The sequence below is a fragment of the Mesocricetus auratus genome, unplaced genomic scaffold (genome assembly GCF_017639785.1).
Source record: "Mesocricetus auratus isolate SY011 unplaced genomic scaffold, BCM_Maur_2.0 Super-Scaffold_100008, whole genome shotgun sequence".
In the NCBI taxonomy this organism is placed as follows: Eukaryota; Metazoa; Chordata; class Mammalia; order Rodentia; family Cricetidae; genus Mesocricetus; species Mesocricetus auratus.
Genome location: NW_024429192.1, coordinates 54,427,165 through 54,549,629, shown reverse-complemented (window position 1 = coordinate 54,549,629; position 122,465 = coordinate 54,427,165). Strand labels below are relative to the sequence as shown.

The following is a 122,465-nucleotide window of genomic DNA, read 5'->3' as shown; positions in this document are numbered from 1 at the left end:
ATCCTCTGGGGCAGGGCCTCCCCCATGTGTCCAAACTGAGAGAGCATCCCTCCATGTGGAATGGGCTCCCAAAGTTCATTTGGATGCCAGGGATAAATACTGATCTAGTACCCTAAGCCTCCTCACTGACACCCACGTTCAGAGAGTCTGGATCAGTCCCAGGTTGGCCTCTCAGCCATCAGTCTGGGGTCTATGAGCTCCCACTTGCTCAGGTCAGCTGTCTCTGTGGGTTTCACCAGCCTGGTCTTGACCCCTTAGGAGTTGGCTGGGTTTCTGCCCCGCTCCTCCCACACCCACCGGCAGGCCTTTTAGGGTGAAGCAGCACTTGATGAGTGTTCTCACTAACTCATCCCAGAGCCGAGCGAGCCCTTAAATCTGTTTGCTTATGCCGGTTGAAGCGTCACTTTCCAACTCTTCACTGTCTCTGACACTCACATCCCGGGCGATTTCAGCAAAAGATGTTTGTGAAGTCAGGGTGTAGTCCGAGGTCCGCTGCTCTAGCTCTGATTGTCTTTGGCTAGTCATGTCTCTGGTTCTCATTTTTTTCAACACAAAGTCAAAATTGCCATACTAAGCCAAGTTTCAGGCTTACCCCGGGTTGGTTCTCACACATATCCCAGTCCTAGCAGCTCTAGTTCAAAATCTCCTCAGAAGCCTAGTCCACAGTCGCCAGCGGGAACGGCACTAGATGAGATTCGGGTAAACCGGAACTCCCAAACTGCACAGCAGACACCTGATCTTTGCAGAACAGCCAACTTGTCGGCATGGCCTGGCGTTCTTGGATCTTCTTCCGGGTCATACCCCAACATAAAATCATCCGCCATGCTTCTCCTTCTTAGAACCCATTGGCTCCGTCTTTGAGGAAGTGGAAGGTTTTAGGGCATTGATTGGTGTCTGCCATTGTGACGCGATTAGTTACAAACAAGGCGTGCCTGGTCGCCATGGCAACGCCCTGTGAGCAGCTCCGATAGGTCGAAGTCTCAATCCCGTCTTCCGTCCCATGGAGAGTGGTTGTGTCTTAGGGGCGCGGCGGTGGAGGCGCTAGGCTTGGGATTCCCGAGCTGACGTGGCTTAGGTCGAGCGGGGGGCGGCCGGCGTTGCTGGTCGCCACTACCTGCAGGTGAGTGGGGTCAGCAGGCTCCGCGGGGAGCTCCGCAACGGCCCTGCCGGGGCCGCTGACCAAGGGGACACCGGGCAGCGGCGCTCAGCCGGCCGCCCCGCCCCTCGGGTCCCCGCCGCCTTCACCTGCCCAGCCTAGGTGGTCGCCCGGTGTCCGTCGCCGTACGCGGCCCGGAAGCACAGACACCCAGGCGGCCGGCAGGGCCTCGGGGGAGCCCCGGAGGCGCGGGAGCTGGCCTGTCCTGCGTGCACGGCCCGGTGTCCCAGCGGCCTGTGGAAGCCAGCCTGGGCACGCAGCCGAGGACGCGGGGAGGGAGCTCGCCCCAGCCCTGAGCTGCGGCCCTGAACAAACTTTATGCCCCGCGGGGGTGGCGGGGCTCAAGCCAGGCAAATGGCATCGCTGTTTCGGCAGTCGGTGGCCCACCGTGATCCTACTAATGCTAATGGGCTGGGAAGGTGAGGAGGGAGAGTTGACCCAGGAGTGAGAGGTGTTCACAGGAAGGGAAACCTCGAAGGGAGTTCTGGAGGAGAAAAACCTCGGTTTGTCTGTGTGGGGGTGTGTTCGTTGGTGCGTCGCAGGAATGCGAACAGGAGGGTGAGTCCCTAGGCGATTGGAGAAAATATTTGCTTGGTTTATTTAAAGCGCTGCAGTTGGTCTGTGAAGACAGGACCGTTTTGAGAGTGGGACAGATATTTAAAATCATGGATAATAAACACGTTGACTTTCGGAGATAGTTGGAAGCTCTCCAGGCGGTTAAAGGACGACTTTCCAGATTTCAGCAAGATGACAGTGAAAGATAACAGTGTGGAATCCTTTTTAGAAACATAGTTAAGGTTTGAATGGTCGGAATGGCTCCAGAAATGTTCTGTTAGAACAAATGAGACGATTTGGAATAGGCATGGGGAAAAAATGGAAGATAACTCAAAAGTTGCAGGGATAAAAGTATACCCAAGTGGTAGAGTTCTTGCCTCCAGGAGGCCCTGGCTTGAAGTGGTGTGTATTTATTACACGTTTTTACTTCCTTGATCCTGGAAAGACCGTTTGATGCTTCCTCCTTCGCTCCAGTTACATTTGACTACATTAGTAGTTCCTGAACAATTTTAGTTGCATATGCTATAGGTAAAACATTTTAAGCCTATTCTAAGTATATTTGTTTTATGTTTATTAAGTATATCATGTTTATTTTGAAGTGTGCAAATACTTCTATAAATACACCACAAGTGTTTATAAAAAGACAAAATACAAATTAAAATAATTCAATGAAAAATAAAAAATCTCGCCCATCGCAACAGAATTTGAAGATCACATAGAAGGTGCTTCTTTGGTTTCTCAAGATGACTGTGGGCATTTCTGAGGATTCCCACGCTTTTAGGGAGGGTGATTTTCATTCTATAATATTGCCCTTCCTAAAAATAATCATCTTTAGGTTTTTGTCATTAACTTTTTGATTGACTTTTTAAGTTCACCTCTCTCTCCCTGATATCCCCACCCATTTTGAATAAAGAGATGTTGATACTACCCTAATTTATAAAATATATCAAACTTCTCTTGGTTGCCTAGTAGGAATGAGTTATTTGTGACACATCTCACCACTGATTATTACATACCATCTGATATTACCAATCCTGTGTAAAGCAGACTGGGCTGCCGAAAGCCCCTCCCCCTTTCAGGGTGGGGAATCAAACGCAGAACCTTGCGGGGAGGGCATCAAACCCAGAGCCTTTATGCAGCCTAGCAACCACTCTGTTACTAATGTACATCCCCAGCCTTGTAACATTCTTTCTCATTTTAGCTATTTTAGAATCAACTATATGTGCTTTTGATAAAAGGAAATTTGAAACTAAAGGGTATAATAATTCTGTCTCCTTACCTCTGTCTCCATTCCCCACTCCAGAAATCAGCAAAGTAAATAATTTGCCCCAAAGAGACATTCTGACTGCTAAAACACATATATAATACACACTTGCCGTCATGTGAGTCATAATACATCTTTTTGCCACTTAATATTATACAGCATTTCTGATTTTAACGTCTGAAATGTGAAGGGGTCAAAAATAAAGTCGGTGAGTATTCATATGCTAACAGTAGAAAATTCAATGCCGTGAAACTTCATGCACAAATTATTAAAAATACTATACAAAATTGCCTTCAGCCTGTGTGTGTTAAATATATAGAGACTATAAATTATTTTTTTGGTTTAAACTTGAGTCCTGTTCCCAGGATGGCTCTTTATATATGTACAAATATTCCAGAATCCAAAATCTGAAACCAAGAACTTTGACACAGCAATTCGATCTGTATAAAAAGCATTTTCAGTAAACATCAGAAAACACAGTACCTACTCGTTCAGGCAGCTATACAGCATTCCCTTGTAGAAATACAAAAAAATTCAGTTAGCAATCCTCCCTGGATGGGCATTTAGGTTGTTTCCAGTCAAACACTGCTATGGTTATTTAAGGTCTCATTAATGTGAATCGTTAGTTTGGCTTATGCACTTACTCCTCAGAAAAAGGTTGCCTACATTCCTGTTAACATGGTGCCCTCACAGGCATCCCTGTTTGCATCTGGATGAAGAATGTAGGTCCAGAAAGGTACTCAGAAAACGGGATGCCTTTGTGTGTCTCCACCAACCAAGAAGCTTGCAGAGTTGTGTTACCGGACAAGTTACTTAAATTCTCTGTGTCTGTTTACTCATCTTAAACTTAGGGCTATTGGTAGTACCTCTTTTTGATCATTTTCTGGATAAAATTAATTAAACAATGAGGATAAATAGGTCTGTAAGGGCCAGAGCATTGCCTGTGTCTGTATGCTGTAGTTACCATTTATTTCTAAGTTAATAAAAATCAGGTTTTGTATTATGAAGTGACATTTTCACTCTTCTACCTGTAAAGGAATAACCTAATATCGAATATGACTTTTCTAGCTATAGTAGCACACTGTCCTATTAGTTCTTCAAGTTGGTTTAGGATCGCTTGTCACTGGCATAGACAAGGTAAGGTGACTTAGGAGTACAGTGTGATGAAGTGGCTGCGGGCTGAACCAGAGAGTTGTTAATAGCTCCAGATTGTGCTTTTTCAGCCATGCCATCCCCTTCCCATCAACCTCTGGGACTGTTTTTAGTCAGTCCATCTTTTAATGATAATGTGCAAAGTATTTAAGGTATAGTGCTTCAGATGGGTGTGTACACACATGCTGCCTCCTCACATGTACAGTATTTTTACTTTTTCTGAAGAAATTATGGCTTCAAAACAGTAGAGGAGTCCTGTGACTGAGAGTCCAGTACTTTTCTCATTGATCCAGAAAGTAGTACTAGCACAGTCCAAGCTGCTTAGAGAAGTAATGTGGGTGGAACTAGCAGGTCTGCAGATGGAGCTGGGGATTGGCTGGGGAATCTGAACTGAAAGTCATGGAAAGCAGCCAACTAGCTAAGTGTATATATAGGTCAGGGTGTGTGACAAAGCCTGCCTTTAAATCTGGGAACTCTCTTCTGAATATGCTAATTACCCTGAGTTGATTACCACCCACTGAATACCTGAATCTCAACATCATACACCTTATGGACTATACAGTTATATATCAATAAAAATAAGAACAAAAGCTTCCTTATGGATGTCTCTAAACATAATTGTTTAATAATTTCTGTTAACTTTTCCTTAAGAAAACACTTCTTGTCGGACATTGGTTGCACACGCCTTTAATCCCAGCGCTCGGGAGGAAGAGGCCAGCTTGGTCGACAGAGCGAGTTACAGGACAGCATCCAAAACAATACAGAGAAACCCTGTCTTGGAAAAAAAAAAAAAAAAAAAAAAAAAAGAAAACACTTCTCAGGAATTGGAAAACAAAACACACAAAGCCACACTATAAAATATATATAGTTTCATAAATGACTATAGCAAATATAACTTGCTGACCATTCTAGAAGCCCTACCATGTGGCCTATCCCATTAATAGCCCTCTCTTCCTTTCTAAAATAATCACTTCCTTGTGATTTCCTTATAGTTTTATTATCCACTTGGGAATCTTTCCCTTTTCACACTTAATACATCTCCCATCTTTTCCTTACAATTATCTATGAGAAACAGTTCCTGTATGGCCTGTGGAGTTGGACACTGTATAGGAAGTAATGTTGGTTAGGTAGTTCCGAGTGTTCCTCTGTCCTTTCCATTCTCTGCAGATGGTAGCAGGATGGGCGGCTTAAGTTTCCATCCTTTGGCAAGACTAGAGGAGGTGGTTGTGTTCTTTCATAGGATGTTTATAATGTCTGGACTTCGCCTTTTTTTTTATTATTACTGTTGACTGCTCATTATCTAGATATCTTTATCACAGCTTGAAAAATGTTAGAAGACTTTTCTGAATAATCTTGTGGGGTTGTGGGGAGGTGGTGCACCTGGCAAGAGCTCAACCCTGGATGCCCTCAGGAGCCCTCCACCCTTGTTTTATTGAGACAGAGTCTCTCACTAGGTCTGCTCATAAGGGAAATGAGGTTGGTTTTCCAATGAGTCTCAGAGTTGTCGTGCCTCCACCTTCTCGGTACTAGGATTACAAATGTGCTGCCAGACCGACAGTTTGTGTGTCATTCCCTCATCTACTGTGTGCATCTAGCAGATAAAGTTGAAGGGAAAGGCCAGATAAATCCTTATATTTATCTGCTTTCCACAGCCATTGGTTCAGATGAGATAACCAGCTGATTATTATGTAGTCTTGGATTTAAATTTATTTATAGGTCTCCGGTCAATAGCAATTTCATTTTTCTTATGTAAATGCAGGCCTTCTGTTTAGCCAATGAGGACTTGATCGGGGTCCTCTTGACTTGATTTTAGTTGTCTCTGGTAGCTTGCAGATTAAGGTGCCTCCCTTGTGAATGTATCTCCTGCTTTAGAGAACTGGAGTGTGACAAAACACCTAACCAAAAAAAAAAAAAGTCAAAGAGGGGTGTATTTTAACTCAGATTGAGGATGAGGAAAGCATGATGGAGGGGCATGAGGCATCCGTGGTCAGGAAACAGGAAGAGAAGAATGCTGGTCCTCAGTTTTTCTTTCTTTCTTTTTATTCATCTTAAGACCCAACCATGGATTGGCACCACTCATATTCAGGGTAGATTGTACGGCTTCCAGACCTTTCTGGAAATACCCTCATAGACACAGCCAGAGGTATTTCAGTTTCTCCTTTCTCCTCTCCTAATGTATGCCAGGTCAGTAGTGATGGTGCATTCTCATCGCTGATGTCAGTTGAAAAACACATTCTCATGCTTCATAGTCTTTATTGATCTTTTCTGAGAACTGCCTTTGTTTTATGGGTTTTTGATTTTCTATTTACTCATTTCTGCTCTAGGCTTTATTTCCTTTTTCTGCTTATGTTGCCTTTTTCTAATTTCTTGCAAAACAAGCACAGGACACTGATTTCAGTCATTTACTAATATAAATATTTATGCTCCATTTTGAACAATGATTCTTTCACTGATATCACATAGTTTCTCAAGAACACTGAATGAAAGAATAGGATTCAGGGAACACATGAGAAGGGAAGTTTTGTTGAGACTTGGGGGTTTAATCGGGAATCAGAAAAAGATAAATCTGGGAGGAGGAAAACTTAAGATTTTTGTTTATCGATGAAAAGGTGGGCATTAAGGCGTCCTTTAAGACATTCCTGACAATTACATCCTTGTAGTTAAGGATCGGGCTCTGGAATTTTATTTTCAAATTGATCCTAGCGATGGTGCTTACATTATGGCACCTGAGCAGGAAAGGGCGTGGCTACACCGTACACGCTCCTGGCTCCACGCTGCATCCAGTGTGAAACACCACAGTGTCATTATTTCACATAGATGATATAGATACTAATGTCTAGCGGCACCTGTCTGCTTTACTCATGCTTTCGCAGCCTGTATCTGTTTTTACTGATTGTCGCATTTTCTTTTTCTCTCTCACCCATAGAGATGCTGAGCCGATTATCAGGATTAGCAAATATTGTTATACAGGAATTATCAGGAAATAACTATGGCCAGAGCTTGACAGCTCTCTTAGAAGCTGTGAGTAACTATGTCTAGATCCAAATTGATGAGACTTCCATTCTGTGCTCTGAGGAAGATACCTTAAGCTGGAGGGATGTGGGCAGCCTCCCTTGTGCAAAGTAGAAGTGCAATTAAAAAAAAAAACGTTTTCAGCTCTGCAAACGATCATCTGCTGAGGGTTGCCATCCTGAGAGCTGTGGGGACGGAAACCCAGTCTAGATGAGGGTGGAAAGACGAGTCCTGTGTAGGACCATGTTGTCTTAGGTCATTGTCACCATCTTCCTCCTCCCACTCCTCCTCCCATTCCTCCTCCTTGGGGACATAACTCCTGTTCCATGGGAAAGATGTAAAGAGTAAACGGTGTGGGGGGGAGGGGACGGGACATTACTGGAGCACCACTTTTGTTTGAAAACATGTTTATTTCTATAAATTTGCCCTTTCTTATAGTTTGCATTGTATTTTTTCAATCCCTAAGGATTCAAAAGCAGTCCAGTAGCTTTTGGAAAGACAAGCAGAAAGTTTGTTTTTCTTTTATCTATTTTATTTTGTTTGGGACAGGGTCTCGTGTGTCCTAGGCTGGCCTCTGACTTGCTAGCTAGCTAGCCAGAGATGACCTTGGACTCCTGATCTTTCAGGCTCTGCCTTCTGGGAGTTGGGATCACAGTTGTGTGCTGCCATGCCTGGTTGATGCAGTGCTGGGAATTGGAGTCAGGCCGTAGTGTACACGAGGTATTCTCTCTACCAGCAGAGCCACATCTCTAGCCCTCAGCTCATGTCTAATTTTAAATTGTGGATTTCTCCACTTAATAGTATATAACCCTTGCCTCCCTTTATTTTGCTCTTTGATAAAAGTACTGATAATAATACTTTAAGTTATGAGGCTGGAGAGATGGCTCAGTGGTTAAGAGCTGGCTGCTCTTCCAGAGGACCTGAGTTCAATTCCCAGCAACCACGTGGTGGCTCACAGCCATTTATAATGAGATCTGCTGCCCTCTTCTGGTGTGTAGGTGTACATGCTTTAAGTTAGAGGAAATACTTGGTATATTGTAATGGCGAGGATAACTGCTGAGGGGTTAGTTAGGGCTCAGTTTCAAAAGAAATGAGTTGGGCAAAGGTTGAGGTAAGAATGTGGAAGTTCCTGGGGGTCATTATTGCCTTTTCCCTGTGCATTATTTTTATTTTTTTATTTTTATTTATTCATTTTTTTGTCTAAATCCCAGGACTCTGGCATGGAATTGGATAATAGCATACAAGAGGATATTCTAGCACGACTGGCTGATGCAGAGAAGTTAGTGACGGAGTTAAAAGACGTCATTAAACAGAAGGATGTTCAACTCCAGCAGAAGGATGAAGTTCTGCAGGTACTGTTGAGTCACTTGCTGAGCCGTTGATAAAGACAGGTCATTCGCTCAGAGTGTCCTAAGTACTGTAGTGTGCTGCCTGCCGCAGACGAGTGGTGTGCCAGGTGAACACTGAGCTCTTGTTTATTGTCTTCGTTGTTCTGTGGCAGGAGGAACGGAAAACTGCTGACAGCAAAATTAAAAAAATAAAACTTCATGCAAAAGCCAAGCTCACTGCTTTGAACAAACACATGGAAGAAATGAAGGCGCAAGCAGTGGCTGCTTCGCCTACGGAACACCAAGCAGAGGAGCAGCTTTCCAAGGTATGAGGCCTGCATAGACCCTGGCTGTCCCCTGAGGCAGGAGCCCTGTTAGGGCAGATCTTCCACCGAGCCTGTGGCTTGCTTGGGCTGAAGGCCACACGGGGGGAGCAAAGGCAAACAGAAATGTGGACTTGAGTTGGCAGTGAGAAGTTTAAAGGACTGACAGGAAGAAATAAGCCCTGAAGTGAGACAGTGAGGAGAACCATATACTTTGTGGATGAGTTTGATTATTGGTTAGAACATTAAAAATTATGATCTCTAAGATTTTTTCCCCTGCTCTGAAATCATTTTATTCCTTAACTAATATAGAATATTCTCTGCTTCTGTAAGTGAATACTGGTTCATTAATGTTTCATGAAGTATGAGCTGAGTTGCCTGGCTCACCTGGTCTTCCTGTAAGGAGGCTCGCAGGGCTTATGGCTGCCAACACAAAGCAGTGTCTAGTCGGGATGCAGAGGGACTAAAGAAGCCTGTCTTTAGAAGAATATGGTACAGTCCCATTGTACATTCTCCTCAGCTTTCTGTTCAGAACCACGTTCAGATATCTGTTTAGAGCACAACGAACATGAGGTTTTTGGAGTGTTTGTGTCACGGCACACTGTGGTTACAAGTCAGCCTAGACTTCACTCTACTCCCTGTGTTGTTATTCTCAGAAATATTAGTTCTGAGGAGAGTTTTTTCATGTTCTGAGCCACCCCCTGAGGGCACTCGTTAACTCCCAGGGTCCTGCTTATCTTTGCCTGTCAGAGACATGGCCTTTCCTTGTTTGCACTGGGGAGATGGCCCAGTAGAAGAGCACCTATGCAGTGTGTGTAAGGTCCTAGGTTTAGTCCCTCGTGCAGCAGGTGCGTGAGAAGGAGGAGAATAGAATAGGATGGTTTAACATCTCAAAGTTGATTTTAAAAGCAATGAATTTCTTTGTTTGAAATATTTTCCTCCTCTATGGTTTCTATGGCAACTCCCTTCCCCTGGCTGTGGTGGCAGGCACTAACCTTTTTCTTTCCATGTTTATTCTTTCAAACTTCCCTTGAGTCATGTTGTTAGTTTTTTTTTTATCCATTTTATACTCTACATTTCACTCTAGCGTACTACTTAGCCCTCCGGCCTTAAATGTGTCAGCATCTTATGTCCTCATTTAGTTTCCCTGTTAAATAAATGATGTTCAGCAGACACAGTGCACTCCAGTTGTCAGTCACAGCAGCCCTTTAGCCATAGTGTGCTTAGTGCAGTATGCGTGCTGGGGGTGGGGATCCACAGAGAGAGAGAAAGGTATCAGATCCCTTGAAGCTGAGTAACAGCTGTTTGTGCGTTAGGGTAGGATCCAAACCCTAACCCTCATGGTTGTATAGCAAGCTCTCTTAAATTGAGTTATCTTCCCATCTCAACACTCATTGCTTTTTGTTAGGTTCTTGCTCCTGTACTTGTTGATTGGTTTTGTTGTTGATAGGGTTTCTCTGTGTAGTTCTGGCTGTTCTGGGACTCTAGACAAGGCTGGTTTCTAACTCAGAGGAATTCCCCTGCTTCTTGCTCCTGAGTGTTTATGTCAATTTAATGAAATGGTACTCTAAAGGGAAAATAGTGTAAAAGATAAAATATATATTAATTATAACTTTTAAGTAGGTGTCTTTAATCTATTACATTTTTCAGCATGATAAGAATTCCACAGAAGAAGTGATGAAAGTAGAAGAGATAAAACATGAACTTCAGGAAAAGGAGAAATTAATTAGCAATTTGCAAGCCCAGCTTCACCAGGCACAGGCAGAACAAGCCTTGAAGTTGGATGAGTTGCCTCATTATTATTAGCTTAACAAATCACTGACAGCCAATGGATATACATGACTAATGCCTCTTTCTAGACAATTGGTAGCTATCCCCCATCAGTCAGCCCTTCCCTCTCGTCCTTACTTCCAAGTCTAGTCATTTTAGGAGGGTTTACATTAGTGAGTGGCATTCTCTGTTGGTATTTGCACATTCTCAGTATATTATTTCCACATATGAGTCACATGTTGTCAGAAACTCTTTGGAAGTACATGAAATACAGTGTTTGATCAGCTCCATTGCTTTCATTTCCTTCCTTGCAGACTTCTGTTTCTCTTAACCTTTATTTTTATTTATATATATATTTATTAATTTTTGTTTAATTTTTTTAGATCTATCCTTTTTTTCTTATTTAACTCAAGGCATTCTGTTTTGTGTTATCTTTTCTCATCTGAAATGACTTTTCATTTATATCAACTTTATGAATTTTATTACTTTTTTAACTTTTCTAATTCTAATTTTCCTTTCACGTCCTGTACACTTTTCCTAAGCATGTTGTTCTGCTACTTATTCTTCCTGATTTCTGTTGTTGTTGTTGAGACACACTCCCACATTGTAGCCCAGTTTTCCTGTGAACTTGTAGCAGGCCTCTTGTCTCAGTCTCCGGAGTGCTGAAAGTACAGGCATGAGCCACGATGTTTGGCTTTTTAATGAAATGTGTTCATTCTGTTTCATGTATGAATGTAGTCAACTCACTTTTCCATCAATGGGTAAATATGTAAACAAACTGGAATCTCTATACAGTGAAATACTAGCTAGAAATAAAATAGGAATTATGCATCATTAGTCTGCCTTCATTTTGAACCTCAAAACATATGAATACTTTTGAATTAGAAAAATTAACTTTAGGTTGATTCTCTAGTTGTCTTGATATCAACTCTTACTCATGCTGTCTGCATTAACTTTTTTGTGTGTTAAAGTGAAAATTAGAAGGAATATGGCAGGTATTCAAGAATCAAGGAAGTAAAAATTCCAGCCCCTTTGCTGAAGTAAATATTTTCCCCCTCCAGTTGCATAAAAGTTCTGCAGAGATGGAGGAGTTCATCCTGATGAAGCAGCAGCTTCAAGAAAAGGAAGAACTCATTAACACTCTGCAAACCCAGCTCAGCCAGACACAGGCAGAGCAAGCAGCACAGGTAAGATGATGTTGGTGTCCCCATTAGGATAAAGTCCACAGCAAAAAGTCATTCAAAGTGAATCAACTTGTGGACATCAACTGTATGCACTGGTCAATACACACCACCTTAGCAAAATCTCACTTGAGAGGCTACAGAGATGGTGTTAAGAGCACTGCTCTTGTAGGTGACCCAAGCTAGGTTCCCAGCACCAGCATCAGGTGGCTCATAACCACCTGTAATTTCAGTTCCGGATGCCTTTTGGCCTCAACAGGTACCTGCATACATATGATGCCAATAAACTCATTCAGGCACATACACATACATATAAACTTAAAAACCATGTTTCAAAAAATCTCATCTGATATAACAGAGAAAAAGTCACATAGTCAGACAAAAGAATTGTATATAATGAAAAAAATTTATAATTCAGCCTTAAATTTCAGTTAAATAATTTAAAATGAAATACTTATTTTGGAGGCATCATATTTTTGTAATTTAAACTAGAATCAAGCTTGTTTTGCATGTCAATCCCAGTTTCCTCTTCTTCCCCACCTTCCCTGCCACATACTGGCCTCCTAACCCATCCCCGTTCTGCTCCCCAGGGAGGGTGAGGCCTTCCATGGGGGATCTTCAGTGTCTATCATATCATTTGGAGCAGGGCCTGTACCCTCCCCTGTGTGTCTAGGCTGAGAGAGTATCCCTCTATGGGGAGTGGGCTCCCAAAGTCCATTCGTATACTAGGGATAAATAATGATCCACTACCAGAGGCCCCATAGACTTCCCAGCCCTCCTAACTGACACCCATGTTCAGAGGTCCTGGGTCAGTTCTATGCTGGTTTCCCAGCTATCAGTCGAGGTCCATGAGCTCCACCTTGTTCAGGTCAGCTGTTTCTGTAGGTTCCTCCAGCCTGGTCTTGACCCCTCTGCTCATCACTCCTCCCTCTCTGCAACTGGATTCCAGAGTTTAACTCAGTGTTTAGCTGTGGGTATCTGCTTCTACTTCCATCAGCTACTGGATGAAGGTTCTAGGATGGTACATACGGCAGATATCAATCTCATTATCAGAGAAGAGCATTTAAGGTAGCCTCTCCACTATTGCTTCTATTGTTAGCTGGGTCATCCTTGTAGATCTCTGGACATTGCCCTATGACAGATTTCTCTTTAAACCTATAATGGCGCCCTCTTTTTTGGTATCCCTCTTCTTGCTCTCCTCTATTCTTCCCCTGACTCGATCTTCCTGCTCTCTCATGTCTTCCTCTCCCCTTCTCTTTCTCCTAACTTCCTTTCCCTTCCCTCCCCCACACCCATGCTCCCAATAAGTTCAGGAGATCTTGTCCCTTTCGCCTTCTCCGGGGGACCCTGTATGTCTCTCATAGGGTACTCCTTGTTTCCTAGCTTCTCTGGTTGTGGATTTTAGGCTGGTTCTACGTTGCTCTATGTCTAAAATCCATATATGAGTGAGTACATACCATGTTTGTCTTTCGTGACTGGGTTACCTACCTCAGGATGATTTCTTCCACCCATTTGCCTGTGAATTTCATGATTCCATTTTTTTTCAACTTAGTAGTACTTCCTTGTGTAGACATACCACATTTTCTTCATCCATTTTTCAGTGGAGGGACATCTAGACTGCTTCCAGGTTCTGGCTAATACAAATAATGCTATGAACATGGCTGAACAGATATCCTTGTTTTATGAATATGCCTAAGAGTGGAATTGCTGGATCTTGTAGTAGACTGATTCCCATTTTCCTGAAGATGGACTTATCACATTTTAAGACTTTTGTAGCTTAATGTGTTTAGTTGATAAGACTATGCAGCATATGCATAGTGGGCCCCCTGCTATGTGTTAAAGTGGAAATTAGAAGGAATATGGAGGTATTCAAGACAAATGAGAGTCAAAGAAGTAAAAATGCCAGCCCCTTTGCTGAAGTAAATATTTTGCCCCTCCAGTTGGATAAGAGTTCTGCAGAGATGGAGGAGTTCATCCTGATGAAGCAGCAGCTTCAAGAAAAGGAAGAACTCATTAACACTCTGCAAACCCAGCTCAGCCAGACACAGGCAGAGCAAGCAGCACAGGTAAGATGATGTTGGTGTCCCCATTAGGATAAAGTCCACAGCAAAAAGTCATTCAAAGTGAATCAACTTGTGGACATCAACTGTATGCACTGGTCAATACACACCACCTTAGCAAAATCTCACTTGAGAGGCTACAGAGGTGACTTGGTGTTAAGAGCACTGCTCTTGTAGGTGACCCAAGCTAGGTTCCCAGCACCAGCATCAGGTGGCTCATAACCACCTGTAACTTCAGTTCCGGATGCCTTTTGGCCTCAACAGGTACCTGCATACATATGATGCCAATAAACTCATTCAGGCACATCACACATACATATAAACTTAAAAACCATGTTTCAAAAAGAAAATCTCATCTGATATAACAGAGAAAAAGTCACATAGTCAGACAAAAGAATTGTATATAATGAAAAATAATTCATAATTCAGCCTTAAATTTCAGTTAAATAATATTAAAATGAAATACTTATTTTGGAGGCATCATATTTTTGTAATTTAAACTAGAATCAAGCTTGTTTTGCATGTCAATCCCAGTTTCCTCTTCTTCCCCACCTTCCCTGCCACATACTGGCCTCCTAACCCATCCCCGTTCTGCTCCCCAGGGAGGGTGAGGCCTTCCATGGGGGATCTTCAGTAGTCTATCATATCATTTGGAGCAGGGCCTGTACCCTCCCCTGTGTGTCTAGGCTGAGAGAGTATCCCTCTATGGGGAGTGGGCTCCCAAAGTCCATTCGTATACTAGGGATAAATAATGATCCACTACCAGAGGCCCCATAGACTTCCCAGCCCTCCTAACTGACACCCATGTTCAGAGGTCCTGGGTCAGTTCTATGCTGGTTTCCCAGCTATCAGTCGAGGTCCATGAGCTCCACCTTGTTCAGGTCAGCTGTTTCTGTAGGTTCCTCCAGCCTGGTCTTGACCCCTCTGCTCATCACTCCTCCCTCTCTGCAACTGGATTCCAGAGTTTAACTCAGTGTTTAGCTGTGGGTATCTGCTTCTACTTCCATCAGCTACTGGATGAAGGTTCTAGGATGGTACATACGGCAGATATCAATCTCATTATCAGAGAAGAGCATTTAAGGTAGCCTCTCCACTATTGCTTCTATTGTTAGCTGGGTCATCCTTGTAGATCTCTGGACATTGCCCTATGACAGATTTCTCTTTAAACCTATAATGGCGCCCTCTTTTTTGGTATCCCTCTTCTTGCTCTCCTCTATTCTTCCCCTGACTCGATCTTCCTGCTCTCTCATGTCTTCCTCTCCCCTTCTCTTTCTCCTAACTTCCTTTCCCTTCCCTGCCCCCCACCCATGCTCCCAATAAGTTCAGGAGATCTTGTCCCTTTCGCCTTCTCCGGGGGACCCTGTATGTCTCTCATAGGGTACTCCTTGTTTCCTAGCTTCTCTGGTTGTGGATTTTAGGCTGGTTCTACGTTGCTCTATGTCTAAAATCCATATATGAGTGAGTACATACCATGTTTGTCTTTCGTGACTGGGTTACCTACCTCAGGATGATTTCTTCCACCCATTTGCCTGTGAATTTCATGATTCCATTTTTTTTCAACTTAGTAGTACTTCCTTGTGTAGACATACCACATTTTCTTCATCCATTTTTCAGTGGAGGGGCATCTAGACTGCTTCCAGGTTCTGGCTAATACAAATAATGCTATGAACATGGCTGAACAGATATCCTTGTTTTATGAATATGCCTAAGAGTGGAATTGCTGGATCTTGTAGTAGACTGATTCCCATTTTCCTGAAGATGGACTTATCACATTTTAAGACTTTTGTAGCTTAATGTGTTTAGTTGATAAAACTATGCAGCATATGCATAGTGGGCCCCCTGCTATGTGTTAAAGTGGAAATTAGAAGGAATATGGAGGTATTCAAGACAAATGAGAGTCAAAGAAGTAAAAATGCCAGCCCCTTTGCTGAAGTAAATATTTTGCCCCTCCAGTTGGATAAGAGTTCTGCAGAGATGGAGGAGTTCATCCTGATGAAGCAGCAGCTTCAAGAAAAGGAAGAACTCATTAACACTCTGCAAACCCAGCTCAGCCAGACACAGGCAGAGCAAGCAGCACAGGTAAGATGATGTTGGTGTCCCCATTAGGATAAAGTCCACAGCAAAAGGTCATTCAAAGTGAATCAACTTGTGGACATCAACTGTATGCACTGGTCAATACACACCACCTTAGCAAAATCTCACTTGAGAGGCTACAGAGATGGTGTTAAGAGCACTGCTCTTGTAGGTGACCCAAGCTAGGTTCCCAGCACCAGCATCAGGTGGCTCATAACCACCTGTAATTTCAGTTCCGGATGCCTTTTGGCCTCAACAGGTACCTGCATACATATGATGCCAATAAACTCATTCAGGCACATACACATACATATAAACTTAAAAACCATGTTTCAAAAAATCTCATCTGATATAACAGAGAAAAAGTCACATAGTCAGACAAAAGAATTGTATATAATGAAAAAAATTTATAATTCAGCCTTAAATTTCAGTTAAATAATTTAAAATGAAATACTTATTTTGGAGGCATCATATTTTTGTAATTTAAACTAGAATCAAGCTTGTTTTGCATGTCAATCCCAGTTTCCTCTTCTTCCCCACCTTCCCTGCCACATACTGGCCTCCTAACCCATCCCCGTTCTGCTCCCCAGGGAGGGTGAGGCCTTCCATGGGGGATCTTCAGTGTCTATCATATCATTTGGAGCAGGGCCTGTACCCTCCCCTGTGTGTCTAGGCTGAGAGAGTATCCCTCTATGGGGAGTGGGCTCCCAAAGTCCATTCGTATACTAGGGATAAATAATGATCCACTACCAGAGGCCCCATAGACTTCCCAGCCCTCCTAACTGACACCCATGTTCAGAGGTCCTGGGTCAGTTCTATGCTGGTTTCCCAGCTATCAGTCGAGGTCCATGAGCTCCACCTTGTTCAGGTCAGCTGTTTCTGTAGGTTCCTCCAGCCTGGTCTTGACCCCTCTGCTCATCACTCCTCCCTCTCTGCAACTGGATTCCAGAGTTTAACTCAGTGTTTAGCTGTGGGTATCTGCTTCTACTTCCATCAGCTACTGGATGAAGGTTCTAGGATGGTACATACGGCAGATATCAATCTCATTATCAGAGAAGAGCATTTAAGGTAGCCTCTCCACTATTGCTTCTATTGTTAGCTGGGTCATCCTTGTAGATCTCTGGACATTGCCCTATGACAGATTTCTCTTTAAACCTATAATGGCGCCCTCTTTTTGGTATCCCTCTTCTTGCTCTCCTCTATTCTTCCCCTGACTCGATCTTCCTGCTCTCTCATGTCTTCCTCTCCCCTTCTCTTTCTCCTAACTTCCTTTCCCTTCCCTGCCCCCCACCCATGCTCCCAATAAGTTCAGGAGATCTTGTCCCTTTCGCCTTCTCCGGGGGACCCTGTATGTCTCTCATAGGGTACTCCTTGTTTCCTAGCTTCTCTGGTTGTGGATTTTAGGCTGGTTCTACGTTGCTCTATGTCTAAAATCCATATATGAGTGAGTACATACCATGTTTGTCTTTCGTGACTGGGTTACCTACCTCAGGATGATTTCTTCCACCCATTTGCCTGTGAATTTCATGATTCCATTTTTTTTCAACTTAGTAGTACTTCCTTGTGTAGACATACCACATTTTCTTCATCCATTTTTCAGTGGAGGGACATCTAGACTGCTTCCAGGTTCTGGCTAATACAAATAATGCTATGAACATGGCTGAACAGATATCCTTGTTTTATGAATATGCCTAAGAGTGGAATTGCTGGATCTTGTAGTAGACTGATTCCCATTTTCCTGAAGATGGACTTATCACATTTTAAGACTTTTGTAGCTTAATGTGTTTAGTTGATAAGACTATGCAGCATATGCATAGTGGGCCCCCTGCTATGTGTTAAAGTGGAAATTAGAAGGAATATGGAGGTATTCAAGACAAATGAGAGTCAAAGAAGTAAAAATGCCAGCCCCTTTGCTGAAGTAAATATTTTGCCCCTCCAGTTGGATAAGAGTTCTGCAGAGATGGAGGAGTTCATCCTGATGAAGCAGCAGCTTCAAGAAAAGGAAGAACTCATTAACACTCTGCAAACCCAGCTCAGCCAGACACAGGCAGAGCAAGCAGCACAGGTAAGATGATGTTGGTGTCCCCATTAGGATAAAGTCCACAGCAAAAGGTCATTCAAAGTGAATCAACTTGTGGACATCAACTGTATGCACTGGTCAATACACACCACCTTAGCAAAATCTCACTTGAGAGGCTACAGAGATGGTGTTAAGAGCACTGCTCTTGTAGGTGACCCAAGCTAGGTTCCCAGCACCAGCATCAGGTGGCTCATAACCACCTGTAATTTCAGTTCCGGATGCCTTTTGGCCTCAACAGGTACCTGCATACATATGATGCCAATAAACTCATTCAGGCACATACACATACATATAAACTTAAAAACCATGTTTCAAAAAATCTCATCTGATATAACAGAGAAAAAGTCACATAGTCAGACAAAAGAATTGTATATAATGAAAAAAATTTATAATTCAGCCTTAAATTTCAGTTAAATAATTTAAAATGAAATACTTATTTTGGAGGCATCATATTTTTGTAATTTAAACTAGAATCAAGCTTGTTTTGCATGTCAATCCCAGTTTCCTCTTCTTCCCCACCTTCCCTGCCACATACTGGCCTCCTAACCCATCCCCGTTCTGCTCCCCAGGGAGGGTGAGGCCTTCCATGGGGGATCTTCAGTGTCTATCATATCATTTGGAGCAGGGCCTGTACCCTCCCCTGTGTGTCTAGGCTGAGAGAGTATCCCTCTATGGGGAGTGGGCTCCCAAAGTCCATTCGTATACTAGGGATAAATAATGATCCACTACCAGAGGCCCCATAGACTTCCCAGCCCTCCTAACTGACACCCATGTTCAGAGGTCCTGGGTCAGTTCTATGCTGGTTTCCCAGCTATCAGTCGAGGTCCATGAGCTCCACCTTGTTCAGGTCAGCTGTTTCTGTAGGTTCCTCCAGCCTGGTCTTGACCCCTCTGCTCATCACTCCTCCCTCTCTGCAACTGGATTCCAGAGTTTAACTCAGTGTTTAGCTGTGGGTATCTGCTTCTACTTCCATCAGCTACTGGATGAAGGTTCTAGGATGGTACATACGGCAGATATCAATCTCATTATCAGAGAAGAGCATTTAAGGTAGCCTCTCCACTATTGCTTCTATTGTTAGCTGGGTCATCCTTGTAGATCTCTGGACATTGCCCTATGACAGATTTCTCTTTAAACCTATAATGGCGCCCTCTTTTTTGGTATCCCTCTTCTTGCTCTCCTCTATTCTTCCCCTGACTCGATCTTCCTGCTCTCTCATGTCTTCCTCTCCCCTTCTCTTTCTCCTAACTTCCTTTCCCTTCCCTGCCCCCCACCCATGCTCCCAATAAGTTCAGGAGATCTTGTCCCTTTCGCCTTCTCCGGGGGACCCTGTATGTCTCTCATAGGGTACTCCTTGTTTCCTAGCTTCTCTGGTTGTGGATTTTAGGCTGGTTCTACGTTGCTCTATGTCTAAAATCCATATATGAGTGAGTACATACCATGTTTGTCTTTCGTGACTGGGTTACCTACCTCAGGATGATTTCTTCCACCCATTTGCCTGTGAATTTCATGATTCCATTTTTTTCAACTTAGTAGTACTTCCTTGTGTAGACATACCACATTTTCTTCATCCATTTTTCAGTGGAGGGGCATCTAGACTGCTTCCAGGTTCTGGCTAATACAAATAATGCTATGAACATGGCTGAACAGATATCCTTGTTTTATGAATATGCCTAAGAGTGGAATTGCTGGATCTTGTAGTAGACTGATTCCCATTTTCCTGAAGATGGACTTATCACATTTTAAGACTTTTGTAGCTTAATGTGTTTAGTTGATAAAACTATGCAGCATATGCATAGTGGGCCCCCTGCTATGTGTTAAAGTGGAAATTAGAAGGAATATGGAGGTATTCAAGACAAATGAGAGTCAAAGAAGTAAAAATGCCAGCCCCTTTGCTGAAGTAAATATTTTGCCCCTCCAGTTGGATAAGAGTTCTGCAGAGATGGAGGAGTTCATCCTGATGAAGCAGCAGCTTCAAGAAAAGGAAGAACTCATTAACACTCTGCAAACCCAGCTCAGCCAGACACAGGCAGAGCAAGCAGCACAGGTAAGATGATGTTGGTGTCCCCATTAGGATAAAGTCCACAGCAAAAAGTCATTCAAAGTGAATCAACTTGTGGACATCAACTGTATGCACTGGTCAATACACACCACCTTAGCAAAATCTCACTTGAGAGGCTACAGAGATGGTGTTAAGAGCACTGCTCTTGTAGGTGACCCAAGCTAGGTTCCCAGCACCAGCATCAGGTGGCTCATAACCACCTGTAATTTCAGTTCCGGATGCCTTTTGGCCTCAACAGGTACCTGCATACATATGATGCCAATAAACTCATTCAGGCACATACACATACATATAAACTTAAAAACCATGTTTCAAAAAATCTCATCTGATATAACAGAGAAAAAGTCACATAGTCAGACAAAAGAATTGTATATAATGAAAAAAATTTATAATTCAGCCTTAAATTTCAGTTAAATAATTTAAAATGAAATACTTATTTTGGAGGCATCATATTTTTGTAATTTAAACTAGAATCAAGCTTGTTTTGCATGTCAATCCCAGTTTCCTCTTCTTCCCCACCTTCCCTGCCACATACTGGCCTCCTAACCCATCCCCGTTCTGCTCCCCAGGGAGGGTGAGGCCTTCCATGGGGGATCTTCAGTGTCTATCATATCATTTGGAGCAGGGCCTGTACCCTCCCCTGTGTGTCTAGGCTGAGAGAGTATCCCTCTATGGGGAGTGGGCTCCCAAAGTCCATTCGTATACTAGGGATAAATAATGATCCACTACCAGAGGCCCCATAGACTTCCCAGCCCTCCTAACTGACACCCATGTTCAGAGGTCCTGGGTCAGTTCTATGCTGGTTTCCCAGCTATCAGTCGAGGTCCATGAGCTCCACCTTGTTCAGGTCAGCTGTTTCTGTAGGTTCCTCCAGCCTGGTCTTGACCCCTCTGCTCATCACTCCTCCCTCTCTGCAACTGGATTCCAGAGTTTAACTCAGTGTTTAGCTGTGGGTATCTGCTTCTACTTCCATCAGCTACTGGATGAAGGTTCTAGGATGGTACATACGGCAGATATCAATCTCATTATCAGAGAAGAGCATTTAAGGTAGCCTCTCCACTATTGCTTCTATTGTTAGCTGGGTCATCCTTGTAGATCTCTGGACATTGCCCTATGACAGATTTCTCTTTAAACCTATAATGGCGCCCTCTTTTTGGTATCCCTCTTCTTGCTCTCCTCTATTCTTCCCCTGACTCGATCTTCCTGCTCTCTCATGTCTTCCTCTCCCCTTCTCTTTCTCCTAACTTCCTTTCCCTTCCCTGCCCCCCACCCATGCTCCCAATAAGTTCAGGAGATCTTGTCCCTTTCGCCTTCTCCGGGGGACCCTGTATGTCTCTCATAGGGTACTCCTTGTTTCCTAGCTTCTCTGGTTGTGGATTTTAGGCTGGTTCTACGTTGCTCTATGTCTAAAATCCATATATGAGTGAGTACATACCATGTTTGTCTTTCGTGACTGGGTTACCTACCTCAGGATGATTTCTTCCACCCATTTGCCTGTGAATTTCATGATTCCATTTTTTTTCAACTTAGTAGTACTTCCTTGTGTAGACATACCACATTTTCTTCATCCATTTTTCAGTGGAGGGGCATCTAGACTGCTTCCAGGTTCTGGCTAATACAAATAATGCTATGAACATGGCTGAACAGATATCCTTGTTTTATGAATATGCCTAAGAGTGGAATTGCTGGATCTTGTAGTAGACTGATTCCCATTTTCCTGAAGATGGACTTATCACATTTTAAGACTTTTGTAGCTTAATGTGTTTAGTTGATAAGACTATGCAGCATATGCATAGTGGGCCCCCTGCTATGTGTTAAAGTGGAAATTAGAAGGAATATGGAGGTATTCAAGACAAATGAGAGTCAAAGAAGTAAAAATGCCAGCCCCTTTGCTGAAGTAAATATTTTGCCCCTCCAGTTGGATAAGAGTTCTGCAGAGATGGAGGAGTTCATCCTGATGAAGCAGCAGCTTCAAGAAAAGGAAGAACTCATTAACACTCTGCAAACCCAGCTCAGCCAGACACAGGCAGAGCAAGCAGCACAGGTAAGATGATGTTGGTGTCCCCATTAGGATAAAGTCCACAGCAAAAGGTCATTCAAAGTGAATCAACTTGTGGACATCAACTGTATGCACTGGTCAATACACACCACCTTAGCAAAATCTCACTTGAGAGGCTACAGAGATGGTGTTAAGAGCACTGCTCTTGTAGGTGACCCAAGCTAGGTTCCCAGCACCAGCATCAGGTGGCTCATAACCACCTGTAATTTCAGTTCCGGATGCCTTTTGGCCTCAACAGGTACCTGCATACATATGATGCCAATAAACTCATTCAGGCACATACACATACATATAAACTTAAAAACCATGTTTCAAAAAATCTCATCTGATATAACAGAGAAAAAGTCACATAGTCAGACAAAAGAATTGTATATAATGAAAAAAATTTATAATTCAGCCTTAAATTTCAGTTAAATAATTTAAAATGAAATACTTATTTTGGAGGCATCATATTTTTGTAATTTAAACTAGAATCAAGCTTGTTTTGCATGTCAATCCCAGTTTCCTCTTCTTCCCCACCTTCCCTGCCACATACTGGCCTCCTAACCCATCCCCGTTCTGCTCCCCAGGGAGGGTGAGGCCTTCCATGGGGGATCTTCAGTGTCTATCATATCATTTGGAGCAGGGCCTGTACCCTCCCCTGTGTGTCTAGGCTGAGAGAGTATCCCTCTATGGGGAGTGGGCTCCCAAAGTCCATTCGTATACTAGGGATAAATAATGATCCACTACCAGAGGCCCCATAGACTTCCCAGCCCTCCTAACTGACACCCATGTTCAGAGGTCCTGGGTCAGTTCTATGCTGGTTTCCCAGCTATCAGTCGAGGTCCATGAGTTCCACCTTGTTCAGGTCAGCTGTTTCTGTAGGTTCCTCCAGCCTGGTCTTGACCCCTCTGCTCATCACTCCTCCCTCTCTGCAACTGGATTCCAGAGTTTAACTCAGTGTTTAGCTGTGGGTATCTGCTTCTACTTCCATCAGCTACTGGATGAAGGTTCTAGGATGGTACATACGGCAGATATCAATCTCATTATCAGAGAAGAGCATTTAAGGTAGCCTCTCCACTATTGCTTCTATTGTTAGCTGGGTCATCCTTGTAGATCTCTGGACATTGCCCTATGACAGATTTCTCTTTAAACCTATAATGGCGCCCTCTTTTATGGTATCTCTCTTCTTGCTCTCCTCTATTCTTCCCCTGACTCGATCTTCCTGCTCTCTCATGTCTTCCTCTCCCCTTCTCTTTCTCCTAACTTCCTTTCCCTTCCCTGCCCCCCACCCATGCTCCCAATAAGTTCAGGAGATCTTGTCCCTTTCGCCTTCTCCGGGGGACCCTGTATGTCTCTCATAGGGTACTCCTTGTTTCCTAGCTTCTCTGGTTGTGGATTTTAGGCTGGTTCTACGTTGCTCTATGTCTAAAATCCATATATGAGTGAGTACATACCATGTTTGTCTTTCGTGACTGGGTTACCTACCTCAGGATGATTTCTTCCACCCATTTGCCTGTGAATTTCATGATTCCATTTTTTTTCAACTTAGTAGTACTTCCTTGTGTAGACATACCACATTTTCTTCATCCATTTTTCAGTGGAGGGGCATCTAGACTGCTTCCAGGTTCTGGCTAATACAAATAATGCTATGAACATGGCTGAACAGATATCCTTGTTTTATGAATATGCCTAAGAGTGGAATTGCTGGATCTTGTAGTAGACTGATTCCCATTTTCCTGAAGATGGACTTATCACATTTTAAGACTTTTGTAGCTTAATGTGTTTAGTTGATAAGACTATGCAGCATATGCATAGTGGGCCCCCTGCTATGTGTTAAAGTGGAAATTAGAAGGAATATGGAGGTATTCAAGACAAATGAGAGTCAAAGAAGTAAAAATGCCAGCCCCTTTGCTGAAGTAAATATTTTGCCCCTCCAGTTGGATAAGAGTTCTGCAGAGATGGAGGAGTTCATCCTGATGAAGCAGCAGCTTCAAGAAAAGGAAGAACTCATTAACACTCTGCAAACCCAGCTCAGCCAGACACAGGCAGAGCAAGCAGCACAGGTAAGATGATGTTGGTGTCCCCATTAGGATATAGTCCACGGCAAAAAGTCATTCAAAGTGAATCACTTGTTGAAATCAACTGTATACTGGTCAATGCCCACCACCTTAGCAAAATAACACTTGAGAGGCTAGAGAGGTGACTTGGTGTTAAGAGCACTCCTATTGTAGGTGACCCAGGCTAGGTTCCCAGCACCAGCATCAGGTGGCTCATAACCACCTGTAACTCCAGTCCCAGATGCCCTTTGGCCTCAACAGGTACCTGTATACATGTGGTGCCCATAAACTCATGCAGGCACTCACACATACATACAAACTTAAAAATCATGTTTAAAAAAAAAGAAAATTCATCTGATATAACAGAGAAAAAGTCACATAGTCAGACAAAAAAGTGTATATAATGAAAAATAATTCATAATTCAGCCTTAAATTTAACTTACATAATATTAAAATGAAATACTTATTTTGGAGGCATCATATTTTTGTAATTTAAACTAGAATCAAGCTTGTTTTGCATGTCAATCCCAGTTTCCTCTTCTTCCCCACCTTCCCTGCCACATACTGGCCTTCTAACCCATCCCCTTTCTGCTCCCCAGGGAGGGTGAGGCCTTCCATGGGGGATCTTCACAGTCTATCATATCATTTGGAGCAGGACCTGTACCCTCCCCTGTGTGTCTAGGCTGAGAGAGTATCCCTCTATGGGGAGTGGGCTCCCAAAGTCCATTCGTATACTAGGGATAAATAATGATCCACTACCAGAGGCCCCATAGACTTCCCAGCCCTCCTAACTGACACCCATGTTCAGAGGTCCTGGGTCAGTTCTATGCTGGTTTCCCAGCTATCAGTCGAGGTCCATGAGCTCCACCTTGTTCAGGTCAGCTGTTTCTGTAGGTTCCTCCAGCCTGGTCTTGACCCCTCTGCTCATCACTCCTCCCTCTCTGCAACTGGATTCCAGAGTTTAGCTCAGTGTTCAGCTGTGGGTATCTGCTTCTACATCCATCAGCTACTGGATGAAGGTTCTAGGATGGCATATAAGGCAGTTGTCGCGTCTGCTGCGCGGCCTGTGTCTGAGAACGTGCGGAGGGTGTCGGGGATTGACAACACAGAGACTCGTTCAACGATGTAAAGAAAACTTTAAGCAGGCTCCAAAAAGGTTCAAGAAAACTTCCTAAGAAAGGCTCCCACCAGAGAAGCTTCTGCTCTCTCCTCTACCCTGGCTGGTTCTCTCTGACCCCAGAAACTGATCTGGGCGTGGCAGAAGAGGTGGTTAGTCTTTGGACAAGGTCGAGGTCAGGGTGGTTTCTGCGGGCAGGCCTTTTCCAGGAACTTAATGCCCCCAGGCATTGTATTGTTTTTAGTAAACATGTTTTTAGTAAACATTGTCTTACAGCTGCCTACTCCCAGGCAGAAGGGGAAGTGGGTCTCTGCTCAAGGTCTGGTGTTCCCACAATTCACCCCTTTTTATTTTTAAATGAGGCACTCCTGGCTTAGGTCAAGTAGGGTCACCCTCCCTTTCCCGTCCTTGGGGGACCTTGAACCCCTGTCTTAGGCGGGAGGGGTCTTCCCCACAGGTTGCCCGTCATCAGAGCACCCCAACTTTAAATCATCTGTAACCAACCTTCATGGCTATCGGGATTGCCATGGGCTAGGCTAAGCAATACTTGGTTACGGATCTCTTGCCTCTGGAACAAGGCACGTTTGAGCCCGGCATAAAGCCAGAATGCCTACCGCCACTGCCACCATTCCCAGGACCCCCATTGACATAGCGCCTCTCCATCACCGTACCCATCACCAGATCTGGGCCATAACATTCTACCAGCCTTCATCTGTTACAAGGGTAACCCACACGTGATTTACATTCTGTTACAAGGGTAACCCGCATGTGACTTAGATTTACAATTTGATAAAGTTACAATTGTTCCAAGATCTGCTCAGGAAAGCATTTAGAAAGTGCACTTGCACAGATACATTAGGTACAATCATTGATGTTACACATGTAGCATTATGAAAAATATGAACAATAGGCTTGTTGCACTATCCACAGAGCACCAATTTGTTCCTGTGGTGATGCAGTTTGTTGATTTAACGTCAGCTGATTATGCGACTTGAGTCAAAGTCTCCTTTTTGTCGCATTAGGACAAGTTGCATCTCTCTAGAAAAATACACTGGCCTAGGCACGATTCCAGAAACAGGAACCACCAAGTCTGATATTTCAAGTGACCATGTCCTGTTCAATTACTGAAAAGAGGCTTTTGCCCCTCATCACAGTCCATACGAATGTCCAAATGTTTTAAATGGGTCCTTTTTTCTCTATTGGCTTCACGATGAAAACTCATGGGTCCGGAAGGTTGATGCAGCAGGTCTGTTGAGAAACTGGAAATCTCGAACCGACTGTTTTCTTTCTTTCTTGGGCTCTAGATTCGATGACAGCAAGGGTCAGGAACACTGATTTAGGAGATCTCACTCAAACTGGCTTAGGTAGGCTCCCATGGTCTCAGGTCCAGTTTTTCTCTGCTCCATGCCGAAGCTTTTATTCTTTTCCTACAAGAAAACACAAACATGCCCTCGACCCCAAATTAGGGTCTTCTCCACTGTTTAGTGCATGGATGTCTCCATTTGACCTGAGCAATGGTTGCTCAAGTTCCATCATGCCAGAATCTGTCTGAAGCTCACTGGCATTCACATTATAAAATTTTTAAATGAGGAGTGTATTATTTGATGAGTCATATGGGGACTGGGGACATTATTCCCCCTTTTTTATTTTCTAAAAAAATTTTTTTGAACTGTTGAAGCTGGACCATAATAGTAGAAGGATTTGTCTACCCTCCTTGGTTGACTATCTAGGTAAATTGGGATTACTACTTAGATTATTTGTAGATGCCCATTAAAAAGGACATATCCATTAAATATTTCCCAAAAACTTCTGAAAATCACTCAAAGATTGTAAACTATAATGTGTCCAAATAACTTGTGAAAATTATTTGAAGTCTGTGAGCAGTCTTTCCCAATCTAACCTGTAGAGCTCTCACTAGCTGACAAGGCCTCATTTGCATCTTAAATTTTTCTGTAAAAACATTAACAGACTGGCTGGATGTTCCTTTTGTCTATATTTAAAGCAATCTAGGTAGCTTCTTAACTATTTTTGAAGGGATTTAAGTATCCTTTTAATCATATAAGCAGTTCACACTCATGCATTCACAATCACATTTCATACATACCGGTGTGGCCACACCATACATTCAGAACATACATGCATCTTTCAGTCATCCTTTTTCCCTAGGTCATGATTAGTCTGTTGCAATGAAGCTTCCTTAATTGAAATCTATGTAAAAGAACAACTCCAGCCAATCCTTGAACTAAAAGGGTTAAAAAGTCCTGTATGTTCTTTATCATTCCTCCATTTGAGCTACAGTCATGGGGTACAGCAGTACCTACTCCTTGTAACTCTGTAGGTGCAAGGTGGAGAGGCCAAGCTTTTGGCCAAAAGTTTTTAGAGATGACTCACAAAATAGAATTTAAATGTAAACAACAATTTTTCATTCCATATACCTTTGTCTTTTTCTTTTTCTTTACTTAATACCAGTACCTCTTTACTGTTACAAATTTTTTCCCATTTTTTTTAAAGTCAGGGTTTCTCTGTATTGTTTGAGGCTGTCAGTCCAGCCTGGCCTCGAACTCACAGAGATACGCCTGCCTCTGCCTCCCCAAGTGCTGGGATTAAAGGCGTGTGCCACCACCGCCCAGCTTGTTACCAATTTTTTTTTCTCTGTATTATTTGGAGGCTGTCTTGGAACTTGCTCTGTAAACCAGGCTGGCCTTGAACTCAAGAGATCTGCCTGCCTGTGTCTCCCAAGTACTGGGATTAAAGGCGTGTGCTGCCAACGCCCGGCTATTCACCCATTTTCAATCCACTCTTCGACCCAGGATAGTCCCTCATGCAAAAAGCCTTAAGATTTACACAATCCACCCTCCAATTGAGGGCAATCTCTGGGTTCCCCTTAGTGTCAGGCTAAGGCCTAGAGATTTAATCCAATCCCCCCCTCCAACTGAGGGCGATCTCTCAGGGTCCCCTTACTTTCCTGACCTTTGTCAGGCGAAGGCCTGGATATTTACTCCGGTACCCCTATCTTGGTACCCCTTTTTAACACATCCACATAGCCTTACTGGCTAGCCTTTTAGATCTCTCAGTTCCCCTTTACTTTCCTGACCTCAGTGGATCAGGCGAAAGACTGGAGATTTTTTATATTTCTTATTTTACCCTTTTTCTTTTTCATTTCTTTTGTTTTCTTTTCTTTTTTTTTTTTTTTTTTTTTGACTGGGTTTCTCTCTATCCTTTTGGAGGCTGTCCTGGAACTTGCTCTATAGACCAGGATGGCCTCATTCCTTCCTATCTCTGCCTCCCAAGTGTTGGGATTAAAGGCGTATGCCACCAACACCCGGCTCTCTGAATATCATAGTAAACATCCTCCCAATCTGGGACATTTAAGCCTTCCCCAGTAATGAACCATGGGCTCCCTCGTTCAATCCATTTTAAAAAGCCTGCCATGGTTGTAGTCCCCTGTTCTTCAAGCAACTTTTTTACGTGATACTGTAATTTAAACTTCCAGGGACTATTTCCCATTGTTTCTTTTCCTATTTTCCTCCATCTGTCCCTAGCTGGCAAAAGGGACGACCCCGTCCACTTACCTCGCTTTCACGATCTCGTTAGGACCTCCAATTGTCGCGTCTGCTGCGCGGCCTGTGTCTGAGAACGTGCGGAGGGTGTCGGGGATTGACAACACAGAGACTCGTTCAACGATGTAAAGAAAACTTTAAGCAGGCTCCAAAAAGGTTCAAGAAAACTTCCTAAGAAAGGCTCCCACCAGAGAAGCTTCTGCTCTCTCCTCTACCCTGGCTGGTTCTCTCTGACCCCAGAAACTGATCTGGGCGTGGCAGAAGAGGTGGTTAGTCTTTGGACAAGGTCGAGGTCAGGGTGGTTTCTGCGGGCAGGCCTTTTCCAGGAACTTAATGCCCCCAGGCATTGTATTGATTTTAGTAAACATTATCTTACAGCTGCCTACTCCCAGGCAGAAGGGGAAGTGGGTCTTTGCTCAAGGTCTGGTGTTCCCACAGGCAGTTATCAATCTAATTATCAGAGAAGAGCATTTAAGGTAGCCTCTCCACTATTGCTTCTATTGTTACCTGGGTCATCCTTGTAGATCTCTGGACATTGCCCTAGTGTCAGATTTCTCTTTAAACCTATAATGGCTCCCTCTTTTATGGTATCTCTCTTCTTGCTCTCCTCTATTCTTCCCCTGACTCGATCTTCCTGCTCTCTCATGTTTTCCTCTCTCCTTCTCTTTCTCCTAACTTCATTTCCCTAACCCCCACGCTCCCAATAAGCTCAGGATATCTTGTCCTTTCGCCTTCTCCGAGGGACCCTGTATGTCTCTCTGAGGGTCTTCCTTTTGTCCTAGCTTGTCTGGCTGGTGGATTTTAGGCTGGTTCTACTTTGTTCTATGTCTAAAATCCATATATGAGTAAGTACATACCATTTTTGTCTTTTGTGACTGGGTTACCTCACTCAGGATGATTTCTTCCACCCATTTGCCTGTGAATTTCAAGATTCCATTGTTTTTTTTTCAACTTAGTAGTACTTCATTGTGTAAACATACATTTTCTTCATCCATTTTTCAGTTGAGGGGCATCTAGATTGCTTCCAGGTTCTGGCTATTACAAATAATGCTGCTATGAGCATGGCTGAACAGGTGTCCTTTTTTTATGAATGTGCATCTTTTGGGTATATTCCTAAGAGTAGAATTGCTGGATATTGTAGTAGACTGATTCCCATTTTCCTGAAGATGGAAGTATCACATTTTAAGGCTTTTGAATCTTAATGTGTTTAGTTGATAAAACTATGCAGCATATGCATAGTGGGCCCCCTGCTATGTGTTAAAGTGGAAATTAAAGGAATATGGAGGTATTCAAGACGAACAAGAGTCAAAGAAGTAAAAAATGCCAGCCCCTTTGCTGAAGTAAATATTTCCCCCTCCAGTTCGACAAAAGTTCTGCAGAGATGGAGAAGTTCGTCCTGATGAAGCAGCAGCTTCAAGAAAAGGAAGAACTCATTAACACTCTGCAAACCCAGCTCAGCCAGACACAGGCAGAGCAAGCAGCACAGGTAAGATGATGTTGATGTCCCCATTAGGATAAAGTCCACAGCATAGTCATTCAAAGTGAATCAACTTGTTGACATCAACTGTATGCACTGGTCAATGCACACCACCTTAGCAAAATCTCACTTGAGGACCAAGAGAGATGACTTGGTGTTAAGAGCACGGCTCCTGTAGGTGACCCAGGCTGGGTTCCCAGCACCAGCATCAGGTGGCTCATAACCACCTGTAACTCCAGTCCCAGATGCCCTTTGGCCTCAACAGGTACCTGTATACATATGATGCCAATAAACTCATGCAGGCACTCACACATACATACAAACTTAAAAATCATGTTTAAAAAAAAAGAAAATTCATCTGATATAACAGAGAAAAAGTCACATAGTCAGACAAAAAAGTGTATATAATGAAAAATAATTCATAATTCAGCCTTAAATTTAAGTTAAATAATATTAAAATGGAATACTTATTTTGGAGGCATCATATTTTTGTAATTTAAATTAGAATCAAGCTTGTTTTGCATGTCAATCCCAGTTTCCTCTTCCTCCCTAGCTTCCCTGCCCCCCACTGACCTCCTATAACCCATCCCCTTTCTGCTCCCCAGGGACGGTGAGGCCCTCCATGGTGGATTTTCAAAGTCTATCATATCATTTGGAGCAGGGCCTGTACCCTCCCCTGTGTGTCTAGGCTGAGAGAGTATCCAAAGTCCATTCGTATACTAGGGATAAATACTGATCCACTCGCAGAGGCCCCATAGACTGCACAGTCCTCCTAACTGACACCCATGTTCAGAGGTTCTGGGTCAGTTCTATGCTGGTTTCCCAGCTATCAGTCGAGGTCCATGAGCTCCACCTTGTTCAGGTCAGCTGTTTCTTAGGTTCCTCCAGCCTGGTCTTGACCCCTTTGCTCATCACTCCTTCCTCTCTGCAAGTAGATTCCAGAGTTAATCTCAGTGTTTAGCTGTGGGTATCTGCTTCTACTTCCATCAGCTACTGGATGAAGGTTCTAGGATGGCACATAAGGTAGTCATCAATCTCATTATCGGAGAAGAGCATTTAAGGTAGCTTCTCCACTATTGCTTCGATTGTTAGCTGGGTCTTCCTTGTAGATCTCTGGACATTTCCCTAGTGCCAGATTTCTCTTTAAACCTATAATGGCTCCCTCTTTTATGGTATCTCCCTTCTTGCTCTCCTCTATTCTTCCCCTGTCTTGATCTTCCTGCTCTCTCATGTCTTCCTCTCCCCTTCTCCTTCTCCTAACTTCCTTTCCCTTCCCCCCACGCTCCCAATAAGCTCAGGATATCTTGTCCCTTTCCCCTTCTCCGAGGGACCCTTTATATCTCTCTTAGGGTCTTCCTTGTTTCCTAGCTTCTCTGGCTTGTGGATTTTAGGCTGGTTCTACTTTGCTCTATGTCTAAAATCCATATATGAGTAACTACATACCATGTTTGTGTTTTGGGACTGAGTTACCTCACTCAGGATGATTTCTTCCACCCATTTGCCTGTGAATTTCAAGATTCCATTGTTTTTTTTTTTTCAACTTAGTAGTACTTCATTGTTAAACATGCCACATTTTCTTCATCCATTTTTCAGTTGAAGGCATCTAGATTGCTTCCAGGTTCTGGCTATTACAAATAATGCTGCTATGAGCATGGCTGAACAGATGTCCTTGTTTTATGAATGTGCATCTTTTGGGTATATTCCTAAGAGTGGAATTGCTGGATCTTGTAGTAGACTGATTCCCATTTTCCTGAAGATGGACTTATCACATTTTAAGACTTTTGTAGCTTAATGTGTTTAGTTGATAAAACTATGCAGCATATGCATAGTGGGCCCCCTGCTATGTGTTAAAGTGGAAATTAGAAGGAATATGGAGGTATTCAAGACAAATGAGAGTCAAAGAAGTAAAAATGCCAGCCCCTTTGCTGAAGTAAATATTTCCCCCTCCAGTTGGATAAAAGTTCTGCAGAGATGGAGAAGTTCGTCCTGATGAAGCAGCAGCTTCAAGAAAAGGAAGAACTCATTAACACTCTGCAAACCCAGCTCAGCCAGACACAGGCAGAGCAAGCAGCACAGGTAAGATGATGTTGGTGTCCCCATTAGGATAGAGTCCACAGCAAAAAGTCATTCAAAGTGAATCAACTTGTTGACATCAACTGTATGCACTGGTCAATGCACACCACCTTAGCAAAATCTCACTTGAGGACCAAGAGAGATGACTTGGTGTTAAGAGCACGGCTCCTGTAGGTGACCCAGGCTGGGTTCCCAGCACCAGCATCAGGTGGCTCATAACCACCTGTAACTCCAGCCCCAGATGCCCTTTGGCCTCAACAGGTACGTGTATACATGTGGTGCCCATAAACTCACGCAGGCAAACACACATAACATATAAACTTAAAAATCATGTTTTTCATAAAAACTCATCTGATATAACAGAGAAAGATTCACATAGTCAAGCAGCAAAAAACTAACTGTATATAATGAAAAATAATTTATAATTCAGCCTTAAATTTCAGTTAAATAATAATAAAATGAAATACTTTGGAGGCATCACTTTTTAAGACATTTGTAGCATAATGTGTTTAGTTGATACAAACTGTCAGTATATGCATAGCGGTTCCCCTACTTTTTTTGTGTTAAAGTGGAAATTAGAAGGAATATGGCAGGTATTCAAGACAAATGAGAGTCAAAGAAGTAAAAATGCCAGCCCCTTTGCTGAAGTAAATATTTTCCCCCTCCAGTTGGATAAGAGTTCTGCAGAGATGGAGAAGTTCGTCCTGATGAAGCAGCAGCTTCAAGAAAAGGAAGAACTCATTAACACTCTGCAAACCCAGCTCAGCCAGACACAGGCAGAGCAAGCAGCACAGGTAGGATGATGGCGCCTCCATTAGGATAAAGTCCACGAGGTCCAGAGTGGTGTATGTGACAAGCCTCTCCCCAGCAGTCACTTGAAAAGCTTGGAAGGTGAAAGTATGATAGCTACAATATTAAACCCTAGCAGGGTATGGTAGAGGAAGTTAGAAGTATGGTAAGTATGGCAAGTGGTACATATATTAATAGGCAACACCAGAACCCCTCAGAAAGTGCTATTGCTGTTGGTGAACTTGCCATAGCTTTTTTGATGACTGTTTTTGTTTTTTAGAGCCAGATACTCAATTTTAATTGCACACAGAGACTTTGTCTCTTGGGAATGGGCTCATGCTGAACCCAAAGGAAACTGATAGATAAACCAAAAGAAATACAAATTATTAGCTTCATTCTTTTCTAATTACAATCTTGTCAGGAAGATACATCTTAACATTAATTAATCGATATAAAGAAGTGGTAAATGTTGTGAAATCCCTTGCTAATGGCTCTAGCATGCACCATTCTTCATACTCATTTCTGAAGCCAGAGCCAGCCTGTTTACACCAGCACCTCAACTCTGTTTTTCTCAGTTTCGTATCCGACAACCTACCGCATAGTTCTCCTTCGAGAATGCTTTCAGTTCATTCCACATTTCCATCCCCCACCCCTCCAACCCGCCAGGGGGAAAGGTCTTTGCTCACAACACACAGCTGATTTTATCCATCAGATATATTGCTAACAGAGGTGTCCTCTATGTAGGAATTGCCGACCATTGTGTGCACTGAATTATATACCCAGAAATTGATAATTTTATCCTATTAGCTTCTGTTGGATAATTGATACGTTATACACAGTGTAGGATGAGAAAATGTCATATATTTTTTAATCTTATAAATTGCTTAAAACAAAAGCATATGAATATGTTAATAGGTCCATCGTGGAGCAAGCCACACCAAAAAAAAAAAAATTGAAGGCCAAGTGTGGTGGCACAAGCCATTATCCTAGCATTCAGAAGGCTGAGGGAGACAGATCCTGGGTTTGACACTAGTATTGACTACATGGCAAGTTCCAGGCTAGCCCAGGCTATACAGTGAGAGCCTATCTCAAAAAATAAAAGTGATAAAAGTAAAATTAGCATCAAAGTATTTTGAGAGAGAAATCATGTTTTATGAACATGATAGTTATAGATGCTTACACAAAAAAAGATGGGATTTAAACAGAACCGTGAGAGCTCGATAACACTCTAGACAGGCGGCATTGTCATGGGGCGGAGTTGGGAAAGGCAGAGAAGAATGCATTAGAGGGAAAGCCTGCAGGAATGACAGCTGCACATGACTTCTGGGGAGGTGGCATGCCCTTAGAAGCACACAGTTCTTTAGTCAAAGCAAATATTTGAAAACTGTACAAGAAAGAATAGACGTGTATGTCCACGTGCAGAACATTTTGCATAATGTTCATGAGCTTGAATTGCACGTTTACGGGCGTGAGGTTCCAGGACTATTTTTGAACATGAGTCTGATGCCGAGAGAAGTATGAGGGGTTAACAGAAATTTAACTTCACTTGTATGTTTAATTTTCTAATCTTTCCAGAATTAAACAAAATACTCCTCTTACATATTTAAAGCACTTTTAGTATCCATGAAGACTTTGAATTAAAATTATGCATGAGTTGATTCTGAGTTCGATGGTAGGCTTTCTCTCTGAAGTTACTGCTGGGCCTCTTCCGGCATTCTCACCGCTGACATTCAGAGCTGAGGTTTAGAGAACTAACTGCTCTCTGTGGGTGCTGCATGCCCAACTTTGGAGGGTAGGCTGAGAGAGTTGTTTGTGAAATTCTCTGGAGTGTAACTTGTATAGTTTCTCTGGTATGTGTCTTCAGTTGAGTTCCATGCAGCAGGTGGTCCGAGAGAAAGACGCCCGCTTTGAAACACAGGTTCGTCTCCACGAAGATGAGCTTCTTCAGTTAGTAGCCCAGTCAGATGTGGAAACAGAGATGCAACAGGTGTGTTGCTCACACTCCGTAGGATGACTGTCATTTTGGTTAACATCTAATCAAGACTTCGCAGCCACTTTCCAACCACTGCCCCTCCCTGCTGTGCTCCGTGTGGCCTCCGTGTGTTCCTTGGCTTCTTATTGGTGTCCTGACTTTCGTTGTATATCATTTTTTGTCTTGTCCTTACTTTCCATTTTTCCTCATCTCATCAGGTTGGAACTTGGAACTTTAAATCTAAATTTAATTGGGGACATACTTGGGAATCATCAATGGGCTGGTTTCTTTTTCATTTGTGGACTTACAGCTACCATTCATGCTCTACCCTAATCTCAAACTTCAAATAGATGAAGTCGGTTTTTTATTTTTTAAAAAATGAGGTGAAAATGATTTTGAAGGCACAGTTCTTTATTAAATTTGAATTTTTTAAGTTCATTGAGTAGTTACTAAAAATTGACTTCATTGTATTTGAGTTTGCCATGTACTAACTCACATTGTATGCATTTAGAATGTAGGACCCTGTAATGAAAGGTAGTTTGTTTGATATGTGTTTGTATAAGTGTGTTCTTGTATGTGCATGTGCATGTTTATGCACACAGGTATGCATGCACACATGTACATGTGTGTGGAGGCCAGAGGACAACTTTGGATGTCATTCCTTCCTAAGGAGCCATTTACCTTGATACTTTTCCCCTCTGAGGTGGGGCCTCTTATTGGCCTAGCTCACCTGTTAGGCTAGGCTAGACTGGCTGGCCAACAAGCCCTGGGAATCCTGTTTCTACCTCCTCAGTCTGGGATTCACCTGGCCTGGCTTTTTTGTATGAATTGTGGGGATTGAGCACTTTGCCAATTGTGCCGCCTTCCAGACTCCTTCTCTTTGTTCTTGAGTGAAACCTTGTTCCAAGTTCTAAGCAGTCTTTCAGAATGTACTACTAAGTGGAGTTTCAGAGTACACTACTTTGAAAAATAGACTATTAATTGTATATATTGATTTATCTATTCAATGGGTATTTTTCAAGTGGCTGCCCTGTGATTGAAAACAGAAGAGAATTGGTTTTGCCTATAAAGATTGCTCTCTTTTGTAGGTAAGAAATGCATGTTACCTATGCTACTTAGGGACAGAACAGCAACTATGTAATTTTGAACGTGAGTGTGTGTCATTTTATCTTAAGTATATTAGGCTCCCTGATTCAAGGCCTTGCTTGCATTTGGGTTTGGTTGTTGTCACGCTCTGGAGAAGGCATTTTGGACATTCTCTTGCTGCTGGATGGGTCATGGCATGCTGGTGTCCTACTTAGCCCTTTCTTCCACACTCTAAAACATAGCCTCACAGGTGCACATGGCATTTTGGAAGGTAGGCAAATAATCATGCTTATTTATCTGTAATTATGTCTAAATGTTTCTTTCCAGAAATTGAGGGTGATGCAAAGGAAGCTTGAGGAACATGAAGAAGCCTTGTTGGGCCGTGCTCAGGTTGTGGAATTATTGCAGCAGGAGCTGACTTTGGCCGAACAGAGAAACGAGGTACGTCTGTGGTCCCACTATCTGCCAGGGGATGGCTGGTTCTACTTTAGGTTGTTGGGCAGCAGGCATAAAAACCTTTAAGACCTCGGAGGGTTAGTGCCACCTATTCATTCTTTTCGGCAAACACTCAGTGCTTACCTGATGGTGACACAGTGGTAAAGCAAACACAGTTCCCTCCCCAGGGCTTTCAGTTTCCATCTTTTGTTGGACTTCTTCGTCATTGTAGGTTAGAGTCTTTTTGAAAAGTTTCCTGTTTTCCTCTCTGCCTGATATACCATTTTCAGTACTTCCTTTGACAACTGATGGCTCGCTTTTAAACTTTAGATTGTCTCTCTTTTCAAGGAAGGCCGCCCTGACCCATCCCTCTCTTGCTGCAAACGCTTTGCAGATAACCCTCTAGTGCCCTCTTTGCTTTTGTATGATGCTCAACCGGTTTCTGTTGCTGAGTCCTGAGTTCCTCCTGGGCATGCACTGGATTTATTCATTTTGTATTGAGTCCACTTTGCCTTGGACTATGCTGGACCTAGAGACTAGTAAGGAAGAAACATATTTTCTAATGGAAGAGGCAAAAAAATTTTTTTTAAATACTGATACAAGGTAAACATGAGTACAAAGGACCCAAAATGTTTAGAAACCCACATGGGGGTCATGCCATAGGTTCAGTGTTACTTGCTCGCTTCTAGGAGTATGTCAGTGTGCTCCCTGAATGAAAAAAATGAAGCTGTGAATCATGATGGTTTGTGTTCTTGTTTTTTAGATGCTTTCCCAGCAATTCCATCAGTTGGGAGCTGAAAATAGTACTTTAAAGAATATCATGGAAACAGAGAGACAGGAATCTAAGATTCTGATGGAAAAGGTAGAACTTGAAGTGGCAGAGAGAAAATTATCCTTCCATAACCAGCAGGAAGAGATGCATCAGCTTCGGGGAAAGTTGGAGCAAGCGAGCCAAGCCCAGGCTGAGCTGGAGACTCAGTACAGTGCTCTGGAGCAGAGACATAGAGCAGAGATGGAAGAGAAGAACACTTGCATTCTGAGTCTGCGGAAGATTGAGCAAGAGTTGCAGTCTACCTGCAATACCCTGAAGGAGGAAAACTCGGAGCTTCTCCGAAAGAAGAATGAACAGGCTGCCGAGTCAGCCCGGGCCATTGAGCAGCTGGAAGGTCAGTGTTTGGTGGCTTTTGAAGCCACATCTCTAGCCCCTGAGTGGATTGTACTTCCTACCTACAGGGCTCTGTTAGTGGAGACAAGAGGCACCTCTGTGGCCAGGTCTGTTCTCCTTGCTTCTCAAGTCATAGTCTTCTTAATGTTATTATCACAGCACTAAAAACTGGTGTACTCTGTCCAGTACCTGAGTAGTCATGCGTGAACAATCACATGACTGACCAGAAAAGTGCAGTGACTGACATGAATAGGAATGGAATTGTTTCTAGAAGTGTCAGGCCAGATGTAGGTACACAGACTAAACTACAAGAAGTCATCCATAAGTCTAAAGGCAGATTTTCTTGCTTTTATTTTAAATTAAAATTTCCTGTTAAAGAAAACTTTTGTCCTCTAAACAGGTTTTAAGAAACATTTTAAAATATCTTACTACAATTGAAAATTTCTCTTAAAGTTTGACATTTAGAAGTACAACTCCCTGAACACCAATACTCCATGTCACAAGTCTTCTCCAAAATATCAATCTAACACTAATAGATGGGAGTGAGCATGGCCTGGAAGAGTTTAGGAAGACATAACTGCAAACAAGTACAAAAACTTGGTTGTCCACCAGAAAGTCTGAAGGCTATATCATGAGAGAAAAGGGAAATGTCTGAGTACATTGTCCCCTTCCCTGAATCGTGTGCATGTTTAAAACCCTGCTGGGCACTCTTAGTGGGCTCATAATACTTCAGTGGTATGTGAAGAATGTAAATATGAACCACTGCAGAGTTCTCTGTGTAGCCCTAGCTGTCCTGAACTCACTCTGTAGACCAGAGAAGCCTTGAACTCACAGAGATCCACCTGCCTCCGCTGGGATTAAAGGTATGCTCCACCAATGCCTTACTCCACTAAAGCCATTTTTAAGGGGGGAAGGAAAATGAATATTTTAAATGTCTAGGCCTTTCTTTACTAACATGTGTCAGGTGTGCATGGTAATGGCATTCAGTGTGAGAATTCCATACATGCAAACTGTGTGTTCTTGAACTTCCTCTCATACCCCTCACCTTTCCAAGTCCCTAGTAATTAGTATCCTTTCTGAGGCTTTTTTTACTTTAGTTCCCATAGAGGAGAGAAAATGTGTGGTTGTCTGGCTTTCTGCACTTAACATGAAGTTCCCCTGTTCTGTCCACTTTGATGCAAATAGCAGGGTTGCAGTTTTCTTTGTGACTCTGTAACATGCCATGTGCTCATTTTTCCCTTGAATAACGTAGTTTACCTATGTGCTCTTTGATCTAAACAGTTAGAACTGTGATTGGCACCAATCTTAAGTAACTGAGCTAGTAAAGTTCATGTGGTGTACCCTTAGAGGGCCATAACTTAGGTCCAGACTGGAAGCAGGTCTCACCTCTGTGTGTTTTGTTTTCCTCAGATGTCGCATCTGTTTGTTTTCTTTTCCTTAGATCAACTCCAGCAAAAATCTAAAGAAAGTAGCCAATTTGTTAACATACCAAACTTGCAAAAACATGAAACAGCCTCTCAGACTTCTTTACCAGATGTTTATAATGAGGGCATACAGGTAATTAAATGTGAATTTCTGTATGATGTATTTCTATTTGCTGTTTTGAAGGGCTCTAATGAGTATTACAGAGTGTAAATGTGCATTTTCTACCTAATGAAATGCTTAGGGGGAGGAGTCTACTTGAATGGAATCCTGAAAGGCTTTAAAGTAGCTTCCCCACAAGGAATAATGAAGGAGTGATGCTAACACATACATCGATGGAGCATTCTGACTCCAGTGCCTTAAATATGTTTTGTGGGTGGACCATTACTCCTGTTTCACATTTGTTTTCCAAATATGAGATCAGCTTTGTTTTTTGTTGTTTTTGTTTTTTTTAACTAAGAATTGTTCAGGTTTAGTGTACACAAGTCAGTCTAAACAAATTTACAAGTCTATTAGAGAAACCATAATACCTCCAGTAAATATATTAAACAAGTTTGATTGCCAAATGACTGGCTGGCCAGTATATTCCCTTTTCCTTCTCCAGCTGTCTTTGTGGAAAACTAGATTGTAATCATTCCAAGGCACTTAGCGAGCATACGTATCAGAACAAAGGGAGTCTGATGCTCCTAGTTGACTTGGCTGGCCACACTGCAGTGGGTGTGTTCATCTACCTCTTCTGTGAGGTAATGCTCTTCCACACTGGCAGAGCTGTTAAGACAAGATCTAGGCAGTATTGTGACCCATAAGTAACATTTGCATTTACTAAGACATTTTCCAACTATTCACATAGATGGGAACAGTTTTGTACTAAAAACTCATTTCCCCTCATCTAGATTGTATCATAATATCATATTGTATGTATTTGCTTTATTAGCTACCTGTTCTTTTGTCCATCTCTGTCCATCATGTTTTATGTATTTCACAGTTGGCTATTGACATTGGGAGCTTTTTTTCCCCCAAATATTTCAGCATGTGTATTATTGACTACATTTCAGTATTTGTTGGTAGTTGAGGTATACTAGTTGAGCAATTATTCTTTTTCTCTAGAGGTAAGATTTACAAACCATTAAATGCATAAATTGTAAGTATATCATGAATGGGTTTTGTCAGATGCATCCAGCTGTGGTACCCAAACTTTTAATGAGGTATAGCATATTGTCATCACCCTACACAGTATCTACTCTAATGTGAACTACTATTCCATCTTCCACCATAATTTTACATGGTTTACTTCAAATCATGCAGTATGTGCCCCTTTTCACTTGTTTTGTGATTCATATCTTTGCATTTATTCTTTTAAATTGTCATTATAGAGAAAAGAAGAAATAAAATTGTTCTAGTAAAAAGCAAGTGGAAGCCCCCATAATTTTCTAACCCTGAGTCACATATTTCCATCTGATACCATTCTGTGTAAAGGACTGCTTTTAACTATCCTGTAGGTATGGATGGGAGTGTGTATGTGTGTGTGTGTGTGTGTGTGTGTGCTTGTGTGTGCTTGTGTGTGTGTGTCTGCCTGTGTCTGTATGTGTGTGTGTGTGTGTTCACAGACATAGACATGCATCTGGTGATGGGTTCTTACAACTATTATCTCAGCTTTGTAGTTTTTGCTAACTGTAGAACTCTACATTGACAAGTTTGGATTTTTTTTTTGTTTAGTTTTGTTTTTATTTTTGCTTTCAACACTTTAAATAGTATTTCTCAGCTATCTTGTCTGTTTTGTTTTTAATAAGAAATCTCCTTTTTAAATTTCTTTTGCTTTAAGATCTCATCATTGGCTTTGAACACTGGGGTATTAATAGGGCTTGGCCTCGTTTCACCATATTTTCTGTGCTTGGAGTTCATTGATTCTGTTGAATCTCTGGGTTTCAATTTTGCAATAATTTTGGAAGCTGTTTTGCCACTAGATTACTTTTCTGACTCCTGCCCTCCTCTGTTAATGTATGTTAGGTTAGATGCAGTTGTTCCAGCACTATGGTGCTGTTTTAGTTTTTGACTTTTGCATCTAAGAATGTGATTTTAATAACTATCTTGATGTACTTATTTTAATTCTAGCATCAGTACTGGATCTATTTGTTGTAGCTTATGTTTTCTGGCTTCCCTATGTGCCAGAGAATCTTTGGTTGCCAGATATTGGTTATGAGTACTAGCTGAATAGTTACATAAATATTTTGAAACTTTTTAATGGGTTTCAGTTGTTACTAAAAAAAGAAAGAAAGAAAGAAAGAAAGGAAAAAAAGAAAGAAAAAAGCTTGATCCTTTCAGGTCTTGGATCTTTGACTTGTTGGAAGAGTTTGAATCAGTGCTTGTTCATTCTGCACTACTGAAGCAAGACACTTCCCTGAGCATTCCACTGATGCCCTGTGCAGAATCAGGGTCTGCACATTTGCTTGTTGGAGCTGGCCATACAGGAGCATAACATCCTGTTCTCTGATCTTGTCAAATAGGTAGTTTGGGAAGTTGAAATCTCCTGAGACAGTTGTGTCATATTTATGTGCTGCTCTGTGGTCTGCTGAGTACACACAGCGAGACCATCTGCAGATCTAGTGGTACTCAGTTCTGTCATTTCTCTCCTTTGACTCTTAGCTGTGTCTGCTTAACTCAAGGGTCAGCCAGACTCTGCCTATGTTAACAACTTTGGAGCACATGGCCTGAAAACTCATTTAGGGCCACATGCACAGAGAGGGGGGAGAGAGACATTCTTAACGTTGCAGTCTTCTTAGGGTTAAAACTGTGTCACATAAAATATAGAAACCTTGTAATGATGTACTCTCATCCTGTTCTTTATACTGTATTTGCTGAATGTTTACATTAAGGTTTTAAATCTTGGCACACATTTTTAACATGTGTGCATTGAACAGTTAGTTACATGTATTTAAAACATGTAAGATATTGACTTAATATTCACCCACATACTTATGCTGTTCTCCCCTTTTTGAGGTTCAGTTTTCCATCTAATGCCATAGTTTTCTAGAATAACCACTGTATTCTTGTAGTCAAGTCTATTAGAGGAAAAATTCTAATGGTGTCATCTAATATTTGCATTTTGTTTTGTTCTTGAATGGATTTATAATTCTGTATTGACCTTTTTTATTCAGGACATTAAAATTATATTTTGTTGTCTTTTGTCTTACACCTCCAGAAGTTCTTCAGTGATTATTCAGATGATTGTTCGTGTAGATGGAAGCATTTTTCCACTGAGCTTTAAAATAATTTTTCTGTGTATTCTGTCTTTCCTGTCCTCTAATGCTCCAATTAGAGTATATTTTAATGTTGTTCTACATGTCCTTGAGGCTATGTCATTTTTCTTCAATAATTAGACTAATTAATTTCTGTCAATCTGTCTTCAAATTCACTATGCTTTTCTTCTTTTACCTGCATTCTTCTATCAAGCCTGTCCATTGAATTTTTCATTTCATGTTTCTGATTTTCTGTTCTAGATTTTCAATTTTTTTCATTGCATAGAGTTGTCTGCACCAAAAGTTCCTGCCTTTTCCTTCATTGTTAACATATTATATCTTATATGTATAATATCTTCTTTAAAATCATAGCTTGCAGCCAGACATGGTAGATTATCCTTTTAAGGCCAGAACTCAGGAGGTGGAAACAGGACATCTCAAGTTCAGGGCCATCTTGCTGAGCTATATTATGAGACTCTGACTCAAAAAATATAGTTCAGTGGTAGAATACTTGCTGAGCTTGCAAAAGGCCCTGGGTTCTATTGCTATCACCACAATAAATAAATTCATTCTTGCTAATCCAACATATTATTTTGTGATAGTCTTTGTTGATTATATTTTCCCTTGTGAATGAATCACAGTTTCCTACCTAAATGCACTACATGCTTTGTTTGGGAGGTTCTGTTTTGTTGTTTCTAAAATTCTGACGCATTCTGATTACTTTTTACCAGCCAATAGCATGGACCCACACTATAAGCTCTTGCCATGGTAGAGAGCCCCAAAACTCAGTTGGTTAGATGGGTGGGTTTGAGTTGGTCCAGTAGTTGCATCTTTCATTGTTCAGCTGGAGTTTAGGCTGACTTTATACAGAGAATTAATACCCCTTGACTGAAGGTCTTCCTCTGTTCGGTTACCTCACACTGCAGCTTTATTCCTCTTCAAGTCTTTCTTCTTTTTCCAGGTGGAATACCTATGGCCATTTTATTTAAGTTTTATTTGCTTGTATATTACAAACTAGAAACTTTCCTCTAGATAAAAATCCCAAGCCCTAAACTTATCACCCGTGGTTTCTTTAATCAGTGAAGGTTTCTGATCAAGCATGTTGTGCAAATGCTATAGCTTGATGTGGAATTGCATGGGAAATTGTATAAAATAATCCCCTTGAAGAGTAAAAAAAAATGTGTAAGAAGACAAAAAACTAAAGATTTAGTAACATAGATACTTGCCTGTCACCAAACATTCTGGATACATACGTTAAACAGAAGAGCATTTTTATTGTAAATGGAAAAACCCAACAGTACAGCCATCTCAATTCTTCCTCCTCTTGAGAAATCTTGTCTGTGTTCATTTTCCTCCAGGCCTTGCTGCTTGCTGGCTTTATTCTAATCCAAGGTGTCACTTGTGAACTTTTAAAACATTCTTTCACACACAGTTGACTTGGGATTTCTATCCTTGTAATCCAGGCTTCAATGTTTTATTCAAACCTGAAAGGACTGGGAGCTTATGGGATATATTATATCTCTTTTTCTGTCTTAATAATTTAAAAATCCTCTAGAGATTTGCCAAGGGGTAGATGCTGTTTCTAAAGCATCCTCATGGCTGGAGAACTTTGAGCTGATACAAGTGCTAGAGGCCTCTGGGCATCAGTGGGAGAACTTTCTCTGGGTAATCATTAATTTGCTGTCTCTCTATACTTTAGGCAGTCATGGAAGAGAATATCACCTCTTTGCAGAAAAGAGTGATGGAACTAGAGGATGAAAAGGGAGCCTTGCTCCTTTATACTGTAGAGATGGAGACCTTAAAAGCTGAGAATGGTATGTATGAGTAAAAACTGTAATTCAAGTGTCATTGTTACGGTTTTCTCTTCCAGCTGCCCATACAACTTTGTAATCACTTCTGTTCCTCTGTTGAGCTTGCAGAGCTTCTTTTTAGTGCTCAACTTTAATGTCTGAACATCTGCTAAAAAAACATTGAGGCCAGGTGGTGGCGCACACCTTTAATCCTGGCACTCGGGAGGCAGAGGCAGGCAGATCTCTGAGTTCGAAACCAGCCTGGTCTACAAGAGCTAGTTCCAGGACAGCCTCCAAAGTCACAGGGAAACCCTGCCTTGAACCCCTACCACCACCAAAAACAAAAACAAAAAAAAAAAAATTGAGAACATTATAAGTGCAATTGTACAAAATTCCAATAAACTAAAACAGTAGAATTCCAGATTATACCATAGAAGTAACTATTCCACTTCACATGTCTTTGCATCTATGGCCATTTAAACCTTTCACTGTTTAGAATATTTCTCCCATGGTCATTATCATACTGAGTTTATTATGTCTGATATCTAGTGTTCTTTAGTGCTTTCAGCCTCAAGCCACTTTGCTTATTTCTTTTTCATGATTTTGTGCATCTCAAATAGCCTAAGTACAACTACATCATTGTTTTTTTCAAATTCTCCACATATGTTGTCTAAAGATACTACTTTTTGAATTTCAGAAAAACTATCTTCTCAAATTACTCTACTGGAGACTCAGAATAGAGCAAGGGAAACTGATGGTACAGTCTGTGAAGTAAGTAATCACTTGGTACAGTCATAATGGAACCTAAACTAGGAGGGGGTAACTCCAACAGTTATTAGTGCTAACAGAAAATTATATGTCCCATGGAGTGAAATAACATTTAAGAGATTCATAATGATTAGACTTTTTCATTTATTCATTTCCAAATATTTGGAATTCTTTGTCCTAAACCAATACAAGTATTTGTATAATAGTTACTTTTTCTGTTGCTGTAATAAAACACCATGACCAAGACAGCTAAAAGAAGAAAGAATTTATTTGGACTTACAGTTCCAGAGGGTAAGAGTCCATACATGGCACGCAAGCAGCAAGCATGGCAGCAGGCGCAGGTAGTAACTCAGTCAGATCCTTCATTGTGAGCTTGAAGCAGAGAGAGTGAACTAGAAATGGCTCCAGTCATCTAACTCTTAAAGCCCACCTCCAGTGACGTACTTCCTCCAACAAGGCCACACCTCCTAAGCCTCTCCTAATAGCACCACGAACTGGGGACCAAATGTTCGAATACACAAGCCTGTGAAGGACAACCTGATTCAAACCACACAGCTTGTTTCTTGGTAGAGATTAAACAAAATCTCTTGAATTTCTCATGTCTTGTAGTTGGCAATTTTTACTCAGGATTATATTTCAAAGGAGACTTTATAAAATCTTGGCTTTTGTAACCTGAAATTTTCTTTTATTGTAAAGTTCATACATGTGCATACATGTATGATATTCAATTACATCCACCACCACAGTTTCCCTCCTCCATCTCTTCCTATATCCCCCTAGCATATCCCTCTTGCAATTTCATGTCTTTTCCTTTTTTGATAACCAATTAAGTCAGTTAGTATTACTGATAATACATACATGGGTATGGGGCCACCCATTGTAAACAAAAAGTGGACTGATACTGTAGGGAGTGAGGGAAGAGAATGAAAGAGGAAATAAAAGTACTTTGGCTAACAGAACAAAAGCACTAGGTTACATTAAACCCTGTGATGGATTTTTTTTTCCTGACTCTCCTATCTGTAGGAAACATGAGAATGTGACATGAAGAAGTTATAGAGGAGCCCTGTGTATAGTACTGAGTCTAGTTTAGAGCTCTATGAATTATAGTCTCAATCATACAAAGAATTCTAAATTGTCAAGAACATACTTATGAAAAATGATGTAATTATAGATAGGTACAACCATGCCTAGCATTTACGTGAGTGCTAGGGATCTAAACTCAGGTTCTCATGCTTGCTCAGCAAGAACTGTTTCCAGTGAGCCACACCCAAATCCCCCCACCCCTTTCTTTATGTGCATCTGTATATGGTGTGTGTGTGTGTGTGTGTGTGCTCGCAGCCTGTGCATGTTTGTGTATGTGTGGATCGGAGGTTTCTACATTGGTTTCTCTCTAATGTGTTTTTTGAGGCAGAGTTTCTTACTAAACCTAAACTAACTAAATACAACGTGAGACTGGCTACTTTTCTTTCCCAAGCAAACATCAATGGAGGTGGCATGGATTGAGTAGCCTAACACAGTAGTCTAATAATGTGTCTCACATTTGCCACACTGGTCCATCATGTCACACCCAGGCATCAGCAGAGCTAGGGACTTTTTAACTCTGGTAACTCATCTGCATCTACTTGTTTGGCAGTCTGCTTGTCAGTGTTAATGCTTTTTTTTTTTTAATTTTACAACTTTCCTATTTAATTGCTTAGGAAAAGAAATCTCATAGCTTACTCCTTGGTGTGGGATGGGGTTTTCAATTCATTGCCTGTTTTTTCAGAAGCAATTCTTAGGAGGAATAACTAGGTGTTTTAACCTAGAAGAAGAATGGCTTCATATGGAAAATGGATCCCAAGCTTCCTTGGACCTTTTGACTAGAAAGAGCCCTTGAGTTGAGCTGTCTGAATCCTACATGTTCAGTTTGGGAGAAGCAGTTTTACAAAGTTTAGTAGTTTTGTGGTATAAAAGAAGTTTGGACCAGAAGGTTGCAAGTTTTAGAAAATTCATGAAATGCTAGCTTGTGGTGGCTATTTTTAGTGCTATATGAAATATTTGGTTAAGGTCTTCCCTGGTGTCTCTTGTTTCTTTTTTTAATAGGTCCCTGATGTTACTCAGTTTAACAAGAATGATTCTTTGATCAACGACAGTGGACAAGATGACCCAGAGAACACATTTTCTCAGAAACATAAAGAATTGTCAGTTTTATTAATGGAAATGAATGAAGCTCAAGAAGAAATTGCATTTCTTAAATCACAGCTACAGGGTAAGATGTCTGACAAGGACTCCGAGGTCCTTGACCAGAAAGAAGTGAAGCTGATGGAGAGTGAAGAGTCGCTTTCAGTAACAGCGGGAAACATCCCCTTCATGCTCAATGAAGAGAACAGTGTCCCATCAGCTGAAAAAGAGGGACAGGCAAGCACTAAAGACCAGCCTCTGCCATCTGAGGCAGGGTCTCCAAATGACACTGCAATGGATTTGAACCCCACAAAGCTGGATGATGTGGACAAATCCTCCTCTGCACCAGATGTCTGCCAGTGTCACCAGAGTGAATTGGAAAGTCTGAAAACTCAAATTTTAGAGCTTGAGACAAGCCTTCAAAAGGCAGAGGAGATTTATGAGAAAAATTTAGATGAGAAAGCTAAGGAAATTAGCAGCCTAACTGAGCTTATTGACGAATTTAAGAAGAACGCAGAGGATGCCCACAGCAGGCTCACTACTTTGTCTGAGGAACGAGACCAGCTTCTTTCTCGGGTAGAAGAGCTTGATGTCTTGGCCGAGCTGAGGGCTCAGGTCCAAGAGCTGGAAGGCAGCCTCGCAGAAGCAGAAAAGCAAAGAGGTCTGGACTACGAGAGCCAGAAAACTCAACACAACCTGCTCACGGAACAGATCCACAGCCTGAGTGTAGAAGCCAGATCAAAGGACGTGAAGATTGAAGCTTTACAGAGAGAACTGGATGATGTACAAATGCAATGTTCTCAACAGGATACACAGATAAAAAGTCTGCAAAGCCAGCTGCAGACGAAGGAGAGTGAGGTACAAGAGAGGGCAGAACATGTGAAGAACATCTCAGATAAGATGGAAGAGCTTTCTCAGGCTCTGTCTCAGAAGAACTTGGAAGTAGCCAGAATGGACCAACTCTTACTAGAGAAAAAGAAAGATGTGGAGACCCTCCAGCAAACCATCCAGGAGAAGGATCAGCAGGTGACAGAACTCAGCTTCAGTATGACAGAGAAAATGGTTCAGCTTAATGAAGAGAAGTTCTCTCTTGGAGTTGAGATTAAGACTCTGAAGGAGCAGCTCAATGTGTTGTCCAAAGCTGAAGAAGCTAAAAAGGAGCAGGTAGAAGAAAATCACGGAGTCGTTTCTAATCATAGCCACGATGAGTCCAGCCCGGCGGGGCTGCTGAGCAAAGAGGCGCTTCAGCAGGAACTGGAGCTTCTGAAGAAAGAGAGCGAGCAGAGGAAGAGGAAGCTCCACGCAGCGCTTCTTCACCGAAAGGAGCTCCTACAAAAAGTCAACACACTGGAGGAGGAGCTAGCCAAGGTGAAAGAGGAATCCAGGCAAGAGATTACACACGGGGAGAGTGAACCAGACAGAGAGAACAAAGATGGCCCAGAAAAAGGTGAAACATCTAAGTGCCAAGAAATAGAAGCTTCTTTAAAGCAAGCAATGTCCGAAAAAGAAGTGGAACTAGAGAACGTAAAGACAGAGTTGAAAGAAAAGACGGCAGCCGAAGAGGAATTACAGGCTGTGGTCCAGCAGATGAATCAGAACTTGCAAGACAAGACAAAGCAAATAGCTCTGCTTCAAGCAGAGATCACTGAAAACCAAGCAACTATTCAGAAACTAACCACAGGTGCCAAGGATGCCGGAGATGGAGACTCTGCTGCATCTGTGAAAGAAACGCTGGTGAGTAGCCCGCCCAGTGCAGGCGGTGGGGAACACTGGATGCCAGACCTGGAAGGAAAGGTATCAGACCTCGAAAAAGAAAAGGAACAACTTCAAAAGAAGCTTCAAGAAGCCTTGGCTTCCCGTAAGGTGATCCTGAAAAAGGCACAAGAGAGAGAGAAACGTCTAAAGGAAGAGCTCAGGAAACAGAAGGATGCTTATGGCCTCCTTCAGGAGCAGTTTGATGAGCAGAGTAAGGAAACTGAGATGATGGGGAAGCAGCTGAAGCAACTCCAGACTGAAGCGAGGGAGTCTTCGGACAGAAAACCCCCAGGCACTAGCCAGTGGGAACCTAATCTTCCCATTCAAGGGTTAGAAGAGATTTCACTCGAAGACACAGAACAGCAGCCCGCCCAACCTGCTGCAGAGTTTGGCTTACACATAACCCAGCCTTCTCGCCCTGGAGATGCAGAAGCTGTTTCTGTTGCCCAGATTAAGGCCCAGTTGATAGAAATAGAGGTAGAGAAAGAAGAGCTGGAATTGAAAGTTAGTTCTGCAGCAAGTGAGCTAACTAAGAAATCAGAAGAAGTATTTCTGTTACAAGAACAGATCAGCAAACAAGGTTTAGAAATCCAAACTTTGAAGACTGCATCCCATGAAGCCAAGGCCCACGCAGAAATCCTGCAGCAGGAATTGGAAAGCAGCCAACTGAAACTTGCAGGCCTGGAATGCCTGAAAACATTACAGCCTCAACTAGATGAACTGCAGAAGCACGCGCGCCAGAAGGAAGAAGAGGTCAGCTACCTTTCTGGGCAGCTTAGCGAGAAAGAACAGACCCTCACAAGAATCCAGGCAGAGATGACGGAGCAGGAGCATTTAATCAAGGCTCTGCACACACAGATGGAGATGCAAGCCAAGGATTATGAAGAGAGGCTAAAGCAGTCCCAGGTGGAACTTTGTCAACTGAAGCAGAAGTCGGAGCAAGTTGAAGAAGAAACTAAAGCAAAGCAGCAAATACAAAGAAAACTGCAGGCGGCCCTCATCTCCCGAAAGGAGGCTCTGAAAGAAAACAAGACTCTGCAAGAGGAGTTGTCTTCAGCCAGAGATGCTGTTGAACACCTGACCAAGTCTCTGGCAGATGTGGAGAGCCAGATTTCTGTTCAAACTAGAGAGAAAGATACATTCCTGGGAAAGTTAGCCCTTCTTCAGGAAGAAAGAGACAAGCTCATTGTAGAAGTGGACAGGTCTTTACTGGAAAATCAGAGCCTTGGTGGCTCTTGTAAAAGCCTGAAACTAGCTCTGGAGGGTCTTACCGAAGACAAGGAAAAGCTGACGAAGGAACTTGAATCTTTGAGATGTTCTAAGATGGCAGAGATCACCGAATGGCAAGAGAAGCACCAGGAGCTGCAGAAGGAGTATGAAGTTCTCCTGCAGTCCTATGAGAATGTGAGCAACGAGGCGGAAAGGATTCAGCACGTGGTGGAAAGCGTGAGGCAAGAGAAGCAGGAGCTATATGGAAAGTTACGAAGCACCGAGACGGACAAGAAGGAGACGGAAAGGCAGCTGCAGGATGCAGAACACGAAATGGAGGAGATGAAAGAAAAGATGAGAAAGTTCGCCAAATCTAAACAACAGAAGATCCTTGAGCTGGAGGAAGAAAACGACCGGCTTAGAGCAGAGACCCAGCCTGTAGCAGGAGCCAAAGAAAGCATGGAAACTCTTCTTTCTTCCAATTCCAGCTTGAAGGAGGAACTAGAAAGGGTCAAACTGGAGCATAAAACCCTTTCTAAGGAGTTTGAGGCCTTAACGGCAGAGAAAGACAGTCTGAGTGAAGAGATTCAAGGTCTGAAGCGTCAGGTGGAGGGCGGTGTACTGAAACAAGCTAGCCTAGAGGCCACTGAGAAATCCAGGGAACAAAAAGATATCACTGAAGAGGAAACACGAGCTATGGTGGGCAAGTCTCAAGAGCAAGATTCCCAGAGCATGAGCGTTAAACTTGAAGATCCAGAAGGTATTCTGTCAGTGACCAGTGCCAAGCCTGGCATTAGTGAGACTTTCGACTCCCACAGTGACATCAATAATTACCTACAACAGCTTGATCAGCTCAATGGAAGAATTGCTGAGTTAGAGATGGAGAAACAGAGTGATAGGGAACTTAGCCAGACATTAGAAAATGAGAAAAATGTCCTCCTGAGTCAAATATCAGCAAAGGATGGTGAATTAAAACGACTTGAGGAAGAAGTTGCCAAAATAAACACATTAAATCAGCAAATCCAAGAAGAACTTTCCAGAGTTACGAAGCTAAAAGAGGTGGCAGAGGAGGAAAAAGATGATTTAGAAGAGAGGCTTATGAATCAACTGGCAGAACTAAATGGAAGTATTGGGAATTATTACCAGGATGTTACGGATGCCCAGATAAAAAACGAGCAACTAGAATCTGAAATGCAGAACCTTAAAAAGTGCATGAGTGAATTAGAAGAAGAAAAGCAGCAGCTGGTCAAGGAAAAAAGCAAGGTGGAGACAGAAATCCGGAAAGAGTATTTAGAGAAGATACAAGGTGCCCAGAGAGGAGCTGGCAACAAAAGCCTTGCAAAGGAGCTGCAGGAGCTGCTGAGAGGAAAACAGCAAGAGGTAAAGCAGCTGCAGAAGGACTGTATCAGGTACCAGGAGAGGATCGGGGCTCTGGAGAAGACCGTTAAGGCTCTAGAGTTCGTTCAGACTGAATCCCAAAAGGATTTAGACGTGACCAAAGGAAACCTGGCGCAAGCAGTTGAACACCGCAGACAGGCACAAGAGGAATTAGCTAACTTCAAAGTACTGCTAGATGACACCCAAAGTGAAGCCGCGAGAGTGCTAGCAGACAACCTCAGACTGAAAAGGGAACTTCAGTCAAACAGAGAAGCCGTCAAACACCAGATGAAACAAAAAGATGACGATCTGGTGCGAAGATTGGAGCAAGCAGAAGAAAAACACCTGAAAGAAAAGAACAATATGCAAGAGAAACTGGATGCTTTGCATGGAGAAAAGGCCCATGTTGAAGACACACTCGCAGAGATCCAGGTTACTCTGACCAAGAAAGACAAAGAAAAGAAGCAGCTGCAGGAAAGCCTGGACAACACCATGGCCCAGCTTGCAGCCTTCACTAAGAGCATGTCGTCCCTCCAGGACGACCGTGACAGGGTCATCGATGAAGCCAAGAAATGGGAGCAGAAGTTCGGTGATGTTATTCAAACCAAAGAAGAGGAGATCAGACTGAAAGAAGAGAATTGCATGGCTCTAAAGGATCAGCTTCGACAAATGAGCATCCATACAGAGGAACTGAAGATCAACATCTCCAGGTCAGATTGTGAAGGCAAAGCAAGTCTGTAAGCTGTTTTTGCTTATTAGAATTACAGAACCAATTTTTGTTTTCAATTCCCTTAGAATGATATCCTCTTTCCCTTCTGACATTTTTAGCATAAGTTTCTCTTTCTCTTCATCTTTGTGTCTGGATTTTTTGACAGTCTACTACCTCTGTCTATATTTCCACCAGCTTACTCCCAAAGGATTGCTTTGGTTTCCTAAATGGTCTTGTCCTCTCCACCACAGTTGGCATCAACTATGCTCTCTCTGTATGTCAGTTAGATACGGTCCTTACACTCTCGAATATCGCCTTTGAAGCTCAGGAACTGACAGTGCCCCCACCTCGGTATTCCTCCCTTTTTGTTTCCTTACAGTTTCTTTGACCAGGATTAGAGCTTTAAAGAAACCCACTGTTAGCTTGTCTGAAGCAAGGTAGAATGAAACGGTGAGGGCCAAGGCTGATTTACTTTTCGGTGTCTCAAACTGAATCACTAAAATAAGGAACGCAGTTTCATGATTCAGATCTCTGTAATGTAGCTATGTTATTTTTCTGTGTGATGGATCTTGTTAGTACTCTTGTATAGATGCAGAGAACTAAGATTCTCATCTAAGGTTCTGCAACTAAGAACCGTCAGTAATGAATGTTGACTGATTTGTAGTGTGTCATGTAGTTAAATTATACTTCTCTTCCTCCCTCCTTCTCTCCCCTAACCCCATCTCCTAGGCTTGAACATGACAAGGAAATTTGGGGGTCCAAGACCCAGACAGAGCTCCAACATCAACAGAAAGTTTGTGATGACCTGCAGGGGGAAAACAGAGAACTTGTGTCCCAGCTAGAAGAGACTAGACAGCTATACCACAATTCTATGAATGAAGTAGCTAAGTTGGAATCAGAACTTAATGATCTCAAAGACCAGTCAAGTGACTTAAATAACTCTTTAGAAAAATGTAAAGAACATAAAGAAAATTTGGAAGAGATAATAAAGCAGCAAGAAGCTGATATCCAAAATTGTAAGTTCAGTTATGAACAACTCGAGACTGATCTAAAGGCTACTAGAGAGCTGACTGGTAGGTTGCAGGATGAAATCTGCATGAAGGAGCAGAAGATTATAAGCCTGCTTTCAGGCAAGGAGGAGGCAGTTCAAGTAGCTGTCGCTGAGCTGCGCCAACAACACAATAAGGAAATTAAAGAATTAGAAAATCTGTTGTCCCAGGAGGAGGAGGAGAATGCCACCTTAGTAGAAGAAAACAAAAAGGCTGTTGAGAAAACCAATCAGCTCATGGAAACATTGGAAAATGTCAAGAAAGAGAGCCTGGAGCAGAAGGCCCAGCTGAATTCCTTTGTTAAATCCATGTCCTCACTCCAGGATGACCGAGACCGCATAATAAGTGACTATCAGCAGCTGGAAGACCGACATCTCTTTGTGATTTTGGAGAAAGACCAACTCATCCAAGAAGCTGCTACTGAGAATAATAAACTGAAGGAAGAAATTCGAGGGTTGAGAAGTCATATGGATGACCTCAATTCCGAGAATGCCAAGCTAGATGCCGAATTGATCCAGTACAGACAAGACCTGAACGAAGTGATAGTCATAAAGGACTGTCAGCAAAAGCAACTCCTTGAGGCGCAACTACAACAAAATCAGGAGTTGAAAAATGAATGTGCAAAACTAGAAGAGAAGCTAAAGCGTTCAGAGGAAGCAAGGCAAAGCCTACAGAGATCCTCTGATGCCCTCCAAGGGGACAAACGAGATTTGCTTACAGAGATTGAGAGCTTGAAGAGACAAGTGGCAGCCTTGCAGGAAGAAGGTACCCTCGGTGCCCAACTGAAAGTGAAAGAGGAGGAGGTTCGGAGGTTAAATGTGGCACTCTCCTCTTCCCAGAAGAGAACAGCGGACCTGGAAGAGGAGTTAGTTTGTGTGCAGAAGGAAGCTACCAGGAAGGTCAGTGAAATCGAGGACAAGCTCAAGAAGGAACTGAAGCATCTCCATCATGACGCAGGGATAATGCGAAATGAAACAGAAACAGCAGAAGAGAGGGTGGCAGAGCTCGCCAGAGACCTGGTAGAGATGGAGCAGAAGCTACTCATGGTAACCAAAGAGAACAAAGATCTTACGGCGCAGATCCAGTCTTTTGGAAGATCAATGAGCTCCTTGCAGAACAGCAGAGATCATGCCACTGAGGAGCTTGGTGATCTGAAGAAGAAGTATGAAGCCAGTCTGAAGGAGCTGGCCCAGCTGAAAGAGCCTAAGGGCTTAAGCACAGAGAGTCACGTTCTTTCTCAGGCTGCTTTCCCCCTGACCACCGCGGAAGACAGCTTGTCCCGTCTTGAGAAACTTAACCAGCAGCTCATATCCAAAGATGAACAATTGCTTCACTTATCTTCGCAACTAGAAGATTGTCACAACGAAATGCAGTCCTTTTCCAAGGCCATGACCAGTCTACAGACTGAGAGAGACCACCTGTGGAGTGAGCTGGAGAAATTCCGGAAGTTGGAGGAAGGGAAGCAGAGGGCTGCAGCCCCTTCATCTTCCTACAGCCCAGCTGAGATGCAGAGCTTGAAGAAAGCTATGTCTTCTCTCCAGAATGACAGAGATCGATTAGTGAGTGTGCATTTCAGATCTGTGTTTGAAAGGCTTTGTGCCATTCTTTACATTGATTTTTATTTCCATAGAAAGTAAACTGTTTCTATATGTAGACTCTATGGATAACATCACCATCATTACTGCACATTTCCCAGATTGTTTGGGTCTTAGAGAAGCATACATGCTATTGCCAGTTTCAAATGACTTTTTCTTTGCACAGAATGTGCATTTGGTTATAAAAGGATTTAAAGATCCCAAGCTGCTTTGCATATCCTGTAAATACTCCAGGGAAGCATAGGATCACTCAGTGTCTTTTCACAGTGGTGGTTGAGCACTTAATCACCTGCTAGATCAGGGCAGTAAGAACTTAGCTTGTCTACAAGTGTTGCTCAACCCTAATTTGTCCAAAAGGAAGTTAAATGTAAAGGGATTTCTCAAAGTAAGTGTCGCTAGGCATGGCAGCACATGCCTATAGCTGCCCCACTCAGGAGGCTGCTGTGAGTTCAAGACAAGCCTGGACTGTGTAGCTTAGGATCCCTTCCTTGATCTGCCACTCAAGACCTTATGTTTTGTCTTCATCTTTCCAGCCTTTTACTTATTCTTTAGCACGCAGGCCACCATTCTTTAGCACCTCAGTCCACAGAGATCACAGTGAGTCCATCCTACCCACATTACTATCCTCTTGGCTGGAATGCCTTCGTTGCTTTCTTTGGGGGATCATTCCAGACCTCAGATTCTCTTGCCACACTTCCCAGTTACTTGATTCTGTTTTGCCTTTCTACTTTCCCAAGTGCTTGCTGTCCCATCTGTCTTACATTTCCTGCATACAGGCACCTCTGCCACTGAGGCCTCTCACCAGCTCTCAGCTTACCTTTTGATCCTTTTTGATGCTTTTATCTTTGTCATCGTGTTGTTATTTTTGGTTATTTATTGTATGTGTATGGGTATTTTGTCTGCATGTGTGTCTGCGTACCACATGCATGTGTGGTGACTTTGGATGTCCTCAGACTGTGGTAACAGTTTTGAACTACCATGTGGGTGCTAGAATAGAACCAGGGTCCTCTGCAGCAGACAGTGCTTTTAACCACTGAGTCATCTCTCCAGTCTTAATTTGTAAGAAATTCCTTTTTTTTTTCTTTTCTTTTTTTATGTACTTTTTTTTTCTTGTTTCATGGGTGACTTTTCTAACTTATCTCGGATGGAGGTGTTTTGCTTTGTTGTTTAATTTATCTGTATGTATTTGTGAGTGTATGACATGTGCATATGCCTGTGGAGGCCAGAAGAGGGTGTTGGAATTACAGGCAATTTTGAGTTGCCCAACATGAGAGTTGAACTGGGGTCCTTTGGAAGAGCAGCAAGGACTCTTAACTGCTGAGCTATCTCTCCACCCCTATTTTGTTATAGAGATGGGGTCTTATATAGCTGAGTCTTACCTAGAGGGTTCAGTGTAGCCCAGGCTGACCACAAACTCATGCCTTTCTGCACCAGTCTCTCAAAGGCCAGGATGGCAGGTATGTATCTCCACACCTGATTGACTTCTTCTGCTAGTGGACTTTCTAGGTAATTTTTTATTGCTGCTGTAATGTTTCTGATTGCCAGCATTCTCTCTTGTCTTTGATCACATGTGATGTCCCCCTGCTAATGTGTTGAATTACCCTCTTACAGCAGATGCTTTTCATTCCTGATGTTAACCTTTCTCTAGATGAAGAACAATCCTTGTTTCATCTTCACGTGAAGAGAAGACTCTAAGAAGCTTGTGGGGGGACTTGGCGTGAGTTTTCTGCAGCGCGATCTTGTTGAACTTATTGATATGGTCCCCAAGGTTGTGTCTTTGGTCACTCTAGGTCTGATCAGATATTGAGAGATCTTTCATCTCCTGTTTAGAAGGAAACCAGCATCTCCAAGCTGAGCAGGAGACCTGCAAGAACACTCATAGCCTACGTCACCAACCACTGCTGTTTTAGAGCAGTGCTCTAACCTGTGGGGAGCAATCAGCGTGCATCACCAACCACTGCTGTTTTAGAGCAATGCTCCGCCTTGCAGACAGGCTGGTATTTCCCTGCTCCAGAGACATGTCCTTTACCTTTCCCAGAGAGTGAAACTAGTTTTTCAGTGCTGGTACCAAAGTGTGGAGCCGAGGATTTGGATGCAATTGCTTCTGAAGCAGTTCTACTCTGACCCCCTTTCTCTCAGCTCCCACCTCCCTCCAACCCCATCACTGTTTTTTCCAGGGGTACTTGGTGCTGTTAATTCCTGAGCCCTTTGACAATTCTGCAGAGTCAGTTCTGTTGGTCCTTAACTTCTTTACCAGCAACTGAAGCTCCAGCTATCTCAGATGTGTTAAGTCCGTTACTGTCGTTCATCTGCTTTCCAGTCTTAAGCATGTGTTGCTGCTGACCTTGGTTGTCTTCCCGTTCTTATGTTTGGTGCTTCTTAAAAAGCTACCGGTGTGGTAGCATCAACATTTGTGACTGTGTGAAAAGTGTGTGTTTAAGGCTGATGTCTTCCCCCGATGTCCTGACATTATTTCTTGATCAAGCTGTTAGTGAATATTGGGAAAGAGTTTTAAAATAGTGCAGTTTTGCTGAAGGCATGTCCATCCTAATATTCATCAGCCTTGTCTTTGAGACTATTATTTTTCTTATTTAATTCTCATATTTGTATGAGGAAAAGTGCTGCAATGGTCTTCATTTAATAGTGAGGGAAATAATGACTTAGATCATCTCACATCCAAGAATCAGTAGGTTATCTAGTTCTAGAGCCGAAGTATTCAGGATCTGCATCTTCTTTACAGTGGACATCAGTTCAGCTTGAGTTAAGGCTAAAGTCCAGCTGGGATGTAGCTTAGTGATAGAGCACTTGCCTATGCCTGCGTTCCACCCAAAAATTGGGACACAAAGATAAGACAGACAAGTAGGCAACAGCAGCAGCAATGAAGAAAACGCAGCTGGTGTTCATATAAGAAATACAGAAGCCTAACAAAGGCACATGTGTACATGGGAAACCACTCTTCACATTTGCCATTCACAATAATCTGTAGATCCTTTATGTCTGTCTCAGATCAGAGTCGGAGCTATGAGCCATAGAGGTGGGGCTGTGGGGCCCAACTGGGAGAATCAATGGTTAGGCCCTGTAGCCTTGATGACAGTTATGACAGTTACTTGTCTGTCAATGGATAGGTGCTCACAGTGGTGCCTGTGTGGTAGGAGCAACTGGTCAGTAGGGAAATGAGTCGTGAGTCACCCTCTGTTCCCTCTGGTTTAAGTTGAAGGAACTGAAGAATCTGCAGCAGCAGTACTTACAGATGAATCAAGAAGTCACTGACTTACGTCCACTGAAAGCTCAACTTCAGGAGTATCAAGAGCAGACCAAAACCCTACAGATGATGAAGGAGAAACTTGGGCAGGAAAACCTCGCCTGGCAGCAAGAGCTGTATCAGCTCAGGTAGGACTGTCCTTGCATTTGAACCCTTTTTGTTGCCTTGTAACATTGTATTTTGGAATAGTTACTGATTTATAGAATACTACAGAAATAGAGACCATTTATGTATGTTTCACCTAGTTTCCTCCAGTGAAGGCATCCTGTGTGACATGTTACATATCACACCCAGCTGGCTTTATGCATAACAAAGAAATAGCTGGTGTTCAGTAGAAACCCCACTCTTCACCAAATTCAGGAAAATAAATAAATAAAATAACAACTAATGTTTATTACTTAATGTTTAACATGTACCAGACTTTGTATTTGATGAATGATGTATGGTATCTCATTTAATCCTTACAATAATAGTCCTAAGAAATAACTAGTTTATTCCTATTTTATTGAAGAAACTTGGCAAGATTGACATTCGCTCAGGTCTCATATCTAGTATATGCAAGAACCAGAATGCTGAGTCCTTCAGAGTCAACACTGATGTTAGTTCTGCATCGTTGGCATGACCCTGCTGAAGGACTGTGGTGGTTTCTAGTGCCCTGCATGGTCTTACCATCCACATTTCCTGTGTATTTGCCCTGCACACTGACTCCTGCATTCCTGAACTTCACTCTTTGCATTCATACTGGTGCCTTAGGCTAAATTTTCATGCTGACTTTGAATTGTATTTCCCATTTGGAAACCCAGTTCTTTGCTCAGGTTCCAAATCCAGTGGCAGCTTTTCTGTGAAAAGACTCCAGTCCCACCCCTGCCGATAGGAGTTCCTCCTTCTAGTCCTGTCACAGCCGTGCTCGCACCAACTCACTGGGTGTTTCCACTTAGCAAATTTCACTCTGTTATACATCAGAATGTTTCCAATATGCAGTTTTTCTTCTTTGTGTCATGAGTATATTTGAGCCTTTTTTTTTCATGGTGTAGAATGGAGAAGGATGCCTGGGAACTTCATGAGAGGCAGATGAAGGAGCAGTACATTATGGCCATCTCAGATAAAGATCAGCAGCTTGGTCATCTGCAGAGTCTCCTGAGGTCCTCCTCCCAAACTGAGAGTCTCTCCGTACAGAACCAAAGACAGGTGAGCATATCCATATGGTTTGCCATTCAGGGTGCCCTACGCAAAACCAGCAACCTCTTTTAACTGCTCATATGCAACTATTAGGCAAGCCTCCTCCTGACTTTTTCTGGGGAGGACATGATTTCTTCTAGAGGGGAGGAATTAGGTGTGAGCAATCTTAGGAGACAATTTCAGTGATGTTTGTATCCTGGCAGGCATCCTCAGAGACAGCAGCTTCCCTCGATGGGTCACAAAACCTCGTTAATGAGGCAGAACTTCTCAGGACTCAGCTCAATGACAGCTTAAAGGAAAATCACCAGAAAGAACTAAGAATTCAGCAGCTGAACAGCAGGGTACGTGTTTCATGCTAGACTGAAATTCAGTTTCTTTTTTTCTCTTCCTGGAGGTAAGATTCAGCAGGGGCACCCAGCTTCAGCTGGAACAGAAGTTTCTAAGAGCGGAGGACACGGGCAATGTTCTCCTTGCCCTTGGTGGGTCTTTGAGAATGACTTGAAGAAGCCCATACAGAAGCCTAACCCTGTCTTAACACTTGTTAGTAATGTGTAAACATCTCCCCATCCATCTCCCATGAGTCATTGTCTTCCTGTTGCTCTCACTGATGCAAGTGTTCTCAGTGGCTCCCGTTCCTGCCCGCTTCAGAGAAACCTAGACAGGTAGTCTTTGTCAGAATTAGAAGTTACTCATGAGGTTAGTGGTTAGTGAGTCCAGAGGTCTACTTGGAGAAAAGTTGTGAATGCCCACATATGTATGCACAGTTTGGGGTGGGCTGCTCAGTGGGGGAAAATGCTTGCCTTGCAATCCTGATAACTTCAGTTTGATCTGAATCCTACAGTGGAAAAATGGACTCAACTCCTGAGTGTTCTCTGTTCTCTACACATGTGCTGCAGAATGAATGTGCCTACAATCATGCACACATATCACACAACTAATAACACTGTGATTCAAAATCATAAAATTCAAGAGATGGTTTACCCAGATGAGGAGAAAAATCCAACAAATACTAAGTAACTATGTCAAGGTTTCGGGGATGTCATTCTGAAGTTGGTGATTATGTAAGTGTGCTTGCCACGTGTAATGGTACTCATTAGATATAAATTGAGTCATAACTGACATGTCAGAGACTTCGTTAACTTTGGATCCAAAAGAATTGATGAAATAGCCTATCCTGGTTTAGTTCAGTTTTGTTTGATGGGGAGGGGTCTCCTCTCACTTACCTATTACCTGAAGTTCTGACCATTGTAGCTCTGTAGCTGTGAAGAGCCCATGAGCACCTTCCAGTCACATCTTAGTTCTTATTCCCCTCCAAATGCTAGTCTGTGGCTCTGTCTATGCATTTATCCTCCAATGACAGCGCTTTAAACTGAAACAGAACTATTTATAGATGATGAAGTAAATTACGTTGGTAGGTAAAATTTTGAAATGCTTTATTGAAGTAAAACATAAAACTAACATCATTAACATAGCAATGTATGTTTTCACTAAGTAAAGAGACATGTAACAAGTAGTCAAGATAAAATAACCAGGGTGTTCCACACATCAAGAGTCCAACATTCCCTCTTCCAATCACCACCGCCCACTTTAGAACTAAGTGGAGCCACTTGGAGTGTGAATTGCACTGCTATAGGACATTGTCACTCTGGATCTCCTCATCTGGGAAAACCATCTTTCTTTAGAACTTAGCTGTGAGGAAGGCACCTCCTCCCTAGGCTCCCTCATCCACTAGTTAACGAGTGGCTATCATTTGCCTGCTGAGAGTCTGGCCATATGGTAGACACTGAGGACACACATGGGGCCTCTTCTCCTGAAGCCTCCAGTCCTTTGAGCTCAGTCTCAGTCTCCGTGGGTCCCAACCAGTCAGGAGAATTGCTGCTGGGGACTTAGGTGAGATGAAGTTGGGGGCCTCTCGTTCCTCTCTAATCCTGTCTGCCCTAGTTCCTTTGCTGGATGCTCAGGTTTTCTGCACACATCTGCTGGCTTAGCTAAATGTTTCCGTGCAGTGTAGGGATACATTAGAAACTTTAAAATGTGATCAATGGTATCATGTTAGTCTAACTTTAGTGGATTAAATTTAGTTAGCCTGTGAGGTAGACCAGAGGACAGCAGCTTAGAAGCCTAAGTAGTTTGTGCATTGCACACCTCTGTCGTTGTAGCTCCAAAGCAGTGATACATTATGAGCAGTGGTGTATTCCTGTAAACTCCATTTATGAGAGTGCCATGGTCCCTGGATCGTGTACCTGCTCCTAAACCCCAGAAACCTAGGCAGAATGCAGACATCCACAACTGATTATGGAGGAGGCTTATTAGTGATTACCTGTTTATCCTTTGCCGAGTTTCATGGCTCTGCCCTGTGTTTCTAGATTTACTAGAGACAAAAATGACAATTATTTTAAACACTGAGAAGTTCTGTTTTGTCTGTGTTGCCTTGTGTTTGGTGTGCCCTGGGCTCTTCATTATGGCTGAGAAAGTCTGCTTCCTCCTGTGTTAGGAAAGCATTGTGTTACTCCTTATCCTGGAGTTCCCATTGTTCTCAGCCCTCTGCCCTCAACTTAGTATTGCTTCTCAAACATTTACACGCTTTTCTTCTGTAACAACCTTTCTCCTGACATCCATTACTTTCCCCATGCCCTTATTGTATTTTAGATTGGGCACCATCATAAAGCAGGTAAAACTCAAGACTTGAGACCTATACCTGTAAGCCTTGCTGTGGGAGCTACTGGTGCCATGGCCTTGAGTAGTGTAAGCTTACCTTTTTCCATTTGTACTTGAGGGAAATCCTGTCCAAGTGTTTTATAAACTGAAACTTGATCTTCAGAGTACTAACCATACACAAAGTCATCTGGTGCAAGGTGCAATTACAAAGCACATTTGTAATCATGTGTGCTCTTCCATGTGCATCAAATGCCTTTTCCCAGGATGGCACTACAAAACTGTTTTCTTCAAAACATTGATAAACTTCCTTACACATACACTTAGAAAAGAATCCTCAAGAGAAGACAAGACTTGCAGCCAGATCCATCTATTTCCTAGGAAACAAGCCTTCCTGTGTTTCCGTGGTGGGTATTCAGGAGGACATCTCCATGGCTACTAACAAATTTGGATATTTATCATAACTAAAGTTTAAAATGGCAGCCTATAAGTGAGGAATCAGAATTCCGGTTCCAGAGGAGTAAAATCCCAGTCAGCAAGTAGAAGTTACAGCTGATTGGGAAATGTTTTCAGTCATTGTAAAAATAAATAAAGACTTTCTGGTTTAGAAACCAATGACTTAGATTGCTTTGCCAGGTATTGGGCACCCTGACACTGAACTTGTACAGGGATAGATGCAACCACTGCCTGTCACTCGGGAACTGGAGGAAAGATTGGCTTTGAGACTACTGTTTCTACTTTGTGAGCATGTTGGCTCCCACTCAAGTACATGTAGACACATGACTTCTTTCTGCTCTCTCCACCCAGTTTTAAGTGTGACCTTGCTATCTGGCTATATTGAGCTCTTAACCTTGTTATTTATTAGCAGTTCAAGCATGGACCCAACCTACTGCCGTCTGCTTATATTCCTGGAACAGCCTGTTCTACTGGAATTTTTGTTAGGGGTTTCTGCTTAATCATTGTTCAGTCCATAGACCTTGGCACCATTAAAAATGAACCAGTTTCCTGCTGCTCTTCTAGAACTATTTTCCTTTCCTGGCTGAAACATTTAGGCATTTTTCTCTTTGAAGAAATATATTGTGGTATGATTCTGCGGTAGGTCCTGCATTACAAATCAGATCCTAGAAGCTCAGGCCAGGCCAGTTGCCTAAGCACTGCTTCCGGTGATGTAGTCCTGGGGGCAGTACTTATTCTCTCCCCTGCTTCAGCTCTCTCAGCTGCTTGAGGAGAAGAATACCCTCTCCATCCAGCTTGGTGATGCTAATCAGAGTCTTCGTGAGAGCCAGCACCACTACAGTGACCTCTTCAGACACTGTGCAGTCCTGGAGAGGCAGGTGCACCAACTTCAGGCTGGGGTAAGGCAGCATCAAGAAGTGCTTCGTGAGACAGGGGTGGGGTAGCTAGGGACTGTCCCTTCCCTGTGCAGTGGAATGCTTGCAGTTTGCACACATACAGTATCCGAAGAGCTTCCATCACAACTACTGCATTACTGGTTTTTCTAGGGGCCAACAAATGTAAATGTTGCTCCAGGAGCGCCCCAGGAAATAAATGGAGTTCGCAGAAACAGCGATCCTGAGGCCACAGTGGAGCCACAGCCAAGGTAGAGGAGCAGGGTCCCCTCCATCGTGCACTGTGTGCAAAGAAATTGGGTGGTGACAAGAAAGGGTGATGGGGGGGTGAATACGAAAATACGTTATCTACACGCATGGAAATGTAATAATGAAACATCTTGTTTATGGTTAGTTTGTGCTATTTTAATGAAATTGGGTTGTAATCTTGGTGCAGGTAGAGTTCACCATACGTACTTAGTATGTCCTGTTATCTGACCATCGCCACAGAGTGTTGTAAAGATTGAACGTAACAGCACCTAACATTTAGTGTTAGAAAGGAACAGCAGTTATAACTCAAGTGCATACATGCAGCACTGCAAACGCTAGAATTAAAACTGTCCCGAGATAATCTGCTTTGTTTGCTCTGTAGCTGTGCTTCTATGTTAGTTTTCCTGTTTGGGGAAATGCTTCCAGCCGTGTGAAGACATTGTGTTCTCCATCTAGTGATGCCCCTTGTTTGCCTTTTACCCTCAAGTTTCACTGAAGTCCTGCAGCAGCTCTGCAGCACTCAACAAGAACTGAGTGAGTTAAAGAAGCTGCTGGAAGAAGAACGAGACCAAAGACTGACGGCCGAGAATGCACTTTTGCTGGCCGAGGAGCAGATCAGACGGTAAGGTGTGGGGTGCCTTCTGTTCACCCTTCCTGCCTTGCTCCTGCACATTTCTGTGGCCAGGCTCAGGGTGAGTTAAAATCTTAATCTCCCCGAGTGACTTGAGAATCATCACTAAGACTGTGCTTCCCAGGGCAGTACCTTGTAGGGGTTGGTAATCTATTTACCATCCATATTACACAAGTAAGCTGCATAAGGTGTGTTACTTCATCCCAACAGTAACTATATGAGGTATGTGTTGGGTCCTTGTGTGTCTGTGTCTGTCCATGTTAGGGGCAGGGAGGCAAGGTCAGAGGACGATGTTAGGCTTCTTGGTGTATCCCTCTCTGCCATATTCCCTTGAGACAGAGTCTCTCATTGAACCTGGCACTTGCCATTTTTCAGTGAGCAGCAGGCCTTTAGCCATTCTCCTGCCTCTATCTTCTCCCTTTCACTGGAATTGCAGGTATGCACAGTCAGGCCAGCTTTTCCATGGGTACTGGGGATGTGAGTGTAGATCCTCACACTTGCAAAGCAAGCGCTCTGGCCCACTGAGCCATCCCACGGCCCCAGCATCAGATTATTTAGGGACCAAATCAATGCGTCCTCATTACCTATCTCATAACCAGACCTTTGGGTTTTGTTTGTTTTTGAGATAAGTCTTTCTATGTAGCTTTGGCTGGCCTGAAATTTGATTTGTAGACCAAGCTGGCCTTGAAGCACAGAAATCTACCTGCCTCTGCTTCCCGAGTACTGTGATTAAAAATGTATGCCACCACACCTAGCTAGCCTATTGAAATTTTGAAGATTGTAACCTAGGGGAGAATAAAAGACAACTTAATAAAGAGTGTGGCTTGATTTATTGACAAATGTACTACCTAACCATGAACTTCCCTTTGCCAGTCACAGGCAGAGAAGTGGTTGGTGTTCAGCTGATGGAGATTGCCTATGTGGGGAAGAAACAGAGCGAGGAAGGGGACGTTGCAGTCTCTCCACTCCAGTTAAAATGTGTGTCCCTATAAGCAAATGAATGATGAGACATGCCCTTGCCCCATTGTTTTCAGAGGCCACTGAGTTAACTCTAGCTTCTCCTTAAATGGAGAATTTCCAAAATGGAGTAATAAGTAAATCAGCAGAAAGAAAAGCAGAAGGCTGCAGAAGCTGCAGTCAGCCTTTTGCTAAGAGCCCTACAGAATTTTGTGAGTTCTTTTTCTGATTGTATTTTTTTTTTAAGTGCCAAGTGTAGTGGTGCATGCCTATAATCTCAGCTCTGGGAAGCAGAACCAGAATTGTAAGTTCAAAGCCAGCCTTGGCTACATAGTAAGACCTTTTCTCAAAAACAAACAAAAAAACGGGGTGGGGAGGGGATTAGTGAGTTTCTGAATCAAATGTGGCACAGATGGGGGGAAAGAATCTGAGTTATAAAGACAATGGGTATTGGATTCTAGTTCTGTTGATTGTTGGCCGTGTTTCTGTGAACAAGACAGTCACCAGCTTCCCAGCTGGAAGCACCCAAGCCAGCATCCTAAGCAGGCAGTTCCTTTACTGCTGTGTGGGACAGGCCTATGGGAGGAGTCTTTACTGTGGTGTTCCATAGGTCACCTTCCTAGAGAGACTAGGAAGATTGTCATGCAAGGGACGCACATTGTATCTTTTCCCTCAACACAGGTCGCAAGAGCATAGTGAATGGGATTCAGCCCGGTCACCTATCATTGGTTCCTGTGGCTCTCATGAAACAGCAGTGTTAATAGATCTCCCAGGAAGCAGCTGTCGAAGGGTAAGAGGAGAAAGACACCAGGACACGGAGAGGGCTCTGCTATGGGAATGGGCTGCAGGTATGGAGATGGGCAGTGTTGTAGGTGTCCAACCACTGAGGAAACTCTCCCAGAATGCCTCTCTTCTGCAAGGATGGGATCAGCTTGACTTAAATACAGGGTTACTGGTGAAGGAAAAGTGCCTTCAAATGAAGCTTTGATTTCCCCATTTTTTGTTGTTTTGTTGGTTTCAGATCCGAAGTGGCGTTGGATGGAAGCGGGTTCTGCGTTCACTCTGCCATTCTCGGACCCGAATGCCACTGCTCGCAGCCGTCTACTTCCTGATGGTCCATGTCCTCCTCATCCTGTGTTTCACAGGCCATCTATAAACTTGTCACTTGACCACAACTCTCAGGACTTTTAATTACTTCATCTATAATGACAGAATTGCCAGTTCTAGAACAACCTTCTCACTTTCAACCCATCCCACACCTCATCTAGAATTCCTGTAACAGCAGAGGTGGCTCTGAGGACAGGTTGGAGCTGTAAGACCTGGTACATCCTATTTTCTGGATGTGCCTCCAACGGGGTTCTGAGACAGTGCCCAGGGGCCAGCAGGAACATCGAAACTTCTAGCCTCAAGAACTACTAAGCAGCCACACTGTTGTGTGGGTGTTAGTTTATTCTGTCTTCAATGCCATTGTCACCTGCCTCTGGGAACAAGGTTGAGGCTGAAAGAGAAGGCAAAACACCTGAATCCAGTCCTGAGAGCAGTGGTAATGAGTGGCACCCACTGTGCCTGTCCTCATCACCTAATGAAGAGAGAGATTGGTGGGCTCACCTATCAGCTCTTTGTTCTATGGTGATTAAATTTTAGTTACAATATCCCAAGGACTTTCCTCAACTACTGTAAAATAAATAATAAAGTTATTTTCAGAATGAAGAATTATGTGAGGCTGTCTGTCGGCACAGATGTTGTGTGCCTGTGTTTGCACTCCATGAAGAGTGAAGGATGAAGGAATGGTTACCAGAGTTGAAAGTTCTGAGAATCTGCCCTTCTCACTGGCCAGCATCAGATGACTGTGAGCATCCTTCCAGCCTCAGCTGCTGGAGCCAAAGGAGATGAGGTAGCATGGAGAAATCCATCCTGAAATTGAGTTAGAGGAGCAGAATTGTGTGAAATTCCTGAAGGTGTGTATATTTCTAAGAGAACTCTGGAAAATGTTAGGTCACCAAGTTTGGTGGCACTTGCCTGTAATTCCAGCACTCAGGAGGCTGAGGCAGAAGGATCATAAATTCAAGGTCAATCTTGTCTATATAGTAAGTTCAGGACAGCCTGTGCTACATGGCAAGCCTCTGTCTCAAAAAAACAACACAACAGCAAACAAAAACAGTCTCCCAGGAAACCCAACCCCCCCCACACACACACACAGAGTGCAGGAGGGGAGGTTTTATAGCTCGTGCAGGTTGGGTAGGTATAACTGTGTTTTTATATGAAGTTGCAGTTTGGGAAAATCTGGCCTGCTGTCTCAATGTACAAGCAGATTTTGAACATGATCTCCTTGGTTTCAAAGCCTTGTTATTCCTGCATGTTACACCCTACTCCTCAAGGGATGAACATGGGATATTCGTAATGGAGAAATGGGTTTTCTTGGCATCCTCTCTGAAGTTCTGTTGTTTCTCTGGAGAACTGCATTGCTATATGATGTGTTATAATATCTGGTCTGAAACTTCTAGTTTTGACATGGGATTAGAATTCCAAATTAGCACTCCCTACACCCATGTCCTGTGCTTGAGGTGAGTGTGGGCTCTGCTCTAGGCCCAAACTCCCGACATCCCCCTGCTTCCATCTTCCTAGGCCTGCTCCACACCTAGAATGGACTCACCCCTCCAAAAAGGACCACCCTGAGTTTGGCCACACTTCAGTCTTGGTCTCCCTCTGCCCCCTGCCCTCTGCTTGAGGTGAGTGTGGGCTCTTCTAGGGGCCCCAACTCCCGACATCCTACTGTTTCTATCTTTCTGGGCCTGCCCCTCGCCTAGAGTGTCTCAGACCTACCTGCACCCATTATGAGACCCATCAGAGTATTGGGCCTGCTTGAAACCACTGGAAGAGAACCTTAGACGCATACCCACCAGAAGAGACCCCATGAGCTCCCTCTGAAAGAGGGGATGAAGACAGCAATATAAAAACACAGTCAACAACAGAAAAACCAATAAAGTCAATAAAAAACAAACAGATGAAGGAAACAATTCAAACGGTTCAAGACCTGAAAACCAAAATAAAGGCAATTAAAGAAAACACAAGCTGAGGGAATGCTAGAATAGAAAAGCTGAGTAAATGATCAGGAACTACAGATGCAAGCATAACCAACAGAATACAAGAGATGGAAGGCAGAATCTCAGGCACTGAAGATAAACTAGAGGAAATAGATTCATCAACCAAAGAAAATAACACAAAATATCCAGGAAATATGGGACACTGTGAAAAGACCAAACCTAAGAATAATAGGTAAAGAAGAAGGTCAAGAAGCCCAGCTCAAAGGTGCAAAAAATATATTCAACAGAAGAATAGAAGGAAACTTTCCCACCTCAAGAAGGACATGCCTATGAAAGTACAGGAAGCTAACTGAATACCAAATAGACTGAACAAAAATAAAGTCCCCATGCCACATAATAATCTAAACACCAAACATACAGAATAAAGACTATTAAGAGCAGCAAAGGAAAAAGGCCAAGTAACATAGAAAAAGACAAATCTATCAGAACTACACCTGACTTCTCCATGGAAACTCTGACAGCCAGAAGGTCCTGGATAGATGTTTTCAAAAACTAAAAGACCACAGACTCCATTCCAGACCACTATACCCAGAAAAACTCTCAATCACTATAGATGGAGAAAACAAGATATTCCATGACAAAACCAGATTTACACAATACGTATCCACAAATCCAGCCCTACAAAAAGTTCTGGAAGGAAAACTCCAACCCAAGAAAATTAACTACACTCACAAAAACATAGGCAATCGATAATCTCACTTTACCAAAAACCAGAAATAGGGGAGAAACTCAAAATAGCACCACCAGTAACGAATCCAAAACAAGAATCAGCAATCAATGGGCATTAATATCCCTCAATATCAATGGTCTAAACTCACCTATAAAAAGATACAGGCTAACAGAATGGATACGAAGACAAAATCCATCCTGCTGCATACAAGAAACGCATCTCACCTTCAAAGACAGATGTTACCTCAGAGTTACGAGCTAGGAAAAGATTTTCCAGTCAAATGGACCTAAGAAGCAAATGGGTGTAGCTATCCTAATATCTAACAAATTAGACTTCAAACTAAAATTAACCAAGAGAGATGGAGTTCATTTCATATTCATCATAGGAAAAATCAATCAGGATGAAGTCTCAATTCTAAACATCTATGCCCCAAATACAAAGTCACCCATATTTGTAAAAGAAATATTACTAAAACTCAAATCACACATTCAACCCCAGACACTTATAGTGGGAGACTACAACACCCCACTCTCACCACTGGACAGGACCACTAGACAGAAGCTTAACAAAGAAACAAAGGAACTAACAGAAGTTATGCCCCAATTGGGTTTAACAGATATCTATAGAACATTCCATCCAAACAAAAAAATGTACCTTCTCAGCACCACATGGAACCTCTAAAATTGACCACATACTTGGTAACCTCAACAGATAAAAAAAAAAAATGGAATAACCCCCTGTATCAGCCTACCATGGCTTAAAATTAGAATTCAACAACACAAATTGCAGAAATCCTAAAAACTCATGGAAATTTAACAATGCTCAGTTGCATCACTCCTGAGTAAAGGAAGAAATAAAGATAGAAATTAAAGACTTCCTAGAATTCCATGAAAATGAAAAGACAAAATACCCTGACAGAAGTTCTAAGAGGAAAGTTCATAGCACTAAGTGCCCACATGAAGAAACTGGAGAACAGCCACACTAGAGAATTAACTGAACACCTAAAAGCTCTAGAACAAAAAAGGAAACTCACTCAGGAGGAGTATACGCCAGGAAATAATCAAATTGGGAGCTGAAATCAATAAAGAAGAAACAGAAAACAATACAAAGAATCAATGAAACAAAGACTTGGTTCTTTGAGAAAATCAACAAGACACAAACCTTTATCCAACCTAACTAAAAGGCAGAGAAAATATGCAAATTAACAAAATCAGAAATGAAAAGGGGGACAAACAACAGACACTGGGGAAATCCAGAGAATCATCAGGTCATACTTTGAAAACCTGTACTCCACAAAATTCAAAAATTTAAAGGAAATGAACCATTTTCTGGATAGATATCACCAAAATTAAAGAACAGATAAGCAATTTAAAGACCTATAACCCCTAAAGAAATAGAAGCAGCCATCAAAAGTCTGGTGTTTGGGTACCCATACCACAATGAGGGATGCTCTCTCAATCTAGACACTTAGGGGTGGGCCTGGGCCCTCCCCGGAATGAAATGACAGACTCTAGAGATCCCCCATAGAGGGCCTTAACTTCCCTGGGGAATGGAGTGGGGGGCTGGGGAGGCTTGGGGAAGGAGTGGGAGTGGAGGGAAGCAAGCTTGTTTCTAATTTAAATATATAATAAAAAGTGTTAAAAAAAAGAATGGAAGACAGTTTTAAAAAGTATATTAAAAAAAAAAGTAAGCCATGAAAAAAAAAAGTCTCCCAACTAAAAAGAGTCCAAGACCAGATGGTTTCACTGTAGAATTCTATCAGAAATTCAAAGAGCTGATACCAATGCTCTTCAAATTGTTCCACACAATAGAAACAAAAGGATCACTGCCAAACTCTTTTTACAAGGCTACAATCACCTTAGTACCCAAACCACACAAAGATACAACTAAGATAGGGAACAACAGACCTAACTCCCTCATGAACATTGATGCAAAAATACTCAATAAAACATTGGCAAATTGATGTCGGGAGGTGGTGGTGCATGCCTTTAATCCCAGCACTCCGGAGGCAGAGGCAAGCAGATAGATCTCTCTGTGAGTTCGAGACCAGCCTGGTCTACAAGAGCTAGTTCCAGGATAGGCCCCAAAGTTACAGACAAATGCTGTCTTGAAAAACCAAAAAAAAAAAAAAAGGTAAATCAATCCAAGAACACATCAGAATAATCATCCACCATGATCAAGTAGGCTTCATCCCAGGAATGCAGGGATGGTTCAACACATAAAAATCCATCAATGTAATCCACCATATTCACAGTCCGAAAAAGAAAAACCACATGATTATCTCACTAGATGCTGAAAAAGTCTTCGACAGAATCGAACACCTCTTCATGATAAAGGTCTCAGAGAGATCAGGGATTAACAGGAACATACCTAAACATAATAAAGGCAATATACAGCAAACCGACAACTAACATCAAACGAAATGGAGAGAAACTCAAGGCGATTCCTCTAAAATCAGGAATAAGACAAGGCTGTCCACTCCTTATCTCTTCAATATTGTACTTGAAGTTCTTGCTAGAGTGATAAGACAACAAAAGGCAATCAAGGTGGATACAAATTGGAAAGGAAGAAGTAAAACTTTCACTATTTGCAGATGATATGATAGTCTACTTAAGTGACCCAAAGAATTCTACCAGGGAACTCCTACAGCTGATAAAAAAAACCTTCAGCAAAGTGGCAGGATACAAAATTAATTAAAAACAACAACAAAAAACAGTAGCCCTACTATAGACAATAAATGTGCTGAGAAGGAAATCAGAGAAATATTACCCTTTACAATAGCCACAAACATAAAATATCTTGGGGTAACTCCAATAAACAGGTGAATGACCTATATGGCAAGAACTTAGAGTGTTTAAAGAAAGAAATTTAAGAAGATACCAGAAAATGAAAAGGTCTCCCATGCTCTTGGATAGACAGGATCAACATAGTAAAAATGGCAGTCTTACCAAAAGCTATCTACAGACTCAATGCAATCCCTATCAAAATCCCAGCACAATTCTTCACAGACCTTGAAAGGACAATTCTCAACTTTATATGGAAAAACAAAAGACCTAGGATTACCAAAACAACCCTGTACAATAAAGGAACTTCAGGAGGCATCACCATCCCTGACTTCAAGCTCTATTATAGAGCTATAGTCCTGAAAACAGCTTGGCATTGGCACAAAAACAGACAGGTAGACCAATGGAATCTATATGGACCCACACACCTATGAACACCTGGTTTTTTTTACAACGAAGCTAAAACTATGGAAAAAAGAAGGAATCTTCAACAAATGGTGCTGGCATAACTGGACACTGGCATGTAGAAGACTGCAGATAGATCCATATCTATCACTATGCACAAAACTTAAATCCAAATGGATCAAAGACCTCAACATAAATCCAGCCACACTAAACCTCTTAGAATAGAAAGTGGGAAGTACCCTTGAACAAATTAGTACAGGAGACTGCTTCTTGAACATAACACCAGTAGCACAAACACTGAGATCGACAATTGATAAATGGGAACTCCTGAAACTGAGAAGCTTCTGTAAGGCAAAGGACACAGTCAACAAGACAAAATGGCAGCCCACAGAATGGGAAAAAATATTCACCAACCCCACATCTGACAGAGGGCTGATCCTCAAAATTCTGATCCTCAAAATTTACAAAGAACTCAAGAAGCAAGTCTCCAAAACACCAAATAATCCAACTAAAAAGTGGGTTACAGAACTAAAAAGAAAATTCTCAATAGAGGAGTCTAAAATGACTGATAGACACTTAAGAAAGTGCTCAACATCCCTAGCAATGAGGGAAATGCAAATCAAAACAACTCTGAGATACCATCTCACTCCTGTGTGAGAATGGCTAAAATCAAAACACCAATGACAGTTTATGCTGGAGAGGATGTGGAGAGAGGGGAACACTCCTCCACTGCTGGTGGGAGTGCCAACTAGTACAGCCACTATGGAAATCAGTATGGAGATTCTTCAGGAAAATGGAAGTCAGTCTACCACAAGACCCAGCAATTCCACTGTTAGGCATATACCCCAAAGATGCACATTCATACTATAAGGACATCTGTTCAACTATGTTTATAGCAGCACTATTTGTAATAGCCAGAAACTGGAAGCAACCTAGATGCCCCTCAAGTGAAGAGTGGATAGAGAAAATGTGGCACATTTACACAATGGAATACTATTCAGCAGAAAAAAAATGGAATCCTGAAATTTGCAGGCAAATGGATGGAACTAGAAGAAACCATCCTGAGTGAGGTAACCCAGTCACAAAAAGACAAACATTGTACATACTCATTCATATATGGATTTTAGACATGAATCATGGCAGTGCCTGTCTACAATCCCACTGCCAGAGAGGCAGAGAAACAGGAAGGACCCTAAGAGAGATATACATGGTACCCCAGAGAAGGTGGAATGAGGCAAGATCTCCTGAGCAGATTGGGAGCGCAGGGTTGGGGAGAGGAAAGGGAGCCAGGAAAAAGAGAGGGAGACAAGAGGAAGGGAAAGGAGGACATGGGGGAGCAGGAAAGTTGAGTTGGGGGAAGAATAGAGGAGAGCAAGATGAGAGATACCATAATAGAGGGAGCCATTCTGGGTTTGAGGGGAGATCTGGCACTAACGAGAACTCCAGAGATGCACAAGGATGACACCAAATGGCAAACTAAGCAGTAGTGGAGAGACTACTTTAAATGCCCCTCCCTAGTAATGATTTTGACGACTATCTTACACACCATCCTAGAACCTCCATCCAGTGACAGATGGAAGCAGAGGCAGACACCCACAGCTAAATACTGAACTGAACTCCTGAAACCCAGTGACAGAGAGGGAGGAGTAATGAGCAAAGGGGTCAAGACTGGACTGGTGAATTCTAGAGAAATAGCTGACCTGAACAAGGGGAGATCTTGGACCCCAGCCTGATGGCTGAGAGGCCAGCATGGGATTGACCCAGACCCCCTGAATGTGGGTGTCAGTGAGGAGACTCAGGCAATCTATGGGGTTTTGGGGCAGTAGATCAATATTTATCCCTGGCACACAAATAGACTTTGGGGACCCATCCCACAATGAGGGATGTTTTCTCAATCTGTATACCAGGCCCTCCCCAGAACAAAATGACAGACTCTAGAGATCCCCCATGGAGGGCCTTACCTTCCCTGGGGAATGGAGTGGGGATTGGATGGGGGGCTGGGAGGGCTAAGGAGAGGGAGTGGGTGTGGAGGGGAGGGAGAGGGAGCTGGGACTGACATGGGAAGCAAGCTTGTTTCTAATTTAAATATATAATAAAAGAGTGTAAAAAAAAAACACACCGAGACACTTTATGCTGGAGAGAATGTGGAGAAAAGGGAATATCCTTCCATTGTTGGTGGGAGTGCCAACTTGTACAGCCACTTTGGAGATCAGTATGGAGATTCATCAGGAAAATGGAAATCTGTCTACCACAAGATCCAGCAATTCCACTCTTAGGCATATACCCAAAAGATGATGCACATTCATACAATAAAGACATCTGTTCAACTATGTTCATAGCAACATTATTTGTAATATCCAGAACCTGGAAGCAACCTAGATGCCCCTCAACTGAAGAGTGGATAGAGAAATTGTGGTACATTTACACAATGGAGTACTTACTCAGCAGAAGAAAACAATGGAATCTTGAAATTCCCAGGCAAATGGATGGAACTAGAAGAAACCATCCTGAGTAAGGTAACCCAGTCACAAAAAGATAAACATGGTGTGTACTCACTCATATATGGTGCTTAGACATGAAGCAGTGGAGTGCCAGCCTATAATCCTACAGCCAGAGTGTCTGGAAAACAAGGATGACCCTAAGAGAGATATGCATAGTACCCCGGAGAAGGGGAATGGAACAGGATCTCCTGAGGGGATTGGGAACATGGTGGGAGGGGAGAAGAAGCTGGGAGAAAGAGAGGGAGAGAAGATGAGGGGAGAGGAGGATATAGGGGAGCAGGATGGTTGAGTCAGGGGAAGAATAGAGGAGAACAGGATGAGAGATACCATAATAGAGGGAGTCACTATAGGCTTGAGGAGAGATCTGGCACTAGGGAGATTTTCAGATATCTACAAGGATGACACCAACTGACAATCTAAGCAACAGTGGAGAGTCTACCTTACATGCCCTCCTCCAATAATGAGATTGATGACTACCTTATATGCCATCCTAGAGCCTTCATCCAGTGGTTGATGGAAGCAGAGGCAGACACCCACAGCTAAACACCGAACTGAACTCCTGGAACCCAGTTGCAGAAAGGGAGGAGTGATGAGCAAAGGGGGGATTGGTGGGGGACAAGGGAGGAGGGGAGAGTGAAGGAGCTGGGATTGACATGTCAAGCAAGCTTGTTTCTAATTTAAATAAAATAAAAATAACTTAAAGAAAGAAACCATGTGCTGACAAAGAATTCCAAAATAGCTAAAAGATTCCCCTTTCTATATATTTCTCTACCTTAAAATAGCTTTATTAGAACAAATAATGTCCCAAGCCTAGTGTCTATTTGGAAGTGACCTAAGAAGCTTTCTGTTCTACTAATACAGGAATGTGCTCTTCTGTCCTGGACTGGTTTCACCAGTCCTTCTTCTAGGACACTTTGGGGCCTCATTATCTCTAAATCAATCAGGTCAAAACTCCACAGATGACCAAAATGAGGAGAGTCGGGGTCAGATATAACAACAAATTCTTAGTAGCATTATTTTTCAACTAGAGATCCTTGGGACTTTATTTTCATTCTTTGTCACTAGGGCCCAGGCTGCCAGAGGAATCCCCCTGGGGGATTGTAAAGCAGCCTGTAAAAGCATGCAAGCCCTCAGTGGCATTTACCTCAGAAAGGGTCTATTTTCATTGGCCAGAACAAGTCACCTGAGCATGTTTGACTGGAAGCTAGAAGGGAAAGGCCTAGATCTTAACAGTGTGGACTGTGTCAGAGTTCACCTCTCCTGCTTCTTGGAGAAGTTCATCTAAGGTCAGACCTCTCTCTATCAGTGAGGTCAGGCTCCACACAGCTTTCTCCCTCCTGTCCCATGAGTTATCCTTTAGGTGTCAGTTCTGTGTGAGCCTTATTGTAATGGCTACAGGTAATGAGGTGTGTGGTTTTTTAGTGTGCCCTTCAAAATTCACCTACAGATCAGTTTCCCAGTAAGCCTTTCTTGATTGCTGAAGCCTATATCAAATGGTATGTTTTCCTTTTCCTCCCTCAGACCAGACCTCTACAACAATGTTGTAGCCCAGGCTACACCTTAGTGCTGGGATCACAGATATTTGCCACCACACCCACCTGGCTTGTTCTGAATTATTTTACTGTTACATAGGCGTATGTAGGGACACAAGCAGTCCTGCAACATTCTTGAACATGTCTTAACTGTTAGGGATGTGGCTTGATGGTCATTTTTATAACTATCCTGTGACCTGAAAACAAATCTTTTCAAAATACTAAACACAGAAGCACTTAACCCTTTTAAGTACTTAAAACTTAAGGAACTGACTCAAACTACAGGAAGTAGCTGTGAGGACAGTGTGGCAGGAAATGACAGAAAACCTGAAAACGGAACTGAAGCAGCTGCTCTGTGTCTTGCCCCAAAGAGGCAGCTGCTGGAGGGGCACCGGGTGTGGACTTAAAGAACTGAAGCTGGGAGCTCGAATCAGCAGTAAAGGTGGGTACTCAGAGTTCTGGGAGACTTGGGGAGTGCAGGGGAAGCATGGAAGAGCAATCTACGTAGCACTTAGTTTTTGTTGAGGGAGGGTGTTGCTAATAGGTGTTGGACTTTTGATGGCCATAAGGGAGAGTGTTGCTAATAGGTGTTGGACTTTTGATGGCCATAAGGCCTTTGTGCAGTGGTTGAAAATGAGCATCTGAGGAACACGGAAATGGCCTGCACTCAGGAAACATGATTGATCAGCCATTTAGGACAGGACCATGGGCCCAGCCAAATATGCCCTGGGTTCTATTGATGATCTACACAGTCCACTCTAAGGGCTCTCTGCCCTTGGGAACTAAGCTAAAAGAGACCCACAGAAGCTGAAGACAAAGTGGACTTCTGTACGGTCTAGCAGGGACACAAAATGCACATGGGAAATGTAAGGGAACAGGAATTAGCCACAAGTGAACCCTGGTGCTGAGCCAAGTGCTTTTAGGAGCTAAATGCAAGCATGATTATTCAGCTGGGGTAACTGTGTTTGTTGGAATCTGAGAATGTCAGAGACAGGCAGCTGTGCTAACCCCTTCATTATCTAACATTGGGGAATAAAATCACAGTAATCAGTGATTTGTCAAGTTTAATATTTGTGAATTGCTTAGTCTAATATCTGGCTAAGCATATACTGCGTGTTGTGTGACTGGCTGTGGTCCCACAGAAACTGTCATATTACTGAGGTGTCTATGGATTGTTGATGCCATAAGTCAACACGGTCATCAGGCATTGGATGTACCTGGTATTCACTGTCCTTCACCAGATTGTCCTCCAGCCTCCTGCTTCAAGTTAGCAACCTTCTTGATTAGTTGTCAACAGTGCTGCATATTAAATTATTTTCATCTTAAAAATGATTATGAGAGGTTAGTAGGAGAGACGGGCTGAGGCCTGAGGGGACAGAAGGACAGAAGATGAGACCATTGGACCTCACTGCTTCCTTATTGCCATGCATATAGTAGACTTCTCCTTTCCAGTTTCCCTCTGTTGCAGAACCACCCAAGAGCCAGGACATGTCAGAGGCCATAATGATGTTGTTCAGAGGTCATCTTTACCTGTCCTAACCCATATCTGTAGCTATTGCCAAGTGGAGAAGGCATTGTTCTTAGTAGCTTCCTTGGCCTGGTTAACTCAGCATTTTCCCAGCTTCCCCTTAGCACATCTTTGACCCACCTGCATCATATTTCCCCAGGGATGATCTTCTAGGGGTTGTTAGGAAATGGGGGCAAGGGTGGAGGTTTCCAGGTGATTCTAGAAAGTAGAGACTTGGGGCCTAGATGGACAGAGCCCTGTGATAGGGAGTTGGAAAGGGTTTCCTTTGAGAAAGAGTGATGAACACCAGGAGGAAATCATGGAGAAATCTGAGAGAAATGCAACCACAATCCTGGAGTGGATGTTGTGTGACCAACCACTGGTCACCTCTACAAGCTGTGGACACAGTGAACAGTCCCCGCATGTTGACAGAGGTTGTTTAGTGTTACCTACAACTATATTGACATCTCTCCAGATATGTGTGGACCCAAACCATTATTTATCTTAACTAAATCCCACTCCTTTCTCTTCTTTTTTTTTTTTTTTTTTTTTTTTTTTTTTTGGTTTTTATGAGACAGGGTTTCTCTCTATTGTTTTGGAGGCTATCGGTCCAGCCCGGCCTCGAACTCACAGAGATCCGCCTGCCTCTGCCTCCTGAGTGCTGGGATTAAAGGCGTGCGCCACCACCGCCTGGCTTCCTTTCTCTTCTAATTGAGAAGAGTTCTCTCTAGAACTTCTGTCTGCTTTGTTTCAGCTCTTGTTTTCTTCTAAGAATGGCAAGAAATATTTGATTGCTCACATAGTTGACTGCAACATTCTTACCATCCTTCCTCTCAATTCTTTTTTCATTCCTGATTGTTTCCATCATCTGTCGCCCTCAGATGTGGAAGTCTGTGGTGGGGCATGATGTATCTGTTTCCGTGGAGACCCAGGGTGATGACTGGGACACAGACCCTGACTTTGTGGTGAGTAGGAAGTAAGCCTCACTTGGACATTTGGGGGAGGCATCTCAGCCCTCTGACCTTTGAGGGGCTTAGGAAGAACTGTCTGAGATTGAGATTAGCTGTCATTATTAGGAAGGCATGATAACTGGTATTGAGCATAGAAGAGCACAGATATGAGCACATTTGGTAGCAAAATTGAGGAACTGGGTCACTCTATCCTGAAGTTGAGGATCAGTTGAATCTGGGACTCTTCTGACCTATGATCCATAATTTGAGATGTCATAGGAGACCTAAAGAGGAAAGGATGGGGGATTCAGAGAGTAAAGAAGGGCGTGTCAAGGATCACTAGCTTAATTTTAATTCTCTTGTGGGGTTGAGATAGGATAAATGCAGCTATGAGTGAGAGTAAAGACTCTGAATAATCATCTAATACAGGGAACAGAGATCGTGAGTGTCAGGTGTGAGGCTCCTTGCAACATAGTACATTTCTTGCTGACGAAGTTGCATGCTGTCTTTTAGAATGACATCTCTGAGAAGGAGCAGCGGTGGGGAGCCAAGACCATCGAGGGCTCTGGACGCACAGAGCACATCAAGTAGGTGCTGGAAGAATCAGGAGGGGAACTGTGTTCCATGAAGAGCTGGTGAAAAACCTGCAGGCTTTGGGGAATGTGAGGAAAGAAAACAGCCATGTCTGGGAATCTTATTATTTATTTACTTATTTGAGAATCTGTCTGTTCCCATGTCTTAATGTGTATTCACTTCATCCCCTCTTATCATCTGCCTTATTTTTATGTGTCTTTTATATGTAACAGCTCTATCACTCCCCCTTGGGGAGGCAGTCTGTTGTATTAATTATCTCCCTTCCTTCAATCAGAAATGAGGTAATGAGAGAAGTGGCACAAATGCTGAAGTTCTATCTACCTACCCTAGGTGTCTGTCTGTCTGTCTTTGTATCTATATATCTTTCTGTCTATAACCCATTACAAACATATAGAACACATGCTTAGAGGGTAGGGTGATGGCCAGTGGGTTAAGACTTCAGTGCTGGGTGTGGTCTTACACATTATTAATCCCAGCACTCAGGAGGCAGAAGCAGGCAGATCTCTGTGACTTAAAGGCCAGCCTGGTCTACATGGTGAGTTCCAGGTCAGCTAGGACTCCATAATGAGACTCTGTCTCAAAAAATGAAAGCATTAGTAAAATGTCAAGGTAAAGAACTCTCCCATAAATGCTGTAGTGAGGACAGGATCTGCTTTCATACTTGATACAGTGATTTGAGATATAAATTTGCATTGAACTTCTTGATAGAAATTGGGAACTATTAATGCTAATATAAAGAAACATGACATTTGGAAAAGTTGAAAACTAAAACCATTTTAGCAATGATGTTTAGTTTTCAAGACAATGATCCAACTTTCATTTATCTGAAATAAATGTGGCCATGTTACTCAGATGTTAAATTTCTGCCTAGCATGCATGAAGCCCTGTGTTGGGTTCCAGCACCAAATAAACTAGGTGTGGTACCTTATGCTAACACTGGAGGGTGGAGAGAGGTAGCTGTGGGGGCAGTGATAGATACAGAAGTGTCAGAATTCAATGTCAAAGCTACTCTGGGTTACTCTGTGTGGATTATAATGTGTTAGTGAGTACCTCTGAGTTACCAATAATGCAGCCATGTCCCATTAAGGATAGAAAGAAGAGCACGTCCCCTTGTTTAACCAAAAGAGAGGCTAGATTTGAATTCTCTACTTCATGCTCTCTGTCTCCCTTCCTCTGTAGGTCTGCTGCATGTGTCTCAATCTCTTAAACCGATTGAAAGCTGAATTGTTAATCTGTGTGTTCCTGTGTCTCTGTGTGTCTATCTGTCTTACGTGTGACTGCCCTGTGACTAGGTGGCTGGTATCTGGATCTCCCTAACAAGAAGCTCTGCTCTGTCTTTATTGAACTGCATAGAAAGCTCCACATAGGGGAAGGAATGAGAAATACTTAACAAAAATCTTTAATTGAGTTTAACAAGGGATTAAGTCCAACTGACCCAGATAACAAATACCATTGTTTACCAACCAATATCCATAAATGGTCACTTTCAACCTCTAAGTGGTAAATTTTAGGAAGTTGCTTTCAACTTCTGTATTTGTTGCTTTCAGCAAATGATATACAAGCATTACTGTGGGTCAGGGACATAGAAGAGGACATCATTTAAGATTGCACTGTGTATTAGTTTAGGTTGTAAGAATTGATCACATGGCAAGTAAGTTTGGTCATTACATTGTTCTCTTCGAATAAGGCTTAACAGGTTAGCAGTCTTGAGTGTTAAGCGATTTCAAAGACTTGTTATTAACTTTGGCTATGAGTTTCAGCAAAAGTTTCAATCTCTTAGTATGTAGGGGATATTTTTAGAATACCATATCACCACAATACATAAAACTCTGTCTCAAAGAGAGAGAAGTAAATATGGGCATATCTAGGGTTTTCTGTGGAATATTGTACTTGGTGACCGAGAGATACACACCTCTCTTCTATGGACTAGTGAGGACCATCTAATCAAGACTATTGGCTTTGGGTAGCACCAGGCTGCCATATTTTAGTAGCAAAGTAAACACAATGGTATAGTAAGATTGAAAGTTGGAAAGTAACCAATTAACACTACTCCTAAATTTAGCAAGATTAAGACAATTTTCAGTTCCATTCCCAACTCCTCTTCCCACACTCTAACAATATTTTGACTTCATTTTCCTCTAGATTTTAAAAGGTGCTAGTGATGACCATATTGCAATGGCCATAGTCTTAGGAAACTTGGCACATGTTTGTGCAGATTTGGAATATTACCTGAACACCATTCAGATATAAACGGTTTGACTTAAATAGCTATACTAGAATTATTCTTTTTAAATTTCATTTATTTTTATATGATAGGGTCTTTTGTCAGCATGTCTGTCTGTGTACTATGTGTGGGTCTGGTACCCATGAGGCCAGAGGGGATGTTGACCCTCTGGAACTAGATTTAGAGAGAGTTGTTAGCTGCCATGTGGGTGCTGGGAATCAAACCTGGGTCCCCTGGAAGAACAGTCAGTGCTCTTACCTATTCAACATCTCTCTCTCTCCAGCCCCAACTGAATATTAAACAAATAAAGCAATTCTGGAAGCTATGTCACATGACAAAGAGAAAGAACAGGAACAGGGTCTTTCCAGCAGCTTCCTTAGTGCTCACCCCCCTGAGAACTCACAGATCCAAGAAGGTTGGAACTCTTTCCCTTTCTGGGTGAAGGCCACACCCCCTGGTGTTCTGGGATCTGCTGAGATGAGGAAACACTACTGGGGTGTTTTCCCCTCCTGGTGCCCGCATCTTGCATGTTAGGTAAGAGTAGGACATTTCAAGGACTCCTGAAGTTCTGCCATGAGCCTGTGGGAAGAGCTTGCATTTGGAAGGTTTTGATTCAGTTCACAGATTTGTCATTACTAGCAGTGTGAACTTAGTCACCTCTAATGTCTTAGTAGCTTGTTTTATTCATTCTTGGGGATAATAACAGCTACACAGAAGGCTCATGTTTAGATTTCAATGAGTAGTATTCATGAGTGTCTGTTGGTACTTACAACTTTGGTGATGTTATTTCTATACTCTGTTACTGCAGATGAGTTTTATCATTGTCATCTCCCAAACCCAACGGTACCTTCTTTCTTCCTAAATGGTGTTGATTCAAATGGCTGCAATGCATAGCACTGTACACACCATTTTGACTTGTGTTACCTGTAGCAGAGCACCGTGGTGACTGAGCATATCAAACTAACTGGATCAGTATTCCTTATAGTAAATGTTGGAGATATTTCCACAAAGACTTACTTGTATATATTTGTTAAAGTCTTCAAGATACAGAAACTTCGATTCTTGTGGGGACAGGGTAGGCGACCTTGAACAAACCTTTTATCTCCTTTGATCTTCAGTTTTCCCATCCAGATCAAACAGTCCTCCAGGGGATACTGCAGGGGACACTTCAGGGGACACTCCAATGTCTCTAATGTTCTTTGGACAGTGCCCACTGATCCACCCTTCATAGTCAAGTGGAAATCACCAAGACCCTGGGAGTGGAGGGGAAACTGGAGGGGAGAGTACTTGCCAAACTGAACTGACTCAAAACAGGAACAGGAAGTGACTGTGGTTCTTAGTAGGTGTGCTGCCTGCCCTTTCACCACTCAGTTTCTTTCAGGTCAGCCTTGAATACATTTAGTCTGGGGATGGCTTTCTAGTTCAGAGACGAGCTTAAAACTCTACTGTCTCTCATCAGCTGTATAGGGAAATGGCCCAGTGGTCAAGGGCTATCACCCTACTGTCCTCTCCATGCCTGCTGCCTCCTCTTGCTATTTTCCCCCTCGACTAGTAAAGAATCCTTTTCACCCTCAAACAGTAATTCTTAAGCTCTCTGTGGGAGGGGACAGACGTTTTTGTCTGCTGTTTGTCTACTATCAAATTTGTTACAGATTGATACTTTTGTAAAATGAAATGTAACTGAAAAAATGACCTAGAAGATATAAGCACAATTTTTACTTTTATATTCAACAGATAAAGATCACCGTGTAAAACTCTTTTTCATGTTTCTAAAATCATACTCTTGATTTTTTTTTTCTTCTTCTTCTTTCATTGTGGAAAAGAAGCAGGCCAGCTCCCAAAAATCACTGGGAACAATTCTGTGGGCACCACTACCCTGGGCAAGGCCTTCAGTGCTTCCTGAAGCCTTTAGGTTAGGTCTCACTGAGAAATGGCCATAAGTAACCACCTCAGTGGCTTACCAGATTTCTGTGTCCTATCATTTCACACGAAGAAGAAATGAAGAATAATCCAGTACCTCAAGTACTGAAATAGAACCCTGGAGGTACAGGGGCCAGTGCCAGCTTGGCTATGCCAGCTCTCAGGGCATTGAAGAGAATAATTCCACCACTCTACTTCCATTTACCCATGTGACTGGAGGTAAGAGTCCTGGCCCCCCTCATCTCGCAGGGGTACTATGAAGAACCACAGCTATAACATGAGAACAAAGGGCAACATTTATTGAGTTGTGACTTGTCATGCTGACATGCATGTCTTTCATAGATGATGATATCATTCTGATAGCACAGAAAAGTAAGGTATTCATTCTTGAGTTTAATAATTTGTCTAAGGATATAGGCATAATATAGACAAATATTTTTAATTCAGCTCAGCCTGAATCTATGGGCTGAGTACTTAGCCACTATGTCATATCATTTCTAATAAACCTATTTTGTCATGCCCATGATTCTCTTTTTAAAATGGAATGTGAATTCCCATGATCAACTATGCCCTTTCACTAAGGTTGCTGCTCTGTTTAAAGTAGTTGACTATATTATACTCTGTAATGACTCCTTCTCTGCCCCACCAGCCATCTCCCAAATAACAACATAGAGACTTCTTATCAATTATAAAAGCTCAAGCTTAGGTTAGGCTTGTTTCTAACTAGCTTTTATAAATTAAATTAACTCATTTCTATTAATCTGCTTTGCTGCCATGTGGCTCATGACTTTTACTTCTCCTCCTGCATGTCCTGCTTCCTCTGCAACTGGTTGGCAATTCCCCCTTTCTTCTTCCCAGAGCTTTCTCTGTCCTGAAATTCCAGCTATACCTCCTGCCTAGCTATTGGCTGTTTACCTTTGTATTAAACCAATCACAATGACATATCTTTACACAGTGTAAAAAATATCTCACAACAATAGTCTGGCCTTAACAACATGCCACACTCACTGCATAAGTGTAGGCCTATTTAGGAGTACATAAAAGCTAATAATTCATTCAATATTTTCTTATTTTTAAAAAATCAATGTTGCCAATGTATAATAATTATAAACAAATGTTTCAGAGAATGTTTGGTAATACTACAAGTAACCACCAATAAAGTTAGGACACAGAAGATTTCAGTTACCAATAAAAGTCCTCTGTGTCTCTGTAGTCAGTGTCTCCTGCTCAGTCCACACATAAAGGCTGACCTATGTTTTGTCAGTGTAGGGTAGTTAGTCTGGTCTCTATAGAATTTCAGTAAATGAATAACACAGATATACCCTTTTATGTTGGTCTTCTTTTACTTAGAATGTTTTTGAAATCTCACCAGAGCATTGTATATATTGGTCTTTTATTTCTTGTTGTCAAATATTATTTGTTTAGTTTATTCATTGCTCTTGCTGAGCATCTAAGGCTATTACAAACATATCATGAGCATTCGAGCACAAATCTCTTTGCTGACATACATTTTTGTATTTTCCAAGGTATTCTTTTTTTTTTTTTTTTTTTTTTTTTGGCTGACCAGTGACTCACAGCGACTAGGTGGGGGCTGGGACCCAACATCTCTCCCATCTATATATTAGTGCTTGTCTTAAGTGACTATGATGTTAATGCCAACCTTACCTATCAATGGAGAAATTACCCAAGTTGTATGACCCTCCCATCTTTTTTTCAGTTTTTTTATTATTTATTTTTAAGTTTAAATTTAGATTAGAAACAAGGTTGCTTCACAAGTCAGTTCCAGGTCCCTCTCTGTTTCCCTCCTCCTGTGCCCTTCCCCCAACCCCCCCCAATATCCCCTCATTTCCCCAGGGAGGGTGAGGCCCTCCATGGGGGTGTCCACAGTCTGTCATTTCATCCAGGGCAGGGCCCAGACCCTCCCCCAAGAGTTCAGGGTGAGAGTGCATCTCACATTGTCGGATGGGAGTCAAAAGTCCATGTGTATACTCGGGATGAATACTGATCTACTGCCCAAGGCTCAATAGATTACCTAGGCCTCCTCACTGACACCCACATTCAGGAAGTCTTGATCAGTCTTCCCAGAGTATTCTTAAAAATCTGCTTCTTGTTTATACAGTCAGTGCATGAGTACCTTTTGAGAAACTGCCAATCTATTTTCCAAAAGGAATTTACCACAGTTCATTTTTGCCAGAAATATATGTGTTTCACTGGGTCCATGTTCTTGTCGATTGGTAGTTTCAATTTTAGTCACTCTGTGGGTATGTGGTCATTTTAATTTGTATTTCTTGGGTAAGTAAACTTTATTAAGCATTCTTCACATTCCATCCGTGTCTTTTCATCCATCTTCTTTCTGAAATTTCTGTTCAAATATTTCCTTACCTTCACAATGGACTGTCTTCTTCCTGAGTTCCCTGTATATTTTAGAAACAGATTTTTTAATGATTTATTTATTTATATGTATACAACATTGTGCCTCTATGTATGCCTGCATGCCAGAAGAGGGAACCAAATCTCATTCCAGATAGCTGTGGGCCATCATGTGCTGGGAATTGAACTCCGGACCTGTGGAAAACCAGCCAGTGCTATTAACCTCTGAGCCATCTCTCCAGCTCCAGAAACAGATCTTTTGTGTTTTATAAATATTTGATCCAAGAGTAATGATTGCTCTTTTAATTTCCTGGTGGTATTATTTCGTAGGCACAAGATTTGAATTCCAAGGAAGTCTAATTTATATAAAAAAGATTTTTATAATTAGTGGGTTAGGTTTTTTATTTGTTGTTGTCTTTTTGACTAAGAAAAATTTATCTCAAAGTTGTGAAGATCATCTCTAACATTTGTTTCAATTTAAAATTTTTTCTTTTGATATTTATGTGCAACATGAAGTTGAGATTAAGTTTCATCTTCTATGGACATCCAGTTGCCAAACACAATCCTACTGTTCTTTTCCCACTGGCATAGCAGGTTTCTTTGACCTTCTGTGTGGTTGGTTTCTGAACTCTGTTCTGCCCCAGTAAGCAATGTGTTTGTTCTGGCAGCATAGCCACCACAGTGCAGCGACTGTTGTAGTTGTGGCCTAAGTCATCAAAACCAAATGAGCCCCCAAATGTGTACCGTTAAATTTATTTTTCTTACCGGGCATTGGTGGCATGCGCCTTTAATCCCAGCACTCCAGAGGCAGGAGCAGGCGGATCTCTGTGAGTTCGGGCTAGCCTGGTCTACAGAGTGAGTTTTAGGACAAAAAAAAAAAACCCTGTCTCAAAAAACCAAAAGAAAAAAAATTTTCCTTACTATCCCAGGATTTTATTTTATTTTATTTTGATATGAAAACCTTAAATCCTATTTAGTCTTTTTTTTATTCTTCTCTTATATAATACATCCTGACTGCAGTTTCCTCTCCCTCCATCCCTCCCAGTTCTGCCTCCCACCTCCCCTCTCTCCCAGATCCTCTCCTCATCCATTTCCCTTCAGAAAAGAGGCCTCCCAGAGATATCAGCTGAACATGGCATAGCAATACACAGTATCTAGCACAAAAAAAACCAATAACAAAAAACAAACAAACAAACAAAAACACCATTTGGGGATTTTGATTGGGATGCCACAGAAGGTGTGGGTCATTTAGAGGGCTAAGAAACATATTGATGGTATTGAGTTTTTTGATCTATAAACCTGAGATATTCTTCTACATATTTAGATCTTTGAGGTTTTTTTCTTTTCTAAAGTGTTGGTCAGTGTTCAAGTCTTACTTGTCATATTTTGTTAGTTTCCCTAAAACATTTCATGTTATGTTGTGAGTATAACTTACATTTATTTATTTATTTATTTAGACAGGGTTTCTCAGTGTAGTTTTGGAGCCTGTCCTGGAACTCACAGAGATCCACCTGCCTCTGCCTCCTGGGATTAAAAGCGTATGCTACCACCACTAAGCTAACTTACTTTTAATTTTCAGTTTTCAAATATATGTGGCTAGTAGATAGATGCAATTGACTTTGATAAGGTGACTGTAACCTTGCCGGGTATACTTAATAGCTAGGTAGTTTCTATGTGGATTATTTAGGCTTTTCTAAACACGTGACCATGTTGTTTGTGAATAAAGACCTCATAGTCAGGATCATTCAGTTTATACCTTTATTTTATTTCCTAATAAAACCCAAGAGTCATTTGTCATATCTAAGAGGCTTTTGATACACTGTCTTCGCTTCAAATGACTTGTATTGACGGAGCAAGAGAATCAAGCAAAATTCAAAGGTGAAATGGGAGAAAGGACAGCACCTTTTGGTTTTTTGTGTCTCTTCCATCTGTCCACTGTCACCATTCATGAGATCTTTTGTGTCCTCATAGCCTGGCAATGCTTCACACTCAAAGTTGTTTGATATCTATCAAGTAAAATGATTATCTATTAAGACCTACTGAGGACGGATTCAGCTATATGGTAAAAAGATTTATAAAAAGGTTTTTCAGTTAGGTATAGCTACAGATGCCTGTAATTCCAGCACTTGAAAGTAGTGGTGGGAGGATCAGGAGTTCAAGGTCATCCTTGGCTACACAAGGAGTGAGAGGCTAGCCTGGGTTTCATGAGATTGCTTCTCACAAACAAGAACAAAACACAAAACAAAGGCATAATAATTTGTAAATTTTTTTTGTTCAAAACATTTTCATTCGAATAATGTCATGTCATCTGTTGGCACAGTTCTCTAACTATCCTGCCATTCAGTAGGTGGATTTGCATACTTTCTCAATTGAAAACAATGTTTATGCCCAGCCCCTAGTTTCTTACTTGAATGCCTCTCTCAGTGGGGAACCTCAGACAGCCATTCACAAGCTCTTGGAGCCCTATTCTTTTCAGACACAGGCAGCTCTAGGGCTGTTGCTATCTCCTGATCTCTGCTTTCACTGCTGCCAGAGGGCATGGTGAGGCATGGGAACACTGGGTGCCTCCAGCAGTGGGATTGGTTTCATTTGATTCATAGCCAGCTCTCTAAAATTAACCGTGGCTAAAGCTGGAAGGCTTTTAAAAAGCTTTCAGCGAGATTATCTATCCTACTAGACCAGCAGATGGGTCTAATCGTCCATGAAAGGAGAATATCTCCCCTGTGAAATGGCCACTGTGCCTGTAACCTGTTTCTGCTTGACCTGAGCTGTAGAGTCCCAGGGACCTCTGCTTACTGCAGAAAGCCAGGTCTCTAAAATTTAGAGTTCTCTCACCCAGATATTCCTATGTGGTCCCTGGGGTCCTTGCATATTTCCAAATTTGTGAACTGTTGCTGTCATTTGTTAGTACAGTATTTATCAGTCAATTCACGTCTTCAGACTAACTAGAGCGTGGCTGTCTACCCTCTTTGGTGTAGCAGCCTCCATGGTAGTAAAAGTGGAAATGAGCATAAACTAAGTAAGGGGAGTGAGTGTCTTTTGCCCCGTCAGCGTTGGTGTCACTGTGGGAAATAGAGCTTTAAACTGATGAGTGCATTTTGTTTCTGTTTGTTAGTCTTGGAAATTATCAGGCTTAGGTTGCAGAATGTTAACACTTGACAAAAAACTACAGTAATACATAATAAACTTACCCCAAACTGCATTTCTATAATTATCGGTTTTAATGACTTCCTTTATGTTATTGAAAGGTAGCATTTCAATTTTCTAAGCTATTTTCCAATTACTAAGCATACAGATTGTTTGTTTTTGCTACTGTCTGTAAACTAGACACTAAGGTTTGCCATACTTGAAAGTATTTTTCTGGGATGGACTCATAGAACTGTGGTCTAAGGGTAGTTACATATCTTTATGCTTCTTGAGACAGACCACCTAATCAGTTGAAGGCAGGTCTTTTCAGAGAGAGAGCAATAATTTCTCAGTTGTAAGTATATGGATATCATTTTTCTCTGATACATGGGAATACGATAAATGGTACTAAAGATGACAATGTTATGTTAGTGAGAAAGATAACAGACCAAAGGATCTTAGCTCCTAGAGAGTTTAAATCAGGCTATGTTGGTTATACCAACTTCTTACTCCAAGCCTGCCACTGCTATATTTGGGGGACTCAGAGTTCTGCTACAAGAGATTTCCACTCTTCTGGGAAGAAGTCTGTTGACCTCCCTGTATGAGGTGAATTTCAGTGTGTGGTTACTTGCAGCATCCACCAGTTGAGGAGCAAAGTGTCTGAGGAGCATGACATTCTCAAGAAGAAAGAGTTGGAGTCAGGTCCTAAAGCATCCCATGGCTATGGAGGTCGGTTTGGAGTGGAAAGAGACCGGATGGACAAGGTGAGTAGAAAAGGAGAGATCTGTTTAAAAAAATAACAAAAAGGAAAGTACTAGCCTATTGGTGGTTTGATTTTAAAATTTGTTCCAAATATGGTGTCCATTTGGACTCTAAAGCAGAATATCTATGTGCTGCTTGTATCTTTTTTTTTCTCCCCTCTGATCTTAACACACAAGCTTTAGTTGTCAGAAAAGAGACTCAGGACATTAGAGCAGCTAGCCTGTTATAGTTCCAAGTATCCATGACCCTGTAAGGTGGATAGCTGTCAGCTTGACACAATATGGAACCTGAGAAAACAGCATCAGTGAAGGACTATAGGTCAGATTGACCTTCTGTGTATCTGTTGGGGATTGTCTTAATTACTTTAATAGATGTGGGAAGCCCACTGTGGGTGGCACCACTCTCTGGACTTGGGTCCCATTTGTATAAGAGTAGATACTACGAATTAAGCAGCAAGCATTGGTGCATTCATTCTCTCTCTGCTTTTGATGGTGGATGTGACTGGTTCCTTCAAGTTCCCACCTTGACTTCCCCAAAATCAAGGACCCAAACCTGGACTTGTAGTCAAGCACAACCTTTGTCTTTTAAAGTTTCTTTTGGAAAGATGTTTTAATCATAACAACAGAAACCAAACTAGGTCACACTTAGACTGAGGAACCAGGGAACATTAGTGGAGGAGGGAAAGTAGGCTATAGAATTACTTGTTGCCTTTAAAGGCCGTGTATTCTGTCTATATTGCAACTCTTATTATTTTACTGTAGCTGTTCTCAACCTGTGAGTTGCAACACTTTTGGGATTAACATATCAGATATCCTGCATATCAGATATCTACATCATGATTCATAATTGCAGTTATGAAGCAGCAATGAAATAATTTTGTGGCTGGGTGTCACACCAGCACAAGGTATAAGGATAACAGCATTAGGAAGGTTGAGAACCACTGCTTTAGTGTATTATGTGTGAATACATGTTGTATGCATGTGTTGTATGTGGTATATATATGCATGCAGGTTTGGGGGGGTTGGTAAGTGCACATGTGTGTATACAAGCAGAAGCCACAGCAAGGTATCGAATGTTTTTCTCTACAGCTCTCTGCCTTAGTGTGTTGAGACAGGATCTCCCACTAAGTGTGAAACTCCTATTTCTGCCAAGATGGTTGCAAAGGGAGCTCCCAGAATTTGCCTGTCTCTTTTCTTCCATGTTGGGGTTATAGGTACATACAGCCATACTTTTTTTTTGTGGATGGTTAGAGGTTGTAGGGCCCAGGGCAACTTACTACACACCTGGCATTTAGCTGCACTGCTGCCATGCCAAGGCTCAGTGGAGACCAACCAGAATTTTCAGTTCACCCTGGGACAGCACCTGAGTCCAAGAGAGACCATAATCTGGGACCACCTGGGCACCACCCAGGATGGGACCATCCAAACGGGAAAGTACCTAAGGTTCCAAATGTTCCAACCGTTGTAGATAGATAGGATCACCTTATGTCCCTTAGCTTAACACACACCCATCCCCTTTCATCAAGACACCCCTAGACAAATGTCAACCAGTCAGGGGTCTTGAACCTTAAAAATCCCTTATCTCAACCTGTGCTATAAAAACAGACAAACAAACAAACAAAAAAACAGCCCTACCTGGGATTGGACATTCTCTGTGTTCTCAGCTGCTGCGTCTGATAGACCAGACAGAGAGTCCAAGCTCAAACTTGAATAAAGGTTCTTTGCTTTTGCATATGATTTCGGACTCCTTGGTGGCTCATGGGTGACCCTGTAATTGGGGCATAACAGATATTTGATTTTAGAGCCTCATGTTTTCAGAACAAGGACTCTTACATACTGAGCCTCTCCTCAGCCCTTTCGTAATCTTTTATATACACGTTGAAAACTCACTGCTGAACTTTGGTTGTCCAAATGAGTAAAGATCTAGGACAAAGATACCAGGCTGAGGAGTGAAAAACGCCTGTCTTGGCCATGGTATCTAGTCAACACCCTCTGATGCACCCAGGCTTTTCTCCTTAGTTTTCTTTTGCTCTACAGTGCTCCTCTTTGAGCTCTCCTCTCCCTTCTTTGGGGCTCAACACTGCTCTGGCTATCTCTTCTCTACCTTCTGATTCCAGTACATTCTTGGAGGCTCTGAACAAGGGCTCTCCAGTGGTGTAAAAAAAAAAAAAGAATCTGGGATGGGCACAGCTCTAGAGAAAGTTACTGCACCCCCATCATGGGTCCTTGGCACCACTGGCAGAGGCTGTGGATCTGCCCTGGAATGGAATTTCTTGTATCCTGACATCCATTTGCCATCTCTAATCTTAAGGCCGTTCTGATTTTTTTGTACACCATTCCTGATTTTCCTAGAGTGCTGTGGGCCATGAGTATGTTGCTGATGTGGAGAAACACTCTTCACAGACTGATGCTGCCAGAGGCTTTGGGGGCAAATATGGAGTTGAGAGGGACAGGGCAGACAAGGTAAGTGACAACTTTTCCCTCTACCATAGTCCTTACCTTATATGGGCTTTACCAACACCCAGTCCTAAATGGAAGTCCATGCTTCTCAGGTGAAAGACAGGACAGCGGAGGCCATCAGTGTCTGGTGCTGATACTGAGCTAGGACAGCTCTCATGACCTGGCTCAGCAGGTTTGTTGGTGCTGGGGGCTGTGTGGTGCATCATCACCATTTAACACAGGGTTAGTGTGGAAGTGCAGCTCTGGCCTAGCACAGGAGATGCCCAGGGCTCACACAATGCCTCTTTCAGCCAGTCAATAGGCAAAGATACTTCAACCCTGAATAAGAATTCTACAAGGCATTAGAGGAGGCAGAATTTCTTAAATAAGCAAATAAACCAGTCAGTTAATTAGGATGACAATTCTCTGAGGAGGTGAAGGACTAAACAATGAGCTCTGAAGCTGGGATGCCTTTGTACCCAAGAGTAGTTGGAAAGTGGAAAAGTAAAACAGTACTAAGTGAGTGCAGCTGATACAGTAGGGTGAGCAAGGCTAGGGATCCCTTGATGCTTTAAATGCTGATATCAGGATATCAGGGGCATCCTCTTTCAAGGCACAGGTTGGAGTCTCCTCTGAAAGGGGAGGAGAACTGGGGGAGGGGAAGGGAGAGGAGTAGGGAAAGGAGGGGGTTGGAGAATCTTCACAACTGGCTGTGAGAACTGGATTATTATTATTATTATTAATTATTGTTGTTGTTGTTGCTGTTACCAGCAGGTAGGCCTGCTTGAATTGGTCTAGGTAGGATGCTTTTAGCATGCCATGTCACTTTAAAAGAAAGCAAGGCCCTCACTAGGTGTAACATTTGTGGGGATCTTCAGTATTGCAGAGAAGAAAACCCACAGGAATCCACAGGGCCTCATTTTAATAGCCCACAGTGCAGTGGTGAGGGGGAAGAGTTAGCTTCCTGACATGGAGTTTGCCCAAACAAGCCTACCTGGTGGGTTATCTGTAGCCCGCAGTGGGTGAGGAGGAAGTCGGCCCACTGGCTGGAAGGTTGTCCAGTGGCCTGCCAGAGAGGAAATGCCTCAGCAATAGGGGGAGTTCTTCTGGACGAGAGTCCTGGAGCATGCTATAATGGGTCTAAAGTGTTAGCATCCATAGGTTAGCCTGGTCTGACCCAGGACCTCTCTCCCACGCTATCTGCTTAGTTAAGAATTAACTGTCTTCTGTTTCCCCTCATGTCCAAAGTCACCCTTGCAAACAGAAGAGTTTGAGGCCAACCTCAGGTATAGGAGACCCAGAGAAAGAGAGATGGAGGGAAGGGAAGAGGAGAGGAGGGAGACCGAGAGACTAGTTCATAAGATACAAAACCTACCCTTGCTTAGAAACCTATAGTTACAGAGCAAATGGGGACTCGGCTCCCAGGATGCATTAGATCTTGGGACTAACTTGGATCCCATAACCCCAAAATCTGTGTCTTGCATCCCTGTGCGTCCAGGCTGAGAGCAGCACAGTTCAGTGGGAGTGAGGTGCCTAGCCCATATACACACACAGCTTTTAGTTTACAGGGCCTTCACTATCTATTGTCTCATATTAGTCTGTGAGACTCACTGAGGAAAAATAGTGCTGATTCCTTGAGAAACTCAATGTAGATACTGTATGTACATGTATGTTGAGCTGGCATAGTTTTCCAAATGAAGAGAGATCACTTCTCTCCATTTACTGTTGTAATGGGTAAGACACATTTAATATCATTTAAGAGACCAGTGCTTAGTGATATTAAGGATTATTCCCAAAGCTACACAACTACAAATGAAGGAAATGGGGTTTGGATCTGGAGTGGTCTACATCCAGAGGTCATGATGACTGCTTTGTAATACTGTTCCTACTTTAAACCTCCAACCTAGCCACAGGTTCCTAAAATGGCCTCTGGGACTGAAATAAAAGTGAGGGTAAGTCAGAGAGGTAGGAAGCAGCCGATGGTAGCTAATAATTTCTCCTTCTCTCCTCTGCAGTCAGCAGTGGGCTTTGATTACAAGGGAGAAGTGGAAAAGCATGCATCTCAGAAGGGTGAGTGAGTACCAGCTCCTGGACCACCTCGCTGGCCCGCTCCCCTGCTCACATCTCCCTTCCAGCAGTCAGTCATGGCTTCCCATCTCCAACTCCCCATGGTTTTAGACACTTTTCAATTCCAATTATGGACTGGCTTCTTTGGCTCTCAAATTCATGCCATGAGCTTGATCAAGTCTGTCTAATCCTGTCTTTTCCTGGTTGGAGACAAAATATTCTCCTTTGTTCTAGAATCTATTGTCTTTAAAACTTAACCCACACCTTTGATGAGGAAAGAGTGAGCAGTGGCTTGAGGCATAAACCAGAGGTTCTCAGCCCATGGGTTGTGACTCATTGGTTGGGGGTGGGTGTCAAATGATCCTTTCACATGGGTTGCATTTCAGTTATACCTGCATATTAGATATTTACATTATGATTCATAACAGCAACAAAATTACAGTTATGAAATTGCAATGGAAATAATTTTATGATTGGGGGTCACCACAACTTGAAGAACTGTTTAGAGGGCCATAGCATTAGGAAGGCGAGAATTACTGCTATAGAGTTTCATATTTTGTGTTATTTATAGTTCTTGGGTGAAAAAATTAATGTGTTTGCTTAGTTTACTTTTCTTAATGGTTGTTTCCTTTACATTTTATAATCTTATTTATGAACATATTTCAGTGATAAAGGGGGTTATTTCCTTCTTGGGAGTTTCTTATGGCCTGAGTTGACTACAGAGAATTCTTGTTCTCTTCTAGCCGAGTCTGAGAGTGTTCATAGTCATGGACCATTGTTTTTCATTAAATTCAATTTCTTCACTAGAAATAGGTCTAGTTAGTCATTCTATCTTTTCTTAGATTTGTTATAAAATACTCATTTTTTATGAAGTTGCCACACTTTGTATAGATAGCACACTAAATCATAGTATTTCCTCATGATCTTTTTAACCTTTTTATAATTTGTAGTGGTATTGATATGTTCACTTTCATTTTGGATGTATTTTTTTTTCTGTTCATAATAGATCATTTTTGCTAGAGGCAATGAATATGATTTTAAAGACCTAACTCTTAGTTTTTTTCTAATTTTCTCAATTGTTATCTGTTCTAAAAATACACTAGGTTTTGATTCATTATTTTTCGTTATGTTAATGTAGGCTTCATTTTTTCTAGTTTCTTGAGATAAAACTTTATACTGCTGATTTTTGTCTCTTTCCAATATGGGTAAATTACACTTTTTCCTCTCAGTACAACTTATGTTGTACTCTACCAGTTTTATGTGTATTTTAATTTTAATTAAGGATAAAACATTTTCTAATTTTCCTAGTGAATTTTCTTTTGCTTATAAGTTATTTGAAAGTATATACTTCTGTCTTAGGGCTTCTATTATTGTGAAGAGACACCATGATCACAGCAATGCTTAAAAAGGAAAGCATTTTAATTGAGGAGGCTTACAGCTCAGAGGTTCAGTCCCTTATCATCATGGTGGGGAGCATGGTAGTGTGCAGGCAGACATGGTGCTGGCTATATCTTGGTCAGAAGGTAACAGGAAGTGGAATGGCACACTGGACAATTTCTTGAGCATAGGAGACCTCGAAGCCTGCCCCATAGTGACATACTTCCTCCAGTAAGGCTACACTTACTTCAACAAGGCCACATCTCCTAATAGTTTCACTCCCCATGAGGTTATGGGAGCCAATTACATTCAAACTACCACAACATATATTTCTAGTGTTTCCACTTATTCTTTGAGAGTTGCAAATGATATATTTTGATCATATACTTTAACCTCTCCCAATTCTACCCAGATCCTTCCTCACCTTCCCACCCACCTAACTCTTTATGCTCTTTGTCTCTCTTGAAACAAACAAATAAACAAAATATGCATATAGAATCCAATTGTGTTGGTCAGCTACTCTAGAACATGGGACCTTCCATGTGTCTAATAAGCTGGAAATAACGTATTTTCATTTCTTAAGCATTAAGGAAATTTTCCATTTAATTTTATTGATATTGGCTTTTAATTTTAATGAGATAAGAAAATGATTTCCAGTATTTCAGTCTTTTAAAATGTATTAAGGTTTACCACATAACCTGTTTGGTGAACACTCTGTGTGCATTAGGATCAAAGAGCATATTGTATAGTTTGGGAGTGTTCTTAAGAGACAACTAGGTGTTAGTGACAAAGTTATTTGGATCTTGGATTTTGATGGTTCTTTTTGTTCAGGAGGTTTAAATTTTCAACAATGGCCATAGACTCAACTATTAATTTTACTGTTTCTCTTGATTTTGCTTCATGAATTTTGATTTTATTAGATTTATTCCAGTGTACTTATTCCTGATGGAAAATGCTGTGTCATTCTTGCCTTTTAGAATGCATTCCTTTCTGATGTCTACTTTGGGTTGTGTTCTTGCTACATTTCTTATACTCTTTCCACACTTATATTTTCTTTGTGTGTACTTGCTCACTGTGTGGATGCATAAGCATGCATGAAAGCCAGAGGTCGGTGTTAGATGCTATCTTTGATCAATATGCACCTTAACTATTGAGACAGGGTCTCTCCCCAAACCTGGAGATTACAGATTTGACAAGACCAGCAGTTCAACAAGCTCCAGGCAAGCTCCTGTCTCTGCCTCTGTGACTATAGAGTCACAGTCATACACTGTCACACTTAGCTTTGTATCTATGCTCTTGAGATCTGAACTCAGGTCCTTGTAGTGGTAATCCACAAGAGTCTGGGAGAGGTTCAAAAAATTATTTAGGTGTAGAATAGTGGTAAACTCTCACTGATAGAGGACAGGCCAGACACCTCCACAGTTGTTCTACCCAAGGGGAAAGGGCACCAACAGCAAACATCCTGCTCAGCTCCTACCATCCAAGCGAGCATGAGAGCAAGAGAACGAGAGACCCTTTCCCTTAAGCTTATCAGTTGTCACATAGCAGACAAGACCATGCTCTAGAACTGCTGCCCCTAAGTCATTGGCTAAAAGGATGGAAATCCCACAATGGGTCCTCATATTTACATGGCACTGTACTGACCAACTCATCTCCCAGAGTCCTCCATGTATGTATTTTCTGAGATCAGTATTTAGGTTAATTTCTTAACTTAGCATTCCTGAATCCTGTAATTGGGAAAAATGAGTAGTTGCATTCCATACTGAGCTGATGGTCTAGAGTTCCAAATGTTGCAGGTAAAAGTTCCCCTTGTCCAAAAAAGAATAGACTACAGGACACTTCACCATTTCCTGTGCAAGTGAGCAGTGTTTCTGGACTTTTCTTTCTTTTTGAGGAGTGGGCAGAACCTCCTTTCCAACTCCCACACCCACTCTTGAGTAGATTTTAGAACCACAGACTCTACATCTTAATCCAAGTTCATTAAATGTTGACTTTAAAGCACTTGGGGCTTCTATGGTGTCTGCTCACAGCCACCCTCACACTTATGTGGCTTCAACTCTTGTATTTCTTTCTGGAGCCAAGATTATTTCATCCTCCCCTATCTTCCTTCTTTTCTTCTTCCTCTTGTTCCTGTTCCTTTTCTTTCTTCTCTTCCTCCTCCATCTCTTCCTTTGAGTTTCACTACTCAAAAAAAATGATATCATCTGGCTGAGATTTCCCTGTGTCTATGCGGGTGGAGGAACAGCGCACATCTCCTATGTCTGCCTGCCTTTGATCCCAGAGATTCTCTGTACATAGCTTTTCCTTGAAGAAGGGAAACTATCAAGTGGGGTCTTCTTGTCTTGGGATAGAAGCTAGGGAGTCATCCATGTTGAATTAGCTCACCTCTATCTGAGCTCTGAGCCATTCCCTGCCTTCTCTCTCATTCTGCACTCATTCCTTCAGACTTCCCTCTCTCTAGCATGTTGCAGTGGACCAGGGCTCAGGCCTCCTCTGTCTATTGCAGATTACTCTCATGGCTTTGGTGGCCGCTACGGGGTAGAGAAGGATAAACGGGACAAAGCAGCTCTAGGATATGACTACAAAGGGGAGACGGAGAAGCACGAGTCTCAGCGAGGTAAGTTGGGTTTGGAGGAGGGAGGTTGCTAGGGAGCACAGGATCCTCTTTCCTTCCTTTCTGGAAGCTTCCCAGGGTCCAAGAGTAAGGAGAGGGATGAGAGAGGCAACATGGATGGAAAGGACAGCAGGGTTGGAAGCAGAGTAGAGAAGGAAGGAGCAAAGAGGAAGGGGTTTGGGGAAGGAGTGGAGCCAGGCTGGGTGATGGGCACAAGGTGGCCTGGTATGAGTATTGAGGCCAGAAAGCTTTAGGGGGGACAGAGAGCTCTTCCCTGGTACACAGTAGGGATGGCTGGAGGGCTCGTCTCATTTTCCTATTTATTTCCTTGTATGTTTCCTTGACTGCCATTTCTCTTGCATTTCCTCTCTCCACCTCTCCTTTCTCTCCCAAGTTCCCCAGACCCACCCTCGGCCCTTTCCCTTTTCTTCCTGCTATCCATGTCTCTCTGACCTCTGACATTTCTTCCTCTTTCTCTGCCTTCCACATTCCTATCTCCCAGCCCTTTTGCTCCCTCTCTCCACCCATTCCCAGCATTTTCACTCCCAGAGTTTTCTTTCCTACAGATTATGCCAAGGGCTTTGGTGGCCAATATGGAATCCAGAAGGACCGAGTGGATAAGGTAAACACAGGATACCATGGTCTCAAGAGTGTCTCATAGTAAAGGAGTTGTACAGAGGATAGCAAGAGAAGGAGAAGCCCAAAGAAAAATTGATCTCTTGGAGCTGGGTCACTAAGGAGCCTGAATTCCATATCCTGAGGCTTAAGTGAGAAGAGTGGAGGGGGCAGAGTCAGAGGAAAGGTAGACACCAGGGAAATCAGACATGACATTTCAGGCATTTCTTAATCCTGTCTTGTCTCTTCCTGTTCGGCATCACTGTCCTATGTGTTCAACAGCTCCTCTTCCTTCGTGAGCAAGGGTTTGCTCCATTCTAGGTTTAACTGGCCTCAGAAACATGAAATTCTAAGTCTACTGAGCTTTCAAAGGGGAAGCTCAGTCCACCAGTAGAGTTCTTTACTCCTCTTTCTTCCACCAGATAATCTTGGAGAACTAGTCTAACTGTTGCTCACTCCATGGCTACGATGCCTCCCAGGGTAGCCCTATGCCCCAGTCCTAGTTTATGGATCACTCCCCTCCTGGTTCCCCTCACTATACACACTGTTCTTCTGCCTGCAGAGTGCTGTTGGCTTCAATGAAATGGAGGCCCCAACCACAGCGTATAAAAAGACTACACCCATAGAAGCAGGTCAGTCTTCATGCTTCCCTTCTCTGTGCCCTTCAGCCTCTTTTCTCTTCTGATTCTCTTTCCTCCAAGACTTTCCCTTGTATGCCCTTAACCACTGAGATTAGCCAAGGAATATGAGACCCCTACTCTCATAGTTCCAGAGTCTTGTCTCCTAGAAAATCTAGACCAACTGGATGGCAATAGTGGCATTAGGGAAGGAACTAGAGGAGAGACACCCAGAGACAAGAGTGAAGAGTTACCTGGGAAAGACAGGTAGAGTAGATCCTTGGATTGGGGAATAGGATTGTGGTGGGTGTAGTCACACAGAGACAAGAGTTACCTGGGTCAAGACAAGAGTTACTTGAGACACACAAGACAAGAGGAATTACATGGGAAAGGCAGGTAGAGTAGACTTTTGGGATGGGGAATAGGATGGTGGTGGGTGGAGACTCACAGATTTAAAGAACGTGAACAGAGAAAGATTCTGGTTCACAGACTCACATTTTGAAAGGACAAATGGTCCTTTGGTCATACAGAACCTGGGCTTCAGTACCATATGATCCCCAGGTCTTATTGCTCTCACTACCTTTGTACCTTCCTCTCCATAAATCACCCCCTCATCTTCTCTCCTCCTGCATTTTAGCAGATTTCTCTTCTTTCTACAAGTACTATTTCCTCTCTTTCCACTCACAATCAAAACACCCTTAGTTTTTCTTATCTGTGTCTACAGCTTCCAGTGGTGCCCGTGGGCTGAAGGCAAAATTTGAGTCCATGGCTGAGGAGAAGAGGAAGCGAGAAGAAGAAGAGAAGGCACAGCAGATGGCCAGGCAGCAACAGGAGCGAAAGGCCGTGGTAAAGATGAGCCGAGAAGCTCAGCAGCCATCAGAGCCTGTGGAGCAGCCAGCAGTGCCAGCCCCATTGCCCAAGAAGATCTCCTCAGAGGTGAGTGCCTGGTTATTAGGGCTCCAGGATCTCTTTCCCAGACTGGTGTCTTAGATGCCCAAGTGAGAGGCAAAATGAATGAATGAATGAATCAATCAATCAGTTAATAAATAAATAAGAAGGCAGATGTCTCCTTTGTTGAGCAGAGTCAGCTGTACTTGTCTTTATGAAGATTCTGTATGTGTAACTGGCTCCAGGGAGCAGAAGATTAAGAAAAAATAACAACAATAACAAAGACATCAAGATTTATAGATTCTACCTACCTGTTAGAGTCTCTATATCAGAGTCTAACAGATAGCAGGTTACCAGCTGCAACTGGTAGCCTCTGCTGTACCAAGTGGTCACCAGTTACAATAGGTATCCTTTGAGTACCAACTAAAGATGAAGGAGCCATCACCTCCAGAGTGGGACCCATCTTGAGGGATGTGTTGTCCTGGTCTAAAAGAATGGGAGGGTTCTTGGTAAGTATAAGGGAGAGTATGGCAGGTGGTTAGTGCCAAGACCTCGTTTATAGGTCTGGCCTCCAGCAGAGAGTCACCCACCACCGGAACCTGAGCCAATGAGAAGCAGAAGAGAACACCCTGTGCCTTCTGTACCCATGATGCAGACTCCACCACAGAATCCCCCGGAGGTAAGCAATGCCCCACAGATTCTCTGTTCCCACCCCATCTTCTCATGTCTTGGGCTATATGGGGCAGCCAGCCAATCATCCTACTTTGCTTGCTCTGGTTTTAGCATTTCCAGCCCTTAGCAAACTTATACAGTTGGTTCTCTTAGCTGCAGTATCCCAACAGGGTGCTTTTGCTTTGATGTTCCCTTGGTTTTCCAAAGACTGCCTTGCTTTCCACACCCCTCACCCCACACCCCTCACCTCATACCTTGAGTCCCCTCCTGTCCCTTCTTAGTAGGTGCTTTGAGAGAGGGCAAGTGTTTTAGGAGACTGGGGAATGAAGAACAGACTGCTTCCAAGGAAAGGCTTCTGAACAGAGGGAAGAGGTGGGGCAGGGGGTGAGTGTTAGCAACCCCATTAAGTCATCATTGAATCTTCCTGGTCCACATGCCTCTACTCAGGACAATGAGGAGCCCCCAGCTCTGCCCCCTAGGACCCCAGAAGGCCTCCAGGTGGTGGAAGAGCCAGTGTATGAAGCCGAGCCTGAGCATGAGGCTGAGAATGACTATGAGGACGTGGTGGAGCTCGGTCGGCAGGAGGAGGAAGCAGAGGGAGACTATGAGGATGTGCTGGAGCCTGAGGGTATCACTTCTCTGTCCTACCAGGCTGGTGTGTGGGGTGAATGGGGAGGGGAAGGCAGCTCCCAAATTTGGTCAGTTTCTAGGCATCAGAGATGGAGGAGGAATCTCCCCTTTCTGTGCAGTGGGATCACATTTGTTTGCCTTCTCCATGTCAATGTTTCTATTTCTCATTATTTAGGATCGTCAGCCGGGGCTGGTGGTCCAGGGACCTCAGCTGTAGCCCTGTATGATTACCAAGGAGGTAAGTCTGAAAGCCACCTAACGGGCCTGGTACATAGGAAAAGGGGTGGGTTCTGAGGGGCAAGAAAGGGCCCAAAAGACTGGGCTAGTTTCCTTCCCCGAGGCTTAGAGTTGGCACAGGAAGGCACAGAGGGATTCATGTCTAACCTTTCTAATGTCTCCTCAACTTCCTCCCCAGAGGGAAGCGATGAGCTTTCCTTTGATCCAGATGACATCATCACTGACATTGAGATGGTGGATGAAGGCTGGTGGCGGGGCCGTTGCCATGGCCACTTTGGACTCTTTCCTGCAAACTATGTCAAGCTCCTCTAGTGACCAGCCCCATTGTCTTTTGCTGCTGATTTTCCATGTTCAAATTGTCTCTCCTCCCTCTTCCCACTCCACAGTACTGCCGAAAGGAACCAATAGAATGCCATGAGACCCCTGAGGTTCAGACAAACCTCCCTCTCCTGCTCCACCAAGAGCTTTAGGTAGAGCCAGCATGAGGCAGGGGCCTTCCCTCTGTGTCCACTCTTCCCTAGAGCAGCTCATGGAATCTATCACCTGTGGTCCTGTCTCCTTCACCAACACCCACTATGCTCTCTTCCCTCTGGGTGCTGGCATTCCTCTGTGTGCTAGCCTTGAAGGAAGCTCTCACCAGGCATCCTGATTTGCCTGTTTGTGCTTTTTGCTCTTCTGTTTAGTCCTAAAACAGAAAATAAAGAGAGACCATGGCTTAGTTTTGTACTGGGTAAGTGGTACTTTTTGGCTCTGACTCTAATCCTCATCCAGATGTACCCAGCTTGGTGGTTAGGATGTGGTACTCTTACCTCTGCCCAAACCCTTTATTTGGTCGTACTTTAGCCCCTGTCCAAAACAGACAAGCGTATTGTCTTAGTTAAGGTTAAAATGTGATAAACACCATGACCAAAAGCAACTTGTGGAAGAACAGGTTTATTTCAGCCCACAATTCTCAAGTCACACTCCATCACTGAGGGAAGTCAGGGCAGGAACTCAGAGCAAGAACCTAGAGGTAAGAACTGAAGGAGAAGCCAATGAAGAATGCTGCTTACTGGCTTTCTCCTTACAGCTTGCTCAGCCTGCTTTCTTATATACCCAGAATCACCTGCCGGGGTAGGGGAGTGGGGGAGGTGGGGAGGTGCTGCCCACAGAGGGTGGGGCTCTGCCCACATCAACCACTAGTTTAAAAAGTAAGTCCCACAGACTTGCCTATGGAGGAATCTATGAAGACTTTTTCTAGAGTAAGATTACTTCCTAGATATGTCTAGGTTTGTGTCAAGTTGACAAAACCAACCAGTACACCCAGTGGCAGCAATATGGAATAACAGGGTCAGGTGATATCCAGATTAAGGTAGTTCAGCCTCTATCGGCTTTAGCAGTTGTATGAAGTTAGCTTCTTGCCTGGGAAAACCACCAGACTTTTTCAGCACATGGTGATTGTGTGTGTGTGTGTGTGTGTGTGTGTGTGTGTGTGTGTGTGTGTGTGTGTGTGTGTTGGCTAGAGGTCAACATTAGCTGTTAATCCTCAGGAATATAACCTACTTCTTTTTAAAAAGGAGTTCTCTTTGATCTAGAGCTCACTTAATAGGCTAGATTCTGCTGGCCAGGGAGCCCCAGGGATCATCTCATCTATGTGCCCCTAGCACTAAGATTATTAGCAAAAGCCACCACCACAGGGCATTTTCTGTGGGTTCTGGATATCAAACTCAGGTCCTCATTCTTGTCAGGCAAGTACTTTGCTAACTGAGCCATCTCCACAGCCCAAGGCACATGATGAATTCTTGAGGAAGAAGCACAGATTGGAAGTCAGAAGGGAAGGTTGCCCAAAAGAAAAGACTAACAGCAAAGGAGATCAAATTCAAGGGAACTGAAGAGTTACTGTGCCCTCAGGAGAGCCCAGACTCCCTGATACCAGCAGCTGGAGCCCAAGTCCAGGAGAGGGTAGATGGAGAAAGTTCATGAAGCTCCTGTGTAGTCCAGAGCTAGAGCAGGTATGAAAGGAGCAGCCGTGATCTGCAAAAAGTGACTCCCCAAACACAATACAGGGATGAGGCAGGCAAAGTGGGCTTAACCCAGCCCCAGCAAAGACAGAGATGGGAGGTCAAGGGTACAATACATATGAAAGTCAGGGATTGAAGTGTGCCATCTTTAGTTGTTAAGATACAGAAGCCAAAGCTGTTAGCAATGTTGACATTGGTTTCAGCTGCCAAAAATGGAGAAGGCATTGAAAAGGAGGAGGTACTATTAATGGCTGAGACCATGGCAGCCCCAGAGCCTCAGAGTGAGCCCACCATTCTAGGGCTCTACACACTCCAGACTTTGCTTTGGCCTTTCTTCAACACTAACACTGCTGGATTTTAATGACCTTTATGCTTGCCAATGAATCACAAGACTTACCAATTTAGTCTTTCTGTAGCAGGCTTTTTCTTTTAGATCACCAACCTTTCAAATCACGACACGGAAACTTATTATTAGTTATGAATTCTCAGTCTTAGCTTATGCTCATTTCTGGCTTTTTTTTCTTTATCTTAAACTACCCTGTTTCTCTTCGTCTGTATTTTGCCTCAGGGTTTTTTATCTTTCTATCTGTATGTCTTTCCTGCTGTCTCTATGTCTGGCAGGTTGGTGGCTGCCTGACTTCTGGCCCTGGGCATGTCCCTCTCTTTCTCCTTATTCTTTCTTTCTTCTCTTCCCCCAAGCCTAGATTTATCCTCCTATTTATTCTCTCTGTCCACTACCCCCACCTTTCTCTGCCTATCTATTGGCCATTCAGCTTTTTATTAGGTGTCTTAGGCATTCAAGGGAAACAGTAACACAAATTTTCATAACTAAACAAATGCAGCATAAGTAAATGTAACACGCCTTTATACAGTAAAATTTTCCACAACATAAAAACAAATGCAATGCATATTTACAGAGCAAAAGTAAATTCTACAACACCTTTCAGAGTGCAAAGCAACTTTTATTTCCCATTGAAGAGACACTGGGATTGCTGGTGTATAGAGGTAAGCCACCATGGATACAAAAAACTGTTCTCCATCTCACTTTGATTTGGCATCACACACACATTAGACTTGTACAGTGTTGCTGTTGCTTTAAACCAACCTCTAATTCTCACTTTACTTCCCATTTGATCTTTTCTTGTAAGACAAGCTTCCTCCTTATGTCCCTGTGCTGCTGAGGTCACAGGTCATTTGTGGCTCAGATCTATAGCCTCTCTGCTCTACATTCAGATGCTTCCCACCTCTAGGTTGCCTTTCTTGAGGATGATGTTCATCAAAGGGCTCTGCTCATGGATGTCTTCCTGCCTAGGCTCATGCTTGCAATACATCCCTCTTCAGCTTCATCAGCTGCTGTTTACACTGAAGCCACATGGAGCCGTCTTGCTTCTGTCATAGGGCACCCACTAATCATGCTGCTCTTTGCAGTTTCCTTAGTCCAATCATTCCATCAAACCCAATGCCTCTGAAAAGATCCCTTCCATTATGTCTGCCCGCTCACAAAATGAATGTATCTCTAGCGATCAGGGAATGCCCGGGGTATCTTGATTTCTTTTAACATAAACAGTGGATTCCCTTGTAAAATGTTTGACAATGTCAATCATCTCAGTACTTCTCTGAGATAGGAACTGGTGAAGGGAAAGTGTGGTTGGAAGTATCTAATCCCAAATCAGGTGTGGGGTTCCCTTACTGCTCTCCTTGGCCAGGTTGTCTCTGGCAATGCAGGTTATGGGGCTGAGTCCTGTCTCTCTGCAGCTGCTGGCTTCATGTAACCAGAGTCCTGGGTTTCTTTCCACAGTCTATAGTTCTTTCTCTAATAAGAAACCCTGAAAGGGCTTTGAGAACTCCATTCCACTGTGTGGGAAGAAGCCAGAACCTATGCTTTCTCTTTTGGCCACTTCATTGTTTAGCTGTTTCAGTTAGTCATCTCCACTGAACAAAAGCTTAGAGAACACTCTAGATACAGTTTTAGAAAATGATGACTCACAAAAAAGTGGTGAACTACAAACCAAACTATTAAAGATTAGGAATCATAGCATCGTGTTCACAATAGTATGAGAGGAATATAGTGAAAAGTAAGCATGCTTTCAGCCTGGGCTTGCTCTGCTGCCATCCCGACTCTTTGCAGGCATCAGTGGCTTCTTCTGCACAGCTCTGGACATGGTCAGAGAGACACATGCCCAGACAACAAGCTCACAGATTGGCGAGACTCCATTGTTTGAATTCTTGGCTGGTTGGTTCCCTGTGATGCCTGCCCTTCCTTTGCCTTGTTTTTCACTAGCTTGAGAACTTCTAGGATTGCTGGAAAGTGACACCAGCTAAGGGAAGAGTAACTTAACCTAAGATGAATTACTTTCCTGGGTTCATATTTCCCTAAAGAGGCCATGGAGGAAGGATATATTCTTACATTGTGGCCCAAGGATGCAAAGCCATATTAGGTAGACCAGTTCCCTCTGGTTCCCAATCTAGCATCATCAAATGTTTAAAACTTATTTTGTAAACAAGTAAGAGTCACATTGAGTTATGGCCACTGAGTAGCTATGTGAGATCTGATTTGTCACCCTAAAAGGGGAGCACATCCCAATTTACTGTTGCTAGTGTATCATTCTTTAGGACAGAGGCTCTCAACCATGAGCTACTTTGTTTCCCGAGACCATGGGCCTTGTCTTCATTTGAAGGACTTCCTTTCTCTGTGTCACCAAGACTTTACACAACAGATTGTTTTGCTTTGGCCTGTGGTGTCCTTGAAATTGCTGTGCTCACCCAGTGTGGTCCATCCTATTGGAACTATCTGGACTTTTATGCAGTAGGGTGACTAAAAAAGCCCTTAACTGTCAAGAAAGGCCACACTCTAGAACCTTTCAGTTGGGTTCCCTCCACCTGGGATACCCAGGGAGGCCACTGCCTCTCAGACCCTGTCCCTGTATTGCCTGCTTCAAGAACTTGAAGGTGGTTTGTAAATTATATAGCTCACTGTAGAATCACCAGTTTATGCTGGTTACAGAATTTCCTGGTTCTGTAGTCAACTAAGGACTTGGGTTCATTTTTCAAATGGCCTTAAATTACTTAATTTTCTCCCAGATGGATCTATTTTAGGAAAGGAAAAGATGAAAGAATTAAGACAAGGCAAAAATGTGGCACTATCATACAAACCATACCTCAGAAAACTATCCTAGTGAAGTTGCTAAGGCCTGAAGGTCTTCACACATTCTCTAGATTCAGTGAAGTAGATATGTGGGTTTCAGAAAGGGTATCCTCTAACTGTAGTGCCCCACTGTCAAGAACCCTGAGAAGCCAGGAGCAGTAGTGTAGAAATCTTTAGGTGTGTCTACCCCGTGGTCGGGCCCTAAACGTGGACACCAAGCTCTCCTGGGCCTGCTCTTGGGGCTGACACATGCTGGTCAAACGAATCGGATCAGTCTTGTGCTCCACGATGTTGAAAGGACAGGCTTTCAGGTGTTCTGACATGGAGGTGACTTCGTTAAACTCCCAGCTCTTGATTTTGGAGAAGAGACTGCTGAACTGCCAGACCTGCTGGGAAAGAGAAACTCAAAGGTGATCATGGGCAGTGAGCAGGGAGTGTGAGCAGGGAGTGTGAGCAGGGAGAGAGTGCTTCTGGGTTGAGTGGTTCTGAGCTGTGTGAGAGATGGCTGGCCCTGTTCCTCTGTGTTCAACATCCCCAGTGCTCAGTGGCTGCACAACACTCATTTCCTTTTCCTGCATTGAATGCCCAGCACCTTGCTCATTAATCACCTTCCCAGCCAGCTTTGTAATCATTTATGACACCTGATGCCAATCAACAATTAATATACACCTTCCGCAGACCCCTAGGAGCAACAAGAATTAGGTCTAGACACAGTTCGAATGTTGATCATTAGCTCTCGTGGGGCTCTGCTCTGGAACCTTTGAACAAGACATCAGAAGCAGATCCTCCCAGTAGCTACCAGGGACACTGAGGAAGAGCTACCCTAGAATGTAGCCAATATCGCAGAAGTGGGGTTAAGAACAAAGGTCATCTTTGAGCTGCTAGATGAAACCTTACCTGAAGCTGTTGCCTTTGGATTTAAAACAGTTATGTGTTAAGAAATTTATTTTATCATTTATGCCCCTTTATGTTTGTTTTCAAAACTTAAAACGAAAAATATTCCAACAATGAAGGGTGTTCTTAAAATAAAGACCCCAACAGAAGATTTCCATGAGTATGGTGCTCAATCGAGCATTGATTTTCCACTTGAGATAGGGTAGCAGAGTCACCAGTTTTAAAGTGCTGAGGGTAGACAGACTGATGCCCTTTCAGCCTGACTGCTCCAACGTTGGTCATTGTTTCTGAGGTCTTAGAACTGTTATCCATTTTCCCTAAAAAGCCACTTTGATATGGCTATCCTTTAGTCTCCCTTTCTACAAGAAAATTAGTCTGTCCTAAATGATGTCCAAAAGTGATGAGACATTTGCATTTGGAGCAAAATTGAAGCAAAAATAATGAGCTTATTTTTAGTATGTAAACTAAACAATTGACATGTGATTTTTATAGAGAAAGGTAGGTGCTGGTCTTAGAAATACCGCTAGAGGCAGTATATTGTTCTCATGAATGTTTATCACTAACACGGTTTGGTGGCAGTCGGTCTTTAATATGTGGGTGCAGGCATAGATACATAAGAGAGTCTTATAACTGTTTTTCCAGAAAGATTGTTTAAGGGAAAATTAAGGGAACATATACAGGGTACTTTGGATATAATCAGTAAAAATAGATGCAAACAACTCTAATTCCTCCATATCAATTTGAGGATATCCATGTATTAGGGACAAACACAGCAGTGACAGTGGGGATGCAAACAGAGATCATATATTCATGATTCATATTATCAACACATTTACTATAATAAAAGATGTCACAAACACTTTGAATATGATGAATTAGGAGTCTAATTTCTGGAGAATCTGCAAGTCAATGAAGATGACTCAAATGAAAGAAGAAACATGGTTTTATAGAAGGAAAGAATTCTTTGATTTGTATACTGCAGTGTTTTATATTAAATAAACAATTTAGCCATGGGAAATCAGTGGACCAAACTCACATACAATTTCAGAATAAAACCTATTTTTAAAAGTCTATTGGCGTGAGACTGACAGTAATGTGTTCGTCTGTCACACCAATCAGAGTCCAAGCAGGGAGCAAGTGATATACTCAAATTCAGTGGGTTTTGTTTTGTGAGGGAGTGTAGTTTGCAAATCTTGGGGCAATATCCAGAGCTAGTAGCCTGAATTTTCATGGAAAGAGGGAAACTGTTCACTAAACCCAGAAAAAGCAGCTGTGTTGGTTAAGTCACTGGGTGTAACCACGCCCAGTGGAGGGGCGGAGGGGCACAGTCACTTCATGGTGTCTTGAAGGGGAGGGGTGGGTGTGCTGAGGAGAGTGGCTCCTTCAGCACTTTTCCCTCCTCCCTTATCCTCCTGAAACTTTTGCACTGGTTCAGCTTAACAAGAAGCTGGAGAGCCAGCAGAAGCAAGCTGCAGAGATAATAAGTCTCTGGGATAGACCAGGGTTGAGAAGGATGGAGTACAGAGAGCCAGCGTAGAATGGGTGAGCAAGGGAAAGATATGCAAAGCTTATAAGCAGGCATGGGCATTGGCACTGCACTGCCAAACATATGCCTATATTCTCCTTCCTGCCGGACTGAACTTCTCAGGTGAGTCTTATTTCCAGCAACTGCCCCAATGCCTGGTACAGCACTTGTCCCCAAGAGAGCACTTAATAAATATTTGTTGAATGAATGAACAAGTGAATAAATGCAAAAATGTTTACTTGCCTGACTGTGGACTTTCCAGGAGGTGCCCCCATGAGAATACCTCTTCTTCTTCCATTGCAAGAGGACCATCCCTCTCTCTTGCAACAAAGTGGCACAGATGTTCCTCATCAGTACAGACACCTGGGAGAGCTGGGCCAGGCTGATGCTGTCCAGAAACCCAGCAATGTATTGCAAAACTTCCAGGGGCAGGCTGGTTAGAGAATTCAGATTTTTCCTACCATGGCCTGAGAGCTGGTCACTCTTCCATCCCTCACTCAGCTCCGGAGCAACCTCTGGCTTGATGGCAAAGGTCTTCAGCTCTTGGCTGTAGATTACTTTTGCTTTTTGTCCAGGAGGTCGGAAGTGGTTTTGGACAAATGTACATCCCAAGTAGGCAAGAGGGCATCGATGCTGGAACCAGCCGTTGAGACACGACTGAATGTCTGTGTGGACGTTCTTGAAATGCAGGGGAAATTCATCCCTCCGGAAGAATTTGTTGCAGGTGAAAGTGAAGGCTGAGCTGCTTTTGTTGTGTCTCCGGGTCACACACTCGCTGTGAAGTTCCACATGCAAGCCCCCGGTTTGGGCAGTGGTGCCTAGGACATCAGCCAACACTGTTTCTGAGGAAAACTGCTCTGGCTCAAAGTTGTATGTTTGGGTGGCAAGGTCCATAAAGAGCCCATCGATGCTCCTGGATTCAGAGATGACGTGGCCTTTGAGCTCTCTTTCCAAAGCACACTGGAGGGTGGTCTTGATGAGATCGGATTTGGGCAGATCCTCCACACAGACGCCCAAGTCGGAAGTGTCCACGGCCTTGTGTTCACTTGGTCTGCACTTCAACATGGCATCTCCCAGGCGAGCTCGCTTCCCGCAGTAGCTCACAGGAATTTTGAAGGTGTAAACCGTTTTCACTTCTTGCGCCTCGAGGTTGCTGTAAACAAAGTCTCTCTCCTTGGGCGTACAAGCTGGCATCTGGCCGAAGTGGATGAGCATCCGCCCATTGTGCACCAGATACATGTTATAGTCTTTGGCATCTACCGCTGTTTTCAGTCTTTCCAGAACGCCATCTTGCCAGGGGGCAAGTCCTGTCATCTCCATGGCAGCGGGAAGATCCTGGGGCTTCGGGCTTTCCCGTGGTTCTCTTCCTCCGGGAGAGCCTTCTGCATCACCTGTGCTGCCATTATTGGAACACTGCTCACTCCCGGTCACATTCCCACTCTTGTCTTCACTCTTCCCTGAGGAACCGGCTAAAACTGAGGCTGCGTGTTCTTTGCTGAACATACTTTCCCACTTGCCAAACTTGTCCAGGTCCATACCTTCTTTGGTTTTCGCCAGTGCATCTCTTTCTTCCTGACTGAGTTCCATCACTTGCCCGTTAGCTGCTGGCAGACAACAGTGTGGCACTGGCCTAGCATCCACTCCCCCGACTGCACCTCCAGTCTCCTCCCAGCTGGAGTCACCATTCATAGCTGGCTCCTCCTCGGTGGTGTCTCTGGTTTCTGGGAAAAGCTCTACCATTTTCAAGGATCTGAAGAGAACCTTCTGGTCCTGGAGGGCCAGGGCTGTGTCCAAACACTCCTCACTGGGAGTCTCTTTCATGATGTTCTCATGAAGGACAGTTTCTGAGTCCACATTGGGCCAGCGGTTCCATTCCATGGAGCAGCAGACCACGCTGGCGGGGCACACCTGCAGGTGCTTAGACAGCTTGTGGCGTGCCATGGAGAGCGGGCAGCCATACTCGGAGTTGAGGCATGGAACCTGCTCTAGAGGGCAGAGGAGCGCGTGCTCTGCCTCTTTGCACATGTGGAAGGTAGCACCACAGAGCAGGTGGCAACTTATCAGCTGACAGGAGACGCTGGGCTCCACTGGAACATGGCAGTGGCGGTTGATACATCCCTCACAATGCCTATGCTGCTCAGGTTGAGGCCTGCGTGCCCGGCCCTGAACACATGGGGACAAAGGCAGAAAAGACAGGTGATTGCAGGAAGGGGAACAGAATACACTGTTGCAGTGGGTTTTGATGCACTTATGTCTTTTTAAAACTTCTGTAGCAATCTCTTAATGCAGTGACAATGGGTAACTTCCAGGACAGTCTTTGTACCAGTCTATGCTGTGTAAGTGGTGCGTTTAAAACATATCCCAAAGATTGGGCCATGACAGACTACATTTAACACCTGTTATTTTCAAACCATGTATTATGGGTGATTTGTAACACATTGCTAATCGTTTTGTCTTAGGGTTACTATTACTGCAATGAAACATCATGACTTGCTTTCTTATAGAACCCAGGACCACCAGCCCAGGGATGGCACCACCCACAATGGGCTGTGCTCACCCATATCAATCACTAGTTAAGGAAATCCTCTACAGTTGGATCTTATGGAGGCATTTTCTCAGTTGAAGCTCCCTCCTTCCAGATGACTCTAATTTGTGTCAAGCTGATATAAGACTAGCCAACACAACTATCAATATGATTTTGAGCATTGCTTTTTACACACAAGACTGGATTCCAATTTACCTATATTTCTCATCATGCTTATTAATTTTTGTGTAATAATCCCTTCTAAAGACAAAAAGAGGATATAAAGGAGAGAGGGTGGATTTGGGAGGAGGTGGAAGAAGAGTAAATATAGTCAAGATACGCTGTATGAAATTCTGTAGTAATTAAAAGTATTATTTAAAAATTTCTGTCTAAGATCATGAAGATAAAGATTTATATAGCTTAGGAGTCTTTATTTTATTTATTTTATTTTTATTTTCTATTTTGATCTACAATATATTGAGATTATATTGTTGTATATAATTTCATTCAACACTAAAATAATATTTATTCTTTGCAAACTTTCTTCATAATGGTGGTGCATATAACACTACTGAATATGAGTGTGCTGTTATTCATCTAGCCAACTATGCCAGAGGACAAGATCTGGTCTTGTTTTGTTCACATTTTCCTCTCTAGAATCTAGCAATTGACATAAGTTACTCTACGTATTCAGTAATACTTCCTGAATGAATGAACAGTTAGCCATTTAGATTATTGTTGGCATTTTTAATATTTTTACTTTTTAAAAATTTCATTAATATTGCAAAATAATTATACATATATGTATGTATTATAATGGCTAATGACCACATTAGAGTAATTAACATTTCTATCTCATCATTTATTATTTCTATGTGTTGAGCAATTTATTTTCGTTTTTTCACTAAAAACCTTTGCTCACTAATCTTTCTCATCTTTCCCATTAGTCAGTGTCCACTTTTCAATAGTAAATATCATTAATGGACACAGACACATCTATGGCCATTGGCTTGGGCTCTGGGATAAATAAGAGTTAAACCTGGACCTCTCAACAATGAAATGCCAACAAAATCCTGATACTTACCATGGCTTCCCAACCTCTGGCTTCTTAACTCTAGGGGAAATATGAAAATATGGATGATTAGAAAGGAAAAGTATTGTAGTCATTTATATGATCAAGGGCCAAAGAGACTTCACATGATCTTTCATTAAATTCTGCTCATTTTACAGTTAAGAAGATGAAGACTTGAGAAGCTAACTTATTCAAGGTCATTTATCTACTAAGTATGGAGTCAGGTTTCCAAGTCATGCCAGGCTGGCCCAGGCTCTCTGCACTGACCCACATGTTCTCTGATGGGGCCTGTTCCAACTGTGGAACCTGTGACTTCTGCTTCTTGAAACCTTTCTTCATCATTTTCCTCCTACTGCCCATCCAGACCTAATCTCCCCTGCTACCCATGGGGCTTCATGTCTACTGATGGGTCAGCCTGATGTCCAGCTTGACCTGGAGCATACCTATCCTAGTATCTTCAGCTGTGTTATGGATAGGTCAGGGGTCAAGATCTCTGAACTTAGAAGCAGGCTACAGTGGAGACTGTGGCAACCAGAACAGAAGCTGTCCTGCCTTCGGGTGAATTGAAGCTACCCAGATCTGGTTGCTTGGTTCTTTGAGGGAATGTGTTGCCAGATCTTCTGGATTTTCCTGAGAAAACAGGAGGCAGATTTCTGTGAGTGTGATTCAGCGAAGTGGTTAGGAGGCTGATTGCATAGTTCTCTCCTCTAACTTTATACCTCAGTGGCTATGAGGCTTTGGGAACTTTTCTTGGCATCTTTTAAATCTATTTCCCCTCTGTGAAGGAGGAGGCTAGCATTACCTACACCACCACTATTGAGTAGGATAGCACTATTGAAAGGGATAAATGAGTTAAATATACATGAAAATTTTAGAACAGTGTTGGTGTAACCTATATAGTCACTCATAAAAATAAGTATTCTTGCTGGGCGGTAGTGGCGCACACCTTTAATCCCAGCACTCAGGAGGCAGAGGCAGGCGGAGTTCGAGGCCAGGCTGGACCGACAGCCTCCAAAACAATACAGAGAAACCCTGTCTCATAAAAAACTAAAAAAAAAAGTATTCTCTATTTCATCATAGGGCAAAAAGTTTTACCACACTATATATCAGAAAACCCTCAGAATTTTAAGTGTTGACAGCTAATTCAATATAAAACAACCATATTCTATTGGGGCAAAGACAAACTATTCACGCTAGATTAGCCGTGCTGGCTGAGTTTCTAATGCCTGGCCTAGAGAATCAGCAGGGCTGTCCAAGTTTGTATTCATCTGGGCCAGAGCTGGGAGGTTAGCACTCCAAAATCAGAAGGTGTAGAATCTTACATTTTTATTTATTTAGAATTTGACAATCTGTTGGGTGACTTCTCTCCCAGTAAAATTTTTCAAAAACATACAAAAGGTGAATTAACATATACAATAAGCAATTCACGACACACCACTATAACAATTGTTAGTGTCTTGCCATTTTGTGCCTCCTCTTTTGAGTGGTTAGAAACACTAATGATGTTTCATCCCTTCCTTTTCCTCTGGAACTTATGGTACCATCATCTCATCCATAAAAACTAAAAACAACTACCTAACATCATGAACACACACACACACACACACACACACACACACACACACACACCAGGGTTGGTCTCCCTATGTAGCCCTGGCTGTCCTAGAACTCTCTATGTAGATCAGGCTGGCCTTGAACTCACAGAGATTAAAAGTCTCTGCCTCCCCAGTGCTGGGATTAAAAGTATGCACCAATGCACCTTGTTTGAAACAGAATTCTTTTCAGTACCTGTGTATTGAAGTTGGGGAAGTCTTTTTTTATCTTTAGTCTGAAATACCCACCCACCCCCAGGACATCTTCAGGGAATTTTTACCCCGACTCTTACTTTATGCTTTCGTTTATATGTCTATCCATTCAATAAACTTTTGTTGATTGTACTTTATGTGTCACTAATGCCTGTGAGTCACAAAACTGCTGTGAAACTGAGTCTTAGACACTTCCATCAGACTCACCTGTGAACCTTGTGGACCTGAAAATCCACATTGTTCTGTATAGTAGTCAACCACTTGCAGCTGTTTCAATTTGATCAAAATGAAATAAAATGGAGTAACTTCTCCTTCATACCAGTTGTGTTTTAAGTGTTCAGTAGTCACATCTGCAAGTAGTTATTCTGTTGGATGACACAGAATAGGACATTTCCATTTGAGTTCTAGTGTTCTAACTGCACCCGTGGCTATGTGTAGGATAAATACTGGAATTATACCTTCAATACATGTCCTGGTGTTTGTTTGTTTTGTCAGTTTAATATATGCTTGTGGGGAGCCGCCCCCACATTCTCCGTTACAAGATGGCGCCGACACCTGTTGTCGGTTGGAGTAAACAAGTGCCTGGCACTTTTCCATCCCTTACTCTCTGCCTCTCCTGTGGCGTCATATGGGCTGACGAGCAGGAGCCAGTCAGGAGATGACACGTCCGAGGCGGGGACTGCTGGGCTATATAAGGGTTGGGCTTTTCGCTCCCCGGGGTCTCCGCTCTGTAAGCTTATGCTCTCCCTCTCAAGACGCTGTTCCGCAGAAGGATCCTAAGTGTGCTGGCGCCATCTTGTAACGGAGAATGTGGGGGCGGCTCCCCACATATGCTAGAGTTATCTAGGAAGAGGAACTTCAATTTAGAAAATGCCTCCATCGATTACCTATAGGAAAATCTATAGTGCCACCCATGGATAGTTAGTTGGTACTGGGTTGTGTAAGAAAGCAGGCCGAGCAAGCCATGAGGAACAAGTCAGTAAGCAACATTCCTCCATGGCCTCTTATTCAGTTCCTGTCTCCAGTTTCCTGTCTTGAGTTCCTGCCCTGACTTCTCTTCATAATGGACTATAAGCTACAAACTTAAATAAACACTTTCCTCCACAAGTTGCTTTTAGCCCTGCTGTTAATCATAGCAGTAGAAACTGAACAAAGACAACATACTTCCAATCTGATTATTCTGATTAACCTGAACCTTCCTTCTAGACCCCACCATGTGTAATCATGAAGGAGGATCACCCCAGAGTGCTATATGCTCCTGCTACCCTGAACCAGGGGATAGGTAAGAAGGCTGTGACTCAGAGCATCAACTATGTTCAGGGGCAGTAGTAGAAAAACAAAGGTATGAGAGCCAGAGAAGCTGGACAGAATCAGAGGGCTGAAAGGTTTGGTCCGCCTAATGGGCTGAATGTTGTGTTCATCAGCAGTTTTACTGTTGCAATTTAACCACCAATGTGATCATATTTGGAGGTGGAGTCTTGGGAAGTGATTGAGTCTTAAGAGCAGAGCCTTCATGAATGAAATGAGTGCCTTCATAAAAGGAGCTGGAGGGAAGGGATCCTCACGGCTTCTGTCCTGGCAGCACACAAAAACAAGATAGCTGTGAACCAGCATGCAGACCTTCAAAATACAACAAATCTGCTATCATCTTGATCTTGGACTCCCAATGGAGAAATTGCTGTTGTTTTGTGTTATCTAGCCCCCAGTGTTTTGTTAGAGTAACCAAAATAAACAATGATAGAACAAAGTCAGTTCAAAGAACACATCTTTTGTATGCAATGGTCCAGCTAACTGATCGTTTAAGATCACTTTAATGTGCAGGGTGACCCTTGCCATATTTGAGATCATTCCTAGAGGGAAAATTCATGGTGAACTTCTCATAGAAATTCTTAAATATTAGACTAAGGAATCTGGAACTGTTTGGTATACAATTAAGGTGGCATCTTACATTGAGATTTGGGAACTAAGTGGAACCGAGTAAGAAGCTCTAGAGTAGGGAACTAATGTAGAGAATATGATGTAGTTGCACAGGTAAGGCTGAAGACAGTAGAAATAGAAAGATGACTCTGATGGAAGGTACTACAAAGGGAGACTCTGGTTTACTTCTGATTGGAGATGTGTAAATGAGTTCAAGTTGATGCCAAGATTTTAATCCAAGTTGACCACAAGTTTTGAGAAAACCAGAAGTCTATGAAGAAACTCCACGAGGAGGCAAGATGAGTCCAACAAGTTTGATGTAAGCTGTTTAAGGTGATGGCAATCTTGTGATGAGAAGAGGAACTTGGAGGAAGAGATGATGCTGTGGAGCTAACCAAGTGAGTGAGAAGGCTCTAAGTGGGAAATGAAAACACAGAATAGATATCTGAGACATGAAGTATTAATACCCAGCCATGTGTGACCACTTTGGGGACATTAGGAAGAAGGGCATCCAGAGGTGAGACCAAATGTTGAGCAAATCAGAACTATGTTGTCACAGATATAAAGGAAAAGGTGAGTAATGCCACATACACTGCCAGAAAAAAAAATGGTGACAGCCATGACTACATGTGCTTACAAGCAATCCCCAAACAGCTCTTGTGGCATTTCAGCTGTGGGAGCCTTGCCCATGTGCAACTGGTGTTTGATGAGAGGGAGAAGCATGTGCTTTGATGCTGACAGGATTGTGGCCTCTCAGGAGGAATGGCACCATCTGCTTCCGGTTCAGAATAGCAGCTGCAGTAAGGATGGAGTGTGGAATACTCTGGATCCCGTCAGGTAGAAAAAAGACTGATCACAAAGGGTATGAAAGCATGTTAAAAAAAACTACCAACACTAGGAATTTCTGGCATACTTAGTACATGTTGGCAATGTACTTGGTCACGCTACTAAGCTCAACTTCTGGGAATAGAAACAAAGAGTTTGACTGGTTTGCTGGACCTCAGGCATAAGAACTCTTCTTCTCAGCAAAGATGCACTTCACTAAAGGCAATGGGATAGGCTCAAAGCACAACCCCTCCCCTTAAGTGTTTTAGAGTTCTTAGGAACCGCCAGTGAAGATGGGAATATACTATAGCTTTGTTGTTCTCTATTCTTGTAATGTTCTTTGAAAATATCTCTCCAAGAGAAAACAGTGCATCCTATCAACAAAGATGTTCCCCCTTCCTTTTTAAATGTCACTATTTAAAAGCCTCATTACAAACTCTAGAGTGTCACCAGTTGAGATAGGACCAGTGTTGAACAAATGTCACCTTGGAGAAGTTAGGCAGTAAAAGGAAGGAGAAATACAGATATAGCCCAAGACATAAAAATCACATCTCAACCTTTCATTGTATACTAGGGGAAATTATTTTCATTGGCATAAGGGTCAATCCAGAACTCTTAAGCGCCTGAATTATTGCCTGGGATTCTCTTGGTTTAATATTGAAAGTCAGCCACACATCCCAGAAGTTCCCTAAGGGGAAGGCAGTGAATTGATTAACTTGAGTTTCAGGCAGCGAGTTTTGCACCAAATGAATTAAATTAGACACAACATCAGTTGCCTTGTAATGTAAGAAAGTTTCTCTCATCCTTGGATTCAGTGCTCAGTGGCTAGATGCTCCTCTTTGGAGTTTGTCTGACTTACTTAGACTGAAGATATATCTGTGTTGAGTATGATGGATGAAGAGAGGTGTCTTAGTTTGGGATTCTATTGCTGTCATGAAACACTGTGACTAAAAGCAAGTTGGGGATGAAAGCAAGTTGGGGCTTATACTTCCACATCACAGTTCATCTTCAAAGGAAGTCAGGACAGGACCTCAAATGGGGCAGAAACGTGGAGGCAGAAGCTGAAGCAGAGGTCGTGGAGGGGTGCTGCTTGCTGGCTTGCTCATGGTTTGCTCAGCTCAGTTTCTTAGAGAACCCAGGGTCACCAACCCAGGGTGGTATCATACACAATTATGACACCACCCACCACTTTCTCCATCGATAATTTTAAAAATGCCCTACAGCTGGGTCACATGGGGAAATTTTCTCAACTGAAGCTCCCTCCTCTCTGATGACTAGCTTGTGTCAAGTTGTTATGAAATTAGCTAGCATAAGGAAGGAAGGTTTTAGTACCTATATTAACATCTTATTTAGTCCTCACAAAAGCTATGTGAGGTGTGTGTTGCCACCTTCTGTTTACTGACAAGAACACTGAGACACAAAGAGATCTCCATTTTTCAGGCTTCAAACCCAATACTATATCGTGTTCCTTGGGGACATGTGCAGTCCATCTCCATTATTTGGGGAAGAAACAAGACCATGACTAGAGTGCACACAGCAGAGTGTTCACGTGTATAATCCTTCCAGAGTGGACAGGAGCTAGATGATCCTTATCAGGAAATGTCTCCGTGGAGATATTTTTGTAGGCCTTTCAATCAGATCTTACATTAGGTCCCTTTTAAGGAGAACAAACAAGAGAATGATTTACGTTTGGTGGTGTTGTGTTTCAGAGACTACAAATGTGAAAGAGAAAGTTTAAAATGCTACACTACAATATTGGTTCTGATACTTGATGTGAAACTATATAAATTACACATATTACAGAAACTCTAACTGTGGGAGAATGATAAAAAGATACACTTGAGATAGTGTATGATTGCTCTTCTGTTTACCCTTAAACTCTCTATTCCCACCTCTAGAAAATTAAATTTAGTCAAAAAATGTGAGCAACATGCCTTCATCAAAATATAAAACTTGAATTTCCCCTTTACAAAAGAGACAATAACAAACATGATTTAAACTTTATACATCCAACAAGAGACAGATACTCAATTTAATTGGCTCTATTAGGTACAGTCTGAGTGAAGTTGATGGCACAAGTGTGTGTTAAGGGAGTGAGTATCTCTATGAGGAAATGGAGCATTTAGAACTTGGCAGGAGTTGGGCATGGTGGAACAGACCTTTAATCCCAGCATTTAGGAGGCAGTGGCAGGAGGATTTCTGTGAGTTTAAGGCTAGCCTGGTCTACATAGTGCGTTCTAGGACAGTAAAAGCTAAAAAGAGAGACCCTGTCTGAGATAGACAGACAGACAGACAGACAGACAGACAGACAGACAGACAGATAGACGTGACCTGGTGGGGTTGGGGACAGTAGTTTAACCAGATACTAGTGGTGACATTCTGCAGACCACTTAGAAAGTGGTAAAATTGCTAAGTCAAGTCAAGGGAAGTAGGGCAGCGGCTCCTAAGGTTTTTAAGAAGAGCTCCCCACAGCAGGAGCAGTATCGTCTGTGAACTCTTTACAATTCTCGTTTGAGTTCCAAACCCAAATCTATTAAATCAGACCCACTGATTCTCACTAATATTATGGAAGTTCAAATTTGGTAATCATTGCATTAAAGGTATCTTGTTATAGTGCTTGAAACACAAGGGAGCTACTGCCAGGTGAGTGGGAATAAGCAGAAAGGCTCATGTTTTCCTTCTTGAGACAGTCTTGCTATGTAGCCCAGGCTGGCCTGCTAGATGAAGGGCTTTCATGAGAGATCTAGAAAGGCAGTGGGCAACTATGTTCACATCTGTGTCTAGCATCACTGTCAAGTCCGTGATCTCTGATCTGCTCTAATACAATGTCTATAGAATCAGGTTCACTGCTCTCTCTTCCATCTCTAGAAGCCACTCTACCTGTAAAGCTTTTTACTTATTAGAATTTAATTCTCATAGGTGATTATTTACTTGAGTTGGGGGAGGACAACTTCAGGTTGTCCTCTTGAAGACGTCTAGTGTGGACGGCAGGCCCATACACTTCTGCTTCAGTGCCATGGAAACCCTGGCAGAATTAAATGCTATTAGACAAGGTCACAGTGAAACTGATTGCGCCCAGGCAAAAAGGTATGATACTAACATAGACTCCTGTACAGACTTGGGGACACATTGGAGTGTATAGATGGTGACAAGAAGGAGTCAGAAGTTAGGGCATCTGAGTAGTTCCTTTAGATCTCCGTTGACTCAGCATTGGTGGCTTGAACCCAAACACCTCAGATCCCTTTCTGCTCAGGCCACTTCCCAGACTGTCCTCAGCTGAACTCAGAACTGAAGAAATATAAGAAAATAAACAGGCCCCCTTGCTGTTGCCAACTGTTTTCATGCACTCAATGGTGTACGGTTATTCCAGGAGCTAGGAGTGATTCATCTGCCTTCCTAGCTTTTATGACCATGAATGGCTTTCATCACTTTACTTCTGTTCGGGGTGTGCAAGCTTCAAGGCCATCACAGCTTTGAGTTCAGGTGCATAAATCTGTGTACGATTTTCAGCTTATAAAACACTTTCATTTTCATGACTGTGTTTTTTGGATTCAGGAGAGGCATGCAGGAGAAAAACCACATTTAAGCAGTTTCGTTAGGTAAAACCGGGTTTCAGATGGCAGGCAGAGTGTCAGTAGCGAGTGCAGTGGCATACAACTGTGGTACATTAGCGTGCAGTGTGTCACAGTAGATGGAATTTAAGCCTTGTGACAATGACTTGCAATTAGAACGGCAAGGTGATTGGAGAAAACGGCGTAGCATTTGAACTAAGTCTGGGTCTCCATTTCTTTCGCCGCATGATTCCCTCCCCTGTGACTTCCCTGTAACTAAGGTAACACTGAATTGTTCTGGCTGATTGTAGAAGATCGAGCCTAAAGTGGCTGAAGGCTGCTGACACTGCAAGCTGCTGTAGGATTTTAAATTCAAAACAGTTTACTCATGGCTGAGGATTTCCAGTACCAACCTTTCCCCCATCACCCACATGTACCAAAGTTTGTTTCACAACCCTTCTTCAGGGCACAAAGGAATGACCTGGGTCGCTCCTGCCCACATTTGAAAATCTTACCTAAATGGTACAAGCTGACTCAGCATCTGCAGCAGGCTTGTTGGTGGTGAGCAAGCAGGTCTCAAGGAAGTGACTGCCGGTGCCTCTGCTGCAGCAGAGGATCCGAGTTCTGTTGGAAAGGCAAGCGAACGGGAGAAAACATCAACTGACATAGTTCAAGTGTTTCAAAGTTAAAAATAAAACTATATCACAAGGGCAATGTGACCAGGCTCAGCTTACGACTTCCTACGCCTGTAGATTATCAACACTAGGTGTCTAAGTATTGGAGAGGCAGGGCAGAGCCCAGGGGAACTGAGGCTTTATATTGATGTGCTTTCTTTCACCAGAGGAAGGAGAAAAGCCTTTGGAAGAAGGGTCAATTCAAGATTAGCACAGCCAGAATCCTGTGTGTGCCGTGGGCAGGTCCAGCTGTGTCAGGAGCTACTCTAATTATAACCTTGCTTTTCACCCAAGCCCCTCACTGGCTGAAGCAGCAACTTGTAGCTGTTGTTGTTGTTGTTTTTAATTTAGTCTTTAGATCTTTGGCTCTTTTGGGGCCTGCCACCCAGCTCCTAAATAAATACAGTGAATCTTATTCTTTCTTATGAATTCCTGGCCTTAGCTTGGCTTATTTCTAGCCAGTTTTTCTTAAATGATCCTCTTTTGCCTCTGTGCTTTTATCTTTCTCATTTCTGTATATCTTCCTTTACTTCTTTCTCTGTGGCTTGCTGTGTGTCTGGGTAGCTGGCCCCTGAAATTTTCCTTCTTCTCTCACTCCTTGATCTTTCCTCCCAGATTACTCCTCCTGTTTATTCTCTCTCCTTGCCAGCCCCACCTATCCCTTCTCCTGCCTTGCTATTGTCCATTCAGCTCTTTATTAGACCAATCATATGTTTTAGACAGGCAAAGTAACACAGCTTTACAGAATTAAACAAATGCAACACAAAAGAATGCAACACATCTTTGCCTAAGT

General features: G+C 42.7%; 3 protein-coding genes across 8 annotated transcripts; 2 read left to right on the top strand and 1 right to left on the bottom strand.

Annotated features, from left to right (window-relative positions):
* Window positions 1-978: 978 nt before the first annotated feature.
* On the top strand, window positions 979-66,847 carry Golgb1 (golgin B1). 5 transcript variants are annotated; one of them, XM_040750837.1, is made up of 29 exons: window positions 984-1,120; window positions 8,351-8,491; window positions 8,641-8,793; window positions 11,622-11,747; window positions 13,682-13,807; window positions 15,755-15,880; window positions 17,814-17,939; window positions 19,873-19,998; window positions 21,932-22,057; window positions 23,992-24,117; window positions 30,149-30,274; window positions 32,216-32,341; window positions 33,007-33,132; window positions 35,010-35,114; window positions 36,513-36,626; window positions 37,384-37,786; window positions 39,227-39,342; window positions 44,143-44,257; window positions 44,931-45,004; window positions 47,084-52,212; window positions 52,941-54,819; window positions 58,067-58,245; window positions 59,152-59,305; window positions 59,500-59,637; window positions 63,160-63,306; window positions 63,454-63,551; window positions 64,037-64,171; window positions 65,819-65,927; window positions 66,159-66,847. In XM_040750837.1, exons 2-29 carry the CDS (start codon window positions 8,360-8,362, stop codon window positions 66,291-66,293), a joined length of 10,575 nt encoding a protein of 3,524 aa, XP_040606771.1. In that variant the 5' UTR covers window positions 984-1,120; window positions 8,351-8,359; the 3' UTR covers window positions 66,294-66,847. The 5 variants fall into 5 exon arrangements, with proteins under 5 accessions (XP_040606773.1, XP_040606771.1, XP_040606770.1 ...); XM_040750836.1 differs by having other exon boundaries at window positions 35,007-35,114; XM_040750835.1 differs by having other exon boundaries at window positions 34,992-35,114.
* A 9,606-nt stretch (window positions 66,848-76,453) lies between these two features.
* Window positions 76,454-102,458, top strand: Hcls1 (hematopoietic cell-specific Lyn substrate 1). Its single transcript, XM_013114434.3, has 14 exons — window positions 76,454-76,574; window positions 78,521-78,604; window positions 79,103-79,176; window positions 89,458-89,587; window positions 91,937-92,047; window positions 94,039-94,093; window positions 97,974-98,084; window positions 98,648-98,703; window positions 99,259-99,328; window positions 100,038-100,249; window positions 100,764-100,880; window positions 101,321-101,501; window positions 101,679-101,741; window positions 101,919-102,458. The coding sequence occupies exons 2-14, from the start codon at window positions 78,521-78,523 to the stop codon at window positions 102,050-102,052; spliced, it is 1,398 nt and encodes a 465-aa protein (XP_012969888.1). The 5' UTR covers window positions 76,454-76,574; the 3' UTR covers window positions 102,053-102,458.
* A 2,223-nt stretch (window positions 102,459-104,681) lies between these two features.
* Window positions 104,682-121,657, bottom strand: Fbxo40 (F-box protein 40). 2 transcript variants are annotated; one of them, XM_040750833.1, is made up of 4 exons: window positions 121,514-121,657; window positions 112,913-112,942; window positions 109,548-111,467; window positions 104,682-107,271 (listed from the first exon to the last, which is right to left on the bottom strand). In XM_040750833.1, the coding sequence occupies exons 2-4, from the start codon at window positions 112,913-112,915 to the stop codon at window positions 107,059-107,061; spliced, it is 2,136 nt and encodes a 711-aa protein (XP_040606767.1). In that variant the 5' UTR covers window positions 112,916-112,942; window positions 121,514-121,657; the 3' UTR covers window positions 104,682-107,058. The 2 variants fall into 2 exon arrangements, with proteins under 2 accessions (XP_040606767.1, XP_040606768.1); XM_040750834.1 differs by lacking the exon at window positions 121,514-121,657 and adding an exon at window positions 114,913-115,078.
* Between the last annotated feature and the right edge of the window lie 808 nt (window positions 121,658-122,465).

Bases quoted from the DNA above. Each gene is read 5' to 3' on its own strand.
- Hcls1 (XM_013114434.3), top strand. From the start codon at position 78,521: ATGTGGAAGTCTGTGGTGGGGCATGATGTATCTGTTTCCGTGGAGACC. The intron at 79,177-89,457 runs GTAGGTGCTGGA...GGTTACTTGCAG, and splicing joins GGACGCACAGAGCACATCAA to CATCCACCAGTTGAGGAGCA. The intron at 94,094-97,973 runs GTGAGTGAGTAC...TGTCTATTGCAG, and splicing joins AAAGCATGCATCTCAGAAGG to ATTACTCTCATGGCTTTGGT.
- Golgb1 (XM_040750835.1), top strand. From the start codon at position 8,360: ATGGAATTGGATAATAGCATACAAGAGGATATTCTAGCACGACTGGCT. The intron at 52,213-52,940 runs GTCAGATTGTGA...CCCATCTCCTAG, and splicing joins CTGAAGATCAACATCTCCAG to GCTTGAACATGACAAGGAAA. The intron at 63,307-63,453 runs GTAAGGCAGCAT...TGGTTTTTCTAG, and splicing joins TGCACCAACTTCAGGCTGGG to GGGCCAACAAATGTAAATGT.
- Fbxo40 (XM_040750833.1), bottom strand. The intron at 107,272-109,547 runs GCAAGTAAACAT...CTTTCCCAGCAG, and splicing joins CCTGGAAAGTCCACAGTCAG to GTCTGGCAGTTCAGCAGTCT.